At 48.1% G+C, this 138,442-nt stretch overlaps 5 protein-coding genes across 13 annotated transcripts; 3 read left to right on the top strand and 2 right to left on the bottom strand.

The window, feature by feature from the left end:
• The first annotated feature begins 17,897 nt into the window (after positions 1-17,897).
• On the top strand, positions 17,898-85,947 carry MAN1C1 (mannosidase alpha class 1C member 1). Of its 2 annotated transcripts, XR_012632256.1 has the most exons (14): positions 17,898-18,245; positions 19,003-20,007; positions 40,636-40,732; positions 62,866-62,981; positions 65,188-65,268; positions 67,451-67,545; positions 71,932-72,055; positions 74,535-74,628; positions 78,168-78,283; positions 78,459-78,678; positions 79,329-79,399; positions 80,783-80,955; positions 81,778-81,893; positions 82,544-82,753. XR_012632256.1 is itself a non-coding variant. In XM_074894685.1 (13 exons), exons 2-13 carry the CDS (start codon positions 19,435-19,437, stop codon positions 82,659-82,661), a joined length of 1,923 nt encoding a protein of 640 aa, XP_074750786.1. In that variant the 5' UTR covers positions 17,898-18,245; positions 19,003-19,434; the 3' UTR covers positions 82,662-85,947. The 2 variants fall into 2 exon arrangements, 1 of the variants encoding a protein (XP_074750786.1); XM_074894685.1 differs by lacking the exon at positions 79,329-79,399 and having other exon boundaries at positions 82,544-85,947.
• Positions 85,948-91,370: 5,423 nt separating this feature from the next.
• Positions 91,371-110,633, top strand: SELENON (selenoprotein N). The gene is made up of 12 exons (XM_074894423.1): positions 91,371-91,519; positions 96,495-96,612; positions 97,432-97,562; positions 98,050-98,262; positions 99,108-99,232; positions 100,040-100,177; positions 101,767-101,848; positions 102,824-103,012; positions 104,045-104,150; positions 105,014-105,126; positions 105,830-105,931; positions 107,613-110,633. Exons 1-12 carry the CDS (start codon positions 91,412-91,414, stop codon positions 107,781-107,783), a joined length of 1,596 nt encoding a protein of 531 aa, XP_074750524.1. The 5' UTR covers positions 91,371-91,411; the 3' UTR covers positions 107,784-110,633.
• Positions 110,634-110,756: 123 nt separating this feature from the next.
• MTFR1L (mitochondrial fission regulator 1 like) lies at positions 110,757-122,080 on the top strand. Of its 3 annotated transcripts, none has more exons than XM_074894763.1 (8): positions 110,757-110,858; positions 111,045-111,162; positions 112,130-112,234; positions 112,925-113,034; positions 113,855-114,066; positions 117,162-117,294; positions 119,618-119,792; positions 121,134-122,080. In XM_074894763.1, exons 2-8 carry the CDS (start codon positions 111,148-111,150, stop codon positions 121,212-121,214), a joined length of 831 nt encoding a protein of 276 aa, XP_074750864.1. In that variant the 5' UTR covers positions 110,757-110,858; positions 111,045-111,147; the 3' UTR covers positions 121,215-122,080. The 3 variants fall into 3 exon arrangements, with proteins under 3 accessions (XP_074750864.1, XP_074750862.1, XP_074750863.1); XM_074894761.1 differs by having other exon boundaries at positions 116,982-117,294; XM_074894762.1 differs by lacking the exon at positions 119,618-119,792 and having other exon boundaries at positions 116,982-117,294.
• Positions 122,081-122,196: 116 nt separating this feature from the next.
• On the bottom strand, positions 122,197-131,660 carry LOC141954802 (membrane progestin receptor alpha-like). Of its 6 annotated transcripts, none has more exons than XR_012632259.1 (4): positions 126,591-127,891; positions 126,161-126,296; positions 123,442-124,420; positions 122,197-123,079 (listed from the first exon to the last, which is right to left on the bottom strand). XR_012632259.1 is itself a non-coding variant. In XM_074894759.1 (4 exons), the coding sequence occupies exon 4, from the start codon at positions 128,926-128,928 to the stop codon at positions 127,888-127,890; it is 1,041 nt and encodes a 346-aa protein (XP_074750860.1). In that variant the 5' UTR covers positions 128,929-128,967; positions 129,751-129,909; positions 130,375-130,582; positions 131,286-131,658; the 3' UTR covers positions 127,629-127,887. The 6 variants fall into 6 exon arrangements, 5 of the variants coding, with proteins under 5 accessions (XP_074750857.1, XP_074750859.1, XP_074750860.1 ...); XM_074894759.1 differs by lacking the exons at positions 122,197-123,079; positions 123,442-124,420; positions 126,161-126,296 and adding exons at positions 129,751-129,909; positions 130,375-130,582; positions 131,286-131,658 and having other exon boundaries at positions 127,629-128,967; XM_074894756.1 differs by lacking the exon at positions 122,197-123,079 and having other exon boundaries at positions 123,321-124,420.
• A 1,981-nt stretch (positions 131,661-133,641) lies between these two features.
• Positions 133,642-138,080, bottom strand: STMN1 (stathmin 1). The gene is made up of 5 exons (XM_074894421.1): positions 138,018-138,080; positions 136,373-136,443; positions 135,456-135,628; positions 134,479-134,670; positions 133,642-134,137 (listed from the first exon to the last, which is right to left on the bottom strand). Exons 2-5 carry the CDS (start codon positions 136,383-136,385, stop codon positions 134,069-134,071), a joined length of 447 nt encoding a protein of 148 aa, XP_074750522.1. The 5' UTR covers positions 136,386-136,443; positions 138,018-138,080; the 3' UTR covers positions 133,642-134,068.
• Positions 138,081-138,442: the final 362 nt, after the last annotated feature.

The raw sequence follows: 138,442 nt of genomic DNA, 5'->3' as shown, positions 1-138,442 counted from the left end.
GAGAGTTTGTAAATTCGTGCCAAGCTTGAGTGAGAGCTGTAGGGCTGGCATTACCCCGATCATTCTTTTTTAAAGTACAAATAAAGAGAGCAACATTTCATCTGAACACCTGAATGCTGTATTATGTTTTTTATAGCCAGCCCCAGGGTGCCAGGAGCTGTGGGCTGCTCTGCAAGGCTTTCTGTGCTCTGAAGCAAGAAGAAATAACCATCCTTGTGGAGAAGCACAAATGCATTTTGGCTCAGGATGGAGGGGGGACCGGGTGGGAATGGAGGGGGTTGTTGGTTGAGCACTGCTCTTCTCCACTCTAACATGTCAGCGTTGCGTGACGGCTGTCTGCAACAGCAACAGCAAACTGCCAGACCCCGATGAGATTCATCCCTGTTGAAGCCAAGAGGAGCTGAACCAGAAAAAATACTGGGCAAAGGCGATGTTTGCTGAAAGCCTCACCGCCAGCCTTGCTGGGACCCGGGGCAGGGGCTTGCTCAAAAGGTGCTCGTCACGGGTCAGCAACCAGCGCTGAAAGGGTATTTTGCAAGTGTGTCTCTGCCTCTGCTTTTGAACTTCTTCCAGGGTTTGCAGCACTTAATGGCAGGAGACGCTATTGCAGCGTTAGCCCAGAGCAGCGACGCAGCGTTAGCAAATGGCTTTTGTCAAAGTTTCCATCGCAGGGAGCTGCGGAGCCGCGTGCCGACGGAGCCACCCTCGGTCCGCACGAACAACGAGGGGCGTGGGGTTATTCTGCCAAATCCCTTCTGTGCGTGAAAGTACTTCCTCCTGAAAAAGCTGTAATTTCAGTGCCAAAAATCCATAAACTTGTCAAAAAGCTAACTTTTTTATGCCCCCCTTCAGAGGAAATCCTGCTGAGCTTCTGGTTCACCTTTCCCTGAAACGTGGCGCCTCAATCCATCAAGTTGGTGGTAACTTGGGGTTGATGGTCCCTGTGTTGTGCCCCTGCTCTGTTGCACAATAAAATCTCCTGGAGCGGCTCCTTCTGCGGAGGCAGCACAAGCCCCGTCGGACACCAGGAGCTGAGCAAGATGCAACATGGGCTTGGCAGGACCCCGAAGTTTTCCCTATCTGCAGCATGGAGGGGACCTGGGAGCCCACACCAGCAGCTGCAGGGCCCGAAGCTGATGAAATTACCCGGCGCAAACGAGACCCGAGCGAGCAGGGCCTTTGCTGTCAGCCCTCAGCTTGAAAGTCCTTTTAGCAGCAAGGCAGCATCTGAGTGCAAGCAATTTATCAGGAGTGAGTGGATACTGCTTATGACAGAGGGAGTCTTAATATTGCATTACTTCATTTATTTAGCACCTCGCCTCTAATGCCCAGGGGAAGGATAATGGGAAAGAGTGTTGGGGGTTGCTGGGGGTTGGTGGTTATTTTTCTTCTCTGCTAAAAGCAAACATCTCCAGCTGGTTCTTGGCTCAAAGAAGAAATATTGGCTTTACAAAAAGAAGGGATGTCAAGTCATTAAAAGCTGCAGGAAGAGGAAGTCTTCTGAGATGGGAGTGGAAAAGGGGCCAGAGAGCTGGAGCCAGAAAGCAGATGTAGGAAGTACAGGAAGATCGGAGGCAGTTGTGCAGTGAATGTGCAGGGAGAAGGTAATTAGTGACCAAGTGCTGGTTAATTTACTGCCACCAGCCTCTCACACTAGACACACACTTAGTCCCTTCTTTGCTGGGCTTTGCTTTGCTTTGCTGAGCAGCAGCGATTGCTTCTCGTTCCCAGCTCCGCAGCAGCTCCCAGCGAGGCGGCTCTCTTGGCCAGCAGAGCCAGAGGGACCCTCTGCTCTGCCCGGAAAGCGGATTAGTGCTTTGCTATCGGGGCCACGCGCCGCCGGCAGCCAGTGCTGGCCTGCAGCCAGGCGCCTCGGAGCAGGGAGCTGGAGCCCAGGGCTCTCCATCTCACCCAGCACCCGGCTGGCACTGCTCACCTTTGGCAGCGCCAAGCATCTCCCGGGGCATTAACCTGCTGGAAAGCTGTCGGCCTTGGCTGTGAGCAGAGATGTGTCTTTGCAATTGAGTGCTCATTCCTTATTCCCCATGGCGCGGTCAGGCGGGCTCTTCAGAAGCTGTTGGGAGTCGCAGGAGCCAGGTCGTGCCAGCAAACCCAGCGTGGGAGCGCTGGGGAAAGCGGTGCCGGCTGTGCTTGCAGGCAGGGACCGTGCCACCTTCCAGCCCTCCTCTTCACTTTTCCTTCCAGGAGCCAGGCGTGATTATCACCAACGTCACTTCTCCCACGTCAGGGCCTTGGGGTCGCTCCTCTCCCTGTAAAAGAGAATATCAGGAGAGGCAGGTTGTGAAACATCAACCCCGTCAACTTTTGGCTCGAAAATCCCTGCTGACTCCTGTGATTTATCACTCACCCAGCTGCTACTTGCAGCTTGGAAGAGATAAGTGAGGGGGAAAAAATACGGATTTAAAAAGCTTGGCTTTAAAGCCCACAGCCTCAGGCCAAGACTCCTGTCCTGGCCGAGGTAACAGGGTAGGAACAACGTTACTGGTCACAGCTGAAATAAAACAGCCAACCACTTCAGGCTGAGGTATGAGAGGGTAATTCTCTTGCCTTCTCTTCCCTGACTTGTCTTTTGAACCATGATGTGAGAAAACCAGTATTTAGATACCAAAACCCCTGCTGCCTTTCCTTGGCTTTCAATTTAACGCCCAGGCACCTCGTTTGCCCCGAACCTTTGCCATTGTAGTTTCCGTTTCAGGCAAGCAGAAGCAAACACATGCCCAGGGCAACAGCGAGCTATCGTCTCTCCAGGCAGACGGGGTGATGCCCAGGGAATTTTTCTTCCCTTCCTTTCAAATCAGCTACACTGCAAACTCTGCTCTAGATCACTCACTTTCTGCTGCCAAGGGGTTTTTTCACTTTTCCAGCCATTGCTGTCAGCAATTTCTTACTCAGAAGAAGCTCCAGCCTCCATGCAAGAGTTCTCCCGACACTCGCTGCAAACCACAGCAGCAGTTTCTGTCTCAGCTGTTAATAATCCCATGGATGGTAACACCACTCCAGGCAAAGTTTTTGCTTAAAAGCCTCAATGATGATTCTTTGCAGGGAGTTATTTGGCTTGTGCCTTTGTGTTTCTATCTCCCTACCCAAGTCTTGCCGTAACAGCCCCCAAACTTGTTGCTTGTCAGGTCTTGTTTCAGCTACAACTCTCCTCCTTTCCCTGCTTGGCAGCATGAATTTTAATGTGACATCCCAGCACCAGGCCTGTCACTTGGCTATTGCCTGTATCACACGCTCATACGTATGAGCCCCAGGTCTAATTAATGTAATAAAATGTGTAAAAGTACTAAATCTCCTCAGATGTGGCAATTTTATCACTTCTATATACTGTCACAGCACAAGTAAAACTGACAGTAAAGAATAAAACAGTTATGTCTCTGGCATTTTTTATTACTTTTAATATGCTACCTTTTTTGTTACTGGAAATTTAAATTATAATGGTATGCTTCACTTTAAAAAAAAAAAGAAAGTATCCATAGCAACAGGAACATCTAAATTATTACAGGCTGATCACTTCTCTTCTAGAGTCACATCACATGCCTTTCAAAGACAGTCCCAGAGGTGCAGGATTTTAATAGAATTTTTTTTTACCTTTTTTGCAAATAAACAACTGTATACACAGCACTTTCTCCATCCATCTAAGATCTAAACCTAATAACTGCCAGCATACTTCACCACCCAGAGAGGGAGGGTTTCAGGCTTGCTCTTGCAACCCTTACTTCATACAGGGCTTTCTCACCTGAGCCAGTGCCTCCTGGTTATCCCGTGTGAAACCAGAGAATTTCCATCGAGTTCAGCTGATGTAAACTCTGTCTTGAATCGGGGGAAAGTAGGAGGGAAGAGGAAGGGGAAAGGGAAAACCGCTGAGCCCACAGTATCAGGAACTTGCTTGTTAGATTACAAGCTGGAGTCAGTTTTATTTATACTTTATTCTTTCAAAATTCCCAGTTGTCATCCCCAGAAAACAACTTCAGCAGCTGCTCGATGTTTAAAAGGTGATCGGTAGGAAAATACCCAGATATTTTTCAGCCATCACCCCTATATCTGAGCCTCTTCAGTGACTTCTGGTCCAAAGTGGTTATAGCTTTCCACTCTTGAAGAATTCCTTCACCTTAATCATGAAAAAAGCCCTGCCAATACACATGCACAGAGCTGTCAAATGTAGGAAACAAACATACTGGAAGAAATAGACCTTTTTTTTCTTCTCCAATCTCAATTATAGGAATCATATGCGTCATCTGGATCAATAGTAGGTTGAAATTGCTCAGCCAGAAAGATTTTATATATAAAAGAGCAGCAGCCGATAGCCTTCCTCTAAGCTCATGTATTATTATGTTATAACTGAAATTATGGTAGTAAACCATGTTTACAGGCTCTCTTGGAAAGCTCAGGTTAAGAACAAAAGCTTAATAAATGTACTTGTACATAGTAACAAGATCTTAAACCAAGGCTGTATGTATCTGAGATCTTATCATGTTCAGTAACAGCAAAGATTTGCTTTTTAAAAGTCCTTTGTTTCCCATTGCCATGTGGTACATTCCCGGGCCATTATTTCCTGCATTTTCCCCCAGAGGTGGCTACAATTCAAGGAGGATGTATTTGCAGAGCAGAACATGCAAATTACAGTGGAACAAGGCAGTCTTTAAAAATATAAAATATTACTTATCACTTAACCTTTGTAGAATAAGAGCTGATGTGCAGACAAGTGCTTGTGGTTCACCGAGGCCAGCCCAAAGCAAAAATATTAAAAACCAAGAAAATGTGTTGGAGTTCTCTGGCTGATCTGATTTGTTTGTAAGGAAGGGTCAGGGAAGCTCCACATCCATGGAAAAAGAGGGGGCTCCAAGGAGAGAACTTGGAGGTTTTGACTCTGGTTGTCATCGGGGGTGATGCCAGGCAAACGCTATTACAGGAACCAGGTGTATCGTCTGTCAGTGACTTTCAGATCAAGTTGTTTTCACATGCGAGTTTAAAAAAAGTCAGAGTGAGAGAAGGTGGGTGGTTAAAGAGGACTGAGAATGATGCAAAAAATCTGTCGGACCTGCAGATCCGGCTCACATTTAAAAATCACCTTCTTTATGGCTCCTGTGAAATCACCTTTTAATAAAGAGTCTATAACAGGAACCTATAATTTTGTGGTTGATGCATGAGCCATGAGACAATCCAGTTCACTCTTGCATAGCATTATTAAAGCCATGGGTCCAGCTGGAGTCAGAAATATTTACTTTGTGCTGAGGACACAAGATCATACAGAAATGCCGGGCACTGACCTTTGATACCAGGCAGCAAGTTAAAGCTGCTGTTCCCCGGCCTCACCTCCCTCCCAGCTGCGCAGCATCAGGTCTAGCAGGAAGGCTTCCCTAATCCGTAGGTGGAGCTCTTTGACTCACAGCTTCCCTGAACCCACCTTCTTGCCTCTCTGAGTAATTAAATAAATCCCAGAAGCCACAGCCCCAGGTAATTGGGAGTATTTGTCATCCAGTGGCATGTCTGTGGGCAGGGAGATGTGTCTGTGCTGCTCTACTTGGGATTTGCTTCTTAAATTGGGTTGGATTTGATCCTCAACATTTATGTTTGAGACTTTGGTGCATCCATAAGTGTTTCGGGGCTGGGCAGTGGGTCAGAGATAATCAGCAAAATGTGATGGATTGTGCCTGGAAAGAGTCAGTGATGGGAGGGCAAGACCTTTGCTTTTAAGGGTGACAAGAAGGTGGACCTTGTTTTTTCATGTTGGTTAAAACATTGTGATCCAGCTGACGGCTGGTGTTGTATGAGTCAAGACTAAATTCTGGGGGAAGACTGTCAGTATCTGGATTACTTGCTCCTTTGTGGTCTCCCATTTATGTATCTAGCTGACCTGACTCAAGTCTGGAATGTGATGGGAGGATGGGAGAAGCTTCTGGTGAAGTTATTGAAGGACTTCAGACAGGTACGAGCACACAAGTCATTTTACAGCTATGACAGGAGAAACTTGGCTAGCGCGCTGGTTGTATTTCATAGGTGCTTCCCCCCTGCCCTTGATGCTTACGTGCCTTTCCAGTTCTGCTTTTTATGTCTTCAAAATGAGAACGCGATCTCTTGAGGCTGGGGTAAGACAGAGCCAGCACAGGCTGGAGCAGATCATCTCAGTAACGAGTGTTCCCTCGGCTCGTTAACCAGATTGCATAAGGAGGTGCAATACTGCTGAGCTCAAAATTACAGCTCTTTATTTCCTACCTGACACAGCAGCAGCAGATGAGAGAGACAGCTGCAAACAAGTTTAAAAGTATGGCTACCTCAGAGCAAAATTCAGGAGATAAGACGTTTGGGTTTCATCTGGCTAACCAAAAGCCTGCGGGGAGCTCGGGACGCTGCTGCCCGTGAGTGCCACGGCCACGTGATACCGGCTCGGGGCTGGCCCAGAGCACTGCAGCGCTTTTGAGGGCGCCCACCCATGCGTTCTGCAACAAGCTGTGATTTATGGGATGCCTGTGGAACGGCTGGTCGCTTTGTGATAACGAAGGAGAGTCTGTGACGTGACTTCTCTGAGAGCAGGGAACAGACTCTTCAACCCTGGAGGTCCCTTGTATGTCCCCACGTCACCTCTGCAGCCTGGCTGACAATATGATCCCACTCATCCCCTCTCTGATCCCTGATCAGCAGATTGGGTCTGATGACTGCAAGTGGATCTCCTCATTTTACTGGGAGGGAATGCAGGTGTGGTCCTGCCCCTGTATTGTCAACACTTCTCCCCTTATGCTGCTCCTGCCAGCTTCAGTGAAATGTCATTGAATCAGTCTCTTCCCAGTGATTAACTCGCTCTCAAACCCTCGGTATGAACCACACGCTGAGCCAGGAGTGATGGAGCTGGGAGATGAGATTGGCCAGGACCTGGGAAACATTCAGTCTGGAGCAAGGTGAGTCTAATCCTAACCTGCCTCCTGCCTCTTGCTGTGGCTGCAAAGTTCAAAGCAGGGAGTGACAAAGCCTCCTTTAAATGCTGGCCACCCTGATGAGCTCGGGCTTTATCTGATTTAGGACCTACTAAGGCCATTTCAGGAAGGTGCTGAAGTGCTAACATAATGCAATATCTGGAAAGGTGGTTTCTGGCTGTGTGGTGAGAATAGTGCAATAGATGGCAAAGCCAGGGGAAACATTATCAGCATCTAGTCTGATTTTATACAGAAACACATGGTTCAAAGATGTCACTTAATAACATCTGTGCTGAACTCCAAACTTCCATCTGAGTTACCAGATCTCTTTAAAACCATGCACAGTCTTCAAATTTGTTTAAAAAAAAAAAAGACAAGAATTTCCTATATCTGAAAGACCTTTCCAGCCCTGATACAATACTGTATTCCCTCTCCTCGGAAGTTTGACCCACCAGGTGCGAAAGTCCTTTCAAAGAGCAAGAAGGTGGACAACTAGCTCAAGGGGTGAGCCCTTTCCATGTAAAGCGGCGTTCTGCAGTCAACCATTTGATCACCTGTCCTGGATTATTCCTCTTGTCTCCAGGACGGCTCTCAGCAACGGCTATTTGAGGGCTGAAGTTCCTCCTCTCTTATCCCTCAGAGCTTCTGATGCCAATGCTGGGAGGATTTTCTAGGCTGAAATGGAAAGAGCCCTGAGCAAGTGGAGGGAGGGAAAGGCTTTGGAAGCCGGCCATTAACAAAGCATTAAAGGCTGAGCTGAGTTTGCCTTTGGCAAGTACACGCAGGCTTCCCTGGGTTCTGCAGGCTTCTTCCCAGCCCTGATTTGAGATGATGCTGCTCCTCTGATCCCGCAGGCGAGGAGTCCCAGCGCACGGGGTGCACGCGTACGTCTGCCCTCCTCCACGCCGCACAGCCCACGGGCTGCCCTTGAGGGCCATCATGGACTCGGTGGCTTGTGTCAGAGTGATGGCTGGAAAAACCACCTGACAAATTGAAGCAGACGCGAAGCAACAACCTTCCAAGATCAGTGTAGGTGACACGGCTTTTCCCCTACCAACCAGCTAGAAAATGAGCAATTGCAACCTCCCCACAGTGCCAGCTAACTCCTGCGAAGGCACCTGAAGGTACGTGGCCTCAGCACTGGCTGTGATTAACTCCATATCCCATACAGCACTGACAGTCGTGGGCTTGTGCTCCAAGGAAGTTCAGCCTGTCCTGAGTGTCTCTGGCTTCAAAGAGCCACAAAACCTGGGAGAAGATCAGAAGATCAGACTGTTGGTATTGCAGCTCCCTGCGAGAAACCCACCAGACAGGCTAGAGGACACTGTGTCCCCACAGATCATGCACTTCATGTCTTGACCACAAAATCTTTGGGGTTTCTTTCCTTTCTGAAGCCAGGACTGGAGGACACTGCCCTGAAACATTAATTTCCTTACCTCTTCCTTTCCCTGTAGCTACTTGATTTCCCCCCTCCCTTGCACTTCCTATACCTGGCAGGTATTTTAATAACCCCATATTTGTTATTTTCTCCAGTTCTCATTTTCTATTTCACAGCCTGGCCACCTGGTCAGAGCCTTTCTAATCTGTATGCAGCGTGCATGCCTGGTGCAGCCCATAGGAGACCTGTATTTAAAAATGTGTGCTAATATACAACAGCTTGAGGCACAGAAATACAACTGCTTTTTTCCCCCTCTTTTGGGCACTGGCTGCAGTGTGAGCATGCTCGCTCTCACAGACGTATCTATTGGGAGAGGGAGAAAGCACCAACCTATACAAGGTTTGTTAGAGTCTTTGAAGAGGATCCGTTTAGCCTGGACGAGGATCCAAGGAAGATTTTTCTTATTCTCTTGTGTGGATTAGGCATTGCCCTATGTGCAAGTTTAAGGTAGGAAAAGGAAAGACAAACATCTCCTGAAATATAATTGGATCTATGGGACCAAATAGGAGATTTGTCATTCCATGGGATCTCTTGGATAATGGATGAAGAAGGATGGGATGGTGAGTCCGGGCTGGTACCACCCGAAGACATCAGGTAAGAAGAATTTTCCTGTTTCATAGGGCTTCGGCACCATAAAATTGTTTTATTTTGTACTGACCCAGGAAAAATGGAAAGGCAACTGAAGAGGACATTTCTGAAGTCAGTAGCAGCCTGGAGGATCAAACCCCGCTCTCTCCCCCCAGCACACAGCAGGGTCCTTCCCACGGCACAGGCTTTGCTGACACGCTCCCACCAGTAAAGCCCCATAGTCAGGAAGCGGCTGATACTGGGAAAGGGAGCTCCTCTGTCAGTGGAGTGCAGTTGCCTCTCCAGTGCTGATGCGGGATGATGAGGCATCTACAAGCTGTGTCTGTCAGGGGCTACGTTTTGCTTGCGTATGCCACGAGTTTGATGGGACAGCTCTTTTCACCAGACTTACACCAGCAAAATGTTGACAGTTCGGTGCGGACCTCCCCAGGCTCCCGCATAAATATAGTGTAGGCAGTGATTCACTGAGCAGTGTTAGGAGTGACCTGTTTCTCAGGTTGGGACAGATGAACTTCACCCTGAAGGTGACTTAAAAATTATTCTGGGTTACACTGAGCCCTCTCCGTATTGCAGTGTTTGCCAGGAAGCAGGGTGCAGGGTATAGCAGAAAGAAAGCAACCGCCTGAGGTGGATTTGGTCTTACAGGGAGATATTGGCACTCAGGGGAAAAGTCAATTTTTAAAAAAGAGCGACAATCCTGCCTTCAGGGGAAAAAAAAATAACCTGCAAAATAGGACTGTGACATTAGCATGTCCACAAATTGCAGATTCTTCTTCTTTTATGGCTTTATCTTATGACTTCCCATGATCATTTAAAATCTTAACTCATATTTCTTGTCTGGATACTACTGATCTGACACAGGAACTCCCACCCTCAAAACGTCAACTCCACAGTGTCTATTTTCCTGTATTGGTTAATGTCTGGATAGGGAAAAGGGTAATTCTATAATTTGGCAAAGCAACGCATAGCAAAGCGCTTCAACAACTTTTACTCCTCTCTACAGGGAATAGAAATATATTTAGCTGCTGGAACATCTGCCCCATTAACCTTTTCTTTTCTTTTCTTTTTTTTTTTTTCTACGCACTATTGACCTCTCTGAAAGAGGTTTAAATTCTGCTTACCTTGAAAGTCTCTGGGGAGGGACTTCACCTGCCAGGCACCAGGATCCATGCAAAACACGCGAGGCATTTATCCCAATCAATAACCTGGCAGCTTCAGATCACTACAGCAGGAGGCTGGTAACATCTGAGTAGTACCAATAAAATACTCCGGAACCTGTGTATTAATCTTAATATAATTGCCCAAAGGGCATCTACTGACCTACTTTACCCTCCAGCGTAAGTTACTGTACAGTTGACAAATGATTTTAACAGAGCCTTAGTGGTCACCTGAGGATGGCCAATATATAGTGCTATAAGCTGGAATTTTCATTGCAGCACATAGTTTAACTGACTTTTAACTCTTTGGAAGTGCTTCTTTTTCCCTATAATGGAAATATTTATGTTATCCCATTCAAATGCTCTAAGGTGTCTTTATTTCTCTTGGCCTGACTCATAATGGCCTAGTTCAAAAGCATTAAAGTTTAAGGGAAATGAGCTTGGCACCAAGGGAAGTAGGAAAATATTTTTTTCCTCTCTAAGATGGATCTGTTTGCCTTAGGAAGGTGCTTGTTCTGTAATGGCGCAGGCTTTTCATTTACCAAGTGCAGGGGAGTGTCTCTGCAGCAGATTCAGGGTCTCTGCATCACTTTAGGAGCGCAGGAAAATAATCGAGAGGGGTTGAAGGTTTGATCCGATGAGTTTATCAAGGATTTCCTAAACAGTGTCAGAGGAAATCCAACCTAAAGACAGCAATGTTGGACAGTAACTTATCCTATCTGTAGACAAATGGCCAGAGGGCCTCCATGGCTCATGGAGTTATCACTTGCAATTAAGTCTAATAATTCTAGTTAATAATCTGACCCAAAGGTTTCTTATACTGTTATCACTTGCTGAAAAAAAACCAAGACTGCTTGTCCTGTAACAGCTATTTTGATAAGATTCTTTGCAGCCTCCATAAACTGGTGGGTTTTAGTCTTGTGGTCTCCTAAAAGCAAATGTCCTGTGTGTAGATTTCCATATGGTTTATATGAACTTGTTTTCTTCCCAATATTTTTTTATAGATTGCTGCAGAGCAGTGTATTAACCCCAAGGGTCTGCTAACCACAAGTTGGAGATCACCATCCTAAATTATTGGAGCACTTATCTATTAGCCCAGAAGAATTCACATACTAATCCTCATCTAAAACTATCCCCTCTGGGCATGATCCTCTTCAGACTCAGCACCAGAGCTGAAAACTGCTGAAGCCCTGCTGAAATCACTAACCCCGTGGCATAATTACCAACAGAAGTGACAGTTCAGGCAGCGGGTCCAAAGCAGACCGTTGCTTGTGGGGCTGACATAAACCGTAAGAGCTCTGAGGCAGGTAATGAAAATGTATGACTGTGTTTCATCTTTGGCCAAAACACAGAGCAGAAGCAAAAGAATTTTTTTTTTTTTTTCCTAGTCTGTGGACAATGAATAGGATGAAGAGAAAGGCTTTTCCTCCCATGCTCCCACATGATGATTAATCTTCCCAGCATTTGAAGATGTTGGTCATTATTTCCTGGCTTGCCTTGAAATCCACTCTTAAAAAGCAGCAGCAGGAGGATATATTTATATGATGATAGAAGATTTCTGTGAAATATGCATTTGTTTCAACGTTCTCAGAGCAAACCTAACCCAACCCTTCAAGGAGAGCAGAGATTATCACATCTGGGGGAAAGCAGAGACTGCTGCAGACACATGAGGATGTCTTGGATTCAGGACTGACAATGGGCTGCACAGATGGCTGTCAAATAAATGGAAATTCATCCTTTGGGAGATTATTTTCTTTTAACGACTATGCCAGTTTTTAGTGACTGCTAAGAAGCCTGGCAGTTTCCAAAGGCATCGTTCTGGTTGGCTCCTTCTCTGGCTGGAAAATTCCTGGGTTTTGTCAAATAGGGTCCCCTGGCACATTTTTGAGCTGTGCTCAGTCCCCACCAACATAAGATGAGCTTGTCACCTCCTGGTTTCTTTCCAAACAGGTCAGATGACTGCAGACTTGTTAGGAAACTTTGAATAGCCAGATTTTACCTGGAAAGGAGGAAAGATCTTCCTGCTCAAAACAACTTGAGATAAAGAACTGCCTCAGACAGAGGGTAATTCATTCCGCAGGATGCCATTGGGACCACCACATCTTATACAAACTACTTTTTTGACCCAAACCAAATATTTAAGCTTGGTTTAAGATTGTTGGGTTTTCTTAATGCTTTTGTTTGTTGAAAACGGATTTTTGTTTCACTTTTCTTAGACAAAACTACCAGCAAAGTTCATCACTGATTTTTCTGCAGTTCTGGTTAGCCTGAACTGCATTTTCTGACAAGTCAACTCTTTTTCTGAAAATTATTCTTAGACGTTTTCCGCTTGGGATCTCATTTCTGAAGCCATCTAAAATAGGATGTTGCTCCACATTCACAAAGCAAATTCATTACATTCTTGTGGCCCTTATCTTACTTAAGTAGGGGAAAATGGAATACAGTAATTCTGATGATGCCGATTTTAATGAAAAAAAGCTTGTGCAGCCTGCTGTATTAGTCACCTGGTGTTACAAGAATGTAATAAACTAGAACTGTTTCTGCTTTTTCCTCTGTGCACCTTATGCTATGTTTCTGCTTTTGCACTATTCTTCATCTTGTTTTGTATTTTCCCTGGCACTGAAGAGGTAAGATTGTTGAGACGTAGACCTTTACCATAATTAAGAAAGATTCCTCCTCTTGTGAAAGCTCATTCCTACCCAGTTCCGGTTTAAGAGACATAGGACGGATTGTTATCTCAGATGTGAATGGCTTTTTTCCTTTTTCTTAGAAAACCTGAGGTGGTAGTGGGTTTTATATTGCACAAATGCCTCTCCCCTGCTAGCAGAGAACTGCCATTTGAATTCTCAGCAAGGCTCCCGTGCATCCCTGAATGTGAGTCTTAATTCAGATAATTAATATCTTGTATGTAGGAGTGTGGAGTTAAAAGAAAAGCAGTCAAACCTGCAGATCAGCGCATGATGATGCGTCCCAATTCAGAGCTTTGGGGGCTAGATATGCTGTTTTCTGTGTGTTCAATTTGGCTGGAGCTGCTACAAGCATTTCAACAGCTTCACAGCCGGGGTGAGGGAGCTGCCTTCTCTGCATCAGCCATTCACTCTTGACTGGTAAAGAGGGGGCTTGGTAGCCCCTTGCTTTACAGGTTTAGCCCGTGAAAATTATCACATGAAAACTGTATGCCTGCACAGCACAAACTGAATGAAATCAGGGCAAAATCCACTACTAGCTTATCTGTTTTCCCAACTTACAGCCTGCAAAGCTCCTCCTTGGCAGCACAAGATGGTCAATAGATGCTGATGGGATCATTTGGAGGAGGAGGGAGGCTGCTCCAAAGAGCCATGCCTTAAACATGTCTTTCTACACCTTTATTACCTACTTTATACATTAATTTTCTCGCACCGTGTGTAGATTGGTACTCCAGGCTGTGGCTGGAGGGAACTTACTCTGTTGGCTGAAGTCATCTGGGCTATATATCCACTCTGTCTAGGTGACATTGCCATGGTAACATTATTATTACAATTTAGCCTTTCAGGTGTTTTATTAGAATACCTCCTACCAAAACAATCCCAGTAATCCATCAGCACATGGTCTAATCTAACAAGCAATCATGCTTTCCATGCTTTGTTCCTTAAGTAACACAAGGCAACAGCACATTCTCCTAGGTTAAAAGCAAGCTACTACACACACTGTGAAACTGCAATCCACTTTCACACAGCAGATAACAAAGTTCCTAATTATCTAGGCTTCTCAGGAGCCTCATGTCCTCTGCTTGTATTTCTAAAACCTTAAAATAATCGATATCAGACGGATTTCTTCTGTCCTGAGTCATTACAGGCCATCAGGGATTGTTTCGCTCATTCTCACTGCGTGTAGATGAGCCCTGCTTGGAGAAAGTTTAGGGCTGTTGTTTGCATAATGTATCAGCCAGTTTAAATGTATGGATTTCCCCTTATCTGATCACAAGCAGATAAAATGAGGGTAGCTGCAGTGGGCTTGACAGCCTACACACATCTAAGCCTTTAAATAGACATTATTAGACCTGGCTACTTGCAGGTGAGGAAAAGCAGCCTTGGGGCTGCGCGGAGGGGGAAGATGGCTCGGTAGCTTTGTCCTCCCCGCTGGGCCACGCGTGAGGAAGAGCCCAGGGTGGGAAGAGCCAGCAGCTATCCCACACAGCATGAGCCCTCCGTTCCCAGCGGGGCAGTTGGCAGCTCCTAAGATCAGGCTTCAGAAAGCTGAGCAACAAATTAGGCTCCACACCACGGTAAAGTGTCAGAAATCTTTTAACTACCTGCCAAAAGATGGCACCTTGTTCTGTCACTGCCGTGCTTGTTCTTTTAGAGGTAAAGGATTCCTTCCTTTTTAAAGCTGGCAATTTCACCAGGTTTTGTTGTCACTATCTATACTTTGTAGTAGCTATCAACAAAGTTTAGGTGTCTGGTTTACATGCTGAGGCTGCCCTGTTTTAAGGATGCATTTAAATGTACTATCCCTTTCCACTTCAATGAAACAAGGATGGGTTGTTGGGTTGGTTTTCTTTCTTTCTTTCTTTCTTTCTTTCCTTTTTTTTTTTTTTTTTTGCAAAACCAACTATGTTGACTCAAACTGTCTGCCAGTAACACAGAGACTTTCTTCCATCTGCCTGCTTTATTCTTCCATTGCTGTGATGCCTAAAAATCACAGGTTTGAGTGGTTCTGAGAGTCAGAGAGGGCTTTTTGGCTAAGGACTGGAGTGCTATTCCAGCACAAGAGAGACATCCCACCACTCCTGCAGCCAGAATGGAAGCATTTTCTACAGTGAGAGGGGGAAAAAAAATCAAGCCTACTTTAACAGATAGGCTGGAGGCTTGAGCATAATTATCTTGCCAAACTCTTTTGCCTTGAGTATTATCTATCACTCTGTAGTTTTGTTCCTCACAGAAAGGTACATATTAAATTCTGTTTTTCTTCTGGCCATAAAAAAAAAGTAATTTTCTCAAAATTATTTCTTTCAGTCCTGCTAAAAACAAGAATCATAATGCAGCAGGACCCCCATCCTTCCAGTAATTACACTCTGCCTCCTAACTCCTTCAACACCCATTTCTCTATTTATTCGGCTTATGTCTGGAACTGCAGTCATACACAGAGACTGGGTTCTCTGTCTTCTTATTACACAGGCTAAATTGTTTTAAAAATGTAATTAAACATTTACCTTGAAGACAATGGTTTGTCTTCTTTAAGAAGAATGATATCTTAATTTAACCTAATTTAGAAAACCTTTAATTTCTAAGCATTTACCTTCAAGACAATGTTATGCTAAACACAAAGCAAAACAAAAAGATTTCTTAATTTAACCTAATTAAAAGATAAGCCTTCAACTTTTATATCACTGCTGTATAAAATGAAGAGCTAGGCATAGCCTTTTGGTTTGTTCAGAACTGTCTATTTTATTATCCCTCTGGTTTGTTCTCAGCTGTCGATTTTATTATCCTCCTTGATGCCCCCAAATCCTCTTAGCCAGCAGAGCTATCTAACCTTGTCGGTCCTGGGGCCATCTAGAAGGAGATCAAGGGACCACCACTGCAATAGCGAAGGTTTTTGGTTTGGTGGGGGTTTGATTGGTTTTGGGTTTTTTTTTATGAGGCTCAGACAAAATGCAGCCTGCTGCTTGAGGTCTCCCCAGGGAAGAGGAGATCTGAGGAGGGTGAAGGATTATTTCCTTTCAGTCTGAGGCCGAGGCAGGGTGTTAGGTGTTGGAAGAAGGGATGATGGAAGCGTGTGGAGCGATGGACTTTTGCTGGTGCTGGTCCCTGGGGGACCACTGATGAATGCACAAGGCACGACAGCAGTAAAAGCTCTCCCAACTGCATCAGTGCTCAAAATAATGTAACCAGCAGCTGGCTTTCAGGTTTCTCCCCCTTCTCCCAAGCTGCCCTGCGAAGGCGTGCAAAGAAGCAAAACCAAATCATCCTTTGCAAGCAGCTCCCCTGGGCTCCAAGAAGCCTGTGGAGCATCTGCCGTGCTCAGCGAGGCTCCTGTGCGACCTGCCAAAACGGAGCAGCCAAATCTACTCCCCTGTCCCTCGTGGTGCAGCTACGGGGCAGGGAAGGGAGAGCAGCTGTGCAGAGCACTCCTCGAGCAGCTGCTCCGGAGGAAACCGTACGTGATGGCTGAGGAATGGTGCCCACATCTTCCTCTTGCTCAGGCTGAACTGGTCCTGCCTGCAAACCTCAGGGGATGGTTCAAAGGACACATTTCAAAATGAAATAATCAAGATGCAAATTTGCCTCTGAGGGTGGTTTCGTTCAAGGTCCACTGGGCAGCCACCAGGCAGCTAAAAGCACAAGGCTTACTTTTCAGTTTTATTTTGACTAGATGGAAACCTGCACCTGTGGAGGTGTAAGGAAGGGTAAGGCAGGATGATCACTGACCTTGGGCATAGCGGGGTCCATAGCAGCTCCTGAATTCTGCTCCTGGAGCTCCTCTGCCACCTGCTTTATATCCCTTAAAGCACTTTTCATAGGAAAATGACAATATAACTGATTCTCGGCTGAACAGTTCAAAATGTGAAGCCCTGCAGTGTGCTCCCGCTAGACCCAGCAATCAGATCAGGTATTTCTTTCCTGCAGTGTTAGTTGTTTATGAAGAAGGAGCACACTGAGTGCAGGAAGATGCAAACAGCAGATGATTTCTTTCCTTGCAGCTCCAGCTCCTTTCCAGCCTACAAAATGTTCTCTTTTAGCTTTTCCAAGTTTAGTCACATCAGTACTTTGGTGGCTGCAGTTTACCCTTTCCTGTAAGCTTCCTCCTCTATCTCACACTCACAGCACCCAAAAAGCCACATCTGGTGACCTCCTCCACCCATCCACTCCGTTTCTGAGCCGTTTCAGATGCCTTCAGTTCTGGGTGGTGCCTTTTTTTCTCTTCCGTTGCTAATTCTGCAGATTTGGGGTTTTTTTCCTAACATTTATGAGCAGAAACGCTTTGGTTCACCCTTTTTACTTCTGATATAGTATTACCTCCCAGGGTGACTCAGATTTGGTTAGTGCTTGTATGGTGCATTGACAGCTAAGTTGGGTGATGAGGATTTAAGTATTTTGGTTTCAGATATGCTTCATAGCGGTTGATCATGGGCTCATAAAACCCAGAAACGACATTTTCGTGTGCAGAAAGGCGGTTCCCAAACCACGTCTGAGGTCCCTGCTCCCCTCCTCATGTCAGGCAGTGCCTGGCAGGCCCTCAGGGCCGCATCACCCCCCAGGGTACAAAGTCCCTCCTGGGTGCTTTGACTCTCTGGCATACACCAGACCTCGGGCGGCAGGCTATGGGGGCTGCGCGGGTAAATCCGCCCCTCAAGACCCCTCACAACGAGTGAAGGGAGGGAAAGGCGGCACCGGCCGAGCCCTCACAGCTCCCTGAGCCCGCCCTGCGCCCTCAGCCCCTCTTTAAAGGAGCTGGACGCCCCTCCGCCAATCGCAGCGGGGACGGGGCACCCCTCGCAGCCAATGGAAGGCCGGCTGGAGGAAAGGGGCGGGGCGAGGCGCTCCCCCGGCTCGAGCCGGGCAACTGTGGTAAACAAGCGGGCGGGTCTCCCGGCTTTCTTGGCATTTGGAAGCGCCAATGGGCGAGGCCAGGCTCCACTAGCCAGCCAATAGTGAGCGAGGGCGGAGCGCGGCTCTGGAGCCGAGCGTCACGGCGGGCAGAGCCTGGTCTGCTGATTGGCTGGCGGCGCCCCCGCCTCCTCCCCCGAGTGACCGTTGGCGGGAGGGGGCGGGGCGAGGGGCGGGGCGAGGGGCGGGGCTGCCGGCGCTGTCGCAGTGAGCGGCGGTGGAGGCGGGTGGTGCGGGCGAATTGCCTGTGCGGGCACCGGGCAGCGCAGCCCGGCGGGTCCCCTTCGGCGGGGAGGAGGTGAAAAACCAGAGGCCTCTAAGTAGCTTGGTGTAGTTAGGTACTTCCCTCCTGGATGCTTGGACAGGCAGGAGAGAGGAGCTGCTCCCTGGAGAGCCCGGCAGGCAGCCAGCCTCTTCCTCTTAATTTAACGGGCACTTGTGAGCGCTGACAGCAGCGAGGGGTTCTCGCTTTTGAGATGCGCGGGCAGGACTGAGAAGATTTTGCTCACTGTAGGACCCAGAGTGGCTTGGATTTGTCAGAGGGGTGAGTAAACGGGGCTGGGAATAGGAAAGCGTCCGCCAAGCGGGTTTGACGGCGTGTTTGGGGGGCAGCGCCGTTCCTACCCGTAGGAGTAGGGGTGATTTGGGGCTTCTAGGTAGGTCCTTAAAACGTGTCCTGCTTTTTGTCGTGGTCTGAAAGTTGAACTCTGTTTCTTCCAGCGCACACAAGGAGGGAATTGGTGAGGGGGATGAATAACTAATAGCGAAGTAGAGGTTTGGGAGAAAGGGGGAATTTGCCGGGATCTATTTAACAGAAACAAAACCCGTAGATTTTTTTCCCTCAAGAAACTTAGCCCGAGCCGAGCTTTCCGCATGGCTTGTTTGCAGCCCCGGCGTCTCCAGCCCTCTGCGGGCGAAGGCAGCTCCTGGCAGCCTGGTGAGGAGCGGAGCAGCCTCGTCCCTGGCTGGCCGGCTGCTCTGTCCCTGGGCACCTTGCCCCTCCCGGGGTTTTCCTCGCTCCTCGTCAGGGCGCGGACCCTCCTCTTAGCCCCAAGGGCTGCCCCGCCAGAAGAGCCCGGCAGCCCGGAGCTGTAGGGGATGGTGCAGAGCTGGGGGCTGCTCGCAGACTAGAGAGTTGATGGCAAGTCCGGAGAGAGGGAAAAGGAACTAGTGTGGCTGGAGCCGGGGGAGGGACACGGCTGGGGAGGCGGCAGACCCGCCCGGACAAAGGCTTATAAACGCCGGCTGCATCCTTCTTGGTGTTGAATGAACGCGCTCTTCTGTCCCCCCCCGCCTCACAGAAATGCTGCAGCATGAACCCACCGCCTAGAGAGAAAGGATCGCGCCTCCTCGGCACCGCTCCCTGAGCCAGCCCGACAGCAGCCGTCCGGCGGGGAGCCTGCACGGGGGACTGACACCGGGAGCAGCCCAGCCCAGCCGCTCCGCCGCCCGGCTCCGGCGGGATGCCGCCGCCTTCATGCTGGAAGGGGGGACTCTGAACCGCCGCTCCGCGCCCTGCGAACCTCTCGGGCCAGGACCCCGGGCAGCGGCGGGGCCCCGCGGCTTAGCCCGGTCCGGAGTCATCCACGTGTCACCCGCCGGCGGTCCCCGGTGAAGGCGCCCGCTCCAGCCGGTGGTGCGGGGGGACATCCCAGAGCCTTTCGCTGCAGAAGCCAGCGGCGTCCCCCGGGGGTGGCGGCGGAGCCCGCCCGGCCGCCGCGATCCGGTGCCCCATGGTGCTGCTGCGGAAGCTGCCGGGGATGCCGGGCTGGCCGGCGGCGCTGGGGCTGCGGCTGCCGCAGAAGTTCCTGTTTCTGCTCTTCCTCTCGGGCCTGCTCACGCTGTGCTTCGGGGCCCTCTTCCTCCTGCCCGATTCCTCCCGCTTCAAGCGCCTCTTCCTGCCCCGCCGGGCCACCGCCTCCGCCTCCTCCTCCTCTTCTTCCTCCGCCTCCTCCTCCTCCGCCTCCTCCTCCTCCACCCGCGACACCGACCTGCCCCGCAGCCCCCCCGCCGCCGCCGAGCCCCGCCACGCCAGCCCCGCCGCCCCCCGCCGCCTCCGGGAGAAGCTCCGCACCGCCGCCCGCATGGCCGGCCCGCCGGCCCACACCGCGCCGGGCTCCCGGCAGCAGGTGCAGGGCGGCGAGCGGCGAGCCCAGCCCGCCACCGGCGCTCCCCCGGCCCGGGAGACGCGAGCTCTGTTCCGCTTCGACTACGAGCGGTTCCGCCGGAGCCTCCGCCACCCGGTGCGGGGGAGGCGGCCTGGGGAGGACCCCGAGACCCGCGCCCGCAGGATGAAGATTAAAGAGGTGAGGAGACCCCGCGTCGCCCTCCCGTCACGGCCGTGTCCCCCTTCAGTCAGCCCTCAGCTCCCCTCACGGCCATGTCCCCCTCTCAGCTCCCCTCACGGCCATGTCCCCCCTCAGTCAGCCCTCAGCTCCCCTCACAGCCATGTCCCCCCTCAGCCCCATCTTCCCTCATGGCCACATCCCCCTTCAGTCAGCTCTCGGCTCCCCTCACGGCCATGTCCCCCCTCAGCTCCCCTCACGGCCATGTCCCCCCCTCAGCCCCAGCTCCCCTCATGGCCACATTCCCCCTCAGTCAGCTCTCGGCTCCCCTCATGGCCATGTCCCCAGCTCAGCCCTCAGTCAGCCCTCACGGCCGTGTCCTACCCTCAGTCAGCCCTCGGCTCCCCTCATGGCCGTGCCCCCCCCCTCAGTCAGCCTTAACAGCCGTGTCCCCCCCTCAGTCAGCGCTTGCCCTCCCCTCACTGCTTTGTCACCCCTCATCCCTTCTCACTCATCCCTCACCTCCCTCATGGCCTCGTCTTCTCCTCGTTGCCCCCACTCTCCTCACACACCCGCTACTTCCCAAGCCTTGCCCCCATTTCCCATACAGGCCCCTCGTGCCCCTTTCTCCCTTCTTTTCCCCAGGAGGGTGACAGGAATTGGGGGGTGTCTTTTTCCGTGGGGGTGTCCTGCAGCATGGCACTGTGCATGCAGAGCGTGCAGGTGCACATGCTTCCTCTCACCGGAGAGGAAATGTCAGGGCAGCCTGATAGGGTGTGACGAGAAATTAAAGACCTGAAATTAGGCAAAGGGAAATTTCAGCTTGATTATTAGGAAAAAAAACTTGCTTGGCCAGAGGTGTCTGCAGTTGCGCAAGAGGCTCCCTCCTGGGGTATCGGCGTAAACCTGGCTGCGTGACACCAAAGCTGGTAGATGACGAAACTTGCGCTGGTCCGTGGGGATGGGGGGGACGGGATGTGCCCTCGCAGAAGTTGGGGAGGAGGCGTGAGGCTGGCTAGCCCTGTAAATCGTTATGTCGGAGTTGGCTCAGGACTTGTTACCCACTAACAGCAACTCGAAGGCTGCCCTCGCTTAGACCCCACCACGCCTGGGCCACCTCGTCGGTGGGGTTACAGGGGTGTAACGGAGGGGAGAATTTGGCCTGGCGCCCACAGCTTGTGCGTAAAAAGCCTGGCAGCCTCGCAAATGTTGCAGAGCAATCTGTGACCTAGTTAACCAAGAGCTATAGATTCTGTGTAGTATTCGATTGTGTTTGTCGTATCTTTTGCTATGATGGATAACCAACTTGGAGTGAATTTTGGTCTAGTAAGAAGTGCCAATAAGTAAAATGCACAGATTTAATTAAGCAGAGTATAAATTTCCTGGGTTTGTTCTCTCACAGAGGCGTAGGCATTCAGCAAAGATGCTGCCCCGGGTTGAACAGAGAAGGAGGTCAGAGTAACACACCGAGGGCTTTCATCCGCTGTAACCTGCGTTTCAAAAGCAGTTTTTTAAAGCTGCCCTCCTGATATCTCTGTCAGTCATTAAAACAAAGGCTGCACCGCTGGTAAAATTCTGACTTCTCTGCCAGACAACCAGACACAACACACCCAGGGGTGCTGGGTTTCTTAATGATCCCAGGCGTGATTGAGCCATCCTTTCATTCCACATCTCAGCTTCAGGGTGTTCAGAATATTCCAGTACCTGGCCCTCTCGTGCGCTTGGAGTTGCGGAGCGTGTGCTTGAATACGCCGCAGACTCCCACTTCCAAGGTATGCTAGGATAGCACAACATACCCATGAATAACCCAGCTTGCAGTCTGTACAAACAAATCAAATTGGAAATCAAATTTATGAAAGCTAGTGGAATTCACTCCTTTATTTGTAGTTAATTATTTTTTAAATATAGGATTATTTCAAGTTGTATGGATTCAGCCCCATCTGTTTATAACAGCCGTAATCAGTGCTGGGTAGCAGAGTTAGATTTTTCAAGGATGAGAATCCATAAATACTAGTTTTATGCTGACAGCTAATTACTCTTCAAACAGAGCCCTTATTCCTTAAAAGTGCCTGCACTTCTATTTATTCAGAAAGAGAGAGAGAAACAAATATGGTGCTGAGATATGAGACTGAATGTGCAGAACAAGGGATGGTGGTGCAGCTTGTGGGAGAGATAAGGTGTGTCCTTTTTTTGCGAATCAAAAAGACATGAAGAAAACAAACCAAGAGAGGTTAGAAGACAAATGCTGTATAAAAAGAAACAGATGGGTAAAAAAAAAAAAATTGCAAGGAAGAAATAAATCAAGTCATGGTACCGCATTTGGGTTAGCAAATACTCTTCACGTGATGTGAGAGACGCCAGCAGAGGCAGGTAGAGGGTTTGCTGGCTGTTTTAAGGTGCTGTGTGCAGTAGCAAGTAGTTTTTCTCTCCTTCTTCCAGTGCTTTAAGCCCTGTAATTTGCTAAAATGTGTTCCAAACTGTCCTGGTACTTAAAGTTTTGTTGTCTTTTTTCCCCCTCTTAGCCCATTCTTACAGGTCAGCACCTATAGAAAAGGGAGGATGGATATGGATGGGATTTGTTGGTATTTTTTTTCCTCCATCTGCCAGAGCCTAGATGAAAGCCAGGAGAAAGAACTGGTGCATGATCAAAGACTAGGGCTGATGCCCAACCTAGAGACTTGGAGGTTTTTATTTTCTCGAAGGACCCTTCAGTCTGAACAGGAATCCAAGCAGGCGTCTGCTGTTTCCCACCCAACCTCTAAGCTGCTTGGTGCTTCAGCCAAAGAAGAGGGTGTGTCATTAGTTTCTTGGCTGTTACATGTGGAAAGCGTCCTGCTAGACTTTTTCTGCTTAGTTGTCTAGAGTGTGAAACCCACCCCTGTGGTGTCTCCTGCTTTACTGCTGTTTGGGGAAAGCTCTGAGCAGTGCTAGGGGCACTGGAGCTGTTTGCAGATTAAGGAGTCTGGCTGGGGGTATATTTACCTCAGACTTGTGTGCTTTGAATGCCGTGTTTCCTAGTAGCGCAGAAAGGAAAAAGCAAGTTGAAATGGCACATAGAAGTCTGTTAAAAGAAGTGAGTGCTGCCGTGAGCTGAGCTGACGTGTGCATGCAGGTATGCTGCTTTGCACTGGTGGGTAACTTAGCAGAGTGGCAGACTTCTTGGGTTCGACTTAGAGACTTAAAGACAAGTCCAGAGTCAATAAGCAGTTGTTTTCCTGAGAAGAAGAGAGAGCACCTGGATTGCACGGACTGCTTACTGCAAAAGGTCATTGGTCACCTGGAGAATTGCCTAGGATATACTGCTGTGTGGTACTGTGGGCAGCTGAGTACTGTGGGCACTCTGACCTTTTGAAGAAAACGGCAATAAAACCAAATAACAATCTCCCCATGCTGCAGGTTGGGAAACTTAAAAGGGCCTGAGATCATTCATCCCTTAAACTGACCTCTAAAAAACATATTAGTTCTGTAATTGATCAGTTGTGCATGGCTTCAGGGAATAGCTAATTTTTTACATGTGCCCAATACTAATCACCAATGTTCAAAAAAAAAGAGAAGCGGTTGTAGTCAGAAAGTAACTGCAGAAATGCCACAGTGGGATTCCATATTTATTTGCTCTCAACAATTTCCAGATCAAATTGGCTCAGTGAAAAGTCAAAATGATTTCCCTTCCAACTGCTGCTACTGCAAACTCGGCCTCAGATCTGGGAAAATCAGACTGTGTGGTTTCTGCCTTTTGCATCATAACCAGTAATAAAGATTTTGCTGTTGGAGCTGAGCTGACAGTTTTGCTGATGATGGATGAAGCAAAACAGACTGCTGCTTGCTGTACTGTTGCTGTGTCGGCTTTGTGGGTCTCACAGGTAGGGCAGCGTTGGGGAGAGAGAACAGTATTTCTCTAAAGTATTTTTAGACCAACTCTGCTAATGCCGTCCAGTGCTTAAGGACAACCCCTGTAACCAGCTAGACCAGAAAGAGCCCATCGGTGAAATTAAACTAGCTAGCTTGCTTCCAGTCATGAGATGTGAGAAAAATGTGAACAGTAAAAGAGATTTACTGTTTTTTCTTTTCCCCTTTGGGTACAAAAGGCAAGTTTCCTTGCCTGATGTCTGAGAATACTTAATACCTTAACCTGACAGTATCCTTTGTCCCTTTCAAATAAGGAAATATGTCAAATTCAGGCAGGCTTTTAGTCCTCTGCTGGGATTGTACCCTTGGGTTTGACACATGCATTCATTTCCTCCGGATTAGTAATACTGAAGCCTATTTGTTTTACAGTGCAGTTCTCTTCATCCTGGCTTTTCTTCCTGTCCCCACCTTCATTTGCCTCCCCTTGCTGTCTGCTGTCCTCTAAAAAGATGTATTTGCTTTTGAAAATCAGACCCCAGGGGAAAGAAGGCCATCGGAGTCCGTGTACGCGGGTATCCTGCGTCGCTCTGCAGATTAGCAGGCACCTTCTAAGGTAGAACAGTCTTTTAAACACAAAGATCTCGACAGCATGTCACTAAAAGATAATTGGCAAGAAACAGGAATGTTATCAGGAGCTCAACTTTTGCAGAAAGTTACTTGGTGTTGGTTGCTGAGTTCCCTTGGTGTGGTTTTGACAGTCCTGACCAGCGATCCCTTCCGCAGTGAAAAAGTGCCGGGTGTTGGGGCAGAGCTGGGGAAGCTGCGTGTTCTCCTTCTGAATTTGTGCCGCAGCCCTGACCTCTGGTGGGAGAAGTGTCTGGTCAGACGCTCGCTCCGTCTCGCACACCTTGGTGGAGACAAGCCGTGGGTATTCTCCGGGGATTTTACACGGGTGCACAAGCATCGGGAGCTGGGTTGTCATCACCAATTTATTGAAAGCAGGGCTTAAAACAGTTCTCACTTTGAGTTACAATTGGCCTGTTGGTACAACGCTGGGAATCACGTCGTTGTCCCTGAGCCATCTCATTTCTGAAGCCAGCAGTAAAAACGTTTCAGGCATTTCCCTTTCCCTACACTGTGCAACTTCTATTCTTCCATTCGGAGAAAATGCCTTTTCTTTCTGTAATCTGGGGATGAACAGTACTACAAGCAAATAATGTAATCTGTCAGTGGCTTCAGTACGTGAGTAGCACCACGCACAGTTCTAGGTGGAAGTGCACCTCCCCACGCACATCTTTCTCACCGAGACCCGTGGAAAACATCTCGCCCTTTGTGCTGGTCAAATGTAAATCCAGTGACTTCCAACAGACTGACTTTGGACAGTGGGGGTCAAGAAAACCGTTCTCAGTAAAATATTTACTATAATGGAATAGAATGATGATCTCAAACCAGTCAGGTGTACTGTGATCGGATCATAATTCTTTCTCTGAGGTAGAAATATCTTTGCAATGAGAGAATTTCCATGCAGTTTGAAGCACTGGCTGGCTCCAGGCTTGCTGGAATTTTCCTTTGCTCCATGCTTCTCATGCATTTATTTACTGTACCTGTGAAAAAGGTACTATACTGTAAATCCCACAAATGGTGCATACAGTGTATTTTTTGCTTCACTAGCCTCCGGTGGATTCATGCAAACAAAATTTAGGCCTAACCTGTCTCAGCCTCTTTTGGCGGTAGGGTATACAGTTAATCAACTAAAAATGTATTTGTTCTGTAGGCATAATGCATGAGTATGGAAAATCTTTCACATGCTGTGATGCGTGCTGCAGTGCTGCTTGCCTCAGAGATGCCGGTGATACCATGATGCACGCAATTACTGATGTTACTGGAGCTGAGGGCATTTTGGAACACTGTGCAATTTGAAGACATTTGTTCTTATCTACAAAATCTAGCACTGAAAGCACTTGTTCCACAACAACTGAATTTGGTGCGAGACTAGTTTGTAAACTGCCACTTAAAGACAATGCACTGTTCACACAACAGCAAAATTGGAGCGTGGAGCTCTCCCGGCAGATTACAGATAATGACTGAATGCGAGTGCTGGACGTGGTGAAATGAGTTTCCAGGACACACACAGGAATGTTGTGCAGAAGGACCTGCACCTTGCTGAACGACTTCAGTAAATCCCCATAAGCTCTTTGAAAGTTCTCAAATATAAAGACAAGGGGTTTATGCTGTAACCACATCCCGTAGCCGCGGGGAGCAGGACTGAACGTGGCCGTGCTCTGAGCGGGGGTTGCGTAGCTGGGGGCTGCGCGAGGTGAGGAGGCCTCGCTGTGCCTCGCTGCGTGGTGCCAGTGGTGGGCCAAGCTCCCAGTGCCCCCCCGTTCTGCCGTCAATCTAGGGACTGTGGGTATGCAGTTGTGCAAATATTTACTAAAAAGCAGTCACCTCGGTTAAGATTCCATCTTTCCAGCCAAAATATTTATAGACTCCTGATTAACTTTTTAATCAACGATTAAATCTGGCCCTTAATAGGAGAAAGATTTCTGTGTCTAGTGTTGTTTCCTTTGGATCTGTGTGCAAGGCTTTACCAAATGATGTTAATCAATCATGTTTGGTTTACTCCATTAGTCTATTATTGTTAGATTGTTTATCATTTTGTTTCAATGTTTTTGAATATGTTTTTTTGGTAATTAAAATTATTCCGATTTTAGATGGGAGACCGAGAGGGGGAAAGGAGAAGTATCTTAGATCAGTCTGTTATTTAGTTCTGAATATAAAACTGATATGAAGCTGTCAAAAGAAGAAAGCAGGAAAGAGAATTCACGTCATTGGTGGGAAGAGGAAATCTTGTGCTTGGAGCATTCTCATTTTTAAACTTAGGAAACAGACTAAATTTACATTCCCAAAAAAAGTGCTTTTCACTGAATGCCGTGAATGGATTTGGCATGAGGAGCGAACACACTCCCATGATTGCTGTCTTTACTGCGTATCCCCTTGGCGCTTCAGTTCATCATATGACACAATATTTTGGAAGGGCTCCAGAGAAGCTGTCATGGGCAGCGGTGTCAGTGATCCGTGCATAATGCGAGTGTATTGTGCATGATGGACCCAAACCACTGTAGGAGAGAGAGCACAGTGGGAACACTGAAGGACTGGATAATAAACATCCTCTATTTATGGGACAGGGGTGTTAGTCATTTGTACCCTTACTAAAGGGGGCAGAGCTCCTTCTGTTAATTAGAACAGGACATTTGGTCCTGGGTTCTGTTCCTGATTCATCATGTCACTGTATGGATCCAGTATGCACCTCTGTAAAATGGGCGCAATTTTTTTTAATCCCTATTCCAGCAAGCTATTATGCAGCAAAGCTGTTTCCTCTCGGGCACTTCAGCATTCCCTGGGAGGACGCTGGAGCGTAAGTAATGTCTAGAGGTTGCACTAAACTGAAGTGACTTTAGTGCTTCCCTTTTGCATCTGCTTATCTTGACAGCAAAGATGCACAGTCCCTTGTGTGTCTATCTGCTGTGTACTACAATCAAAGGAGAGATCTCGATGGTGTTTGAAAAGGAAAGTGTGCTCTTTAGACTTACCTCTTCCCTTAGCAGAGAGGTAACGGAGCCTGGCTTTCTAGGAATGGGAGTCCTGTGTGCTGAACCCCCCATACGTCCTTAGATTCCCCCTCATGCAGTTTGGGACATTCCCCATCCTTGTGTTTATAGTTACTTTGGTGTCACCCCCCCCTGCCCAGTGGTGGCTCTTGCTCCTCCCCGTGTCCCCCCTTGGCTGTGTGGGCCTGAGGCAGTGATCCAGCTCTAGGTGCTTGGTACCCAGAGCTGCCCGCCGCTCAGCGGGCTGTGGCTGAGCAGGGCAGGGGCTCGTGCTGCTCCCCTGCCTTTGGTGGGGCACTCTGGGGGTCTCTGCCAGTCCGCTGGCGATTTGCACTGAACTTTAGTTCCTTTGTGACCTTTACCCTCTGTCAAACCCAATTGAAGTTTTCCAGCTCAGAAGTTACCAGGGAGGATGGGCAGATGACAGCAGAGCAGAAAACAGTTCTCAGGCTTATTTGAGCTAATTGTTCTGATGGTTGTGATTGAGTGGGAGCCAGGAACTCGTTAGTTCTAATCTGGCCTCCAACACTTGTATTGCATGGCCACAGAGCTGTTGTTATATTTCTCTCCCTCTCAGTTTATTAGTGGGTAGAATGATATCCTAAGAGTAAGGCTGCAAAGAATAATAAATGCAAGAGATTTAGAAATTCTATAGCATCTCATCGTGCCAACAGCACTTGCACAGGATGATGATATACAGGGAAGCTATATGTTCAGTACAGCCTAGAGAATGTCTCTTCTCGAAGAGCTGGTACTTGCTTCAGAGGAAGTCAGTGACAGAACTCCCACTGATTTATGGAGCAAGATGGCTCTGAAGACTGTCTGTACTGAGAATTGGAGCCATGTTAGTAACGTCTGAGCAAACCGTGTTTAAAACAGGGTTCTTGCTCTAATTGTGTTAACATGATTTCCCTGGGCAGTAAAGAAAGTGCATAACCATGTACTTTGCAAAGTAACAAAAGATAATTATAATGTAATCACATTTCATCCATCCCAAAACCCTCCTGCTGTCTGGGTTAGCCAGCCCAGCTCACAAATAAAATACTTCCAGTGGAAATGGGATGTTTCTGGCTCTTCCTCCACCTGAGCCTCTGTTTTTCTCTGCAGTTATCTGGGAAGGACACATATTTATGTTGGTAGTTCAGCATTGTGCTAGATGAACACCAACAAATCCTTGGCTGATTTCTGGTGCTGCTTTGGCTTTCTTGAAGGCCTTCCTTCAGTACTGAGACTATGTTAGGATTCCTCAGTCCTGAAACACACTAGTTGTATTTGATTATCTTATATACCAGACATTTGTTCTGCGTGTTAGTGAGCTCTCCAACAACCGGAACATTGTCGCTGCTGGGTGTGGATCTGCCCACTCTCATCAGTGGCTGCACAGTAGAATAATTCAGAAGATTGATTTTTGAAAGGCAGCTCCTTGGCTGGCGTGGGGTAAAGCAGTAGACAGCTGTCTTCTCTTCTGGTTCTTTCATTTCTGGTTTTCAAAGACTTCAATAAAATTTTGAATTGAATATTGAGGTGAGATTTGGTAAGTGGAACAGTGTGGAAGCTTGTTCCTTAGGTCTTGAAAGGAAGCACGGCCAGAGCAGTACTGTGGGAGCCACCTCTACGTTAGCAGGGACATGGAGTCTGTGACCTAGGAGGTGCCTTCTGTCTCTAATTTTGATGGATCTTGATGATTCGTTTCTTTAGTTTATTACCCAGATCCCCCTAACTTGCCGTTTCTTGCTTTATTCTTTCGGCAGTTCATTAATCATTGTCGTATGATGACTGTCTAGTGCAGTGCTGGAATGATGCCAGGGCCAAGCCCTGGTCCCTCTCATGATGGGAGGTCAGGATAAATGAAAGCGAGTCCCCTTCATCCTGCCAGCTGAATTCTAACATTGTTCTAACATCCACTCCACCAACTTCATTTTTATTAAAGATCCAGTATTTGCAACCTGATTTGTATGATTTATTGTTGACTGTGGGACTCTTGGAAGAGTTTATCAGCCTCTGGCTAATAAATTTGCTACTGTGGTCCAAGAATTTCTTGTAACACTTTTGTAAGCTGACAACTCTGACATGAGGCTCTAGGAAGGCTGTGAGCAAGTTTCTTGTGTCTGTTATTAGCTATTACCTTTGATAAATTATTGGACTAATCTCTGCTGACTACTTAATGCTTGAGAATTGCTGTTCCTCTCTCCAGAAGTTCAAATCGCAAGTAACTCTCGAAAGGGGAGAGAAGGGAGAGGACAGCAACGCTCCAATCTGTCCCTCCGAGCAAGAACTACAAAGACAGATGGGGAGCAGGTGAACCAGCAAGAAATCATTAAACTAAACTCATCCTCCCAGATCTCTCCTGTTAAGCCATCCAAGTGTGAGATAAAGCACGAGGTGTGCTGGCAGTTCTCAACTTCCCTCTTTTCTCCTGTTCCAGCATTTGGACTGAGACAAAGACAGTTTTCAAACAGATGTTCCTTCTGCTCTCTAAGTCCGTTCTCACAGTGCAGAGCAGGAGCGATGCAGGGTAACTCTTGGCCTGTATTTACATTTTTTCTTTCTTTCTTTCTTTCCTTCCTTCAGTTATCCCATCTGCTTATGACTGCTTTTTGGGCCCTTGAGCCATCCATGTGTCAAAAGCAATTCGCGCTTTGCCGGTGCTGGGAGGAACGAGGCAGATCAGATGCGTCGTCCTGAAATAGAAAGAGTGAGACACGTATATTGAGCCGCTGAGTGAACCTGTGACCGTGCTAAGTTTTTCTTCCAATGTGAAAGAACTCCTTTCATATCTTACAGTGTGGATCCTATTCAGAGCTGTGATTTCCTTTTCCAGATTTAAGGGCCTAACAGAGGCCTCTTCAATCTGTTTAGGTTGTCATTAGCCAAGACCGTACCTCGAGCTGTGGTGTGAATCGGTTCCGTTTATCCACCTGGCTCCCTACGCTGACTTAGCAGCCCCGAATCACTCATGTTCCAAAGCATCTTGTTGTGTCCCAGGCTGGAAAATTCCTTCTTCCCAAAAGAGGATGTGGCTGATTGTGAGGGTGGTCTTCACTTCTTATGTCTGAAAATGCTTTGGAAATGTTTCTTTGGCTGAACTAGAGCTCTTCAGCTGTCCAACTTGGGCTGTTGGATTCAGAGCCTTACACAGAACCCCGGCCTTCTGGTGCATCATAGTTTCCATAACTGTGCTTCATGGTGACTGTCAGAATATTTCTGCTCTGGGTGAGGAAGGCTTTATTTACTTGCCTCGGGACGGCTCCGTGCAGATTTACGGAGCTGGTCCCTGTTCAGTCTTTCATTTCCATTCCCACAGAGTATTCCTGCCGTGGTCCCACATCCAAGGCTCGGGAGTACAAAGCCTCTCATATCCTCTCTGTTTTGTTTCTTTTCATAATTGATCTGTTTGATGTCTCTCCTGCAGGTAGGCCTAATAGGTTCTAGAGACTTTTTTCTTTCCTTTTTATTATTTTCCTTGAAAAATGAAAGAAAAATGTCCCCACACTCTTTCTTTTTTGTTTTTTTTATCTTGCAGTCTGCCCATTTTTGGTTAGTTATCACTACAGCTTCTTTTAGAGCATCCCCTTGGGCTCTGGCTCTCCAGAAATGAGAATCCTGTGCAGATGGTATCTTTAGGGAAAGAGAAAATGACTTACCTTGTCATAATGCAGGTCTGGAAAAACAATCTTGCTTAGTGTTTGTGTTTCCATCCACCTTCCCTTTTAACAGGGGAATATTATGGTGAGGAGGTGATGGATTCTGGTCTGAGTGTTTAACTGATCATTGTACATCATTCACCTGGAATGCTGGTCACAAGAATTTGTAGTCTGCGTGTAATTAGGGATTTATGAAGACCGTGTGCTGTACATGCTTGAAGGGACATAGTTGAAATGTAAGAGCCTTCAAGGCAGCCTATAGGTATGTCACAATGCCCAAAATCTTAAGAGCTAGGGGAATTTCCTGCATGATTTATGCTACAGGCACAAAACTCAGGAGGGGGACTCTGAGGTGACATTTGAAGAAGCACAATTACTGGGTAAGTAATTTTTTTTTCACTTTCTTTCCTCAAAGCATGCTGGAATGAAATAGTAGTCACTAAGAAAAGCCATTACCAGCCTGTCCAACCTAGAGTTAAAAGGACTTGAAAAATCCAAATACTAGTGTGACACAAAGTGTACTGCTTGCTTTCTGGGTCCACCTGCCATCCTTTGTGCATGCAGCCCCTGGCAGTAGCTGTGAAAAGAATCGTGGCGTGTTTGACAGATATCTCCTAATATGCAACTTTGTTAGCAGAAGTAATCTTGTGAAGCGAACCATTACATTAGAACGTAAAGGTAATGATTTGTGACGTCGCAGTAGTGTTGGGGAAAATATTTGCTTGATATGCCTCTTTGTGCGTGAAAGTCTCTGTGTATGTATTCGGATATATGGTACCTGTTCACTTCCAAAGTGCAGCACATACAATAATTCCTGAAACCAGCATCACAGTAAAGTATAGCACAGTGTGATGTAGTTCATAGGTATATTTTAATACTTCTAAGTATCTAATATTAGAATATTATTATCTAGTATTTCAATATTTTACAAAAAGAGATTGATTTCCTGTCTTCTGTAGTTACTTGAACATGTTCTGATATCTTCTCCTTTGAAAGCATTTTTGAGGGCTACAGATACATACTGACAACTTGAGTTTAAGAAATCTGTTTTGGGTGGGAAATCTGAATGCATGGAAGGAGTAAACCAGAGCTAAGTTCAAATTCTGAACAGTATCAGAAAAACCCCCAATGTTTTATAAGGACCTTAAATTTATTTCCTGATTTTCTCATACTTGCAGATGTTGCTCAAAGAGCTGCTCCAGCCTTCCTTCTGTGGTAATAACAAGGGAGATCATAATTATTCCTATGGTTTTAAGCTCATCTTTCTTGAAGTTTCCTCTCTTCAATTTTTAATCTTTCCTGTATCTCGCTATTCACTTCCTGTATGTTTGCTGGCACGACATCTTCACTTTCATCTGCACCACACAAGCTGTAGTTAGATTTGCTCTTTGACACTGACCCCAATTTTTTTGCAGTGTGCCAAATTACCTTTTGAATATCCATCTATAGAAGAAATCATCCATCAGATTTAATAGGGTCAGTTCCTCTGGCTAAGACTGCCGGGTGCAAACTGGACATCATGGATCGCCTTTTTGTGCAAGTTCTCTAAACCTCATGACAGCAAGTGCTTGAATAGCAGTTAGAGGTAACAAGCTTAGGACAAGAAGAATCTTCATCGTTTTTGTTGCTGGCCTTGTTGTACAGCGTCGGCTTCGGTCGTGCTCTGGAATATCATATGTTTGATCAGTTATAGAGGCTCAGAGCAAATACGCAGCTGACAGCATCAGAGTGGCTGGGAGCACAAATACCTTTTATTTCTATTAGAATTTTCCACAAGCTTTGATTCTGGGAAGCGAAGGAGATGAGACTACAGCTTTTCTCATCTCTCTACTAAATCACCCTGTGCTTCGGTCTAGACTTGCAAATTTGTTCTCAAAACCATTGTCGTCCTCTTACAGTCTAGAATCTCATTAAGAAACTAACTGCAAAATCAACTGCTCTTGCTGACATGTTTCCTGATTTAAATGCAGCTGGATCCAGCTGGGTCTTAATGCCTGAGATAGCCCTATCGAAGGATTTATTTTTTTTTTTCCCCTCTTGACACGGTTAAATCTAGTTGCATTAGGAATTTAATTAGGAGTTAGTTTAATTGTGTTTTGAGCTGTTCTTTCTCCCATTCAGCTTTCCTAGCAGGGGCTGTGAGTCAGGAAGACTCTTGAGTTCTATTTCTGTCCTTGTCACTAACACTAACGGCCTTGGACTTCTCTGTGCTGGTTTTTTTTCTGTTCCCCCAGTGCAAATCAGGCTTCTTGTCCTGCTTTTTTCCTGATTGTGGTGGGTAGAGAGTGCTTACCTCTGCAGATCTGAGCTGAATAGCTCTCTGGACTGTCTGTCTGGGAACACCAAGCAGAAGTTGAAACTTTTTTTTTATTGCAACTTGCTGGAAGGTGCCTTGTGGCTGTGTGATGGAAGGTGATTTCTTCGAACTTCATAAAGAATTTCTCCATCGCTTCCAGTGATGGAGATCAGTTTGCTGAGCAATGGTCTGCTGTGTCTTTGGCTATTGTGCAAGAGAGAGTGAGCTGTGATAGTAACTGATGTAATAAAAAACCACCCATGCAAGTTTGAAAACAAGCTGCCAAGACTTTGCCAGAAAAATCTGAAGCAAAGCCCCACTCACCCGCTGCTTGAATTACTCTGTGATATTTACTTCTAGATAAAGTGACATGTAGCAAGTAATTCACAGTATCTATCTACCATCTAACACTAAACAATCAGCTGATGTATTTGCAGGCAGTAGGCTGACGAGGTTTGAAATTTTGTTTTAGAATCCGTTATGAAGAGCCAGAGCACATGGGAGGAGTTGTGTACTCGGGCTGGTGCTTTGGGTATGAAAACACGAGCCTTTATCTTGTGTTTAAGGAAAAATTGAGTAGAACAGTGGCAAAGGCAGCTGGCAAAGAGCTGAGGCTTTCCTGAGCTTTGGGTGTCATTCTGAAGGGTGTATTTGCAGAAATTTGCTTTTGAGGAAGTGGCTTTGTGACCGGAATCAGTCTTGTGTTATCTGGGAGGCTAATCAGCCTCCTGCCCTATTGCGGTTGTGCGTATAACCCCAGTGTTCACTCACACAGATCACCTCCTTGACTAAGAGGTATGGGACTGTCTTGATGCAGCTGCAGCAGAATAATTTATACCCTCCCGAGTCGGGGACCTTGCCCAGGTACATGCGCTTCTTGCTGCCGTATTGCCATCACTGACGCCAGGTGTGTGTAGCCAGGCGTTGAGTTTTGACCCTGAATCAGCCACTGCCATCTTGTGCAAAATGATTGTGGGTCTGCGAGATCACTGGGTGAAAGAATATGAAGCACAAATCCCCCAAGTGAACTCAGTCCCACGCTGTTTAATACACTTTGGTTGTTTCTGTTTATTCTGCCTAGTGCTCTCAGAAGAGGATGAGGTCACAGGTGGATAAGCTGAGGCACGCGGCAGTGGAAGTTGCCCGACGGGTGTATGGGAAGGGTCAGGAACGGAAAGTCGAAGAGATTGCGTTCACTTGATTTTGTCAGGGCTTTCCTTTGGTAGTAACAGACTGGGGTTTTACTGACAGTCACCCCCTTACCATCAGTTAAAAGAAGAATGATACTTTATTTGAAGTTAGAGAAATGAAGTGTCGTTAGATTAACGCTTACCAAGGTGAGACTCCATAATGGTTATCAGCTGTTTGAAAGCCTCTTAAATGAAAATCTCTGCAATTCACTTCTTGTTTTACTCAAAGATGAAAGCTAACATGGATGCTAGAAAACAGGCAGGTTAGCCAGCATGTCTCTAAATTGCTCAAGTTCCTGTTGGGATCTATTGGATTTACTGTAATCTTTAATTATAAAATGTAATTACTTTAGAATGGATTATCAATGTTGGTGTCCGTTTCTGTGGGTTGCTTGGTAACGTCTTTCATGTGCTGAAGCACTATCTGTTCTGCGAGTTACAGGCTTTTAAACCCACGAAGTAAAAGCCTGTGGATATTAATGTCTGCCTAAATGGAACCTTTCAGTCAACTGGAGTTAACACGCAGCTTTTTTGTTATTATTTTGCTATTACTTAAAAACATTTCTAAGGACAGTGTCTCAAAGAAGTAGCCTGAGAAGTTGCTCAGCTTTATGTTAAAGATTTTCAAATCAATTCTAGCCTTTTTATAACATTCTGCCATGGTGTTTGTATGGATATTTATATCTCCATGTGATAATATTAAAAACAGCAACAGATAATAAACATGGTACTGTTTCATTACCTTTCCTGCAGTCAATCCTGAATTATACAAGTGTATGCAAGTCTGATTCGAAAAAAATACCATCCATTATTCCAGATATAAATGGCTTATCCTGATGTGTTCAGGCAGACTTTTTCTTCTGTCTGCAAGACTGACAGGCAGTTCCTCTTTTTCTCTGCATCTTGTCATCTGGCAAATTATTTTTTACACAGCTGGGGAAAATATATGGCATTATATTGCAGGTTAAAAATCCAAACTAGAACAGGGCTATTTTGGGGTAGCAAGAAGGTTAGAGATGGGAAAGAACAGGTCCTAGTTTTGAGACTGATGTGACAACTACTCTTCTTCCAACTACAGAGAAAGGAAGAGAAACCTGTCTGGTAATTTGAGGTGGGAAAAAACAAGTAAGAAATACAGCAGAGAAAGAAATACTTAAAATTACACCCACAACCACCCTGGTTTTTTTTTTTTTTTTTTGGTCTTTGAAAAGCCAGGCTGGAAATTTCTTAGATAGCTTAATAGTTAAATATTTGAAGGGGGGTTGAAGAAAGGAGGCTAAAGAGCCACAAAAGTGGTTATCTTATGAAGATAATGGCTTTGTGTAATGTTCCTTGGAAGTTCTTGAAAAGGACTGATTGGTTGGTATATTTAGATTTCATCTTTTAAGCATTTACTAATTATCGCAGGCAAGATGGATAAAACTAATCAAATAGCTGTTTGGGAATGCTCTGCATTTTGAAATCTTCCCTGGTAACAAAAGGAGGGCAAGTGATAGCATGGGGGATTTTTGTCTTTTTTTTTTTTTTTTTTTTTCCTCTCTCTGCTTTTTACAAGTACATAAACCCAGGGATTTTCAGTGGTTTAGTTATTACATATATTAAAGAACATCAGGTTTGCACGTCTCTTCAGAGTGAAAACACTTCCTTGGTCAAGTTTTTATCCTGAGCCCTGTTTCTTCATTATCGGGATCACAGAACTTGCTAAACACCTTCTTGTTCTGAACTCATCCCGACTGTCTTTCCACTGGACTCTCGTTTTTCCATAACCTCAAGTTCCCTGAAAATCAGTAAAGCAGTGGCACTCTAAAAATCAAGACCGTAGTACACATGGGCAGAAATTATAAATCCCAACTGCTCAGTATCTCCCATGTTACATCCTGGGTGCCAGCCCGAGGAGCAGTGGTGCCCTCCTGTAGTATGTCACCTAGTGTGGGCGGAGAGGGAGTGTTATCAATTTTGTTGATGCTTTTATTTACTGAGTCTGGAGTGGTGATTTTTATTGTGTGATTAGGCATATTTGATGTCGGAAAACCTAAGAATTCTTGTTAAGACATGTCAAGAGCAAATGGAAATGAGAGAACGGGCAAAGCTGTGGTAGCGGTGTAGGTGCTGTTGTGGTGTGCTTGTTAGTTTTATCAGACAGAGAAGTGTGGAGTATCAGTGGAAACATGAAATACTTGTATGATTTCCTGCGGTATTTGAAGGGACACAACCACTTGGTGTTTGGCTCAGTATTTTAAAGGAGAGTATTTATAAAGCTGACTTCTAAATATAAATATTTCCATACATTAAATTAAAAAATGAACTGAAAGCAGTTTAACCTAGCCTTGTTCTACATTGGGTTTGTGCAATCTAAATGCTGCAGTGCTGTGAACCTGCAAAGACGTGGTCGGAGACCCTGAGCCAGCAAACAGCTCGGTGCAGGCCTTGGCACTCAGCACCCAGCTCCGCCTGGCTGCAGGCTTCTGCCCGTCTGAAATACTCGTGGGCTTGGGAGCGAGATCTTTTTTGGGTTTGGATGGAGCAAAGCATAAGAAAAGGTAATGGCTTAAATGATGAAAGTGATAATGTGGGTTTTCAGGATTCAGTCAAGTTACTTGTAGTTGATTTTAATATATAATCGTCTAGCTGGGTAGCTGAAACTCTTGAAAGTAAAAAGTGACTTACAGATTATAGAAGAGAAAGAGCAATCTGACAAATTTGATTATAAATTTGGAAGTCTCTGCTATAAATCAGCTGCAAGCCAGGGTGATTAGAATTTCAGGGCCAAATAGATAATTGTCTATTAGATGGCAGATGGCACACGGGTAAGAACAAAATCTAAAATTATGGATCTATTTCCATAATTTTTGTGGTTCCGGTGCCATTTTTCAAATATAAAATGGCACAATGTTAATGCTGATGTATTGTGATCTGTCATGGCTAGAATGGCATAAAATATTCACTTCTAACCTTGGCGTCTCATCAGAAAGCTGACTTAAACACCTCGCTATGCAAATTTCCATTTTTGCACCTCTCAGCTACATCCCCTTATGTTTCAGCCCAGCGTTTGGAACCTCTGTCAAAGAAAGCTCCCGAAAGCTCCATCTCAGTCCTCTCTACGGTGTATAAATGTGGAGTCCTCGCTTTTAGAAACTTGATGAATCTCTTTAGTGGTTTGGAAGTTGAACTGCTAAATTTGGATTGGAAAGACAGCTGCAGAAAGCCAGAATGGGCAGAATGGCACAGATGCTTTTGGTTTTTAAACTTTTCCAGTTGCTGCTTTTGGACCCATCATTAGAGAGGAAAGCTTGATCTTGGGAGATGGGAGAGTACCACATTATGCATCTTGCCTCCCAAATATACAGGGTTTAAAAGTGGTGAGCAAAATTTTGTTCACATAAAGGAAAACTGACAGTGCTTTAGTATGACAAGGCAGCATATCCAATCTCATCCATCCTCTGTCTGCCTGATTATCAAGACAGAACAGAGAAGGAGGGTTTAAGACACTGCAGCCAGCACAGCCCAAGGAATCATTTTGTAGTGGAACTTTCTGCAACACCGTGACAAATGCAGCTTAAATGGCTGAATAGGCAAATTAAGAATAAACATATTTATTCAAATAGCACTTGGGAGTCCTGTGTGAAGTGAGTCACTTTGGGGTGTCTGTCAGCAGGCCTCGGGTCCCTCCTTGTATGAGAAGACAGAAGGAGAGCAGGATATTTCCTTGTAGGGTATAAGCAGTTGTTGAAGGGAACCTGGAGTAGTTTTCTCGCCTCTGATGGAGGTGCCAGCGAACTCTGGATCCCAGAGAGCCATCTGTACCACTGTGGCAGAGATGCCCAGGTTTCTCACACGCTTTGAAGAAGAAACTTCAGACCTTGTGGAATGGAGGGGTTAAAGTTGAGGGAAGGAAATAACTTTAAATTTCATACTCAGCTTAAAATGAGGCTGATTCAGAATTACAACGTTAGGAGTTTTGTGCAACAAAACAGAGTCATTTCCACATCCTCTCCGTGTCCAGGATTTCTGCGTGCCAGAAGGGTGGGTCCTCCTTCCTCAGCTCCAATTTAGAAGAGAAATGAACTGAATAGATTGCCTAGCTGTTTCCTTTCTGGGGCACGAGCCCCATCACACTGGGGGAAGGCTGTCTTTGTGGAAACACCATCGTTCCTGCAGTAAACTTCCGGATCAAGCTCTGAGACATAAAAGCATTTGCTAGGTATCATCAGAGAGAGTCCAGAGTTCCTTTAAGATTTGCCCTGTTACATTAATGCAGAGTGAGAACTTCCCATTTAGAATATTTTTGCTAGCTCTCTGGGGTTTCTTTCAGTGGCAGCATTAAAATGAACACCCCGAGTCATATGACCGAGGCATGTTTGAGTGAATTTTGTGGAGGTTTTCTTTCCCCCCCGCACCCCGGTCATTATTTAGTTTCCTCGGAGCAGAGCCCTCCAGTGACTTATACATCCCACACTGAGGTTTTTAAAACCCAAGTTGACTTTATTTGTTTGTCCAACATTCCTTCTCCTGGTGGTGTTGGAGTCTGAATGTTATCAGTCAGTTCAGCAAATGTTTATCCTTGTCCATATGCCGAGCTCTGTGAAACTTTACTTTGGAAGCTTGATGTTTAAAACAGGGCGGCGGGGGGAATCTGGTGATACGGCTTTTTGTGTATGTGTGCTAATTAAGGAGGGTGCTGCCAGAGGCTTGCAATGTTGGGTTTGTGAAACACACAGCTGGGGGGAAGGACGAAAGCAAAAACTGAAATGACGGTAGGAATTTCAGACCAAAGTAACCTGCATATTCTGATCCTGAAATAGAGCAGTAAATGCTGTTGCAGATACTAGATGGGGCACTCTGTGGAGGAATGATTTGTTTTAAACTGTCATTTTCTCTCAAATGTCTTGTTTGAGTGAAGCATTTTAGAAGACTGTTATCTTTGTTGAGCGGCGGTGGAGAATATTGTCGAGTCTCTGAAGCCACCTTCTTCCCCTTTGTTATCCGACTTTTTTCCAGGGATTGAATCAAAGAATGTACAGGTCACTGCGATGCTGGGGCTGACACTGCTCAGAGCCAGGCTGTGTGGATTATAAAAGGGAGCTTTATTTAAGGCAGTCCTTAGAACCTGACAACCCCTAGTCTCTCCTAGCTGAAGAGAGGATACTTGTAGGTTTAATTTTTCCTACTAGCTGGAGCCAAAGGGGCAGGAGGACAGAAAAAGCTGTGCTGGTGTGTGTGTGTTGGAACGTGCACAAACACGCTGCCTTGCAGCCCTCAGGGAAAGGTTAATGTGCTCAGCCTGGGCAGGACAGTTCAAATGTCCCAAATGGAATTGTTTGAGTTGGAAGGGGTTTCTCAGAAACCACACAGCCCATCTGCAGGACTCTGTTAAGAAAGCACTTTGGAGTTTTGATAGGAAGATATCAAAATGTCATGGATTTCCCCTTTCTCCTTTATGAATGTATTCTGTTGATTAATAGAAAGACAATTTCTGTGCAGTCCTTAAGCAAAGACCAGTTTCTTCCTTTGCTCACCACAGTATTAAGTGTGTTGCATACCTCCGTAGTGCTGCTTTGCCCAAGTTGTAGGTGTAACGGCTGCAAGGTGGGCAGATGGTGGGTGGTTTTGCAGTTTGATCAAGTTTCATTATCACTATCATAAAGAAATGCAAAAACTCAGAAGATGACATCCCTATACTTAGGGACATAACAGCTTTGGCCGTACGTTTTTAGCCCATTTTAATTACCGTTTGAAATACTGATACTCCACGAAAAAGGTCAGAAATTCAGAGATGGAGACATCTTTCTAAAATTCCCACTTCATTTGCACAGCCCAGGGCAAAAGCGGAATTTCAGTGTGTTGGATACTGTGGTACTTCAGAAATGTGCCAGTCCCAAGTTCTGCACCAGGAGCGATGAGTTTGAGACTTTAGTGTTCAGTGTGAATTAAGGTTCTGTAAATAATGGGCTATTGATTGCCAGGTTTAGTAGTGAATGGGACACTCCCATTCGTTCCCAGAGCTGAAGTTCAGAAAACTTTCAGTCCTGTTAAGCACTTTCATTCAATTTTTCTTTTTACAGATGATGAAATTTGCTTGGGATAACTACAAACAATATGCACTTGGGAAAAATGAACTGCGACCCCTGACTAAGAATGGCCACATCGGTAACATGTTTGGTGAGTTCTGAAACAATTTTAGTGCAATTTTGTTGAATTTTTTAAAGGTCATGTGTCCACGTCAGTTCCTTTCTCTGCAATGCAGTGAGGTATCTGTAACAGCTTTGATCTCTTTCCTCTTTCCATTTTTATGAAGCGAGACTTTCAACACAGCTCCTACGGGTTACTTACCCATATCCCATTGCTGGGAATCTCATTCCTCCAGGCATCTCTCAGTGCCCAGCCTGCAGCACCTCTGTATACAGATCTAGCACCAAACGTGTCTGAGAACAGTGCTAAAACCAACCGGTGTCTTTATTAAAACATGAAGTCAGTCCAAACCTGACAATGCTGCTATTTGTCTAAGCTTGTAGACGTCAGGACCTGACCAAACTGAGCATTTTCTCTCTCATTGCTCCACTGTTGAGCAAGATGTGAATTCCATGAAATATTGAGTGAGTGAATCAATATTAAAGGCTCTTTATACTATGTGCTTACTGGCTTGTATAATTTTACTTTTTAGGAGATTACCTTTTTTTATGTGAGCCACTTACATAATTTCAGTGCTATTCCCCTGCTTGTTCTGGTGGGATACTTGTTGACCTTTTGGGATATAAATTGTCTTCTTCCTCATTTGCACTCAAAGCATTTCCCGGCTCTGCCTGCTCTGCCCTAGCTTGGCCTTGCCTGCAGAGGTTGTGTGATGGTGAGGCAGCCAGCAGAATCTGCTTTAGCAGCCCTTTCCCACCCGTCCTTGGGGAGCACTTGCTGTACAGAGGTCTCTCGGCTTCTTTCCGCAGGAGTCTGTTTTGCAGAGATTATCTCCCAGAGTCCCTTGCCCGGATTAGGGTGGAATAGAGTTCTTTAGTGGGCAAATTATCTGTGTGCTTTATTTCCTCGGGGCGAAGTGATTGGGCTAATACACTTTGAAGAAACACTCCCATTGCTGGTTTTGCACTCTCTAGGTGTCCCAGCCCTTCTCCGCATCAGGTACATGCCATGGGGATGATCTTTCAGACTGTAGATGTGAAGATCTACTGCTTTGTGTGGAGACTGAGGACGGCCTCCCACGCAGGCCTCAGTAGCTTCAGGGAGCTGTGAGATGTGTGTGAAAGTGAAGGTCTGAAGGTGGAAATAGCATCACGTGTCTTCTAGGATGGCCAAAACCTTGAGGAGCAGCAGCCCTGTTTGGCCTCTGGACTGCAAGGGCAGGTGGCCCTGATGGAGGTGGCAGAGGAAGGGCTGGCATTTCATTTAGGCACAGCGTGGGGAGAAACCTCCACTCGTGGTGCCACCATCAAGTCCTTTTATTGCCCCAGATGAGCCACCTGACTCTTTAGTTCCTGCAGAAGTACCAGGAGGGTTAACTCTGGTTGTGCAGTGCTGGAAGTTGCACGGAAGCTGCGCTAACGATTGTTGGGGTATCTGGAGGAAGCAGTTTTGGCCTTGTACTAGCACAGGCTGTGTATGACCAGCCACTGCTCTTGCCCAGTCTCACTTTGTCAGGAGCAGTGATTTGGGTTTGTTTGTCCTTTGCCTCCCTCCTTCAACGCCCCAAGAGTACTCAGGTTTCTTACTTGACAATTTGCATTAACTTCAGCACTAAGTTAAGCATTTTGCAACTTTTCCATTCTGGCAAGCTTGTCAAAATTCCTCAAGGAGCGTGCCTGTAAACAGACAAAAATATTGAAAGCTTTTAAATGCATTTATCATGCTAAAACAATTGGCAGTACTTATGCTTGTTTGTAGCGTGCCTGTGAGCACTCTCAAGGAAAATTCTTTGGAGCTTAAGGATTTGCAGACAATTGCAGAAAAGAAGGTACATGGTACATTTCAGCCTCTTAATAGGCTTTTCCTCCTTTTAACCGCGCTTGGTAAAGAACGGAAACATTAGGCAATCCATAGCTGCAGCCTACTATCCCTCTGGTCTCCAGAGACTTTTAGAAATTAGGACAGGGCACTCTTCGCCTTCTTCCTTGTTGCCCATTGCCCCTCCTGTCACATCATGCATCTTTTTATTCCAAACTGCATATGTAATGAGGCAAATCGGGTACTCTCCAGGCTGGAGGTGTCAATATTAAGCTGAGATTTCTCTGCAGCTGCTTCCATGTGGGAGGGAAGGAACCTCTTTGGGGCTATTTTCAAGTATGTTTGTGTGCATGAGAAGCAATCAAGTTCTTGAAGGGTGATACATTTTCCTGCTGTGGATGTGATGCTCACTTGTAGCCTAGCCTTCAGTTTAGCAACCTCACCCTGGGGGAAGCAGGGGAGCTGCTCTTTATCAAATATTCTCTCTAATCAAAGTAGAAATACAAAATAAACATTCACCTTCTGCTCCTGCTAGCATTCTGCTTCTCTTAACACCCATGAGCTAACATCCCTCCCCGACGTCTGCCCCGATGTCAGGAAAATCACAGGCAGAAGAACTCTTGTATCTCGACCCTAGCTAATCTCCTTTCTCCTCTGCTTTGGAAGGTGGCAGGTCGCATCGGGGGGACTATCTGTCCTGTTTCCATATTTTTTCATACCCAGAGATCAGACTGGCCCGCTACCCAAGTAAGTGCTGGACTGCTACGTACCCCAGAAGGCAGCGTTCCCACTCACTTGGTCTTTGATCTGGTGACTTGGTCTTACGTTCCTCCTTGTGATTGATGCTCTCCAGATCCTGTTCCTAGTGCATCAGTTTCATCAAGATTCTCTCATATTCTGAACATAGCTTATTTGTACAGAAGTCTTCTGATTGCTGTCATTTATAATCATTGCAACTTGAAAGCCCTTTCCTTAAACCCGCTAGCTGTGGTTCTTTCATAAGTGTTATTTATTCGTCTGTGATGCTTGTGATGAGATGTGCCATGCTAAACATCCCTCCAGTGGGTAAACATGTTTTAGACTCGCAGCCATTTCAGATGTGTGATGATTTCCCTGGAAATTATACCATGGAAATGGGCAAAGCACACTACTAGGGTGGAAGGATGATCTCTCTTAGATTAAAACCTACACCACAAGGCTGCAATGTGAATGACTGCACAACTGTGGGGTTTTCAGAATTATCTGCAAAATTTCTCTCCGTACTTAAGCTAACTCAAGGGAGACCTGCAGAGTATCTGGGCGCTGTTAGAATCAGGCTCAAAACATACTTGTTTAGGAGAACCATTTAAGAAAAATGGCCCAGCTGGGCTTGTGGCTAAGGGTGAAGGCTAGAGATCTGCAGGTATGTATTCTGTTCCCAGTGCTGATCTAGTTATTTTAACCCTTCTTACCCCAGCATCTCAGCATTCCTGTCTTTGGTGTTATGAGCATTAATTTAATTGATGTTTGCAAAGCATGTTGAATTCCTTGGAGTGAGGCTGCTGGAGAGGGCAACCGTATTATGTAGCGCAGCACTTGAAATGCACCTGTCACTGTGATACCCAGCATTAGATAGCTGAATTATTATTCTGCCCGCTCCCTGGGTCTGTCATAGCCACTTATTTTTCTGACAAAATGTTTTTAAAATCCTGTTAGCTTTACAGAGTTTCTCTAGCTATGGGAGAGTGAGCTGGCATCTATTTCTGCTCATGCATCAGCTGAATTGTCAGTTATGTTTTGATTGCACAGTCTTTTAACAATGATAAGGTAAGAAGCCCGATTTTCAGATACCTCTTGAAGTATGCAGTGCTGGCAGCAGAAGAATCCTTCTTTGACTTATAACCTGAGCCAATTTGCTCTGAAATCAGTGACAGCAAGTAAATACGGAACCTTGCTGTGCTGTTAGACAGTCATTTTTCACCACCTAACTGCACATTAGTATATTAATTTTATTATAAAAATAGCAATCCTTAACTAGGTTTCCCCCCTTTTTTTCCTCTCTCCCCACCTGAAATCACACCTAAAATTATGAATTGCCTCATCACAGCCATTGCTTCTCTCAGCATATGCTGAATTTGTGCATCTTTGAGAGGCATTCTAGCTTTATCTGATGTGAATCCATGTGACAACTGTCACATTTAGGACACAGCCAGGTCACCAGAACTGGATGGCAAAGATCTGACAGCAGCTGGACCTAAAAGATGTAAGGTGTTTAGACTTCATCCTCGTGTAGGGCCCTCCACGTTGTTCGTTTGACAGAGTACACAGGGCTATCTGCACAGGCTGGGTAACAGATCTTGGAAGATCAGTGGCTGCTTAGGCTGGGTTTGTGTACTCAGCGCAAACTTTGGCCTGAACTTCCTGACAGTTTGTTTTGAAGACAGGAGGTCATTGGTCTCAGTTGCCTGGAAATAGTGCTATTTTGGCTCTCCAAGATAAAAAATGGGTTTGAAGTGGCTGGGGAAGAAAAGTAGTGACCACATGAGTATATACAGAGAGGCCTCTAGAAAGTACCAAGTTGGTTGTCCTGAGATCTGTAAACCTTCAGGTTTCTTCTCCCTGGCAAATGCAGTGCAATCCTACTGGACTTTCTCATTGCACTGTGACACTGTGACCTGCCCAGTCTCTGATCTGGATGGAAATTCAAGTAACATCTCTCTACTGGACTTGCACCCCAAGCTCCTTTCACAGTGACTTTTAACAGCGGGTAGAGTGCTCTTTGACCACCACCTCAGGTGCTGGGCCCAACTGGACACAGAAGGCTCCACGTCCCAGTTAGTCCTTCAACCATCCAGTCTTGCCTGTTGAGCCAGACATTTTCCAAATAGCTGCTTCCTTCATCAGTGATTTAGCTAGGAAACCATGAAGCAGGCAGGAAATGTTCCCACCTCAATTAGAAGCAACAGGAGTTGATGTATGAATATTTAACATGGAAAGGTAATTGGATGAAAATATTAATTTAGCAACATTCTAACTACCAGAAGAGAAATGGTATCCTCCAATTGTGCAATCACTTGGTGCAGCTTTTCTGTTCTGCCTATGAGTCTCTTTCCCTGTGATCACAAAATTACAAAACCCTGGAGTGTCCTTTTATGTGATTAAAATAATAATAATAATAATAATAATTGCTCTCTGAATTTGTATGCTGAATTATTCCTGCTGCCTATTGCACATGACAGTAGACGGTTGGCTCCAAGGTCTCTTTAAAGAGAAAAATACATATAGTAATGAAGATGTTGCTGGAACACTGTTGCTCCCTGGCATCATCTTTTTTTTTTTAATGTATAATGTTAGCCAGTTGAATATTATTTTCAGGAGGGGCATTTTGAGTTGATGTTGGCTTTTGCTGTCACTGAAATCTGTAGCAACAAACTTACTTCCAGTCAGCAGGAAGCAGTGAATCAGGATATCCTCCAAATATCAAACTTGGAGATTGGTTGCATGATTCATGTTAGAGCTGACATTTATCCCTGTTACGTTTTGTTTTTTTTTTCCCCTGCTTTCCACCTGCCAGAGATCACTCCTTCCAGACACCAAGGTTGTCATTAATACTGTAGGAGATCCGTTCCCACTCTGCTCACACCTTGGGTCATGCTGGGAATGGTGGATTCCTTTAAACGTGCTGTTTCAAGCATTAGCTCAAACATCAGGGCTCCGCTGAACCCTAAACCTCACACAGAGATTTAAGCTTTTTACAGTGGCTCAGCTGACAGGTAGTAACTTGTCAGCTTGAAATACTCATTTAAAAAGTTTAAACAGAAAAAAAAAAAAATTAATGTCTCATATAGTGGCCTAGGGCCTTCTTCAAGCACCTTTGCTATCAAAGCTCTTGTTCTGGGGCTGAACTAGATCTGATTAGCTCCATCATGGCAGCAATTCTTGAAAAAAATTTTATTTGAACCAAATAGATTCATCTCCCCTCAGCTGAGATTTACATCTTAGAAAACAAAGAACAAACTCAGAAAATTCAGTGGAAAACAGCCTTGGCCTAAGATGTAAAGCACAGATGCACGTTGCAGTGTGTCTCTGTGTTCAGCCCTTTAGATACAAGGACAGCTGCAAAGATTGGACAGCAAGGGTTTGGTCTGGGCCTGCCTTTAGCAGGAAACCAGGCAAACTTCACATTATCTCAGTGTAAAACCATTAATCATCCCAGGCTTCCTCATGAGTTCCATGAACTTTCCATTGACCCTGAAAAGTTTTGAGTTTAATGAGGCCTAAAAGTAAGAGAGCATCTTGGGATTTGTCAGAACTGCTTTGCACAGCAAAATGGAGGAGAAGGAAACAAAAAAAAATTTAGAAAAACAGCCATTAAAGTAGCAAATGAAAGCAGAAAAAGAAGGAAAATTCTGTTGTGATGTTGTGACTAGAGAGTGTTCTTTGGGACCTCATTTCAAGATGCTGAGGAGTAGAACGTACAGTGGTATGGAGGAAGCAAGCCACGCATGAGCAGCCCTGTTACCATGCAGACAGGGGAACAATCCAGGCTGTAACTATTTTTTTTTTTCTTTTTTTCAGACTCTGGAGGCTGTATTTCAAAATACAGTGAGCTTGTCTTTAAGCTTTTTTCTTCTTTTTCTTTGTTTTATTTTTTTTTTTTTAAATCACCCCGTTATGGATGTTGTTTGTGCCTCATTCCGGACACTAATTATGCGGAAATAATTGTCTAATCTTCAGAGATATTGAGCGTGTGATTAAAAGGCAGCCAACTGAGAGTGGGTGTAGTTGGACTGCTCACCGATTCTTCTCTGGATTATGGAGGCGTTGGTGGCAACTCCACAGCGAAAGCTGAGTTGGAGGCTTGGCACTTCCAACTGGCTTGAACTAACATCCAGCATCCACTCCAAGGATCTTAATGGTGCCCCTCTGGGAAGACTTGATAATAACACAGAAAATACAGAGTTGAACACCAGACTTGGAGCTCCTGACGACACAGCTACCTCTGCTTTGGTCAGAATACAGCTTTCAGAAATGCTGAGGGCCGTTTGTCTTCTACCCACCATTTGCAATGAGATGCTTTACATAATTTCCACTGCAGACACAAACTCACGTGCAGACATGCGCTACCAGAAACTACATAAAAAAGCAGAGCAAGTTATGAATATATTTTAAATGTACTTTTAGCTGTGCCTTTTTATGTTGGAAATATCTCGAGACTTCTGGTTTTCTTATCTTTATCCCTCTGTATTTAGCTTTTCGTTGTTTATTCAGAGGAAATGGATAGTTATAAACTGTGTAGCAAAAACCCCACTTACCTTCTTTGTTTTTAATTCACTCCTTCTCCACTCTTGAAACTTCTGAAGAGATTAGGCAGGTTCAGAACTGGCTTTGCTGTGTTAGATTTCACATTTAGAACTTAATTGCTTTATCATATCTCTTTTTGTGCTACTGCTGAAGTTTCTTGCCACCTTCATTATGTATCTCATTGGATATTCGTCTGGATTAGTGTTAGATTTTGACATTTTTCTATTCACCTTCAGGAGATCGCATTTCAAATGGCTCCTGCTACAGAATTTCCTTTTCTGTAATTTTTCCAGGTACTTGATTCCGATATTTTTTTTCATCTCTGCTGCCTTTTGGGACGAGAGAAGTCTCTTATCTCACTTAATCAGTAGGTTTAACATCATCCCATAGGACGTCAACTTTCAGATTTGTCACTGGTTTCAAGGTTGGATATATGTGTTCAGAATATTGTGGTAGGCACTTGTCGTTTGAAGACCTTTATACTTTTTAAAAATACTATCTTTTAGCCTCTCAGGATTGTTCTTGTCTCCAGAGAGAATTTTTTGGGGAAGTTCAAGAAAATCCCTTAGCCTTTGCTTGAGGCATCAGTGTAAAAAACAGGGAGGATTTTTCTGGTCTTACTAAAATTGTTCATCCTTCTTCTGATGTTTTATTCTCAAAAAATCTACTGCACCCTAACACACTTTATATGCAGCTCCCAAAAGAAAAACGGAGGAAAAAACTCAGTGCAGGAAAATGAAGGTGTTTCAGGAGAAAGTTCTAAAGGCAGAGGTTGTTTCCATACAAATTTCAATATACCCATAATATCCTTGCTCTGATACAAACATGCAATTAAGAACACCTAAGTTACGCCTATTTCTCACCACAGTGCTTTTATCTGAATACATGATTACATAGGGATATCATTTCTTCACAGAGCTGGAGGATGGGAGAGCACAAATTATGTGAATACTAAAGCATAGTGTGGTCCAAGATCACAGCATTCCTGGTGATGGTCTTTGCAGCAGCCTTGATTTGTCTGTCTCTCATCTTAATTTCCAAACTCAAATCTGTGCTGTGCGCTGCAAGAGAGAGCAGATAATTCAGGAAGAAAGAAACTGAGGATCAAGTTTTTCCCGTACGTGAGAGCAGAGAGCTTTCATTGACTTCACCGAGGCCTTCTTCAGGCATCTGGAAGTGGAAATCGCCTTCAGGTATTAAAATTGACACCTTTTGACGAGGCTAGAACATTCCTTCTCTCTTGGAAAGCTGCATCCTGGTTGCTGTGGGAACCAGCATTTTTAATTCCCTGACTTCTGTGTACATCCAAAATTGTAACTGTGATGTACTCTGTCACTAAGGTAGCTTTGGGGGTTTACAGGGAATCGAGCCATCAGAAAGCATTTTATGTAGCACTTCCTTCCCTCAGAATCACTTTGGTCCATCTCCAAAGGGCATCTTCATGAGGCTTTTTGGAGACCTGCAATTCTCATTCATCTTGGTGAGTAATCACAGAATGAGAAAGAAACAGTGAGAGGTCATTTAGTCCTTCCCTTCTTCAGCCATCCCTAAGCTACCCCTTGTTGGAAAGTCATCGCAGGCATTCTGCATCAGTGCTTTACAGTTTTAAAGCTTGTACTGGTGTCTGACCTCGCTCTCCTGTGGAGAGTTAAGCTGCGACTTCTTGGCCTCTCCCTGTGGATGTGGAGAATGGTTTACCATCTTATTCTTTGCAGCATCTCTCTTGTGTTTTTGCAAAATGCTGCCAAGCTCCCTTCAGTCTTCTCCCCTCAAGGCTGAGCAACCCCAGAGCTTTCCAGCTCTAATGGTAGGTCACATTCTGTGGCCTTCTCCTCAGTGCTGTTGCTCCCCCAAAGTCTCCAGGTGAGCCAAATGTTTCTTGAAGTGGGTGATGTGTCCTGGTTGAGGCTTTACCAGTGCAGAGTGGAGAGCAAGAGCCCTTTCATGGCTTGCACGTGACACACGCTATTCACCCGTCCTGGGGTGGGGTTTGCTCATTTTTGCAACATTACAACATTGTTGATTTAAGCTGAATTTGTGATCTGCTGTAGCCTCGGTACTGTTTTCTGCAGACTGCTGTCTAACCATTTATTCCGTATGCTTTGTGGTTTGTTGTTCTTCCCTCAGGGTGAAATACGTTGTGTGTCCTTATTGAATTGCATCCTGGTTATTTCAGACTATTTTCCCAATTCTCTAAGATTATTTTGATATCTAATCCTGTCAAGCAACATACTGGAGAGCATTTGGAGTCTTTCAGCCGGGGTCATCTTGGTGTGACTTTAACAATATAGGAGAGAAAAGGAAGAATATGGGCAGATGGTTCCAAGTGATGGAGTTACCGTGGCTTAATGTGTTCCTGCTCATCAGCTGAGACATATAATGGACCATTTGCATTCTCCTGACCCATTGCATTCACAAATAAAATGTATTTAGATTCTTTCATCGTTGATTATTAGGGATCTTAGCTCAGATTGTGAGCAGTATCTGGATTGATAGCAGGTGTCCAGGCCCAGCACCTCCCATTCTGTTGCATACTAAACATCATAATTAATCCTATTAACGATATTTTGAGGCAAAGGACAGTTTCATTCCTGTATCTCTGAATTCTTCTCTCACACCTGGGCTTGTGTTAAGGACCAGATCATTTCTGTGAACGCACTGTGGGAGGTGATGTTTGCTTGTCTGGACTATAGATAAAACCATGTCAGGGATGAGCAGTTTTATAACCCAAACTAGAACGCACTGTCTGTTCTGCAAAGCCCCTCCAGAGCGTATCTTATCTGCTGAGGGAAAAATGCCGTCTAGAGTTACAAGCTGCATCTCTCTCCTGTGCTGTCATAACACATCTGCCATAGCCACTTTTTGGGAAGTGTGTTTGGAAGATAGAAGGGCACATTATTCTTGATTATTATAACAAAGAGTTTCTCCCTTGAATTCCAAGATGAATTAACAGTCTCTGCTTATTAACTGCTACCTATGTCTCTCAGAGTCCGTGGATAATAGTTGCAGGTAGGATGTGTGTGTTTGTTTTAATAGGCCTGTTGGGACCCCTCTCGTTAAATGATGCCAGTCCTCGAGGAGGTGTGTGAAGGAGCAGTAAATAATATATGATCAGATTACCTTTAACCAGTCTAAAATTAATTTCAAACATCCAGAAGAGGAGAGACCAGCAGTGTGTTGCCCCACCAGTATTGCTGCTGTTGTCTTCTGCTTAACCTTCTTGAACTGTTTGTCCCAGAATTACTCCTTGCTTGTCAAATTACCTATCTTTGCCAGAAGTAATTACCTCTGCTTCGCTGACATCTGAGCCCTGTTGCCCAAACAAAGGAGAAAACCTCTTTCCCTAAGGAGCATTTGAATGATTATTGCTTTCAATTTTCCGCTGAGCTCTCCATAGCCGACATAGTCTGCCTGCAATAGAATCCGTGTGTCATGGGAAACGGATTGGATGCACGTGGAGAGTGGATTTGCAGTATCTCTCCTGTATCAAGGGTTGTGTTCCTGAGGCTCAGTCAAACCGCTTCCTCCACTATGACACTCCTGAATAGAAATGGTTTGATTTGAGCTCCAGGAGGTTTGGAGTCATGCCGTGATGGGACAGTGCCTGTTGTTGGAGGATCACTAAATGATGAAAGATGGTTGGAGAAACTGGGGAAAAGAGGATTAAACTGGGGAGCTGCTGCCAAGTATTAAATACTTAAGAATCAGTTGGCAATAGGTGCTTATCATATATCTTCTCTCCCCTTCCACTGAAGGAAGTAACTGAAGGGCTGTTACTATGACAAGCAATTCATTTTTATGCTGAACACCTTTCTTTTTTTTTTTTCTTTTCCGTGCATAATAAGACTATTTCTAACCTGTTCCCACCAGGCTGATCTCCTCTAGACACAGTCTACTTTGCCATGTTCCTAAATGAGCATGGGCTCTCTTTTTCTCTCTCTCACCCATCACTTGTTCAGGGGAGAGCTGCCATTGCTAGTTCAGTTTGAATGATAGACTTAATTCTTCAGGGGAAATTGATATTTGAAAAACATGAGTGGTTTGTAATCCAAAAAAGCTATTTCTTCCCCAGCTGGAACACATTCTGTATTAAATTTGATCATAGCAGCCTAAAAGCCAACACTTCAAGATGCTTCTCCGTGATGCCAGATTTACCTAGAAACTGTGCAGCACATATGCTAACACCCATTGTGCAGTGCAGGTGGAACTGTGATTCATTACCACTTCGTGTGAGCTCAGATCGCTCCTGTTGACAATGAAAAACAGACTGAGCTATCTTGTAGCCCAGATGTTTGGGTGGTCTCCCTAATGCCAGTCTTCAAAATTCCTTGCCTTTAGGCGGGAGGTGGGTCATCCTTGTTTGGCAGATGGCTCTTTCAAGGTGGTGTTACCTTTTAGTCTCTTTGCACCGTCTGATATACCGTAGGCTCTGCTTCTTCCAAGCCACGTGCTCCAGGATTAGTTGCTATTCTGTTTCTAAGCATCTTTTCAGGGAATGATCAGCCCTTTGACCTTAGTTGGGGCAAGTGTGACGTTATACACCCTACAGTGTATAGGACTAGGGTTTTTGCTGATTCAGGTATGAAGCTTATAGAGTGGCAGTGACCTCGGCATTGTCTTGAGTGATGCCCTGTGTCTAGTAAAACACATGGGTTTCTGATGGATCCGCTAAGTATTTCTTCCAGAACTGCAAGAAAATTAGCATCTCCGGGATCAGATAATTGATAGCTGAAGCGATTAGTGCCAGTTGGTAGCCTACAAAGTAGGGTCATCATTCTGTCAGCTACCAGAGCCAAATCTCTCAGGAAACATGAAGTGGAAGAGATCAGGCGTGGCACGTCAACATAAACTGAAATCAAGGGTGGTTTGTGTCTTGGGGTGAGGGGGCTGGTTTGTTGGGATCTGGGGGAGCTTGGCACTGTCCCCCCCCATGTCTGTTGCCCCTGCTGCAGTAAGGACAAATGCCAGGGAGAGGCAGGATCTGCAGGTAACCAGAACTAGTGCAGTTAGTGAGCTGGGAGCATGGCAGTGCCCAGCGTGTTGCCCCAAGACCTCCATCGATGGCCGCTCACGGCTGAGGTCGACAGGGAACGGAGCTGCCCGTGGCAACTGCCCATGAGCCGCCGGAGGCCAAGGGCTCTGCGAGGTGGGTCTGCTCTTCTGCGGAGTCACCCCCTGCTCTGTACGTCAGGGCAGCATGCCTGGGGTGGAGAGTATTTGGGGTGTGCCCTTTTGACCAGTATCTGGAGAGGAGAGTGAGGAAGATTAATATGAAGAAGACGGGAAAATAACCTTGGATATGAAGTGTTTTCTGATGAAGTCCCTGAAGTGTAGGTGCAGTGGTTTATTTGGAAAGCAAAGAAAAATGAGGTTGCTGAAAAGCTAATGGACTTTTTTTTTTTTTTTTGTCTGCAGGAGAATGTGCTGATAAAAAAAGAAATAGATCTTTTCTAATTCTTGGAGTACTTTTTTGTCCTCTTTATCTCTCTATGCTGCTACCTTGTTGCTCAGATGTAATTTGTTTAGTTTACCTTAAATAAAGGGAATAAAGTTACTCTGTTACAGCTATCAGGTTCACAGACAAAAGCCTCAATAAATAAGACACAGTGGCAAGGCCGTAACTCAGGTCTGGTGGTGTTGACTTTGCAGGCTTCAGCTGCAGTATGTAGGTACTGTTCATAGGCAGCTGAAGGACCAGGTTGTAATGAGACTTAACAGAGACATTTTCTTTCTTCCTGGAAAAGCCTGTAACCTGTTTCCTAGTTTAATTTGGATTTTCCATTTAATTTGTGTCAGCTGAACAAATAGCACCAGCCCTGACCTAGAGATCACTGACAGCTGGCTTGATCCTACTTGCAATGTGAGCAGATTGTCTTTCTACTTGAGAGTATCTTCTGGAACTGGAGTATATCTTCCAGTACTGATACCTAGTGTGAGGTTTCCATGCTAGAGGACAATTATGAAAGGAAAAGTTAAAAAATGAACTAGTAGGAGTGTTTTTGCGTGGCCAGCAATGCCATTCCAGAGGGAAGGTGAGTGGCTAGTGCAAGGTGCTTAGGACAAATGGAGACAGAAGCGCCAGGTCAGATGATGGTGGATAAACTAATGTGATCAGCAGAGGTGGCGAGACAGCAGCTGGTAAGGGAGCAGGCCAGTGCACGAGGGGCTCTTTGCTTTGTGCCGGAGGGGTAGCGTGTGTCTTGTGGTCTATTGATTCTTGTTTCTTGTCTTGCTGGAACTGGTACTGAGTAGAACAGGCTCAAACTTCAGTCAGCGTGCTGCAGCACTCTCCTGAACATGGATTTTAAAATATTTTTATTCCTCTAACCAGCACTTTATTTAAACTCTTTTTAAACTTGGGGGATAATGCGTCCTGCTTTTTTGCTGGCAAAAGAAACTAAGGCCCAGAGCAGGCGGGGAGCTCTGGCCTAAACCCAGATCCTATCTCAGGAGTTCCAGGCTCCCAACCACTTGTTTTGCCTGACCCAGAGCACTCAACAGAGAGGACTGGCAAATCTTCACTGCGAAGCAGACTTTTCAAGAAACTGTGCAGTGATTTTCACAGTTTACTTTGTTGCCAAGATAATCCTGAGCTGTGTAAGAAGTCTCTGTGTAGATTTCCCCCAGAATTCGACAGTATGCCACCACCCAGAAGCTGTCTGGTGACGTGGTCTCAGCCAGCTCCCAGGCGTTCTCAACACAAATCTCTGGATAAATGTCAAAAGTTCAGTCTGGTCTCCAAGCACTATCAATGAGAAAAAGAACCAAAAAGAACAAGAAAAGCAGCGCTCAGAGATGGTCGCTTTTCAAACTCCTGTTTTAACAAGGCACTGATTTTAATCAAAGCCAGTTCAATCTTTTGAAGCCTTCAGTACCAACATAACCAGAAGAAGGGATCTCAGTGTTTTCAGTTCTTGTTTTGCCCTGCGTCGCCTGCACCCCAAGAGGTGAAGACAAATAACCAGTAACTGGAGTCCTTTGTGCCTCAACAGTTAACAAGTTCATCATGTTTCATAGAAACTGCATCCTAATTTTTATTCCAAACAAGATTTCAGCACTAATTTTTGTTTTGACAAATATGATTTGACATAAGAACAGTGGGAGTCAAGACCTTTCATTTTTGATCTAGGTTTACATTGCGCTGATCTAAATTCCTCCCCCTTTCGCTCCTGCCTTTCAGTTGTAAACTTGGTTATTAAAGTTAGCAAAAAGCTATTTGAAACTCTCTGTTCTGTAGCATTTAAACAGTGCTGCTATATGCAAGATTAAGTATGATAGCTTTCTAATGACTTGTGCTGTTCATTTTAAGCATTGGCACAATGCATTGCTGTACAGATTTTTTAAAATGGCTTTGTTGAAAATGAAGGATTCGGTTTCTGTTCACTGAGAAACTTCATAAAGGATTGTTTGCCAAATGGCAGGACCAGGCCCCCTGGGTCTTAGTCTCCGTGTCATTAGAGACGATATTTCTTAACCTCTTTGCTTGCTCCAGTGCTTAGGCACTGCCTGCTGAATAGGTGTGTTGGTGAGGTCAGTTCGGGCTTCCATCCATCTCTGTGACAGACAGTTCAGAACAGCAGCATAATAGCAACAGCAGGGGTATGCGGCTCTCTAAACACAGGTGATATGGCCCAAAGAAGAATTTTATTTGAGCTAAACCCTGACATCGAGGAGAGAGTGTTGGAAAGCTGGTGAAGATACTCCTGCTGCTTGGGAATCCTTGCGCCATTTCCAGCGTTGCAAAGGTGGTGCGTCTAGGCACACACTATAGTCATCGTTATTCCTTGCACCTAGATAGCAAAGCTGGTGAGAGTTGAGACAGGGAGGCTGCCTCGTTGCGTGTGATGTACGTGCCATTTTGGCTTTGCGGCAGGGCAGCCGCACTTTAGATCACACACCTGCAAGCCATCGTGCTTAGTGGCTCCCAGGACACAGAACGGCTGTGGGAGTCAGGCAAAGCCATTGGTAAAAGGCATTTCTCCTTCCTGAGGAAGAGGGCTATTAAAGACCCCACTCTTAGCTGCTCATTTGCTGAAGCATCACTTTTACAGCTTTTTTTAAAGACTCTCAAGGGACAGACTTGCAGCTGGGAGCCCTTCAAGTCTCATATCTGGCCTGTGATACTCCAAGTTGGCTATTTTGGGAAGAGGGGAGTGAGGGAAGGCAACTCTCTCTGTCCCTCCCATCACAGCTGCTCCACTTTGTCTAGAAAATTAAACATTTGCTGAGCTATGGAGGCTGAGTATGTCCTGGGGTTAGGCCTCTTGTTCAGCCATTGGGAGAAGCAGGTGTGGGTCTGTGTACTAAGACTGGTAGCAAAAGAACTTGAACAGGTAGATCCCCAGCCTGCAGATACCTCACCCCGAGGAGGTATTTCGGCTTGGCCAGAATTCCTTCCTAGAGCTTGAGTAACTTCCCACCAAAAAAAAAAACCAAACAAAACCATAAAACAAAGCAAAAAAACCCCCCAAACCAACACAAGACTGATTTTGACAAAGGGGCACTCTTTGGTCCTGAGAAGCGATAGGCATCTGGTAGGAGAGCTGGTTGGGCTTTGTAGGAATGGAGGTGGAAAAGCCAGAAGGAAGAGCAGGGGCTTGGTTCAACTGTGTGAGCTGGTGCAGAGAGCATGCAAGGGTGTTCTGTGAGGTTCTGGAGAGAAGTCCTGGAATGCAGGCTGCTGCACTGGCTGTCCCTTCTCTTTGGGCCTGCTGTTCTGCATCCTGCTTTATGTAAACCCCCAGAGGTAGGATGAAGGTAAATGAATCGTGCTTTGTTACCAGTGAGTCACTCTGTTGCCTAACTATTGTCTCTTTGCTTGTCAGTGAGTCACTGACACCTTATTAGAGCAGCCTACGGACCCCAGGCCCCCTTCCCACTGGAAGGAGTGTGATGGGGCTTTGTTTGGCTGGCAGCTGGATAGGCTGAAAAGATGGCATGAGGCTCAGGCTCCACGGCCCAGAAGGCTGATAGATTTCCTCAGTTATGGGCGACACTTCAGCAGTTTGAACTGATAGAGCAGGAGCAGAGCAGGGAAGACAAACCATTTTCTGAGCACAGCAAAAACCACAATCTATTTTCTGGTGCCAAGGGAACGCATTGAAAATATCCTGGATGCTCTTGCAAGTGTTCTGCAGTGTCTTTGTTTTTCATTTTTCTTTCTTCATAGTCTGGTTTTGTCCCTCTTCCCTTCCCTTTCTTAATTTTTGTCCTTTCCTTCAGTCCCTGCTCACTCCTCAGCCATGTAGTTGCTGTTAAGAGAAACCTAGCCAGTACTGTGCATCTCAGCTTGCTGTTGTCTGCCTGCAGGGTGCAGAGGGTGGAGGCAGAGGTTCTTTCAAGCTGAAGGTTTTGACCTTGGCTGCAAGAAGCCGTATGAAAAGTTGTGGCTTTCTCTGACGTGACTGTCTTCTGTTCTGTGTAGCTCCCACAGAGACTGAAGGAGAGCTAAACCCAGGATAATGTCACAGTCTCCTGATAAAAGGCAATTCTTTGGTGTGAAGACTTTGTCTTTTGCTCATCTTACTTCCTAAAAAATGTAATCCTGTTCTCTGGGCCCTTTCTAATGGGGGAGCTCAACTGTGCTGCGTGAGCAATGCCTGGATCCATGTTGTAGCCCTATACAGCATGTGGCCATCCCTTGCTATTCACAGGCAAGTCTGGGCTGTAAACGTGAACAGATGCAAAGTGTTCACATCAGTTGAATTTCACTTATGGATTTGGTGGGTCATGAAAGCTTCAGTGAGTCAGATGTAAACTCTTATTGCTCTACTAATGATCAAACGTGCAGTTTCTGTTGTGTACCTGACGCCAGTATGTTTGATTGTCCTGTTTCTGCCTAAACTGGTGGGTTTGATTTGCAGATAATGGGTAACTAAAAGGAAGTTCACAGATGCAGCAGCAATTGTGATTGTTACCGCAGTTATACTTAGTCCCTGCTTGGTGCTTTGCAGTGCTTTTCAAGCCTTAATTAGCCCTTACATGTTTGGCAGGTGGTAGGGTAGATATTCTCCACCTTTGATCAGCCCTCATGGCCTCCCTTTAAACTGTACTTTGAGAAGAAAGCTGTTCCCTTTTCTCCTCCACACGCTGGCTTGCCGGGACGCTGCAGGAGAGCAGGGCTGTGGGATGTGCACGAGATTCACCCATTTGCAATGTGCCCAGGGGGCCCCGTCTCTTACTCGTAGGTTCCCCACTCGCCTGACTTGGAGTTTTCACCCCTCACAATCCTCGTTCAGGTTGTGATCGGGACTGCATATCTGTCACTTTTGGGCCATAGTCCGTGGGCTCACAGTCGATACAGATCTTTCTGTTGGGGTTAGAGGAGCCGCAGGCTGCGGTGGCAGCTCCTCTCTTCTGCCCTGGGCTCCGCAGCGGGTTCGGAGAGGGCTGCCCCTTGCCTGGCAAGAGGAGCCTGGCTGGCAGCTCCCCAGGCAGCCTGGCAGGCTTTGGTACCTGTTAGTTCCTTTGGTTGTTGAGATTGGCATATGTCTTTCAAAGTGTTCCACCTCTGGCCCAGAGAACACACGTTAAACCTCCTAATGAGCCTTTGGAATTGTGTTTTGTCTTACAAACTCTTGCTGCAAGTGGCTTTAACAAACCCCTAAGCTGGCAGGCAGCAGGGACGAGTCAGGGGTAGGAGAAGAGGGTGAGCCCTTCTATTCAGATTATCTACCCCAGAGTGGAATGAGCTGCTACAGGCTTTATCTGTGATTTTCAGAGATAACACTGCCATTAATTCCCATGATGGCCCTTCTGAGACTTTATTGCTTGAATGGTCTTGCTCCTCCAGACTGGCATTAAAGGACATTCCCACTGAGGCTGTGGGGATACGGTGTGTGCACAATGCCATCTCCTCCCCGTGGAGTGCTCCATTCAGCACCTTTCACAAGAATTATGTTAATTAATGTAACGTTTGTTAGTGATTTCTGTGGCAGTGTTCACAAGCAAGCGGGTGGAGGCTCGTTCCTCTGGGTGGGTGGAAGTAGGAACAGAGCAGCCTTGTTGCCTACATGGATGTCTCCATTCTTCTTGTGCACAAAAGAGCAAATACACTTGTGGCTCGGGACGGGGTGGTACAGGCCCTCCTTCAGCTCAAGAAGAGATGAACCTTTGTATTGCTACCATGAGCTGCTTCTTCTGGTGTGCTGCTGTTCTCTCACAGATGAAACTCCAGGCAGAGGCCCTGCCACTTGCTGTCACAAGAGCTGCCATGAAGTCCTTCAGTTAGAAATGCACCCAGACAAGCATCCCTGAGGTTCCGGTTCTTCCCCCTGGTCCCAGTGGAGGGTTCCTCTTCCCTCTTCAGAATGGCCATGGGCTCTCACTGGGCGGTGTAGGAGCTGGTGTGGATCCCAGAGCTGTGTCCGATAGACACCCCTTCCCTTTTGGCCATCAGCGAAGTGACTTTGCCTCTCCCAAGCGAGCTGTATCTCCACTCCAAGGCAGCTTTGCGACAGGATTGGCGCGGGGGTGCTTCTCATAGCACGCAGGGCCTTAGATTTGTGGAGACAGGAGTCCTGCTTAAAAGTCATTGCTACCATTTCTGGGTACTTTCAGAAGGATTTCCTTTGAGGGTTTCTTGGTTTCTGCTTTAAAACTCCCTCAGAGAGAGTACAAAGAGGCTGAAACCAGTAATTTAGAGAGGGGAGTGTCAGCAAGAGTCAAAAGTGACAGAGTGGATTTTGATTCCTTTTCCTTTTGAAGCTGCTTCCCCTTTGATTATATCCCTCCCATTATAATGTGTAGATCTGGAAAGGTGATTATTTTTTAACATCTCTCAAAATAAGCAGCATGTCAAGCAAATACCTCCACCTTTATAAATGGGTGCGTATATATTGTAATGCACACGCTAGGATATGTATAGCACCATCTTTTGACAGCTGAGTATAATCAGAGCCATTGGACATTGTACCATGAGCTCTGTCGTGATCAGCTGAAGCAAAGTCTGGGCAGGAAGGAAGATGCTCCTGTAGCAAAGAAGTAACATGCCAGTGTGTGCAGCGGGGTCAGGGGCCTTCCTAGATGTCCTCTCTGTCCTGGCAATGACAGAGACACAGCAGCAAAGTCCTGTTTGCTCTCTGCATGGTTGTGGAGGGGAAGGAGGTTTTTTTTTATCATACTCATGAGACAGCTGAAGCTGAGACAGTAGCCCTTGGTATTGCAATAGACTTTGTTAGCTGCAGGAAAAAAGTCAGCCATGCATTTTGCAATTGCTTCAAAGCTGGTGCAGAAGAAAGGAAACATTGACAAGACCCTTGTACAAAACACACAGCCTGAGGTTCTTCAGATACAGAGTGTTTAGGGGAATATTTAAAACAAATGTTTAAAATGACACAAAGACAAACCAGCAGGGAAGGAAGGTTTGCCCTCCACTTTGTCAAATACAGGGGAGGAAAGCTAAGCAACTCTGAGCTGTGCTTTAGCAAAGATCCGAGCATGTTCCTAATCCCCGATGCAATTCATGTATTTTAAAGGCCTTACTTCCTAAAAACATAAAAGAGTCTGTCAATTCCAGCAATATTTTTCACTTCAATTAATCATCCCAGAAAATTTTAACTTTATCATCTCTTTGTATCTGTTTAGTTTGAGCAAAGCCAACTTTTCTCATTGTCTCTCTGCAGATTATGAAAGCCTTTGTGGATTATATCATCAAATTAAATTGAGCCTGTTAGTGTTACTCTAAGAATATCACAGTAATGGGCTGTGCCTCAGGCGGCATTGCCCTTCTTCTCTTTTTAAAATGTTTTGTCTGCGTCCGTATTGCTCTGAGCTGGTGTGTCTCTCCTTACTAATAGGAAAGTGTATAAAAATCACATAATCATTAATATTGAAGAATCATTAAGGTTGGTAAAAGCAGCTCTGACTGTGATGATGTTGTTTTTCATGGTCACTGCTTTTGGAAAACATGCCATACAAACATCAGCTCAGCTGTTTTTTAGAACCCACCAGTTGATCGAGTGGCTGTTTGACTCCATCTATTGCACTCTCGGAGATAGCTCCAGTTAGATGATAATTTCACCAGCCTGCAGGAATAAATGGATTTCTAGAGGCTGTCTCTACTGCCTTCATCCCTTTTCCACAGCCCCTGTTTTTGATGCAGACAGCATCCGAAAGCCAGCAATCTGTAGTTGAGCAGTAAAGTCTTGGTTGGGTTTTCATTAAAGCAATGATGTGCTGACTGGCTGAAAAGTGTCAAAACTGCAATCTTGTAACATCAACAAAATAAGGCAGGATGTCTTTCTTACGGGAGAGGAATGCTGAAAGCATAAATGAGCCCTGCATGAAATTGGTGGATTTGAGCACTTCTCCGGGGAAAAGGTATGATGTGCATCAGACACAGTCACTTTTTTTCCTTAATAAGAAAAGACCAAAGTCTAAAGGTTCATGACACATGGCTCACCTCTGCCTTCCTCTCCCCTCTGCAGTAGTTCCTCAACAGTGCATCCCGCTGGGTTTTCCTCTCTTAAGCAGAACTGGAATTGAAGTAACACTGAAGGTATAACAAAAGTGCCAAGCCAATCTGAGCAGGCAATAAAAGGCTGGGAAAGCCAGAGGAACTTGGGGTGGTATTTTCAAGTCTGTGAGTGAGAAGAAGGAACTGACCTGAGCCAAATAGAAATACGTCTCGGGAAAACCCCTGGGCAAAAGCACTGTGTGTGTGTCTTTGTGGTTACACTGGAGAGGGAGATGATAGGGACAGAGCCGATACAAGCAGTTTCTCCTGCAGAAACGAAACCTGAACCTCATCCAAGCGTCTCTGCTGCCAGAGACTCCAAGAGGTCTGACTGTCAGGGGGTGGGCAGGAATGTGGCTGCAACTGAGCAGTGTGTGTGTGTGTGTGTGGGCCTGCACATGCAGCTCGCTGACGGCAGTGTAGAGGCAGCTTCACGCCCATGTCCCTGGTGCGTTACATCCACACAGGGATGAGTGATGATGATTCCAAACTGGATCCTCCATGGGAGGATTTGTGTTTGCCGAGTTACCCAGGAAAGTGATGGGATTTGTAATTAAAGCACAAAGGCTTTTGAGTCACAATGTGCTTCATACCCTTTGCTTTCCCATGCCAGGAATAATTTTAGGGAACCCTACAGAAATAAAACTCTAGCACTGAGATATTCCAAACCCAGGGTTGTTAACATCTCTAGTTTCATTTAATCTCAACGGCTACAAGATTGTCTACATACCCTGTATAGTTTTTTTGGCATGGCATGCCACGTCATTCTGTCTCACTGGAAGTTCTCCTGTAACCCATTTGCGTAAGACAACGCTTGGCATGCAATTTTTTTACATGAATGACATGGTTGGTCCAAGTACTTGGTTGGCATTTGCTTCATCTGCGTGTGTCCCATTGCCATCTGCTGGAGACTGGTGAGTGTGCTCACAGGGACCAACCGTGCTGTCAGCCAAAGGAAGGGAGCTGTCCCTAAAGTCACCCACTCTCTGTTCAAGATTCATTGAGTTTCTGGTCTCTCTGCTGCCAGATGAGTCTGTGGTTTGTATATATGCTGGTTGTGGGAAACCCTGGATCGTGGCATGGTGCAAAAGTACTTTGTGCCCCAGATAACAAACACTGCGTCAGGACAGATCAATCAAAGTCCTGTCTTGGATGCTCTTGTAAAAATACAATTCTCTCACTTAGAAGAAGGTTACGCTTGTAACTGGGTTAGAAAGAGGCTGACTTTAGGCTTACAGCTGAACAAAGATTAGGGATGGAATTGCCTAACCACTTTGGCAAAGACAAGACTGGAAAACAAGGTCAAGGCTTGCAGTCATGACTGGTGGCTTAAAGGATGGACCTTGAGCTGTTCCTTGGAGGTGTTCTTTCAGAAGGGCTAGGTCTTTGAAAACTGGGCCTCTCCAAAGCAGCCCATTTTGGGTTCCAGAGCTCACTAGTCCTTGTAGAAGATCTCAGCGTAGATCATGGCCAGTCTGGATCCCATCCAGACATCCCCAGTATTGGGACTGGAAGCTGCTGCCTGTCCCAGCTCCTGCAGATCGATTTAGAGCTAAAGAAGACTGCATGAATGGGGCTTCACCACGCTGTTCTGTTTGCAATGCAGGAGGCCTTCGAGGAGCTACGGTGGTAGATGCCTTAGATACACTGTACATCATGGAACTCGAGGAGGAATTCCAAGAAGCAAAGAAGTGGGTGGAGAAGAGCTTTGACTTGAATGTGGTGAGTCAGTTACTGGGAATGCCTGTCTGTGTCACCAAAACCTGCGTGTTTGGCCAGTTCTGACCACAATCTTCTCTAAGAATCATGTGGGGAGGGGAACTATGAAGTCTGTCGGGGAAGAAACCACTCAACTCTGATTTTATTTTTTTTAAGGCCAAAGGGAATACTGTGATGATTCACCCCATCTTCTGCCTATACATGGCACAGGGTTCCAGCCAGGGGCCACCAGATCAGATTCACAGTGTCTGGCTGAAAATGAGATTCAGTGTTTGATGGGGTTTGTGTTTTGGTCTGGATTATAAAAACAACTGTAATTATTAGATACTCCAAGGAAGTTTTGTGCATCAAAGAACAAGTTCAGTTTCACCTCAGTTAAATGTCTGCCTGTGATAAGACAAATTTTCTTTTTACATGCTATAGATTAAGATTGAAAATGCTCATCTCCTTGACTGGGCCCTTTGTTGGTATGTCATTGCTGGGACTTGTGCAGTGGGAGCGTGGCACCTTGGCAGCAAAGCAGGAGCACGTAGTGAGCCTAGATTTGGAGGGAAGGGCATCATCTCTAAAAATGGCCAGAGATGCTCTCTCTCTGTGGCCCCTGAAGCTTTCCTAGCCACTTCTTAGAGCTAGTGTTAGACTTGCAGGGACTCTGGGTGCAACACATGTCTTGCAGTGCTGTCAGTTGAAGGATGCTGTCCTTTATCTCACTGTGTGGCCGGAGCCCCTTGCCATAGCTCTGACTGTTGGTCTCCAAGCCAACCCTTGTATTTCTCATGGGAGAGCTGACGGGATCTCATCAGTGGCATACAGAGAATGTTAAAACCAGAGTGCAGTTCAAACTTTTATTTTTTTAATGCCAGCCTAGTTGTCTGTTGTGAGAAATGGTTCTCCCCATGGGAACAATGCATGCAGCTGCCTTTATAGAAAAGCATCATTTGGGAGGGCACGACTGGCATTCATGTATTCATAAAAGGAAGACCACATCTGATAAATTTGGTGAATGCTCTCAGTATGTTACTGAATCGATAAACAAGGGACAAAATCAACTGGGAGATAATTTATCTGGATTTCATAAAAGCTTTTAATCTTGGCCTGCAGAATAGATTGATCTGCAAAGACAAGAATGAATGCTATGGATTGATCGGTGGAGTCAGAAAGCACAGCAGAGGGAGAGAAGGAGGGAAATTAATTAAAAATTGTCTATGTACAAGGAACTCTCATAGTCCAGAAAACTGAGGCAAGAACTCCAAGGCCCACAAGCTCTGTTTGAAACTGGGTGCCGTGATCTGTCTCATGCAATTGCAGTCATCATCTCAAGAAAGCACTTGCTCTGATTCGTAACCTGCAGGTATTTGGAAAGGGCAGGCTAGTGCAGAGGTTCAAGTGCCCCTTTACTCACTGAAGGTGCTGTGTTGGTGGAAGATCTTTCTGATTTTTGGCTTTATGCATTTGCGTGAGGGTAGGAATCGTTTATCATGCAGATTCAGCAGCCAGGAGCATGTATTTTTTAAAGGCACATTTTGAATGCAATCGTTTTGACATTTGCTGATCATCAGCTGAGTAGGTAGAGCAAAACTTGTTCCAGGTGAGTGGGTTCTTGAGCGATTCAGTGAACCGTACCCGTCTGTGGCTGCTGTCTGTGGTGGGGGGGCACACGGATATCGCGCAGTTTGTCTCTCCGTAAGCATGCCCACGACAGGCGGCCTCGGGGCTGCAGTCCCCTCTGAGCCTGCAGGCTGGGGTGAGTCTTTGAATGACCCAAAATACCTGCCTAATGCAGGAAGTGCGTTACGTCTGTCTAATGCAGTGCCCTCTCCACAAGAAAATGGAGAAAGTAATTTTTCCACGTGGCTGTACAATTTTCTCTTTAAATAAAACATCAAGGAGCAAATTTTTGCCCTAAACTAACTCACAGCTTTTTGCAAGGCATAACCCGACAGGGTTGGATGGATGGACAGTACATCTGCCCTAACTGATTTACATATTGTCAGCTGGTGATAAATGGGCAGTTTGGGTGTTTCTCTTCCCTTCAGGCTCCACCTGTCACTGTAGAGCAAATAAAAGTGCTGTGAGATCTTAGACAAAAAGCTGTGTTACACTGTGGGTGAGGACTGGGAGACTTAAGTATCTGCCTGCAATCTGTTCCCCTTAGCTGCCATTTGTGCGTGCAGACTTTGCAGTCAAGTATATCATTATGTATTTTCAGAACGGAGAAGCATCCTTGTTTGAGGTGAACATCCGCTATATTGGAGGACTGTTGGCCACGTACTACTTGACTGGAGAAGAGGTTTGTTTCAGCAGCTCTGCATGTCTCACACAGTCACCAATAATGAACTGAAAGGGTTCTCCAGCAGCTTTTCTCTGAGCATCAGATAATTCCTCCATAACAACAGGCTAAACCTATCGTTTTTATGAATATCGAAATGCCACTAATGTTCTTTTAATTAAGTCTCACATAATTACCTTGCACACACCGTGCATGGCTCATTTGCAAAGATCTTTTCTCCTGTGGGCAATTCTAGCAAGACATGGTTTTGGTTGGACACATTGCTCCCCAGTGAAATGCCGTTTGCAGTGATCTTTGTCTTTGTACTTGTTCCTTTGTATTCTAAACATAGGCAATATTTCATCAAACATTCCAGATTCTGCCTCGGACTACGGAAGGCAACTGATTAGTGGCAAGTGCTCCAGACTCTACCTGGACAGTCTCTCTGTAGCAGTAGTTTCTAAGATAAAGTGCCCTGGGGTACAAGGAAGGAGGGCAGGGTGCCTGTATCCTGCCAGCTTGTGCAACACGGTGATACAGCCCCTCAAAATGTCCCCTTGCCCGGTAGGTGTGGGCTCAGTGTCACAGCCCCTCCTGTAGTGTGGTGGATTCTCCCATCCCCCAGGAGTCCTGGCTGACGCAGGAGGCTCTCGCTGCCACTTCCCTTCTTTCTCTCCAGCAGAGGCCAGGGCTTAATGCCATAATCTGTTATATAATGTGACTGGACTGGAATTTTACAGCTGTAGAGAGATGAAGAGATTACTCCTTTGCCCTGGAAGTCTTAGGCGAGCAGAAACTCTGATTCCAGGGGGAGTTTTGTGGGTGAAGGAACTGGAAGACTGGCTCTTAAATGAGAGCTTAGCTCTCATGCCATACACTGACTGTGGCTGGGTGCTGTCCACCATAATAGGATGGGATGGCTCATCACTGCATAGTGGCACCATTGATCCGTGGAGTCACAGGAGCAGCTCTGTTACTTTAGTTGCATTTTAAATGAGTTCTAGGAATGACTTCTCTCTGTGATTTCCCTCCAGGGAAAACTCTCAAAGACTCAGTGCCCCGACTCAGGGCCTGTCTCAGTTACAACTTCCAACAGGCTTCAGATCAACAGAGCAAAAAGAAACCATATTAAACCATAAAACTCCAGCAGTGACCTCTTGAAATGCAGTCATCAGTGATGCTCAGCAGCCAGGGCAGTGCCTGTCATATACCCAGTTAGTGTCACCAGGCTGAAAGGCAAAAATCAAGTCCCTGTCTCTTGCTTTCCGTTCTGAACCAAACCCCTATCTCCTTGTGAGTTCATCAAAGGTCTGCAAGCCCACAGGAGAGCTCAGGTTTCCTCAGTGCTGTATTTTTAGAGCAATAAATTCCTGCTTTCTGAGAACTACTATGACAGCTTGGGCTGGTATAGGGGGTTAGAGGTAAAAGGCTTGTGCTTTATCTCCTAAGTCACTTACAGGCTTCCCTTGATCAGGACTAATCTCTGGAGCAAAGATTAGTGCTTATATCAGTTTGTCCCAAAATAATTGTGTATGATGGCTTTGTGCTGCAAGCCACCGTAAGCTATAATTTGATTTGAAAGCCCAAAACTGAGGCATTACAAATGGAAAAGGAGCAGCTTAGCCATGAAACCATGAATCCTTCCTGGAAAAGAGTTGCAAGTAAAAGATTGTTTGTTGGAAATCATGTTTTTTACAACAGAAGATGACACAAGCTAGGCAAACCCATGTTGTAAATCTTAATGCTTCACCCGAGAAAGACTCCTTTTGATTTTAATTCAGTCATTTCACCTCCCTGTGTCCTCTGCCACCCTGGGAAAGGGAGGAATTTTTCCCCAAAGAGTACTCTTTGGATCAGTTCAGATCATGGAAATTTGCCGCTGAGGTATTCGGGGTGTTCTGAGCTCTGCAGCTCTGGCTGCTCTCATCCAGGCTGAGGGTTTGGCAGGGGACTTGGGGCTGGTGCCCTGTAGGTTTTTAGAGGACATTCAGGTAGATACCAGAGTTCAGCGTGACTTTTGGTTCAGATCTATCGTGTAGTGGAACTAGGGCAGCAGCATACCTGAAACGGTCGATTCTTACAGTGCAGCAGTTTTAGCTTTTTATAAGGGTGTGTTTGAAAAAGGTGGATTTGAAAGAATCCAGTGTGACTAGTATTCACAAGCAGTCCATCAAATATTTATTCTCTCTTCTTCTTTTAACAGGTGTTCAAGAGTAAAGCTCTGGAACTTGGAGAGAAACTTTTACCAGCTTTTAACACCCCCACTGGTATCCCACGTGGCGTCATAAATCTGGGCAGGCAAGACACACATTCTTACAAGCATGTCATTTTATTACTGAGTGTTTGTAAAAGACCAGGATTCAAGCAGGAACGGCAGCAGTTCCTCAGAGGTGCCCCCCTCTAGTGCAGATTCTTCGAGGTCATTTGTTTTGCCAACTCAAAACCAAGAGGTGCCTTGGCAGAGATTGCAGGTGACTCAAGTTGAACCCAGCTGTGTTTTATTAATTTTGGGCTATCCGCAGTTTCTTCCTCTACCTCTTGGCAGGGCTCCCTGCTGCAATAGCATTTTCCTCACTCTCATTTTCTTTGAAAGGTTATTTGTAGTCTGCACGTAGCATGCAGTGCGCTCTGTATTTTTGCAGTGTGCCCACTAGATGCATGTGAATTTATCCAGGCTCTGTGTTTGGAAAAATTGGGAAAGGAACTGGATGGGACTGGCTGAGTTTTGCTGCTCGAAAGGGGGGAGTATACAGATCCTCTAGTTTCCTCCCTGCTGGCAGTACTCAGCCAGGTGTGTATCCTTCGCTTAGAGCCACAACATTTCATGTCAGGTAGGTGGTGTTCTCATGCTGGAGGGCAGCTTTGAGGCAGCTGGGTTAAATACCTTCCTGAAGGTCTCTCAGCAAACAGAGGCAAACCTGGAGGCTGGACTCCCGGTCTCTGATTCTTGCTGTAGACAGTGTTCCCTGCCAGTAAGGGCTCACTGTCTCATTTTGATGCCTACAACCAAATCCCCCAGGGTAAAAGCTGCATGCTGGCTGAAACAGCAGGAAATGTGGGTTAACAAAAGCCTTTCATCCTCACCTCCTGCAAAACTCAGAGCAGCAGCCATGAAAATAATTTCCATCTCTTAGCCCAAATCTCCAGTTTGGCTTGTGTCTCTGTGAAGTGCACGATTTTTGAATGTTTGGCTCACACGGATCCATTGCTCAAATATCTCTGTCACCCTTCAGTTGTCTTATTTGCACGTGATCCCGGTGAAAATTTGAGCCACCACCACGACTTTAATTGTCTCTTTTTATAGAAGAGACATTCTGCTTCCTCTGTGGCGGATAAAGACGCGGCATAGACTAACCTTTCACAGAAATGCCAAACCCTCCCCTGCCCTTTGTGAAGGCAATTGAAACAGACTGTGTCTGCCTAGACATTCCCAAAATGTTTTGCTGATGACCTTGACTAAGAGCAAAGAAAATCAAAATAACACTGAGCCCACAGTCCAGAACCCGTAGTACTGGCTTGAGCTCTGGCTTCAGGGCTGTGAAACTGCTGTGAGGACTCAGAGTATCAATTGATTTAGGAACAAGGATGAAGCAAGCTAAATCTGTAGTCTGAGTGCTGCAGGAGCATAATGAACAGCCAAAGGCTGTAAAACCCAACGGGAAGGGAGTTCTTCCACGTGAGATAGCGTGTGGAAGTGGAAGCAGAGGAAAGGGAGGTGGTGCTGTGAGAGCATGCTGACCCACATGTCAGGGCCCAACCAAAGCCTGGAAGAGTTTTGCAAGAAGGAATTCTGTCTCCAGTTTTACTTTTGCAAGGATGTGCTAATTCCAGAGAGACCTCATCATCTCAGAAGGAGGAGAGTCTTGCAGCATGTATAGGCTTTTGTTGGGGGTAGCTTGGGGGGTGGGTTAAGAATGACATTGAAAAATTTGAAACAAAGAGAAGCTGCCATTAAGTCAATTCTGTGTATACATTTCTGAGGACCCAAGCACAAAGACACCCACCCCCCCAGCTCTTCCCATAGCCAACTGGCTTTATCTCTTCCTATCACCTCATACCAGCTTTTCCTCTCGTGTCCCCTCTCCGCTGATGTGCTTCCCTGTGGCCTTCTGTTTTCACACAGGCACTGTATCATATCGCACACAGGCTTGTTTTCCATCCTGCTGGTCCAACTGCCACGTCGTCTGCCAGGTCCTAGAGTACATTGTCTTCTCAAGCTGCTGCTCTGTGCTCTCTGCCTGTGTGTCGCACTGTGATTTCTCTCCCGATGCCTCCTGTTCGGGTCCCTGGCCCCTGCTTTCCTTCACATCTCCTCTAAACCTTCTGTACCTCCAGATTTTTCCTCATCATCCTCTCCCGCTCTCTTCTCTTGACTTGGCACTGATTTGTTGCTTTGGATTTCCGTGAAGGAGGGAGATGATACAACCATTTTCAGTCCATGCTTGCTCTGGACAGTGTTTAAGGAAGACCCACTTATCTGGGGGATAAAGAGAGCTCTGGGCATTTTCTTTTGTCTTGAGGAGCAAGGTCCTTTAGACAGTCGTTTCCTCTGAAATGTTACAAAACAGGGCAGCTGTGAACACCCAGTTTGTCCAGTCTGTAATGCTGAAAAAATGTTTTCCTGCAGGGGGGTCATTTCAGGCTGCCCTTTAACCCAGGGACGCATTGCAGACGTACTCTGTTTCCTCCAGACCACCTCTCCTTGAGTTTTACTGTGATTTCTAACCCAGGGCTTGTGTTCCCAGCAGCACGGTCCTTGCAGGCAGTGCCTGGCTGCGTGTTTGGGACGGAAGCTCCCAGGGAAGGGTTGTGTCAGCTGCTGTGACCCCACATAACCGCTGTCACAACAAACACGGCCCCATTTGGCTGCTTCCAAGCACTCCTCATTTGAACTTGCTCAGAAAGCAGTTTCTGTTTGTGAGATCGTATTTGTTACAACGTCCCTTCGGTGCAGTAAATAAAAAAAAAAGTAATTGAGTCTTTATAGATATGAGCACACCATGGGATGGTTTAGCACACCCATCCCAGGGCCGGCTGCTGCCAGGTTCAGCAGACACGTCCAATGCAGTAGTAATGCCAAGGTTAAGCTGGTCACACTGGAGGACCTTTCTGCCTGCACAGGGAGATCTCTGCCATAAACATTCCATGTTCTTGGGGTACCCATTTTAGCTGCATACAGTGTTTTCAAATGAAAAGCTGGTGATACAACCTCCTGACAGTTTGCAGGGAAGGCTGACGTTTGGCAGTGACTGAGCAATTTGAAACGGCATGAACATATTGCTTATCTAATGGCTCTTTTTGTCTGGAGGCGAAACAAACAGCTCTGGACCTGAAATGGTTTTCCGTATATCACATGGAGGGGAAACTTTTTTTTCTTCCCCTCTCAGAAAGATCATTAGTTTTAGCCTCCTGTAAACAACCGAAACCCTTTCCTTCTAATAGCCAAGCTTTCAGGCGCCATCTAGTGTTACCGCCCCCCCCCAATCCCTGGAAACCTGTTTCCTCATCAGTATCAACCGCAAACAGCGCTCGCAGAGACCTGAAAATCCAAGGCACGTCGCTTCTGAGATGGCTCAGCCAACCTTCCCTGGGCCAGCACCTGCAGAGGCTGTTTTGGGACCAAGGCTTAAGGATATTGGGCATTTACATGTCTGTGTAGATTTCAGAGGGGCGCGGAGCTGTAATCTGTAGCAGTGGGATGCGAGAAGAAAGTGGTCGAATTGAAAAGCAAATCCAAGGGTGAGGCTGTTAGTGCTTGGAAGAGCCCTCCCACGTCCTTTGGTTTGTTTTCCTTCAGACTGAAGGGAGAAGTGATGCCCTCCTCATCGCCACAGTGGACTCCTTGCTTTGCTTCAGTGCTGATTTCTCTCTTTGCATGGATTTGACAGGGTGAGGGGAGACAAACAGAAAACTGAGAAGGGATCCCAGTACATCAAAAGTAGGAACAGAGGCACTTATATAACTGGCTGCTTCAGACAGTGTTTGCCACCTCTTGTAGCTTTATGCTGGCTCTCCTGTTCTTGCAGAGCACATGAGATGAGCACCAGTGGGGTGCTTTCAGAGTGAGCTTTGTCCTCTGCAGATGTTAAGACTCCCCATGGCTTTTCATTACAGTCAGGTTTGTCCAATGGCATCTTTCCCTGAGTGTTGATGTCGCTGTATCCCCTTGCAAGCAAACGTACACTGGGAATGTCAATGTCAAATATATATAAAGAGTGTGAGATCTTGCTGAAGCAAGGTGCTTAGGGACAGTCTGCATTCTCCATAAAATAGCAGGCTTGCTGGACTTGTGGGACATTTGAGATGCGAGAGTTCAGCCCAGGCTGCTTACAGACACATTTTATCTCAAAGTGTCTTGTGTAGGGCAGGTTGTCAGTGTTCTTCCAAGGTTTGCTTTGAGTTTGGGAGGGAATACTCTCGCACAAAAACTGCAGCTTCCCAGCATGTGCAGTCTGTGTGTTTGCCCTATCCTAAACAATCCTGTGTAAAACTATTGCTCCATCCCACTAGAACTGCTCCTGTGAGACCCTAAAAATCTATGTATGTCCTTTACATGGCCCCTGCTGGGACCTGGTGTGCAGTGCATGCACGTAGCAAAGGCAGGATCTGCACTGGGGCGGTGGGGGACCTCAGGCTTTGGCTGTGTTTTCCTGGCAGTGAAGGCTCCCTTTTCTCTCCTTGCAGTGGCATGAGTTGGAGTTGGGGTTGGGCATCTGCTGGAAGCAGCATCTTAGCAGAATTTGGTACCTTGCACTTGGAATTCCTGCACCTCTCGGAGCTCTCTGGCAACCCGGTGTTTGCAGAAAAGGCAAGTACTTCCCAGCCTGGTCTTTAGTGAACTGGTCTCTCCTGGGGTCAGTGCTGGAGCAGAGCAGCACTGCGGGCAGCAGACAACATGGCAGCAGTGTGTTCCTTCTCCCCAGTACCAGTACAACTCACCAGAGAAACCTTCCAGAGTGGGACACGGGGTTCAGAAACCTGTGTCTTGCGGGCCTCAGAGCCTGCTACGCACCAGCTCACTGAAAAGGCCACAGCAAGCTCCCGTTGGAGATCCCATCGCACCAACAGCCCTTGGAAAGCAGCTACCCCCGTGTTTTCTTTGTCCATTTGCTGTAGCCCCTTCGCCTGCCTCTCCCTCACTTGCAGCCACCGGGGAGATGGGGATGTTTCTCCCAATGTCTCAGTCATGTGAAGTTGTAGCAAAAACTTGCTCAGACAAAGACACAGCCAAAATTAAACCATCTGTTGGATGCAGACTGCAAAGATAATTGTTAATTCTGATATCCTAATAGTAGTGCCTTGTACTTGCAGACCTTTTTACTCTAAACAGGCATTAAATGTTATGCTCCAGCCAGGAAGATTTCTGCTGAGGTTTCTTGTGTAGGACAGATCTGACAGTTGACATATTGGATTCCTTTTGTGTAACTAGTAACTGAAAATCTATTAATATTATACATTACCTTGAGCTTTTTTTTCCACAAGTGATCTTATAGTGCATGTGAGAGCAACTTAATAAATATGCTGTTGGATACCAGCAAGTCATTAGCTTTCGCTGCACATCCCTGAGGAACCAGCTTTGATGGAGACAAATTGTTCCAGTTAGAATCCAAACTGCCCCCATGAGCCTAAAGGAAATGGGGCCTGTCCAGAGTCCCACGGTGGGGTGAAAACAGACAGTGGTTCTAGGATTGCCAGTAAAAAGCTCAAAATGGTACTTTTCCAGGATATTTCCAGTGCAGGTCTGTCAGTTGTGAAACAATAAGAGAATTTGAAGAAGAGACAGGAAAGAGAAAGAAGAAGCTAGGAGAGCAAAACGGAGAATAGGATGGAGTGTAGGGAAAGCAGTAAGGGAAGGGTGGGGTGAGCAGAGGAATGTCACAGAGGGGTGAGCAGGAGAGAAAAGCAGAGGCTGAAGGAAAACTAGAAGCCCAGGAAACTCTGTAGGGAAGGTAAAGAAAGACTGGTGATTTGAAATAAAGGAGACAAGCTAAAAATTCCTGAGGACAATGATAATGACAAATTGCTCAGAGGAAGGGGGGAGCTGAGAAAAGACCAGTAAAGGGAACAGTGGTACGGAAACAAAACGTGCGCGAGGGAAATGAAGCCGGGGGGGGGGGGAGAGCTGAGCACTGAAAACACAAAGGCAAGAAGATGCACTGTTAAAAACTAGAATTGCATCCATATTCCAGGTTCAAACTGTGGCATTCTGAGCCAGGGTCAAGCCTCTGTCCCCAGCCTAACACATTTTCCTCTTTGCCTTTAAGCCCATAGAGGGATAAGGGCAGAACCTTTCTAAAGGACTCTCCTGAGCTGAGCATGCCTGGGGTGTGCCACAGAAAATGTACCACATTCATCCTAACACCCTCTGAGAGAAAAAATGTAGGATGATGTGGGCTCAAACAGCCCATCCTGTGGGAAATTACTTCAGAGAAACAGATCAACTCATTAACTTGCAGCTTGAGACTTGTGTGATTTTAGCAAGAATAAAGTCCATCTGTGTCTTTTATTCAAACATGTCATTAATATGCCATGCTACTAAACTTCAGTAAATATTATGCAGCCTGACGACTTACTTGGAAGCACCGACTTAAGTCTGTAGCCAGCTTTTGGCGTACAAATTGTCTAATTTTATAAAAGGTTTAGAGTGTGTTAGCTGCTCTGTAGGTTATAATAGAATATTTATGCTGCATACCATTTAACTTTGTCCCTTATGGGAAAGACCTATTGGATTTAATGGGGGTGAAACCAAGGGAGGTTTTAGAGAATAAGTACGGCTGTTCTAGCGTATTAAAGGAGCTGTCTGTTGTTGAAATTAAAGGCCCCAATTCATCATGTTAAGTGACCACATGGTGAATTTAAGTACTGTGTGAGTCACTTATCCCTGCCACTCCTTTCTCTTTGGATCATGGAAAAAATCACACTCTGCATCTCATACATTTCCACCCAGATCCCAAATCCTCGGGTTTGCTTCTGGACCACTGTTAGTGAACTGCTTCCACTGCTTGCTGAACTGGGGCCTTGCAGGGTTTTTAGAATCATTTCTAAAATCCCACAGAGCTGGATAAAATTGTGCTGAGAAGTCCAGCCCGAAAGCTTCTCCATCACAAGCCTCTCACCGAGAGCCGTGTCACTGGGTTCTGCCTGCATGGTGATTCACAGCTTACCGGCTGCTGGACTTGTTCAGCCAGGGATCAGCACTGATGAATTACACAGTTCTCAGCAGCAGGCAAAGCAGTCGGCTTTTTCAGCAGAGAAGTAACATACTTCTTGTCTCTCATCTTTCCTAGGTGATGAACATCCGGAAAGTCCTGAACAGAGTTGAGAAGCCGCAGGGCCTTTATCCCAACTTTCTCAGCCCAGTGACAGGGAACTGGGTGCAGCGTAGGTATCACTCTGCATTCAGAGTCCTGCCTGGAGCATTTCAGTCTTTCCATTATTCTTCAGGAAGCAATAGCAACTGTCAGAGCGGCAAGCCAAGGAAATGTCTTGTCGTGCAGCCTGTTATACATGTGATTAGATAATGCAACCCAGTTTGTAAGATGCAATATAGTAATGTACACTTATTCCATCAGCCCTGTTTCCAGCTGAGTGTCTCACCTCCGGAGAGAATTAGGGCCTCTCTTGCACGGAGGAGGATAATGGTACATGGTTCATCACACAGATATTAGAAATCAGCACATCTCTTTAAGACCTCATCCTGCAGTCATCACATAGCCCACAGACCTACTTGGGAGTTGGACAGGAGGGCTGTGAGCAGAAGTGCTGTAGGATTTACCTCCTGAGTCTGCTGCATCAAGGAAGGAACCAGCTGGAGAGGCAGAGGGCTTACAGATCCCCCTAGGATATAGGGATGTGTTCTTGTGTGCATTCATGTACCTGTTACCACGGTGCCTCTGGGTAGTACAATTTTGTGCAAGAAGGGTGAGACAAGTTTGTGTCCTTTTCTCTCGCTGGGAGCCCAGCACTGGCCAGCACTGCAGACATGGGAATAGATACTGCTTTGATATGAAAGAGGAGCAATAACCAGGAAAGGGCTTGAAAAGAGCAAGGAAATATTAGAAGCAGTGTACCCAAGGAAAGATTATTTACTTTCCCGCCCCTTCCTTACCCGGAGAAGAGACCGTACCCCTCTTTCTGTGCCCCCAAAGGGCAGAAGCTTGCCCTCTGGTAGGAACGTGAGAGGCTACTTCTGCTGCTGTGCCCCAGATCTCTGACCTTAACTTTCCACTCTTAGGGATTTGCTTGTTTTGGCAAGGGAGAGTTGCTGGATTTCATGTTCTTCTGTCAAAGGAAAGTAAAGTCTCTTTTTGCAGAAGCTGTTTTTAACCTGTCAGTGGATTACTTTTAAATTGTCTAAGCAGTTTTCTGTGAGTCATTGCATTACCCTGTGTCCCCATGTCTCATTTGCTCTGCTAGATGGCTCCAGACCTTTCTAACTACTGTGTTAATAGCTCTGATCATAACAGACAGGCAGTTGCATGGCTGCCATCATCCGAGACAGTGAGAGTGCTCTAGCTGTGAGCAATCCCTGACCTTTCACTGCCGTATCAGCACCTCTGATGGTCATTGGCAGGCCTTGGTTTGAAAGGTGTCCCAACAAAGCATCTGGGATGGTTGCAGTTGTCCCATGAAACCAGAGCTGCCCTTTGGTGCCACAAGGAAAGAAAACAGGCTTCTGTGTTTGTCCCATTAATTGATCTTCCGAGTTATCCCATCCCTTTGTAAGCAGTTCAGCTTCCTCTCCACATTTGTCTCTGCAGAGTTGTTGCAGTATGTTCCACTTGAAAAGCTACTCTCCCATCCCCTACCGCACCCCTGAGATGCCATTTTCTTTAGGTTATTCCCAAGTGACACCCATACTGCACATTTTACCAGACACGAGCATTAGTTCTGCCTATTCATTGGTGCTGAGAGGAGAAGAAGTGCCTGTCTGTTGCGATAATTGATCATTACAGAGTCTTTGGGAAACTGAAGAGCTGTGCTCTTAATTCAGATGGTTAAAATAGTCAGCTTGAAACTCAGTATTCATCTCTTCTGCTACTAATTTAATTCTATTTATGTCCGCAAATTTAACTTCATTGTACTGACCTGCTCCCACCCCTTGCTGACAGATAGAGGGGCCTGTTGCTGGTTCTTGGAGCTTGTTAAAAGTAGCTTCTTACTTGTTCTGGGATGGGCTGATTTATGCAAAAAGACTAGAGATAACCTCTCTCCTAGACTTTCACGTCACGAGGGCAACTCATGGCACAGGCTGTTTGTGGCAGTTGCTCATAATACGACCTTGTGGTCTGAATCCGTATTCCAGTGAGGGAAAAGGCTGATCAGCCTCTTCTGCATCTCCAATACTGCTGGTGAGAAATAGATTAGGACCAAAGTAGGGAGGCAGCTGCAGCCTGCCACAGAGATGTTCCCTGTAGGTGCCAGGCTCTCATTTTCTCTCTTGTCATTAAAGCTCTTTGTGGGAAGCTGTTTTTCTTGGAATTGCTGTGATTTTCTTAAAAGGTGTATCTTTGACCTGTCTGAATGAGCAGATCTTCTAAATGAAGAGGCAGTGCTGTACCTCTTCTGAGTGCAGTTGTTACCTTTAGAAAATTAAAGCACAGTCCCCTGCTGAAATAAGAGGTTTGTTTATGCAAAGTGCCTAGGAGGCAAATGCTGGCAAAGCTGATGCCATATGGAAAGCAATTATGTACCAGAGCTCCTGCTTTGGTGATTTTATGAATGACACACTTAGGATCACAGAGCTTCTCTTTAAAGACAGGCTGTGCAGCCGGTGTTTGCAAATAGTCTGTCCTCTTTTTTTTCCAAATTCATGCGTCTAATCTCATTGTTTTGCTATGGATTATTCCATGGATCATTGGACACACTGTATCAGGGATATTTGCTCTTCAGGTCAGGAAAATGCATGGCTGTTGATCTCTTCTGGCGGTAGGATTTAGCATTTAGAATAAGCCTCAGGACTTTAGATATGTACAGTGAAAGGGAAAATAAAAATCTGAACAGCTAACTCCAAAAACCCTGCTGCATCTGCTTACATTTAAAATGAGGATGCTTGCAGACACAGAGGTGGACACTGTTAATTAACAGGGATGGTTCAGTCCATGGTGGGTAATTTGTCTTGCTCTTCTAAAAAGGGGAGTACTTGGCTGCTTGAAAGAATGAATGCTGCTTTTCCCCCTGTGGTACAATTTAAAGATATAAATCCATCCAGCGGTTCCCCCCAGGCAGAAACCTGCAGCTGTCATGCCCATTTCACTCTGCAATTCCTTAGCATCCTTCTCTCCAGTAAGGTCATAGCATAGTGTACTCTGAACAGATAGCCTTGAAAATCCGATTTCTGCAGAAGAAAATATTCAGTGCACATCCTTGTACCTGACTTTATCATTTTAATACGCCAACAACCCCACCCTTCCCCAGGGCCCAGGGTCCCACCATGAGCCAGGAATACAAATGGCACGATGGAGAGGTCCCTACAGCAGCCCCTGGCCGGGAGCTCTGTGGGATCCAACATGTGTTCTCCCTTTCCTGAGGCAGGGAGGCAGCACCCAGTGGCTTCATATATGTAGAGGTCTATCAATACCTGCCATTGCTCTTGGTTTACGAGGCTGGGATTTATGATGATTGCTTCATAAACAGGAAGCATCTTCAAGTTGCAGTATAAATAAGTGTTGCAAAATAAGACCTCTGAATAGTTTTGGTAAGGGATACTAATGCTTTGTGAAATGACAGAACATTTTTCTTCTGATTGCACTTTCCACCTTTCTTTTTGAAAAAGAAATGCTGCAAGCTCTCCCCAGGAAACTGGAAAGAGGAAGGAGAGAACAAGGGCATTAAATAGGACATGGTTGTTTGCTCTTTGTAAAGCAACTGCTCATTGTATATCATGAACCTGAAGTTCTTTTCTGGCTTTCCCACTACAGACCACGTCTCCATTGGGGGACTTGGGGACAGCTTTTATGAGTATCTCATCAAATCTTGGCTGATGTCAGACAAAAAAGACTCTGAAGCTAAAAAGATGTACGACGATGCACTAGAGGTAAGGAGCAGCTTGCTGCTCTGTATTTTTTGTGGGGAACATTGTTCATCAAAATGTTTCAGGCAAAAATGTCTTAGATCCTTGGGTTTCCTTGGTATTCACTCCTGTCCACTAAGAAGTAAGTTGTACTTGCTGTCCACTAAGCATCCTGAAATCCTGATTTTCATCCCTTTAGGCAATAGAAAAGCATTTGGTCAAAAAGTCTGCTGGAGGATTGACGTACATTGCTGAATGGAGGGGTGGCATCTTGGATCACAAAATGGGCCACTTGGCTTGCTTCTCTGGGGGCATGATAGCACTTGGAGCTGAACATGCTGGAGAAGAGAGAAAGCAACATTACATGGATCTTGCTGCAGAAATAACAAACACATGTCACGAGTCTTATGCACGCTCAGGTAAACCTGGGGGCTGCCTAGGAAATGTTAGTACAGGATCACCTACAGCCTTAGGAGACTCAGCTTTTGTGTGGCAGAGGTTTGCAGTAGGATATTTGGTGCTTCAGCAGCATCTGCATCCCTGTGTATGATTTTCACTTGTCTTTTCTGGGATATTTAGAGGAGAAAGCAGTTTCATGTAGCGGACAGCTGGAGCAGAGGGACAGGCAGGTGTGAGCTCCTGTGGCAGAGCTGGGAAATGAACCCAGACCTGAATCCTCATCCTGCCTCCCAGTCATACAACTAGCCTTCTCCCAACAAGACTATAGTTTGAGTCTGTCCTTCCACATCCCTTTGCAGGCCAGAAGGGTTGATTAACAGATTCATTGCAGGGTGTCCCACTATATGGAGCAGAGCAGCTGAGAAGCCCAACAGGACAGTGTTGGAGACCTGCAGCTGCTAGTAGGAACCAAAAAAACGAAGTTGCTCAGCCTCTCCCAGCTCTCTTCCTATTTCACAAGTCCACTAAAATTTGTTTCACCATGCAGTGTGCTTATCAGTCAGTGCTTTGGGAGAGCAGTGAGTGGTGATGAACGAGACTGGGTTAGTTCTCTGCCTGTAGGGCTTTCTGCAGGATGAGCTCGCTTTGGACACTGCTCCTTTCTCTGTAGGCAACTGCAGCTCTTCTGACTCTGCAGGCAGCGAAGCAGCAGTCTGTTTTCCAGGACCTTGTCAAGCCCAGGTCTGTCTGCACTAACTGTTCCCAAAGATTGTTTCACACCATCACCACATCAGCAAGACCATATTGGCAGCCGGTGTTCAGCACGTTTGCCCAATAAACTTCAAGCTAACCTGAAATGATGTTTGCAAATAACTCTTTTTTTCCCCCCAGCACTTACGGAGCTAAAAACAAGCCACCCGAACTAATAACCCTCTGGTTGTGAGTGCCTGGAGCCAATTTTCACCTTCAGCAATATCCATCAGCCTAGAAAGGACAGTAGCAAGCCTGCCCACACTGGTTACGGTGCTGTCGTTTCAGCAAGCTCATTGTTTTGCAGAGAATGTCTGTGCATGTCACCCTGGCTCTCAGCAAATAGTCCAGCCAGCAAACACTGTTAGATCCCCACACAGACAGGAGGGCCCAGGGGAAGGTGTGCAAAATATTTAGAGAAATAAAATGACTCCCTGAAATGCAGCCTTGTGGTAGACACATGGGTGCAGCAAGAGAAGCCTTGTGGCATGAAAATGAGCAACCTCTAGGCTCAGTTTCCCGGTTTTCAAATAGGGAGAGGTTTGGTGTTGAAAGTAGGGATCTGAGTGAGATGTCCATGAAAGGGACACTCACAAAGACAAGGTACTCTTAATGTTTTATTTATAAAACACCAGTGAAATTGATTAAGACATCATCCTGATGTCTTCTTTTCAAAGAGGCTGCTAGTGGAGCAGAAGGAAAGGCAGAAGTGATTGCAGGTCCCAAGTCCCACTTACTACAGCCTCCGTGCCACAGTGCAGGCGAAAGGGCTCAGTCTGGGGCACATAATTGTGAAATAAACCCCCTGCCTGGGAGCAGTGTATCAACATCTCTGTGATGGCAGGGCCAGCTGCATGGCTAGATTTTCCTTTGAATGTGTTTTCTCTTCAAGCCTTTACGACAGGATGTACCTCTCTGTTCTTTCTCCTCTGGGTTCTGAGCTTGTCTTCAGCGATGAACTCTGCGCGCAGGGTCAGGGGCAGTGCAATTCCTAGGAGCAAATAGCAGCAAAAGTGCTCAGCCATGGGGGAGATTTATGCCTCTGCATGCTCAAATCTGGTCCAAGTCAGTGTTTTGTCTGTTGTATCCACCCTCAGAAACGCTTTCTCCTCACCCAGCTAGTCCCCAAGTCATACCCCAGAATGAGCAACACCCAGAGTGGCAGTTCCACAGCACCTGCACTCTGGGCAGTTGCCCCTGTTCTGACATCAGCTGTGAGGTTGATCTGATACACAAGCATGACTGATCTGCTTCTCTGACCTCACGCAAACCGTAGTTAAATGTTGACAGCCTGAGCAGCAGAAAAGCCCCTGGACAGTCTGTTTACCTGCTTTCTTCTCAAACTGATCATTGCATGCGTGTGATTTTGTCTAGATACCAAACTTGGCCCCGAAGCCTTTCGCTTTGATGCTGGAACTGAAGCCATGGCAACCAGACTCAGCGAGCGCTACTACATCCTACGTCCAGAAGTGGTAGAAAGCTACATGTACATGTGGCGGCTGACGCACGATCCCAAGTACAGGCAGTGGGGCTGGGAGGTTGTGAAGGTATGGTTGGAAAATTCGCAGTAATAACTCCTACAGGTTGTTGGATTCTTACAAATATATTCAGTCAATAAAAAGAGCAGAAATTATTTAAATAAGGTTAGACACACATTAGCAGTGGGTCAGGAATACACAAAATAGCTCAATTTAGTGTGGCATCTTGATCACTGTGAATATTTTCTTCTCCCTTTTGGGCTACGCTGAAATCAGTCAGTCAGTCAAAACAGCAGAGGTTTATGGAAGGGAGCACTGCCGACAGCGAAACCTGCTATTAATGTAACAGCCCTCTGCAGAAAGGAGTCAACCTTGTATTTGAAATATCTGGACTGCTCAGAACCACTGGTTCGTAGCTGACCAGGGAAAAATCAGCAAACCTGCCTTTGCCCTTTATCTTGTCTGCTTCCCACAAAGACCTCCCAGCCAGAATGTCCCTCACCTCTTTCTAGCTCACACAAGAGCCCGTTGGCTGCTGCCCCACATCCTAGCAGGGGCTGCGTTTTCATGGCAGAACTGTCATTTGTCAACTGCCCTGGAAAAGAGGCTTCGCAAACGCCTGGAGTTGCCACTTGAGATCCGTTTTTGCTATGTGTGTAACGTCAAGGTCAATCAATCAACTCACTTAGGTGGTTTATGTTTCTCTCGCTATTTCATTAGAACTAGCTTTATTCCCAGAGTCTGGAGTAATCACCACGCTCTTCAGTGAGAGACAGAGGCTACTATAAACCTGGAATTTGATTTGTAAAGCTGACTTGTAATGCAGCTGATGATGATTAATGAGTTACTCCATGCTATTGTGTGTTACTGAGATTTCTTTTCCTTTCTCAGGCCCTGGAAAAACATTGTAGAGTAGAAGCTGGTTTTTCTGGCATCCGAGATGTTTACACCACAACCCCAACCCATGACAACATGCAACAGAGTTTTTTCCTCGCGGAGACTCTGAAGTAAGTCTAGTATCACAGAGGCCTTTCAGATTAGCGTAATTCCTGCAGCATCAACACTCTTGCCTGCTTAATAAGTCTCTAATAATAAGGGGGAAATCTTATCCTCTGCGGGGAAAACTGGGCGAGGCTATGGGTGCTGCAAAGCTTTGGTAGTTTCCTCCTGTAGAACCACTCATTGGCACTCTCGTGGTTTCTGCTCATGTGCTGGATTTAAAGGACTCTTCCTGTGATTTAGAGCTGCTCTAAGTGGGAGACTCTGACTGTTGAGCTCCCTTGAATTAGCTCTGATGGTTTCAGAGACAGCTGTCTCCCCTGCCAGGTTAATGTCCTGCATACAGAGGAGCCATGGCCTGAATGTGCTGCCCCTTGGTGCAGATCTGCCTTTGCTGCTAGCGTGAGCTGATGTTTGTGGGGTGGCTGGGCGCAGATGCCCATCCCCTTTTGCCACCTTTGCTCCAGGGCTCGCAGTTTTCAGGCAGGGAGTCAGGAAATGTATCACCATAAACCCTGGCAGCTGAGGCCCATGGCAGCCCCCATCACAGTCCTGTGGACAGCGCTTGCTTGTGCGTGCTTGGAGTCCCACTTGAATTGCCTTTAAATCTCCCTCTGTGTCCATCTTCTTCCCGCCCACCCTTGCCTTGTGGCTCCAGGTACCTCTATCTTCTGTTCTGTGAAGATGACGTGCTGTCCCTGGACGACTGGGTGTTCAACACAGAGGCTCACCCCCTGCCAGTCAACCACACGAACTTTAAAGCAAGTGTGCAGTAGTGAGGCCATTGCCCAGCACCCTGTTTCTGCAGCGTCGGCGGGTTACTGCATTTCCTTTCCATTAAAGGAATTCGCATTGTTCCTAAAATGGTATTTTGGGGCACTAGTCCAATTCCGGACAGTATTATATTGGGAAGATGAAACCATGACGTAAGCACCTTCTTTTCCTCTGTGAGGAGCTCTATTAGCCTGATAATGAGATGTTTATTCTGGGCCATATTGTACACAGTTCATAGACATTCCTTTATACAGAGAATTTATATGAAATCCACTGACTTTGCTTTATAGTGGTCAAAGGACTGGAAGTTTGCCATAAAATAGACTTCACACACACACACACACACACACACACACACATCCTCCTTTCGTTTTTCTGTTTCGTTTTTGCCTTTTATATACTCTTGGATTTATCACCTTTCTAATTAAGTTTTCAATAGCCTGTGCTTTCTAGGTGGTAGGCTTTCTAGGCTCTTTAGGAGGACAGGATAGGAGAACGAGGAAGGGGAATTGCCCTTTATGTGAGAGAGCAGCTGGAGTGCATGGGAGTGGATGAGGAGCTGACTGAGAGCTTATGGGATGGGTTAGGATTAAAGAGAGGACAGATAAAGGTGACATTATAGTGGGTGTCTGCTATAGGCCACCTGACCAGGAAGAACAAGAGGATCGGGCCTTCTGCAGGTAGATAGGAGCAGCCTCAGGTTTGAATTTGCAGGCCCTGGTCCTCATGGGGGACTTCAACCACCCTGCTATCAGCTGGAGAGACAGCACAGCAGCACATAAGCAATCCAGGAGGTTTTTTGAGTGGATTGATGATAAATTCCTCCACCAAGTGGCAGAGGAGCCAACAAAGAGAGGTGCTCTGCTGGACCTCACGCTCAGCAGCAAGCAGGGGCTCAGTGGGGATGTGAAGAACCAAGGCAGCATTGGCTGTAGTGACCACAAGATGATGGAGTTTAGGATCCTGAGGGCAGGAAGGAGGGTGAAAAGCAAGCTCACAACCTGGGCGTCAGGAGAGCAGACTTTGGCCTTTTCAAAGTTCTGCTTGGAAGAGTCCTGTGGGATAAAACCCTGGAGGGAAGAGGGGCCTGAGAAAGCCAGTTAATATTCAAGAATCGTGTCCTCCAGGCTCAAAAGAGTTCCATTCCAATGAGCAGGAAGTCAGGCAAAAATGCCAGGAGGCCTGTGTGGATGAACAGAGAACTCCTAGCTGAACTCAGACACAAAAAGGAAGCATACAGAGGGTGGAGGCAAGGATGGGTAACCTGAGAGGACTAGAGAAACATTGTTGGAGCATCCAGAGCTGATGTTAGGAAAGCTAAAGCCCAAATGGAATTGAATTCAGCCAGAAATATCAAAGACAACAAGAAGGGCTTCTATAAGAACATAGGTGACAAAAGGAAGACTGGGAAAATGTGGGCCCACTGCTTAACAAGACACAGAACATGGAAAAGGTCGAAATACCAAATGTCACCTTTGTCTCTGTTTTTACTAGCAAGACTGGCCTTCAGAAATCCCAGGTTCCATAGACAGGGGGGAAGGGATCAGGTCAGGGAATAGTTAAGCAAACTGGACATACATAAGTCCATGGGCCTTGACGGGATGCACCCACGAGTGCTGAGGGAGGTGGCAGATGTCGTTGCAAGGCCACTCTCAGTAATCTTTGATCGATCACAGTGACTGGGAGAAGTGCCTGAAGAATGGAGTAAAGCAAATGCCACTCCTATCTTCAAGAAGGGCAAGAAGAAGGACCCAGGGCTTGTCAGCCTCACCTCAATCCCTGGGAGGTGACAGAGCAGCTAATCCTGGAAACCATTTCCAGGCACACAAACAACAAAAAATTCTTCAGGAGTAGCCAGCATGGCTTCACCAAGGGGAAGTCACGCTTGACCAACTTGATAAACTTCTGTGATGAAATGACTGGCCTGGTAGATGCAGGGAGAGCAGCAGATACTGTCTGCCTGGACTTCAGGAAGACCTTTGGCACTGTCAAAGGAGATGTTGATGTATGGGGTGGATGAGCAGCCAGTGAGGTGGGTTGAAAACTGGCTGAACGGTTGGGTGTAGAGGTGGTGATCAGGGGCACGAAGTCTAGTTAGAGGCCAGTAACTAGCGGAGTATCCCAGGAGTCCATACTGGATCCAGTCCTGTTTAACATCTTCATTAATGATCTGGATGATGGGGCAGAGCGCACCCTCAGCAAGTTTGCCGATGACACAAAATGAGGAGGGGTGACTGATACGCCAGAGGGTCGTGCTGCCATCCAGAGGGACCTCAACGGGCTGGAGAAGCGGGCTGATAAAAACCTAATGAAGTTCAATAAGCAGAAGTGCAGAGTCCTCACCTGGGAAGGAACGTGCCCGTGCACCAATATCTGCCGGGGGGCACCTGGCAGAAAGCAGCTTGGCAGAAAAGGACCTGGGGGGCCTGTGGACACCAGATTGACCATGAGGCTGCAGAGAAGGTGGATGGTGCCCTGGGCTGCACTAGACGAGGGACGGGATCCTTCCCCTCTACTCGGCACTGGTGAGGCCATACCTGGAGTGCTGTGTCCAGTTCTGGGCTCCCCAGTACAAGAGACACACAGACATACTGGAGAGAGTCTAATGAAGGGCCACGAAGATCATTGACGGACTGGAACATCTCTCCCATGAGGAAAGACTGAGAGCTGGGACTGTTTAGCCTGGAGACGAGAGGCTCAGGGGAATCTCATTAATGTATATAAACACCTGAAGGGAGGGTGCAAAGAGGACAGAGCCAGGCTCTCTCCAGTGGTGCCCAGTGCCAGGACCAGAGGCAGTGGGCACAAACTGACACACAGGAGGGTCCCTCTGAACATCAGGAAACACTTTTTTACTCTGAGGGTGACCGAGCACTGGCAGAGGTTACCCAGGGAGGCGGTGGAGTCTCCATCCTTGGAGATATTCAGAAGCCACCTGGACACAGTCCTGGGCAACTGGCTCTGGGTGGCACCTGCTTGAGCAGAGGGGTTGGACCAGACGGACCCAGAGGTCCCTGCCAGGCTCAACCAGTCTGTGATTCTGTGGTGTCAAAATTGTAACTAAATCAAAACCTGTCTGCAAAATTCTTGATCCTAATGTATTTTTATATACTTTTTCTGTGCTCTTAAAACACATTTACCACACATCACATCTCATTTAACTTTCCTTTATCGTTTTTGTGGTTTTCTACTTTTATTTGGAACTAAATGTTATGAGTCACTTGTAATAATTTCACTGCTGTAATAGTCAAATCTGTGAAACAGAATAAAAGTCTTGTAAAATAAAAAGCATGTTTGGGTTGATCCTCTTTAAAGCCCTCTGTCAAAGACCTGCATCATGCTCGGAATAACTAGGTGACAATACTGGTTGATTTGAAGAATATTTCACAATAGATGTTGATTCCCAGAGTAATCTAGCCAGTGCGTGGACAGCAATTCCCATCTGCACCAGCTCTCTTAAATTGCTTGTTTACCATCTGATAGGGGTTAGCAGGAGTTCTATTAAATGCCGTATTTTTGTAGCAAAAAATAAATAATCCCCAGCCAAGTTTGCTCTTCCGTATACATTGTTTCTGGAAGGAAGTAACAGAAGAAAAAAAAAAGGAGAAAATTGAAGGCAGATTCTTCCCTGCGCCCAGCCACTGAACTGGCAGTTTAGCCTGCATGTCCTCTGCGAGGCTAAGCAGGACGACTGTGCAGGGGTGTTCACACACCGCTCCCCTTCTGACCCTGGAGTCCTGAGTACCTGCGGAACAGTTCCTGGGACAAGGGCTGGATCTGGGATCAGCATCCTTTCTCCCACCGCCTTTCCTCTGGTCACTGCAAAGCTGCGTGGCCCTTGGCGATGGAACATTTTTGTTCATTCTTGTGACATTCTCTTGATAATTGGTTCATTCAGCAGCTTGGGAAGATAAAGTTCCTTAGAGCAAGTTGTGAAAACAAAAACTGTGTTTCTAAATTCATGCCTGTGTAATTCCCCAAGAGAAATAAGGTTGTCAGATGGGGACTTAGCATTATCCCAGGGATGAAGGTACTGGCTGGTGAGCTTTGCCTAGAGGAATAGTTATTGGTAAATAAACATCTTGGGAGTGAGTTATGTTATCCGAGAGATTTGGATACCAGGAAGCTGGTTTAGCTTAGAGGATTTTTATAATGGATTAAGGGAACTCCATAAATAAAAATGTCCTACTCTTGGAGTAACTCAGAACACTTTGCCTGGCAAAATTTAAACCCCCCAAATAAATAGTATGGTTCTAGTTTCCTTTAGAAATAAATCCTTGGTATTACATTAAAACTCTGCTCTTGTTTTCTCTTCTACACAAGTGAGCACGAACAGTGTTTGTAGTCACATACACTTCCAGAGCAGAGCTGCTGCCTTCCTGCAGTTCAGTGGCTGCATCACAAATAGGGAGGGTTTTTAGGTGCCCAGCATGCCTGACACTGTAAAGCTTATTGGTAAGTTTGCTTACCAAGACGCTCGTACGGAGCTCAGCACCAGTCACAACGAAAGCTTTTTGTTTCAAACAGCCATGCCTGAAAATTTCCGCTCTCACAGACCACCATTCTGCAGATACTTCTGCCTGTGCTCACAGATTTAAATCCCTGAGGCCAGTGGATTAATCACAGGCATCAAGTTAAGCATGCATGTCTTTAGCAGGAGTAAAGATTTATTCCAAGGATCAGCTTTGTTCCAAGGCCTGGCCCAGATCCACCGCTGGGATTTTTCTGTCCTACGGCGATGCAGGTAACAGAAATGTTTGCCCCGCTGGTGTCTTGAAATGCTCCTGCTCTTTCTTGCTCCTCTGCACACCTCGGGCCTTGGCTGGATGCTCTTGCTCAGGCAGAGCCCTCGACTCTGGGAGCCCTGCGTGCGGAAGGAGGCTCTGGGATTTCACCTCTCTGGTCTTGCTCCCCCCCTCCGCGTATACTTCCTGCTAGGTGGGGGTGGCAGGACTTCTGTTGTTCCACATGGGAACCCCTTTGTTTTCAGACTTTGATAAGATACATAAACGGGGTGTTATGTTGAACCAGAGGTTTGGGTTTAAATGTCTAATGGAAAGGATCTGGGAAGATGTGTGTCTTTGGGCTGCTTTCCTGCCTTTCAGTCTCAGGCATGTGGGACACCAGTGGGAATTCTGTTGTTGATTTATGGTGGGTTTTTTCTACTTTTGAGTCACCTTACCAGGAAATATGATCAGCCTAAGTTATTTCCCATCTCCTCTGTTACATTCACATTCAGAAGCCGTGATTATCATGTTAATTTTCACCGTCAGAACATGTGGCCCTATTTTATGTCAGAAGGAATTTCCTGTAAATGAAGTTCTGATAAAAGAAAGTTGCATTAGTGGTAGAGATGAAAACTAATAACTATTGCTTGTAGAACAGGCCGGCTGTTGTTGCCTGGCCATACAAAGAGATAAGACAAAACTATCCCGAAAACAAATGCATCTTTTTGTAACCCACACTTCATTTTTACGGCGTTATTAAATTCCCTTGGAAGGCTTTCAGCAGAATTGGTTATTGAATTCAAAAGCCTGGCAGTCGTAGTATTTTTCCACATACATTTTGATCTGATCTATTTATCTGATTGTTTCAGATGTGATGCATTGAGCGCTGGCTCCCAGTGCTGCCAGTTTCAAAGTTTCAGCAGTTACTTCTGATCACGTTTGGGTCTTTGGCTTCGTTCCCTGTGGAGCCTCAAACAGGTACCGTGCTGTAATTAGGAATCCTTTCAAAAAAACACCCCTGCATGGTAAAGGCTTTTGTTTAGTGAGAGCTGGCGAGTGTCAGAACTGGAAGTGACCCCCCCAGACTGGATTGCTTCCTGCTGAATGGGAAAGGCCAAGGGGGAGTTAGGAAAGCGAGCCCATGGGAATTGGGTAGGCATCGGCTCTTGCTCCTCGACTAAATGTTCTACTTCGAAATGTCTCAATCGAACTTCATTTCACCCCGCAGCCTTTGCTGGCCATTCCTTTTCCAGGATGAGCTGTATGTTTTCCATGGCTGTGAAGCTTTGTCACAGCACGTCCCCGGAGCAGGACGCAAGCCCCTTCTGCAGCAAACACACCTCTGCTTTTCTTGTCCCCTTTGAAATGCCCCATGCGAAACCAGACTTGGATACTCCTTGTTCCTTACTGTTTTCCAGAGGATTAATGTTTTTTGGGCCTTAGTCTGGTCGGGACTTGCTTCCTCAGGGAGGTTTCTTTTTCCAGGTGCTTTCTCCATTTGTGCACAGACTCAGATTTTAATGCCTCCTCCTATTACACCGTGATCGCTTTGACTTCAAAACAGGCCAGGGTTTCAGGCTATGGGAATGGGGCCATCAATTTAAACAAGGACAGGGTTTCTCTGCTCTCACAATGTGCCACCCTGGAATGTGGAGTTACTGCGTGTACTCCAACATATGGAAAACCCATCCCTCTACTGCAAAGAAGGGCGCTCCAAGGTTTTCATCCTTGCTACCAATTTCTTGCGATTTTTCTTATTCTCAGCTGGACTCTCTCCCTGCTGGCAAAGGGGAAATCTGGAATAGTTTTCCTGCTGGATGAATTTTCTGTGTGGAAATCTTCCTTGTTCATTCTCTATCACAAGGATTTCCTTTGGTACAGGTGTGCCTGGGTGGGCCATGCAGCAGATGTCTGGATATTTAAAATTCTTTCTGAGTGCTGTAATCTGTAATCTCAGGAACCAGCAGTGTAGAGCCAGGAGTTGTTGGGTTTGTTCTTTTGAGGAGGATTAGTTCCCAGCAGATGCCCTGAATTATTTCACCTTTTGTCTTTCATTCTTTTTCCTATCAAATAATTCATCCATTTGTCATCTTTATATGGTCGCTGATGACACTGGAAATGGTTCAGATGTAAAATGAGCCCCTCTGCTTCTCATCTAAATGGTATCATTTTGGCTCCGCCAGCCACCCTGTCAGGTCTCCTTGTCCATCTCCGTGTCTGCAGGCTTTGTCATCTCATATCGCCTCTTGCTCTCGCTTGTTTCCCAGACGCCCAAGTACATTTATCCTGTTTCAAAGCTATCTCCTCCTGTTACATTTTGTGCTCTAAAGGTACTTGCTAGGTTATTTGAGGTAAGCAACAGCTCTCCACACCTCACTGCCCAACCTAATGAGTCCGGGAAGTTTTAAAGCACATCTGCTTAAAGTGCTTGAGTGCTTAACTCATTCACACCTGTCTCTGCACCCAGTCATTATTTCAATGCTCTGTTAATTCCGTTCCTCCCATCTCCTCCCCATGGCCCAAGCACTGGTTCTTTGATGGACGGGGAGGTGGAGAGCAAAGAGCAGTGGCAGAGTTTCATGAACCTTTTCTTCTGTGGTGGAGCTGGCAGGAGGAACCTTCTCCTTTGTAAAACACTGATCCAAGTGACAAATAACCCAGCGTTTATTCTGTTGCTGGGCTCCCCAATCTGGTTGTTGCCCAAACTTGCACTGTCACTGCAAGGAAAACATCAAGGGCTATGTGGGATCTATGGCAGGGAGAGGAGCAGAGCCCAGGTCCCAGGGAGAAGGCTGTATCTCGCCTTCACCACCTGAGTCCTGCTCCCTCCAATCCTCCTTGCTGTGGTCTGCGAGAAAATGCACAGTGTGATTTTTTTATCTTGTCCCCAGAATTGCTCAAGACTCTGCACACTCCTGGCCTGCTCTGCCCAGGATAACCAGCCGCTGCCACTGCTCTCTTAATGGCTTGGTCATGCTCTCCTCATCTCCAACCAAAACGCTCTTTAAACCTAAAACAAAAATGATTAGGCAGGCTTAGGAAACAGCAAAAGCTTCAAAGGATTAAATGCTAACGCTTCCTGCTACCCTTAGAGAGATCAAACATTCTGCGCTGTTAGCCCTGCAGCAGCAGAAAATGGTACTAAATCTTCCCCAGCAATCAAGGGATTTCAGTGGCAGTGCAGGATTGCATGTAAGGAGGAGCAGGAGACTGATTTATGAGGAAAGATTAAAATGACTAAATATATATCTCTTGGCCAAGCCACTGCTAAGGAGCAATGTGACAACCATGCAGAAGAACCTGAAGGGCACAAAGAACACAGGGAGGGTGGAAAAGGTTGGGGTGTCGTAAAGGATTGTAGAAATGACTCAAAATGTGGGGTGATGGTAGCAATGACTCAAAATTTGGGGATGACAATGTGGTGGCAGGAGGCTGAGGCTCAGTGGTAGCTGCAGACGAGCACCATCGCCTCATGGCTGCAAAGTCATTCCCATCCCCTAAGTCCCATCCCTGCAGTCCTGAGGTTTAAACCCCAGTGAAATCATTGCAAGTGAAACTGCTAATATCTGTTTTTTAAAAAAAAAAAAAAAAAAAAAAAATCCTTTTTGGTGAGCTGAAACCAAGTAGAGGAGCAGGATACAGCTCTTTTGGGGTGACCAAAGACCACTTTGGAAATTCATAGGGGGAGGACAGGCTGCTCTCCCATCGATAATTAAAAGCAAAATCCACGGAAAACAATGAGATTGCTGAAGAGGAGGGTGATTCATCTCCTCCAAGAATCCCCGCAGCGGATAAATTTAAGGCCAAAAAGTGGTTTTTTTCCTCAAGGTCTCCGCGGGGCCCGGCGCAGGGCTCAGGGGCCGGCCGGGGTCTGGCAGCCGCTCTTCCCCGCTCCGGGCCCCGCCGGGCGGACTCAGGCCCCCGCCCGGCCCCGGCCCCTCCTCGCCGGGCGCTGCCCGCCTGACGCCTCCCCCGGCCGGCGCGGCCATGGCGGCGCGGCGGCGGCGGCGCTGAGCGGCGCGGGGATGGCGGGTCCCGGCGCGGCCCCTCCGCGCCTGGCGCTGGCCCTGGCCGCTCTGGCGGCGCTGGTCGCCGTCAAGTACTACCGGGACGCTGAGGCAGCCCGGCAGCAGGTAACGGGAAGGGGCGAGAGGCGGCGGGGGAAGGGGGGGGGCGGTCCTGAGGCCGCGCTGCCCCTCAGGGAGGGGAGGGCGGGATGAAATGGCGGGCGGACACGATCGCGCCGCCGTGTGAGGGTCGGGGCGGGGGTGGCCGCGGGGCTGAGGGGACCGCGGGCGTTGAGGTGGCCCCCGGGGTTGAGGGGATCGCCAGGTAGTGGTGGGCACCGGGGTTGAGGTGGCCGTCGGGGCTGAGGTGGCCACCACTGGGCTAAGGGGAGCGCCAGGCATCGGTGGCCATCAGGGTTGAGGTGGCCACTGGGGGTGAGGTAACCTCCCGGTAGCGGTGGCCACAGGGGTTGAGGTGGCTGCTGCTGTGCTGAGGGGACCACCACACATCGGTGGCCGCTGGGGTAGAGGTGGCCACCACCAGGCTAAGGGAAGCCCCAGGCATTGGTGGCCACTGGCATTGAGGTGGCTGTTGAGGTTGAGGTGGCCGTGGCCAGGCAGCAGTGGCCGTGGCGGTTGATGTGGCCACCAGAGTTGAGGTGGCCATTGGAATTGAAGAGACCACCAGGCAGCAGTGGCCACAGGGTTTAAGGTGACTGCTGCGGGCTGAGGTCACCACCAGGCAGTGGTGGCCACTGGGGTTAAGGTGGCTGTGGCCAGGCTGAGGTGACTGCCAGGCATTGGTGGCTACTGGGGTTGAGGTGGCCACCACCAGGCTAAGGGAATCACCGGGCATTGATGGCCACAGGGACTGAGGTGGCCACTGGGGGTTGAGGTGGCTGCTGCTGGGCTGAGGGGACCACCACATATAGGTGGCCACTGGGGTTAAGGTGGCTGTGGCCAGGCTGAGGTGACTGCCAGGCATTGGTGGCCGCTGAGGTTGAGGTGGCCACAGGGGCTGAGATAGCTGCTGCCAGGCTGAGGTGACTGCCCCACATCAGTGGCTACTGGGTTGAGGTGGCCACCAGGGTTGAGGTGGCCATCATCAGAATGAGAGACCACTGGGTTGTGGTGGCCATGGGGCATTGGTGGCTGCAGTCCTGAAGTGGCTGCTGGGTTGAGGTGGCCACTGCCGGGCTGTGGTGACCATGAAGCCGTGGCAGCCACTGCTAGGCTGTGGGGACAAACAGGCACCAGCTGTGGAGCTGGAGGTGGCCATCACCAGGCTGAGGTGACCACTGAGCTGTGGTACTTGCCACATGCCAGTGGCTATGGGCTTGAAGTGGCCACTGCCAGACTGCGGTTTTGCAGAGCTGTGGTGGCCACCGGCCTTGAGGTGACCACAGGGATTGTGGTGGCCACCACCAGGCTGAAACAAGGGCGGAGCTGTGGTGACCACCAGGCACCAGCAGTGACCGTGGCTTTGAGGCAAGCGGAGGAAGAGCAGGAGCACCGGCCCCTCCTCCTCTTGGCGTGGCCTCTGAAGGTGTTTTTCCTTCCGGCTTTATTCCCTGTAAAAAAGGCCCCAAACCCTCAGATGTTGGTGGATTTTTTTCATCCTAGAAATGCAGGTCTTGTGTGCCCTGAGCAACTCCAAACTAGAAGCAGTCAAGAATGGAGGATGTGAGCTGAAAAATGGGAAGGGTTTTTTTTTTAGGGGCTTTGTTGCGGGTTTTTTTTTAATTAGGCTGATTGACATTGTTTTTGATTGTAATCTGTGTAATTCAAGTGGTTGCTGCGTGCTTTGGAGAGAGCGCGCCTTTGTTAAAGACCGCGCTCCCCCGGCGCTTCGCTTCGCCGTGCATCCTTGAACATCTAAAAGGGTTCATGGAAAAGAGCAGACTTCTTGTTCTTGATATTTCTATAGTAAAACGGGAAGTGTTTTTTTTAAAGGATGCCTCTCTTCTTTGTCTCTTCTTGCATTGCAAAAAGGGGAAAATTGCTCAAACCAGTTAATTAGAAGGATTCTTCCTACAGGGACAGAAGGGTCAGGACAGTCACTGCTGGCTGAGAGGACCTCAGCCCTGCTTGACAAAAAGCCTGGTCTTCTGGAGGTTTGGTTTTTTCTAGAGGACGGGCTGTGCCTGGGCGCTGCTGGAGAGGAGAACAAAATGTGAACAGCCCAAGGTTTTTATTTTTCCTTCATGGTGTTTAAAACATATGTCTTGTCTCTTTCTATGGAAATGTTTATTTAGCTAAACAACCCACAGGCAGGTGGGAGAAGAAAACTCTTTGTGAAAAACACAACTCTCCTTTACAAAAAGACTGAAAAAGCTGTCTTACTCCTCTGGCATAAGAAACATTTTATTTTTTATAATCCCAGATTAGAAATTAAAAAGCAAAAACCCACAAGCTCTGGAGAGCTGTCTTTTAACATGAGCGTTATCAGAAAGCAAAAGGCCAAGCCCTGACGTCTCTCTCCCCTTTTAAACCTAATTTTTATCACGCCTTTTGGCTGGGTGCAGGACTGGTGTGTGCTCTGCAGAAATCTTTGTTCCTCCGTGGTTGGGCTCTTACCTCCGGCCGGGTGGGTCCCTGCGGTCCCGGCGCGGGTGAGGCTGTACGGAGGGGGCTCACACCACGCTGCCGCTGAGCTGCCGTGCTTCGCCAGGGTAAAAATAAACGTTTCCAAAGGGAGCGATCTGTTCCAGGGGGGTGTGCAGAACTGATGCGCTCTGCCAGTACTGCCTGGAGCGTGCCTTTGCTGGAGAAGTGGCTGTTTTAACTGGCTCTGGGGAAGAGGCAGCGTCTTCCGGAGCAGGCAGGAGCGGGCAGCGTCGACTGGGGCAGGCAGGAGCCCGGTACCAGCCCGGTGAGCAGGGAGGCTGCATTCAGCCGGCTGCTGGCACGCGTGCGAGATGTGTGCACACACGTGTCTCCTGACCACAAAGCTGCCATATCTCTGGCCAGTTGTGGTTGTGGGAATAATTATCTGGTGGTCCTGCAGCTGATGGCTTCTCATTGCTTAACCTTTGTGAAAGCGCAGGCTGAGGGGATGGGAGCGTGCTCTCAATTTAGACTGATTTTTGGATGCTAACATCCAACACCAGGCACCAGTATTCCCCCCTTCACCTTCTGCTGTCTTAGATGCAGTTAGAGATGGTTCTTGTGGATGTGTGGGGTATAACTGGTTCTCTTTCTGCCTTCAGCCCTCATAAGTAAATGCTCATGCCTTTTTCCTAATACTAGAGCAGCAGGCAGTCCAACCAACTAAAAACTTTGTTGCTCATTTGCCTCCTATCCCTTGAGGTCCATGCCTGTGAAGTGCAAAGAGAAGAGAGACTCGACAAGATTCATCAGCAGGGAATCGCTGACGTGCTGTGGAGAGGACTAGGAAATGGTCCGACTCTTCAGAGCTCAGTACGCATCCAGGACGGCCTCCTCTGCAGAGGAGGAAGCCATCGCGCTCCCTGCACGCCTCCCTGCGCCGTGAGCCGGCTCCCCCAGCGAGCGATCGCGCGGGCCCTCACGAGGTTCCTGCATTAAGCGCCGTGCACGAGCAAGGGATAGAGCCAAGAAGGATGCTGAAGCCTGGCCCAGGGCTTTGTGGCATGACCCTGGCGCCTGGCTGTCAGGGAACAGGGCAGCTGCTCAAGAAAATGTTGTTATCTCTTTACAGGGCCAAGGCTGTGCATCCCCATTCGTTTGGGGAGCAAAGGCACAGCTTTGGCCCCGGGAACGTCGACAGTCTGGAGTGGATTGTTCCTGTGCATAGATAAATAACCATCTTGTTCCTTCGTTCCTTTTTTCAGCCGCGTAGTTTCTGCGCGTTCCCCTCCTTGTCTTCCCTCGGCCATGTCTGCGTCCAGAGCTCTGGTTTGTATTCCAGGGTCTTTATTTCTGTCTGTCTCAGTCCTGAAACTGCCCTGGAAGGCTCTTAAGTGCTTTTGTTGCTGCAGTTGACAGGAGCAAAGCCTTCCAGGCTGCATTAGTGCTGCTTCAGGCTGGCAGGCAACAGATGGAAAATAAACTAGTTCAGGAGCTCTGGGGATGGTAATGGTGCTGCAGGCAATAGAGAATAAACACGGTTAAACAGCAGAATACAGAGTATTTATCCTTGCAGCTTGAGGCTTTTATGGGGGTGGCAGGGGAAGCTGCCCCAAATGATGGGTCACAGGGGATGTGCTGCAGGCTGGCTGGCAGCGATGTGGCTTGTCTGACTCGCTGTATGTCTTTCTCTCCCTCTCACACCGATGTGGAGCTCTCTTGTTCTGCCTGCAAATTGTCCCTTCCCCTTCAGTGCTGAGCGCTGAGGAGTGGAAATGACTAGAAGCATCTAGAGCCTTTCTGGGGCTGCTCCAACATTGCATTTCAGTGGTGTTTTCCACGGGATGATCTCCCTGTGGGCTTTGCAGAGGGAGACACAGGCACAGGGTGGCTGGGATCTTGCAGAAGTTTCTGGAGAAGACCGTGGGATTTGTGGCTCCCCGGTGTATGGCCGAATGAGTAGGCAGTGCTCCCTGCAGAGCAAGGGGCTGAAATCCTCCATCCAGTCCTGAGGATGGAGACCTGGAGGGGAACCTGCCCAGAGCAGGGCACTTGTGTGCAGTGACGCTGGCATGGATCTCAGCACAGGTGGGAGTGAAGTTGCTTTCCACAGAGTTACAAGGGCTCAGTTCATTTCCTTTGTGTTTTTGTAATGTGGATAGTCATGTATTTGACTGCCTTTGTTTCACTGCGCATCAGTTAATTACAGAAATCACGATCTCCAGGTGCTCTGAATATCTGCAGGTTTAGGACTAACTATCTGGAAAAAGTTGGAAATTTTTCTGACACAAGGCTTTGAGGCCGACTCTGAGCAAATGATTCAGTTTGAATTACTCAGCCAGATGTAGTTTTAATATGCTCATGCCAACAGTTCCTGGACACCGATCCCTATTGTAAATAGCACAAAATCCTGCCAAGGGGCATTAATCTCTCGATTTGATGGCTGTTTGTGTGCTGGAAAGAATGCAAATTAACTCTGAAGCTGAGAGGGGCTGGAGTGGATTTCTGCAAGAGGTTGGAATGAAATCTCACTTGCCTCTTCTTCCCAAACTAGGAGCTGGCACTGAAGTCTTTGGGAAATGAGGGGCTGTTTCTCTTTTCTTCTCTGGACACAAACAACGATCTGTACCTCAGTCCAGAAGAGTTCAAACCGATAGCTGAGAAGCTGACGGGTGGGTATCTGTCTACCTTTCAGAGCTCTATCTGCACAGACCGAGCAAAAGCCAAAGATAATGCACTCAACAGTTTTTATTCATGTCTCTATTTTTTTCTGGGTGCTGTTTTGGGTCTTATTTACATGAAGAGAGACTGCTAAGCTTTACATGTTTTTGAAAAGGCTTAAGCTCTAGACATCACTTTCACAAAGTAGAGTTTTTATAAGACGGAAGATCCCATTGCTGGACTAACAAAGTACATAAGTTACTTTGTCTAGAGCTTAAAGAGGATTTGGGATGGGTGAATGCAACAATTACAGCTCAGCCGGGGCTAGGCCAAAACCATTAGTGAGTGGCAGCGCTTCGTTCGCACGCTCCTCCGGCTATAGCAGTCTGTCTCACCTAGCAATTGTGAGACATCATGTTTGGAGACTGGATCAGCGTGTGGCCGACATCTCTTGGTGGTGCCAAGCAGGAAGAAGTGTGGTGATGATAATGTGCGAGAGAGCTTACAGCACAGTCGAAATACAGACAGTTGTTTGCTTGTGCTGTAATGAATTGGCTAGAGCATGTGTTCTGATCCCTCCTCGGTGAAATGAGACTGCATAGCCGAGCCGTGGGGTTTAGAAAGTTGTCTGCTAAAAAGAGAGCTCCCCTTTAATTCATGCGGCCAAAGCTGAGCTCTGGGGTGAGTCTGAGTTCGGCCGCTGCGTACAGCGTAGGGACAGCTGGGAAACTCCCAGTGCTCCTGGATTTGCCAGGATAAATGTGTAATCACAATTGCTTAAAAGGGGAGGGAAGGGAAACAGCTGCTTAAATTCCTGTCCCTTTGTCTAGGGGTTGCTCCCATGTCAGAATTTGAAGAGGAGGAGACGCCTGATCCAAGCGGGGAGACGTTGTCCATTGTGGCTAAATTCCAGCCTTTGGTCATGGAAACGATGACGAAGAGCAAAGACGGTTTCTTGGGAGTAAGTATCATGCAGGATGTGTATGGCCAGAAACTCTGGTATAAACAAGTCCTGTGGGCTGGTAACATCAGCTGGAATAAGCGCTAGCCTGTTGGGAGGGGGAGATGGTGTTGCTCAAGCCCATGGGATTTGCTTTGACAAGCAAGCTCACTGCTTTCTGCAGCGTTTCATTGTTTTCAGTGCACTCAGCAGCACTGTGCCCCAATTAATACGCCCTTCCTGGGAAGCTTGAAGCAGACATTCGAGATGGCTCTCGTGGAGCTAAGTCCAAAAGCAGTGGTGTTACGTGGTACGTGCCCCTCTCCCATTTTCTATTAGTAACATAATTGAAAGTTGATGGAACTATTTGGTGGTTTTTGGGGTGGTAGGAAAGATTTAAAACATGATATATTTCTTTTCCCCTTCTTCAAAGCCTATTTACGTCCGTCAGCGCTACTGCACATTTGAGGAGTCTGGCCTAGGCTCTGATAGTGTCTTTTGTTCACAGATTTCTCACGTTGCTCTGTCTGGGCTGAGGAATTGGACTGCCCCAGCAGCCCCTATGAGTGTGATGCTTGCCAGGCAGTTTAAAGCCTTTCTTCCTCCAAAGAATAAACTGAATCTTGGGGATCCGTGGTGGATAATTCCCAGTGAATTGAACATCTTCACTGGGTATCTTTCCAACAACAGATTTTACCCTCCACCCCCCAAGGGCAAAGAGGTGAGATATGAAACTTAATTTCTATATACCTGAGAGGTAGTTTGTGTAAATGTTCTGCCTTACAGCCCAGATGAATCGCAGGAGTCCCTTGGGTGGACAAGGTTGTTGTGTTGTGTCTCCCTGGACTTTCTAAGGGAGCAAAAAGGCTGCAGCGTACAGCCAGGAGCACCGTCTCCTAAACTGGAGGTAAAACTTGAGAGCAGACAAAAGCTTTGGGTGTCTGTCACGGCCAGAGGAAGCTGACTTGGGTAACTTCATCTTGCTTCGTTGAAGTGTTTGGGTTTTTAGGCTAGTCTTTCCCGGACAGGGAGCGTTATTCCAAAAGCACTTCTATGAAGTGGTTGTGCCTTGTGGAACAGTTGCCGTGTGCCAACCCAGAGGTGAGCGTTTCATTGACAAGCAAAACGATGTGTATACAGAGTTTGTAAAGCCAGGCGTGTATATGGCTCTCCCCCGGGGTGCCCGGGTAGGTGTTAGTGATCACACAGTTGATACACCTTCGCAGCCGGGTGTGTTTATTGATTGCATACCCACTCTTTCAAAGTCTTAAGTGGTATTGATGGAGGCAGCCTCATAGATCAGTTTACCGTACTCAGACATTCAACCGGCTGGGATGATGGAAACTTGCAAACAATGGGAATAGCATAAAAAGCGTGGAAGATGGATTTATTTTTAAAGCAGTCTCTTGCTTTTTCTCCTTGTTTTGTGATTAGGTAGGTCTCCGAGCTAATTTTTAAGTCATAGCAGTTCTCTTGCCTTCCTGATCTGGTGTTACTCTGGAGCTGCAGCTGACCTGCGGTGGAGGAACTGTTCTCATTTTTGCTCTCTTACAATTCTTTCTCTAGATCATAATCCACAGGCTTCTGAGCATGTTCCACCCACGCCCCTTCGTCAAAACCCGCTTTGCTCCCCAGGGTGCTGTGGCCTGCATCCAAGCCATCAGCACCTTCTACTACACCGTAGCGTTCAGGTAAGGCCGTGGGTCTGGGTGTTAGAGGAGGGCTCGGGGGCACTTCTGAATTTGTTCCGTATCTCAGCGGAGTGGAGAAGGCTGCTGTGAGCCCGTGGCAGAGAGTGTGCGTGTCATTGCATGTGCAGTTGTGTTCCCAAGCGAGACCAGATGTGTCCTGGCTGGGAGGGAGGAAGAGGGTGGTTCCCAGCCAGCTCTTGCCTGTGTGTGCTGCTTTGCTGGCGCCCGAAGAGGGCACCCGTGCTCCCAGTGTCACTGTGTCCCTGGTGAGACAGGGACTGTTGCCCAGATGCAGAATAGCAGCTGTTCTCCATCACCCTTGGTTTGGAGCTATCCCTGGCTGAAAGGGGAGAGTCTCGTTAGCAAGAAATTTGTTAGATTTTGCTTTATGGGGGGGGCGGAGTGTGTTTCCAAGGGGGGGAGTCTGGGGAATTGTTCCCTTGTTTTACTGAGAGTGTTACACGCAGCTTTTATTTGCCTGATCAAGCTGGAAGGGAGGCTAAAGGGGTCATAGTCTGTTCCTGGGTTTCAGGGAATGATGATGTAATTCATCCTTCCTGAATGGACACTTACTGCCCAATTCCGAAAGGCATCGATACTGGAGATGATCCTGACCCAGGGGATCTGTTCCAGTCTTTTATTCTCTTCATTGTGTGACACAAAAAGCTTTTTAAACTGAATCTCTCTGCACCAATTTAGCTTCATAATTTCTGGTGCCTGGAGATAACTTTTCCCTGCTGTCATCTGCAGTGCATGATCCATTCTCTCCTCCCGGCACTGCAGCTGATGGCTCCTTTCTCATTTCAGGATCCATGCTGAGTTCCAGCTGAATGAGCCACCAGACTTCCCCTTCTGGTTTTCCCCAGGCCAGTTCACAGGTCACATCATCCTCTCCAAGGATTCTTCCCATGTCCGAGAGTTTAAACTCTTCGTCCCTAACAACAGGTACAGCTGTTTCTTGCCCTTCCTGGGTGCTGATCAGACTGGAGGATTGTTATACATGAAGCCCAGTGGAACCTGGGGCTCTGGGATCCTCTCCTTGCAGGACTGGGGGCTGTGCGTGGGGGGAGGCTGGGGGACTCTATTTCTATGAAGATCCAAGCGCAGTGACAGCGCTGTCCCTTGCGGTGTGGGGGCATCCTGGCCCGTGCAGGGACAGCAGATCTGCAGTCTGAGCTTTGGCTGTTTGCTTATCTGTTTTCCCTACACATCCTTCTCTGCCAGCGGTCGTCACAGTCATCGTGTCCTCAATTCTCTAGATACAGTTGCTCCCTAAACAGGTTCTGATGCAATTTTTCAGGAATAGCTCAGTTTATCAAGAGGTCTGGGGAGCACCTGGCTTGGACGAGGCAGGGAGGGACGAGGGCAGAGGAGGGGCAGGAGGGAAGCAGAGCAGAGGTTACTGGGGACGTGGAGCACGGCGTTGGGGATGGATGTTCTTGCACAACCTGGCTGCAACTGGCACGTGCTTCAAGCCTGAGCTGCCCTGTGCCAAACCACTTCAGAGGGAGGTACCCGCAGGCCGATGGGAAGACGCACAAGGATGGGGAATTTTAAGTTGTTCTGGTATTGCCCTAGAGACAGGCAGCAGCCTCTTCGTTAGGAGCACTGCTGCAAGTGCTGCTCCCCTTGACCTGTCCCAGCGGTCCCTGGCTGTGGCAGGGACTCCTGCAGATGTCACATACCTGTTGCAAGCTGCAGAAGGCTCCTTGGGTATCTGTGATGGATGACTTCATGCTTTTCAGCCACGTCCCTGGAAAATCTGAGTGAATCGAGCTCAGCAGTTGTCTGTAAAACTGGCAAATGCATCTCTAGTCACTGAGGATCCCTGACCCATTTCGGGGTCCGATTCACTCACCAGTAACTGTCCCTTGGTACTTGGAGGATGGGGAGAGGCGGGCAGGGGGTGGAGAGCAGCCACGGGCAATCCCAGTGCCTGGCTTAAAGCACCAAAGTTCAGCAAAGCCTGATGCCCTTGCTTCAACCTATTTTTTGCTTGGTGTTTCACAGGTTAAGCTTTTGTGTGCATAGCTTTGCACTAGCTCATTCCTGCTCTGTGGCAAGCAGCTGGAAGCGTTTCAGGGGAAAGAAGCTTCAAATCTCTTTGCCCATGACGGCTGGAGTGAAAATTCTATTATAACATTACCCTGGCGACTCAATCCCTATGGCTCTGTCAGCACATTTGTTACAGCAAGCAGACACTTACAGCTCTGCCAGCAACTCCTTACGAAAGCCTTTCACTTCCAAAAAACACTTTTAAAAGTTCAGCAGGATCAGAACGTGCAAGTGCTGGGGAGGAAGGGGGAGAAAACACACCTCTCTTGAGTACTTTGACAGTACTCAAAGGCGGGAGCGGGGGCCTGGGCCCTGATCCAGCAGGGATCTCGTGTTGCTGGTGATCTCCAAGGAGCCAGAGGCTCTGGGCTTCAGTGCTGGCCCTGCAAGAGGAGCACTGGATGTTCTCATTCGTTTGGGGTTTCTCATACACAGCTTTAGCCTTGGGTGACTCTGAACATACTGGGTTCACCTTGCAGGTCCCTGAACGTTGATATGGAGTGGCTGTATGGGGCGAGCGAGAGCAGCAACATGGAAGTGGATATTGGTTACCTGCCTCAGGTCTGTAGTCGCTCTCAGTCCTCCGTATGTGGGCAGCATCTCAGCAGGAATTTATGGTGCCGTGCCCCTAGGCTGTACAGCCTCAGTTATCCCTGTTCTTTAGAGCTTTCTCTTGAATATTTCAATATAATAATATACTCTCTGTTGATCTGTGTATGTCCTCTGGAGCAGGATGGCTCCCTATTGCCAGTTCTTGTGATTTTTTTTCCCCTCTATGTGGGTTGAATCCTAAGCTCCTGGAGTCATGTGACTTTTTCCATTGTTAAAAAGTTGTCTGACAGGCAGTGGGGGAAGATTAGGAGCTGAACCCAGGTCCTGAGCCCAGAGGGGTGTATGAACAACAGCATGTCTGAATTTAGAAACTGCATGAGGTTATTCCTCTATTTTGTGGTAAGCCCAGCTCTTGGGACAGGAAACATAAGTCAGGATTTTGAATGCCTGAATTTAAAAGTCTCGTTTTCTCCTAAACTAGATCCATGTTTCTTTTTAATTGTCAAAAGTCAGGAAAAGAGACTTACAAAATAATTTCAGATGTACCAGGAGAGTGAAGTACAGGGCAGCTCCTGAGCAGCTGTTGCACCCTCTTGTGGCTAGCGACGGGCTGCGTGGGGCTGCGCTGCTCATGAGAGCCAGAGCTCCAGACTAGCTCTGCACATCCCAGTGATTTTAGGGATCTGGTGGTGTCCCACAGTCAAAAATCTCCTCTGGGAAGATGGGAACATGGAGTGAACAGTGTGCATTTCCAATCTAGCGAGCACAGTTGAACAATAACTGAAGGGAATGAAGCTGCTTTCCTGCTATTCCCCAATAAAACACATCTGCAACTGGTAAAGTGCAGCTCTGGGAGACAATAGATCAAGCTGTATCTTCATTAGAAGCTGCACAGTCTTATTTTGCATCTTTATCCTGTCCTGGAATACAGAGAAACCAGGAGTGGGATGTCTGCAGTGTCCAACTCAGCCTGTTCCCCTGCAGATGGAGCTGGAATCGACAGGCCCTTCAGTCCCCTCTGTGATCCATGATGAGAATGGAAATGTGATTGACAGCAGGGATCCCTCAGGGGAGCCCATTCAGTTTGTGTTTGAAGAGATAACCTGGCAGCAGGAAATCCCCTGGGAAGAGGCAGCCCAGAAGCTGGAAGTGGCCATGTATCCATTTAAGAAGGTGAGGAAGGGGCCGGGCTCTTCCTTGGCACGTTTATTTGGGGCAGGTGATCTTCACTGAGGTGTCCGGTCACCTCGAGGACCAGCAGAAACCAGAGGCCACAACCTGGTCAGCGTTCAGAGCAGTGTGAGGTCTCCCAGCTCAGCGTCTGCCTCCCAGACACCGCGTGTGTGGCTTGATGGACTTTCCAGTTTCCAGATGAGGGAGTTCAGCATCTCTGAAAGGCCATTTGGGGTTGCACAGAAGCACAGGCAGGAGCAAAGCATAGATGTCACGTGTCCCGGACTTGTATTGTAAATGTAGGCTCATCCTTCCTTCCTCTTATCAGTAGCTGCCGATGTGATTTCTGAGTGCGGCAGGTAATCGTGCTGCTTACAAACAATTTTCCTCTGGCGTTACTTTTGCAACATTCAGCTACCTTTGGACCAAGCTTTCCTTATCAGCAGAAAACACACAATCCGCCTGTGCCTCTGCATCCCGCAGGGAGACACAGATTTATAGCATTGGGTGACCCAAACTCTGTAACATGCCAGTAGCCTGTGGAGCAGATGGCTACTGCCTGTCACTGCTTCCTTGGCTGAAGGGACACATTTCAGTGGCTGACTCCTTGTGCCTGAGCTTACAAATGTCCCTTTGAGCTGCCAAGATGTTAATAAAGTTCCTTTCATTTGAGAGATTGGAACAATCTCTGCGCAGGGTCCCTCACAGCCAGTTTTTAGGCTGTTTCAGTGAGGTTTTGCAATAAATATCTCAAGGCCAGATTTCCCAGGCTGCTGAGGTGTGTTTGCAGACAGCCTGCCCACAGTTGTGCAGGTGCTGTCTGCAGTGTGTAAAGATGGGGCTCTGCGGGTGCTGGTAACAGCCCACGTGCTGTGAGGGCTCGCTACAGTCTCGCCAGGAGATGAAGTTGTCCCTGGGGAAAGTACCACAGTTGTCGTTTGCTTTAATCTGCAGGAACTACTGCAGTTTAAACTCTGTGTCACCTCTGGGATGTGGCTGTGTCTGTTTCTCAAGCTGTCTCTCTGCCTCCAGGTCTCCTATCTTCCCTTCACACAAGCTTTCGAGAGAGCAAAAGCAGAAAAGAAGCTGGTGCACTCGATCCTGCTGTGGGGTGCCCTGGATGACCAGTCCTGCTGAGGTGAGGCCATTCCCAGTGTGGCTGGAGGAATGATGTGCCTCGTTCAGGCTCTGAGAAGAGCTGGGGGTCAGGGAGCTGGTCATGATGTTGTGTTACTTGTTTTGGCACTGAAGATGCTGAGCAGAAAAGGGCTGGAAGTGGGGAGTTACTGATCAGAGCTTAGGTCCCCAGGGGCAGAATCTATTTGAGACAATCTTGAGACCAACTCGCTAATTGAGGTGCCTTTGTCAAGGTGGAGACATGGGTCTGGTCTTTCTCCATTCTCTTCCCCTCTCAGTCTGCTTGGGTAGAGGCAGCATCTGCAGGGTGAAAGGGACACTGCTCTCTGCCCCTGACACCTGCACAGGAGAAGCCAGAGCCAGATGTGGGCTTGGGGTTGTCCTGATGTGTAGCTGTTTCCCCCCTTCACACCTGAGAACTTACGTGCCACGTTGGGCAGGAGCGATGGGTGAGAGAGGGGCAGGTATTGTTACTCCTGTGTGCCCTTAAAAACTCGCCAGCATTTATGGGCCCTGCTCAGCATGAACAGCAAGAGGCACTCAGGGTGAATCCGTGGGGCCTGATCCTTTCCCAAGTGCACCAAACCAGTCCAGCTCCATGGTGAGCTTGTCCTGGTCCTTCTCTTTGCCTTGCAAGTGGCTGGGGTCTGCTCTGGTGAGTCTCCTCTGCCAGCAGCACACACGGGAAACAATAAGCTGTGGAAAACTGCCAATAAAGGAGAAAAAAGACAATGGGCCAGGTTGGGGGGAGCCTGAACCAGCTGCCACAGCAACCAGAGTGGTGACATGGCCATGGCATCAAACATGGCAACAGTCAGCTCAGGAAACTCATCAAACCACTCTCTGCCTCTCTTCCTGTGCCAGGTTCGGGGCGAACTCTCCGGGAAACCGTCCTGGAAAGTTCGCCCATCCTCGCCCTGCTGAACGAGAGCTTCATTAGCAGCTGGTCGCTGGTGAAGGAGCTGGAGGAGCTGCAGGTGAGTGTCGCAGCTGCATCGGCCGCCTTCGCATTCGGTGCTGGTGAGCGCAGACGGCGCTTGGCACGGGGGTGCCGGCAGGAGCGGGCAGCTCACACCTGTGCCAGGGGGGATTTTGGTTCCAAGCCCTCCATGTCCTCCAAGCCAGTGACTATAGGGGCCAAGCAAACACCAGATGGAGGCAGGCTAAGAAAACTGCACAATGACCCCCTTCGCTCTGTCAGCATGCCAGTATTCAAAGCTAAACCAGATGCTTCACTGCGAGATAGCCCTGCCCAAGGCCATTTGTGCCATCAGCAAACTGACTTCTCGGTAACCCAGGGAGCAACCAAATACTGTCTGAACCCTGAGTCTCCTGATTGCACCTTTCCCCACTTACGAGCCTGTCTGGGCCTGGGCTGTCAGCTGGGGTCCGTCACAGAGCTGGAGACTGGGAAGAGCTGGGCTCAGCCTGTTGGCACACCTGGGAGCTGCCAGCAATGGGGTGATTTTATTATTCAGGGAAAAAATCTACAGCTGAAAAGTGAGGGGGAGACTGACAGAAGGGGAATAGTAAAGCAGATGGTAAGAATGGAGCCAGTTACTACCATGCTGCAAAGTAGCTTTTTGGTCTGCCTCCTCCTCCTGGGTTCGGTGTACAACTCCTGCACTGTTCTGCTAGTTCTGGTGTGCACTGGCATGTTTCTCTGGGGTCTCTTTACAGAGCAACAGAGAGAATGAGTTCTACAGCAAGCTGGCTGACCTGCACCTGGAGAAATACAACTTCCCCGTGGAGATGATCATCTGCCTCCCCAATGGCACAGTGGTACGTTCGTTACCCCTTTAGCTGGGCTTGGCTCTTCCCATCTGGATGTGCTGCTCTTTCCAGGGTCATCTGCAGACCCTGAAGTGGGTGCCTGCTCCCCCAGCCGTTCCCTGCCTCCTCGGGCCTCTGTGGGGCCGTAGTCCTTCACGGTGCTGTGCTCTCAGGGATGCTGTGGCAGACAGCAGGTCTACCAAGAAATCTGAAACAAATGTCTGTTTATTCAGAGACAGAACAACAGCAGCTCAGGGGAAGCGGCGGGGAACGATCAGACTTGAACCAAATGTCTGCCTGTGATTCCTCATTGTCCCCGGTTGGAGTCAGTGACCTTTGGGAAGCCACTGTAGCTTGTTTCCTGCACCCATCATCCCTTGTGCTCATGCTTTGGAGGACATTTTTTATCAGCACCTTCTAGCACATTTATCTTTCTCTCGATTCCCCGAGTTTGTCACGGCAGATCAGCCATTAGCAAGTCCACACGCTTCAGCTCTGTTGTTCCCCCCAGCAGCCCCCCCGCCTTGAACTTGAAGAGTGACAACAGTTCTGACACTTGACAGTGCAGCGCTTTGCTGTGTGGCAGTGGCCGGGCTGTCTGCAGCGGAGGATCCTGCCAGGCCTAAACTGATTGTGCCCCACACTCCCCAGATACTCACCTGTAACGCGCGCAGTGACTCCTCACTGTCTCTCCAGTGGCTGCCCTCCAGATGAGGCCATGGGCTGGTGGGTGCCTTCAGCTCAGTGGCCACACGTCCCCCTTGCCCACCTCCACGGGGGAGCGGAAAGCACGGAGACAGTTGAAGCTCAGGGGCTGGTTTCGTGGCTGTGCTGGGCTGAGAGCATGCACCCTGCACTCAGCGTGGTCGGGCTGCCACCTCCCAGCTCCTGCTCAGAGCCAGGTCTTACACCTGTGTGACTTTTCCTAAATCGCCTTTCATCATCTTCTTATCCTAAGTGACAGGCCAGCACTCTTGGGGGAAGAAACAGACCACTGTCTTCCACACATCTTTCTCTGTGAAATGCAAACCTGAATCACAGATGCTGACTTAGCAGAATCACAGAATCCTTCAGGTTGGAAAAGCCCCTTGAGATCATCAAGTCCAACCATCAGCCCGACTCTACAAAGTTCTCCCCTACACCACATCCCCCAACATCTCACCCAAACGACCCTTAAACACACCCAGGGATGGTGACTCCACCCCCTCCCTGGGCAGCCTATTCCACTCTCTGACCACTCTTTCTGGGAAAATTTGTTCCTCATGTCCAGTCTGAACCTCCCCTGTTGCAGTTTAAAGCCGTTCCCTCTTGTTCTGTCACTAATCCCCTGTGAGAAGAGACCAGCACCAACCTCTCCACAACGTCCTTTCAGGGAGCTGTAGAGAGTGATGAGGTCTCCCCTCACCTTCTCCTCCTCACACTGAACAGTCCCAGCTCCTTCAATCTCTCCTCACAGGATTTATTCTCCAGGCCCTTCCCCAGCTCGTTGCCCTCCTCTGCCCTCGCTCCAGCCCCTCGAGATCTCTCTCGTATTGAGGTGCCCAAAACTGGACACAATAGCATTTGCAAAGTATTAGAGATTCTTTGAGTTGTTACAGTCTGGTCACCTGTGTCCTGGATAGAGGCCAAGGCAGTGGATGGGGAATTGTTCTGGTCCTTAAAGTCTCCTCTCTGCTGTTTTCTTTCCCAGGTTCACCATATCAATGCCAACTACTTCCTGGACATTACTTCTATGAAGCCTGAAGATGTTGAAAGTAGCATCTTTAGTTTCTCAACCAATTTTGAAGACCCTTCAACTGCAACTTACCTCCAGTTCCTGAAGGAAGGACTGCAAAGAGCAAAACCATACCTGCAGACCTAAAAACAAAGGCACCTGAATACCCCATGCAGATGGCCAAAGACTTCAGAGATCTATTTTGATTACAGCAATTAAGATGCAGACAGTCCCAGCACTGGGGCTTTGCTCTTGTTGCTGGTTTGAGGCTAAGGTTCAAGTGATACCAGTTTACATAACCTGCCCTTTTGAGTTCAGGCAAATTTTTACAGGAGTGAAAATACTTGAATCTATAAACATTCTCGGTGCATACGCCTTGGTTTGCCACCCACCCTCATCTTTTTCCAGCTCCTGTTCAGACTCTGTGGGGAAACTCGTGTAACAGCTATACCAAGCGTCACCCGGAAACCCTCAAGGACTGGACTGTGCGTTGAACCACGGAGAGCAGCGTTGCCGTTACGACCCAACACTCGTGGTGCCTGTGCCCTGTGGGCGAGGGCACAGAATCCAGTGCAGGTGGGAAGCTCCCTCCTGGTAGCCGGTGTCCTCCACACCTCCTCACCAGCGGCAGCTCTGAGCTGGAAGCTGCCCTGTGGCTTGGACGCCAGCTCTTCACGACAGCGTTTATTGACAGCAGTGGCAACCGTGATGGGACTGTGGCTGCTGGAGTTTCAGCCCAGAGGCCAGAGCTCTGGGGTGGCCTCTCCCAGCACCCTGCGTGATGGGACGGGCGAGCGGTCTCACTTACTCAGGTTCTCTGCGTCTGAGGAAGGTGCTGAGGTTGACCCAGTGAAGTTAGGAATGGAGACCAGGGCGTTAGGGGTACAGTACAGATCAGAGACACCAGGCGTGGATTAACTCGGGGGGATTAGGGGCCAGAGCCCCTGTTAGTTCCACCAGTGGGAACACGGTGGTGAGCAGTGCCCCCACCCCATTCAGCCCAGGGCCACCAGCTTTGAGGGTTTTGTGCTCCCAGTGTCTCCTCAGAGGTGGTGAAATGCTCCGTCCATGTTTGCTTTGAGCTTCCCAGTCACTGAACAATGAACCACAATGAAGTTCCGTTTGGGAACAGGAGCTTCAGCGTTGCCCTGAGAGCATTAACTGGTTGAAAGCTGAGCAGTTTTAAAAGCCAGCGGTACTAAAGCAATTTTCAGGAGATTTTTCCAAAGAAATTCTTCAGGCAGAACGCCATTGTCCCTTACCTGTAAGCACCCAGAGCAGTTGCTCCTACTCTGTACCAATGCCTGGCTATGGGGTGAACGTAATTTGGAGAAGGAAGGGTTCAATGAAATGGGGTTTAAAGCATATTCCCAGAGATAGTGAGAGGCAAAGCATCTTCAATAGATGGCTGCAAACAGCCATGGCTCTTGATGCTTTTTCTGCTCTCTGAAGCACAATTTTGCTGGACCAAATCAAACAGGGGGAAAAGCCTTTTTTTTTTTTTTTTTTTTAGTTTTTTTGGAAGGGGTATTTTCATTGCTGGGCTCCAGGACTTGGGAGGAACCCAGAAGTGGTGATGACTCCGTCCCCACCCTGCCCCAGCCCTCCTGTCTGTATCCATGGCTGGAGACTGAGCTTCGGTGGACCTCTGGGCTGAACCAGTGTAGCTTCACTAATTGCTCTAGTGAGATTAATTACCCCTGGGATGTTTCTCAGTATCAGCTTTATAACTATGCATTAGCTCTGCACTTTTCTCGCACTCCAAGGGGCCTGCAGTAATGACAGGCTTGGATCTGAGAGCACTTTCAGCTGCGGAAAGTGCCAAAGCCTCCAGGCAGCGTTTGAGACCGAGCTCCTGTCACACCGGCGGTCTCGTCCCTTTGGGGGACTTTGGTCTCGTCCTTTTGGGAGACTTCAGCCCGAGCAGAGAGCAGCAGAGAAGAGGGAGTGCCCACCTCCCCCCGGCTCCTCGGGAGGCACAGCTGCAGCGTAGATCTGCCCTTCTGGCTTTCACAAAGCTTCCCGTGAGGTATTTTTGCTGCACCTTTCCTGAGCCCCTCGGTCAGGGGCTTCACACTCCCAAGTGGTGTCTGTCAGCTGTGCCGGGGTGCAGAGTTCATTCCATTTGTTTTCCTTCCCAACGGTTTTGCAGCAGAAGGGGCCGGAGAGGGCAGTGGCTGAGCAGGCAGGGATTGCTTTTGTCTTTCAAGGCTTGGAAAAAACAGGCAAGGATGCGGTTCTGCAGGGCCAGGGCAGCCCCCCTGCCTTGTGCTGTGCTGAGGTCGGGCGTTCTGAGGGGCAGCATCCCTCCTTTGATGCTGCAGACGCAGAGCTGCCTCACAGAGACAGTGCCTGCGGTACTCCCACGCACAAGCAGGGTCTGTGTCTGAACCTGCCGTGAGCCCGGACTCGCACAAAGCCTTCAGGATCCCTCAGAGTACCTTGTTTTTTCTCTCGTGAACCGCCGGGCTCTTGCGGCCCTGCCCAGAGCCACCTCCTGAGCGCTGCCGGAGCTCGGGGTGAAGGGGGTTAGTCTGAACCGAGGCAGAAGGAGCCCAAAGAGCCACCCCCAGGCCAGAGCAGTTTTGGGGGATCTGGGGGGACTCGACGGTGTCCCCCTATTAACCCATTAACTGCCAAGCTGCCTCACTGATCCCTCACTGCCCAGTTACTGCCATGGGTGGGCTGCGGACAGAAGCTGTTGCCTGAAGCTTTTATTAATTCGTGCCGAGCTTTTTGTCTCCTATTTGTAAACTTACTAAGTTGGGGTTGGGTTTTTTTTTTCTGATAGGTTTGTGATACCTCGCGGGGGGAGGAGGTGCTGCTTTCCCCCACCTCCTGCGCTTTGTGACGCTCTGGTCTGAAACCCACAGCGGGCCAGGGCCGATGTTCTGTCAGCGAGGGTCGGGGGAAGCAGCCCCCAGCGGTTCGGTGCCGGTCGGCGTGAGGGGCCCTGGGCCCCGGCTGTAGCTGCACTTGTTAAACCATCCCACCCGCCTCGGCCTCCTGCTGTCCTTGTCTCCGGGGGGCGGGCGGGGGGCGGCTAGGCCGGGTTTGGGGGAGCGGGGAGGTGGGAAGGGCTGGGGGGGGCCGGGCGCCATTTTCCCCCTGGCGGCTCCGGCGCATGCGCGGGCGCTGCCGGAAGCGCGGGGCGGGTTCTGCTTCCGGGTGATGGCGGCGGAGCGGCCGGGAGCGGGGCTGCGCTGCGCCGCCGCCCCTCAGGTACCGGCGGGGCCCCGGGCGGTGGCAGCGGGCGGGAGCGGGCCGAGCCGCACCCCCGGGACCAGCGGAGTGACGGGGGCTCGCTGCCGGCCGCGGGTGGGGTGGGGAGAGACCGGGCCCGGCTCGGCTCCGGCGGGGCCTAGTGCGGGCCGCCTGCCCCCACAGCGCGTCCCTCCTGTCTTCCAGTGAGAAGCGGCGGGGAGCGGGGTAAGATGAGCCCGGTCCGCGCCCGCGGGAGCCGCAGCACCCAGCGCTGAGCCCGCCCCGGCGGCCCCCGCCAGAGCCGGAGATGGCTGCGGACTCCGTAAGTGTAACGCCGCCCGAAACGCGCCGGCGGGCCCCCGGGCCCCTTCCCCGCCCTTCCCTGGCTCGCCCGTGGCCAGGGGCCCCTCACAGCATCAGTGCGCTCCCAGCTCGGAGATTCAATTTAAAATACACGTCAGGAATTTTGAATCTTAGCTGCATAAGGCCAGCGTTCAGGCATTGTGTGTGTAACAAGCTCCAGCAATAAATGAGTTAAGGGATTTGTTGGTGGACTGAGCGTTAGAACCCGTTTGGATTCCAGTTTGTCGTTGTGGTGTTCGCTGTCCAGAGTGTTGCGCTGTCTCCTGTCACAGGAGCCTGTAAACTGGCAGAGGGGAAGACAGTCAAAGGACAGAGCACTCCACCTTTTGAATCCAATTCAGAAGTATCCAGAGATCACTAAAAAAAACATTTGCTTTTTCTGAAAACACCGTTCAGGGCTGCTCCTGTCAGCCCTGTTGGGATAGGCATCGAGTAGACCTGTTACTTTGTGGCTTATCACTGGCGCCCACGGGAAATAGCAGACTAACTTTTCCATCATCCAAGAAATACTTAGAGTCTTATCAGTGTGTTAAAGATCACAAGTGTTCCTTTCAATGAGACTTCCTGCTTATTTAATTTTTCTCCTGGGCCCCCTATGTGATGCTGTTTTCTTCCTTTTGGTGTGTTTTCATTTGGAGCTCAGTGTCTGTTACTGAGTGCTTTTAGTTTTTAATCCTGAAAATACTACACCCGTGTTCAAAATGCCCCTTAGTAACTGGCTGACTTTCATGTATGTTCAGCTGAAATACACTTTTATGGAGCGAGGACCATAGCTATTAGCAGGTTCCTAATTAAAAGTATCACTGAACAAATAAGTCAGAGATCAGAGCTCCTGAGTTGATTGTATGGGACAATTTCCAATTTAATACATTTTAAGAAGGGCAACTGACTTGAAATATTGAATTATATCACATGGCTTCTTGTAGACGATCCCCATCTGGCAGAACAAACCCCACGGCTCAGCACGCAGCGTTGTCAGGAGGATCGGGTCAAACCTCCCTTTAAAACCCTGTCCCAGAGCAACCTTTGAGGTAAGCGGGCGCGTAAGGGATTTGGTGATAGGAAGCTGCTGTTCTTGAGCAAGACAAGGCACCGTCACGAGCTGCTGCTCTGTCAGCCGGGTGTCTGCAGAGTTGTATTCTCTAAACTGATGTAGCAGTATGGTTTTAAGATTTTTTTTTTTTTTATTTCTTCTTTTTTCAATTCTGTTCTTGTAAAATGATCGTTGGCAACTTGAGGAAGATACCTCCTAAAATAGCATCTGTGGACTGGGTTAGGGAGCTAGAGGAGACAGAAACATGGGAGTTGCTCAACTAGTGCTTTGTTGTGTGACCTCCAGCAAGCCCCACGCCCTCTGGGCCTGTGTTTCCTAAAGAGTAAAACAGAGTTTATGGAAACGCTTCCACCCCTGTTTAAGCTCAAGGACAGCTCTGGGACTTGTAGTGGCAAAGTGCTGCACGTGGTCTTGGCAGCGTGCTGGGCTGTATCCAGTGTCCCTTCGGCCTCGCAGAGCACAGCAACGCACCCCAGGACACGTGCCCAAGCCAACAGGCGGAAGCGCTGCCTTTCCGGGAGCCGAGTGGTGTTGCTGTTGCACACCTGACAGATGCAGCTGCTGCGCTGGGGCAGGGCAGAAAGGCTCTGACAGCCAGTGCAGCCCAGCTGGGGCGGCCTCAGGAGACAGGACCACCCTCTCCTTAATGTAACTCTCTTCTTTTTAGGTTCTACCGAGTGTTTCAGAGCTCTATTTAAATGATGTCCCTCCAGTCCCCACCTTGGCAGACATTGTGTGGATAGCAGCAGATGATGAAGAAACATATGCCAGAGTCAGGTTGGTTTTCTCTTTGTGTCCTTATTGCCAGAGTCAGGTTGGTTTTCTCTTTGCTGGTCCTTATTTTTATACGCTGTTTCATTTCTCACAGCATAGGCCAGACACTGGTCAAATGATCACAACTTCCAGTCTTCTCAAGGTTTGATGTGCTGCATGTTGAAAAACATTTTTCCTAAGAGACAGGGGAAAAGAAGGACCCTGGGAGGAATTCTGTAGGAAGTGCCAGGAGCCTGTGCCATGCCCTGTTTTACTCACTGAAAGATCTGTGCAGAGTAACCCCCCTGATCCATGGTATTTTCTGCTTAGAAGGTTGAAGAGTTGAGTTCTCCTGGGATTTAAATGTTCTGCCCCCAGGAGTTTGGTTCTGGTTAGTTGAACTTTTGTCCTTACAGCAGGGCACTAGTAATAGATATCTTGTAAAAGATAAAATGGACTTCGTGATTGGAAGCAAAAGCTAATGGGTAAGTGACGTTCCCCATGTGCGCCCAGCACGCTGCCCGCCATGGGAACACGGTTACCAGAGAGAAATTACTTGAAACCACATGAGCACACCCAGACTTTTGTCCCTGCATCTTCTCACCACATCTTGTGCCGTTGGGTCATGATTTCTGTTCTTTGTAACACAGAGAGAGCACATACAGCAGCACAACGCATCTATACGGCGGTACCTACAGCGGTACCTACAGCACAGTGGTGCAGAGGCTTCATTTATTGTGTTGAAGTCTTCTGCTGTCCTGGGGTGCAGGCAGAGCGCTGCCAAGCATTGTTGTCACGGAGGGGTCTGGGCTTCGTAAATGACCAACAGGTTTCTGTCCTGTAGAAGTGACACTCGCCCGCTGAAGCACAAGTGGAAGCCGAGTCCCTTCACCGTTATACAGCGAAATGCTTCGGTCCCCAACCTGAGGAGGCAGGAGGAGAAGCTGCTTGCCTTGAAGAAACCTGGTTTGCCAGCACTGAGCCGAACAACAGAGCTCCAGGACGAGTTGAGTCACCTTCGGAGTCAGATCGCTAAAATAGTCGCTGCAGAGTCAGGTAGGAATATAATGAGCGGTTTTTTGTTGAACGAGAAGGGCTGTTGGTGAACCATGTTACCTCCTCTGTGCAGAGCAGACTTGTGTTGTTTTTCCAGCAGAGCTGTGGCTCCTGTTGGTGAGGTGCCACCTCTGGTGCCAGCTCAGTGCTGGTTCTGTGTTTAGATGTCTGCGTCTGTTTCGTTGGAGGGGTTCTGCTTGTTTTTAATAAATAACTGCGTTTGCTGCATCTGATCTAGAGGCTGACCATCATCTCAAGCACCTTTTTTCATGAGAACTTTTGGTGTATTCTTGCCCTTCCTGCTCCGAGTCAGCCATGAGTGAGAGTTACACCTTGATTTGGGTAGGAATGAATGTCAGTGTTTGTTTTTTCTGTGAAAAGGACAGCGCCATTTTTGTAGCAAATAAGGTATGTGGGGGAAAGCCTAGCTGAACCAATTTATTTACTTCTTTCAGTAAATTTGTATGCAACTAAGAGCCATGTTTTAGCCACAAAACTGAACCGTGAGGAAAGACTTCTCTTCCTTTCATGGCTTTTCCTGTATACTCACCTCTGAAAATGGGAAGATAATTGGTAGGATCCAAATCCCAGTGGTTCTACGGGGCTCACTGCAACAGCGGCTGGTTTAGAGTGTGGAAACCAGTAAGATAGAAATTCCTTGGTATCTGTTCATGGAGTGTTCAGAAGGCAGAGTTGTTGATGTCCCCGACTCAAAAACATTGAACAGTTTTGCAAACTAAAGGAATTTAGTCCTCCTTGAAGACAGTTTTTCTTCAAAGCTGCGTTTCTTGTACACAGAGTAGTTTTGCTGATAACCAAGACGACAGCTGTACCTTTTCCCAGAGGAAAAGGACCTATAATTCTTCCCCTTAACTTTAAAAAAAAAGCCACTAAACGGGATTGTGCCACACTTGAAGTGGTATCAGGCAGGTTAATTCCTGTTCATGATGGGTAATAGTGGCTGATGAAACCTTCCTTATCCTACATCTGAAAGCAAATATTTTAATTCCCGAATTGCTACTTCGCGCTGCACAACGTAACGTGTGCATGAGAGCAAATCCCTCATGATCTACAGAGACAACGTGGTCATCTGATTATCATAGCCCCATGGACTTGCAGCTTTAGTGACAGCTTCTATTTAGTCCAGCTGTCCACGGGCCACAAACGCATTTGAACATGAACCAAGAGTTGTGGTGGTTGATTTAGTTGAAATACCGGTTTCTACAGGAGAGATTTTTCTTTTTCCAGTTCTGTGTGATGGTCAGTGGACTCTTGAGAATCTACTTGATAGCGATATTGTAAATAATATGTCACCACATGAGAATATATGGGATGTTTTTAGCATGCAAAGTGGTATTGAGGTGAGATTGGGTGTTTTGGACGATCCACGCACACTTAGAGCACCCATCTCCTGGGCGGGTGTTTCCTGTCACAGCACACAGGGTCCTGTGTGCCACCTGCCTCGACTCTGACAGCCGCGTGGGGAGATGAAGCTGCTCGGGGTGGGGAGGGAGCCACGTTACCCTCAACTCTGCAGGGAATAAGCGTAAAACAAGGCGCTGCAGATGTCCCCTTCAGAGAGGCTGCGTGTGTCCTCTTTCTTCTTCAGGCGAGATCAGAGGAATTGGAATAAAGAACGGGAAATTCTGTGACTTTTTCCTTCAAAGTGTTGCCTCAGCTCTACAGTTGCTCAAGCTGTGTGCTAGAAAAGTCCATTTTAATTCAAGCAGAGTAATAACGAGGAAAATTAGAGATCCAGATGGGAGAAAAATGATTTAATCATTTAATACCTTTTCCTTCTCCCTCTCTACTCAGCAACGGGCCTGGTTGTTATCAGCTGGCGTTTGAGAACAGCTCGTATTGACTTTGTGTCCTCTAAACCAATAATGGGGAGCTGTGATTTAGGGCCTAGCTGTAGCTCGGTAATCTGATGAAAGAGATAACTATTTAGCAGGCTTATTTTGGAAAGATTGATGTCAAAAAAAGAAATATTGTGCAATCTGCTTTATTATATACTGTTAGAGAAATCCCTTAATTGGAAGTTGATAACTATCTACAGGTTTACTCTTGAGGCCAAGGGCGTTAGTGCTTTAAGGTACAGTTTGTTTTCAGTACAGGAAGGTTCTTTCAAGGAGTTGTGCACTAAGCATTTTTCTGGGTTTTTGCTTGTTTTGCTTTTGTGTTTCACACTGGAAATATCTAACTCATTTTCACTTCATAACACTCGGAATTTATATAGCTGTTCTTATCCTCGGTGCATTTTAAAGCATGAGCAAATAAATCCCACCTTCCCTGGGGAATAGGTGGATGCAGTTCTCATTTTACAGGTGGTGATGGGAAGCAAAACAGGCCAGAAAGCCCACGGTCACAGAGTGAACCGCTGGGACCCTCTAGTGTAAAACGCTGGAGCTCCTGCACCAGCTCTGCCTTCTCACCAGGTGTAATGGTTATGGGGGAAGGAGCCTGGAAGGAAAAGAAAGGCAGTTCTCGAGGTGATGAATTAAAAGAGGAGAAAAGGCAATGCAGACCTACATTCTGACACAGGCTCCCTCTGTGACCCAGAGCAGCAGCTAAAATCTCTGTTCCTCTATTTCTTAGCTGTAAAAATGGAGAAAGCAAGCATTACCTGACTTGTGCAGGGACGGGGTGCAGGGTTTGGCCTGGAGGGGTGAGACAGTGATGGGCACGATCGGAGCAGAGAGACGCAAGGGGGTCGGTGGGGTAAAAGGTACTGGAGAAGGGCTTGTGTTGCCAACACGGAGGGTAACAGAGAACAGGATGAATTTGTTTTCTCGTAGCATGGGGGAGGCTGGCTGATGATGCCTCTTGATTTACATTCTGTTGTTCTGGGGAAAAAAATACCTACATGGTTTGGTATGAGTTTATCTATCCACCCATACTGTTTTCTTTTTCAGCTTCTGCTTCATTAACACCAGACTTACTATCTCCAGGAAGTTCAAATGCATCTTCTCCTTTACCTTGTTTTGGACCCTCTTTCCAATCTACAACTTCCTTTGTCATTAGTGATATCACCGAGGAGGAGGCAGAACTCGAAAGCCCCGAGCTCCCGTCAGTCTCCATGCTTTGTTCTGCAGCCTCCGAGTGTTGTAAACCAGACCTGAAGGATCCTGACGAGGAAGATTCTGTGTCTCTCTCAAAGGCCAGCAGTTTTGCCGACATGATGGGCATCCTTAAAGACATTCATAGGATGAAGCAGAGCAAAGACTTGTAAGTGCTTCCTGAACCCTCTCGATTTTATTTTATCTCTTTTTTTTTTGTCTGTCAGATCATTGTAGACACTGGACGTTGCATTCACTGCTTGTTGGTGCTGCTCTTTATTCATGATTTACAGGGGGGAAATACCTGTTTATAGTAGAACTTGCGAATGCATTTCTGGGGATTTTTTTATTGATGGCTGACCCACCTGGATAGAAAGCAATGGAGAGGAACTGAAACCGATTAGCACAATGTTTGGCTGTTTCACCTTGTTCACCCAAAAAAAAAAAAAAAAAAAAATCTTGTTTGCCCTGATGAAAACCAGCACTGCGTGTGCTGGCAGCCGTGGGAGCGAGGGCGGCCCTGCGCGCTCTGCGTCCCGCGGGCCCAGGTGCTGCTGCTCAGTTGTCGCACGGACCCAAGTGGTTGGGCAGCTCGGCAGCTTTTTCAGCTTCTCAGCTTCTGCATCTGGCCCAGCTCTGAGCGTGGGCAGCGGGAGTTTTCACTTGTCTCATGACGAGTTTACACATGGATCACGAGAAGGCCCCACGCTGACCTGCCAGCTGCGGCGTGGCTGAGGCAGGATTCTGCCCCGCTGATAAAGGAGCTTCTTTAACGTTGCCTGAACCGCCTTCGCTTCACGTGGGAAAGCACAGGGATAAAGTTCACACATTTTTCATCCCAAAGATCTATCCAGCCGTTATGTTGTGTGAGTAAAATTCCTGGCCAAAAATAACACGTTGTGTGACGGCTGTTCACAATTTTTATGCCTAATTCAGCTTAAAAGAACTTAAATTCTCAGCACTGAAAAAATTATATAGTCAAATGAGAAGAAATATGTTCAGCTTGCATCCAGAATGTCAGTACGGTATCACACATCCATAATTCACACAATGTAGCCTTTTGCTCTTGTGTTCCCAAGTGTTAAGTAGTGCTCGAATCTTAAACGCTCACTTGCTTTCTATAAATGCCTGTAATCTTCCATGGGGGTGAGTAGGAGTCACGGACCGCAGACGAATTGCTCCTCTTCTTTCTTCCTGTCTGTTGCAAAGCTTTGGGCATCCAAAAATAATTCTGAATTATTAGGCAGAGAGAATTCTCAAGAAAAATCCTCCTGTTGTGTGCACCCCCAACCTTGGCTCAGCGGGGGTCTGGGTCAGGCTTTAGGTAACTTAAAAACTTAACCCATTTAGGTAACTTAACCCGTTAGGACTGTAACTGCCATTCCAGTGGCCATTCACTGGCTCTATTCGGTCTAGAAAAGCCTGTGGATGCTTCAGGTTGTGACACGTAATGTTTTAACTTTATCAGAAACACGTGTACCTCTAGGACTAAGCATTCACATGTAACAAGGTAATTATCAGTCTTGTAATTAGTGCCGACTGGTATGTCAGCCATGTGGAAGCAGGCTTTCTAGGGTAAGAAAACTGCTGCCATCTGTGTCAGATGAAGACAGGGAAATGTGCATTATTCAGGGGAAGAAGAAACTTGTAGAAATACAGATTATGGGAGGGAAATGGGAGGCATTTCTGATCCACGCCTGGGTGTGCTGGCACGGCTCTGCCAGCGCTGGCCCCGTCACGAGGAGGCAGGTGCTGGCTGGGGGAGGCTGTGAAAAGCAGCGTGTGGGTGACAGGGACACAATGGGTCATAATTTGACTTTCATTTCCTTGACAGAACATATGAGAACAGCCACTAATGGATGAAGGTGTTTGATCTTGCCGTTACCCTGGGAGAGGAGCTGTGGGAGTGAGTGGGAGGGAGAGATGACTTGTGCACAAAGGAAGGATTTACCAACAGCGCTGGTTCTTCTCAGCGTTACAGGAGAGGGGGGAGAGCGAGGGGGTTGTACCTGGGGGGACAACGGCCAAAGGAACTGAATCCCCGGGACCTCTTCTTCCCCTTGCGAGGGCCTGATTGAGTAGCCGGGAGCTGGGTGGCACTTGCCCCTTCTGCTGCTTGCCACAAGACTAGGAAGGCTTTAATAGGAAAGCTTGAGATTGTTTCTTGCTGGAGCTGAACCATTTTCCTCTCACCTGTTTCTCAGCCTCTAATTGCCTCCTACATGCAACAGTGATGTTTTAGGCTGCAGTTATTACAGCTTAATTAAAGCTGTTTGAAGAATCACATTAAATAAATCCCTGATGTTCATTACTTGATGAGCTTTACGTCCTAGACACCATCCTCTAGTGTCGGTGCAGTGCTCCTACAGCTCTACTCCTGGGTTACACAGAGCCCTTGTGCTGGCGCAGGGGTCAGGACTCATCCAGTGGGTGATGGTAGGTGATGCTTAATGAGCTAATGACACAGATGCTTCTCTGATGCTCCTGTTTAGGCCTTGGAAGCTTCAGGAACGAGTGGGAAATGCTTTGCAGAAACATGCACGTTCCAACAAACGGGAACTAGAGCCTGGCGCAGCGGCTGCGCTGCCCTGGGCCAGGGGAGTGGCCGGGCCCTGCGCCCGCTGGGGGTTAAACACAGGGACTCGGACTGGGAGGACACTTCTACTTGTAAGTACTACCCTGGGACTGAACAACTTCACTTTTCCACGATGATTTCCTTGGCCCTTTGGAAGAGGCTGTGGCGTGGAAGGGGGCTGCTGTGCTCCCTGCTCTGCTGCTGGCTGCAGGACGCTTGTGCCGTGTGGTAGGAGAGGGTCCTTTTCTCGCCCCGCTGGGGGTTCTCTGTCTCTTCGCTCATCCTGGAGAGGTTCTTGTGAGAGGCTGCATCGGGGCTGTGTCACCTCCTCTGGCTGCTCCTCTCTCCCCGTCCCTCCTCCGAGGCAGCTGATGGACACTCGGGTAACTGAATTCTCGGCTCTGCCTGTGGAAGGGTTTGGGGAGGGCTCCAGCCCCACAACTCTGGTTTTTCTCCGCACCCTTTTCGGAAGGAACGGTTCCATCTGGATGAAGTCAAAGGCACCTGCTTCTGGCTACAGAATCATCTTTCAAATGGCGACGAATTTATACAACTGTGAACGAAGAACTTGCTTCAGACAGAAACCTGACAGCACTAAGGGCTACGGGGAGCAGCTCAGCGACATCTTACAGAGCTCAGCTGAGAACAAGCCCCTCCCTAACACATACGGAAACACTCCGGGGGGATTTTTTCCTTACTGGAATGTGTAAAACACCCAGAATGTTTTCTGACCAAGAGAGGAATTCAGCTATTTAAAAAAAAAGTTAAACTCTGAAATTATTATTATTATTCTTACAGGTTCTAAATAAAACCTTAGCAAGCAATTCGTGATACCTGATGAAAAGGAACCGGGTTTTGGCTTCCTGTCAAATAAACTCACTAACACTTCTGATGTGAACTGTGTGTTTGAACTTGCAGAAAGAGGCAGGAGGCTTTGATAACAGAATGCTACAGAAAAACTCATGTGCAGTAGCTAAGCAGAGGGAAGTGTGTACCAGCCCCCTTGAAATTACCAGTAATTACCCATATTTAAATATGAAAGCGTCCATCCACTGTAGAGCAAATCAACTCAACCACCACACCCCTTGTAGCTTTATAGTGAGGGGATGTAGGCTGGAAATAATTAATGAAGTTTTATTTTACTTACTTGTTATTAACACAGTTGAATGAAAATTGTAAAGGGCTTTGATGCCAAGATTTTCAGGATACCCATTGATCCACAAAAGGAGCTCCAGGTTTTTAAGCCAACATGAAAGCTGAATTTTTGGCTGCTTTTTGTTATTTTGTTTTGTTGTTCTTGCACCTCCTCCACTTGTGACAAAAGCTGATGACAAAGGCTGCAGAAAAATACTTAAATACTCTCATCAGAGCTGTAAACCATCAATTTTGGCACTTCTCTTTATTAATACCCTGTGCTTTTGTCTTCTGTGTAGAAACCGAACATCAATGAAGGAGGAAGACCCGGCCGTTCTTATAGCAGAAGTTCTGAGAAGAAAATTTGCCCTAAAGGATGAAGATCTGGCCCTGAAGGAGAAATGATGTTACTGTCATTAAACTTCGTAAGCAAAAGTGTTATGCTCCCAGAATTTTCTGCACAGTAGCTGCCTTCCTAAGGATTGAGCCTTTTGCCTCTTTTATTAATTAGAAATGGTTTCTGCACTGGACACTTAGGAAAGCCCCTATGGATTTGATGTGTTTTCCATGTATTGTTATATTTAAGAAAAAACTTTTTAAGAAGATGGAAATTCTTTTCCACCTGTATTTTGATGTTGATTATTGATAAGGGTCTTCTGACGAGTGCAATGAGTGCTGCTGGAGGATGTTCTTTCTACCTACGATTTTCCTTAGGTTCAAACTAAGCATTAACGTATAACAGCCCGTAAATATAACTTACCATTTCCAGTATAAAGGGATGTCGGACATCCAGTTCTTTCTGTGCTGAGAGCTGCTGAGAACCAGCTAATTAGTGCTGGTGGTAAGGAGGTGCTGGACTCACAGCGGTCAGAGGCAGCTCTGAGCCCGCGGGAGGATGAAACTGCAGCGATCAAACCGCTCAGTCACGCCTAAGGGATCCCCACAGTTGCATGACAGAATGGCCTTAATTTCTTGCCAGTAATTGAATGTTTCATTAATAGTCCTTGTATTCAGACAATGTATTTTATTTAGCATTCAGAAGGTCTATTTATTGAACCACCAATGCTAAGAACCGAGCACCCACCGCAAGAGCTGGCGGCCGAGAAGGGCAGAAGGAACTTGGCATTGTCTGTGGCTGCAGTTCTCACTGAAGGTTTCCTTCAGCTACACATTCTCTGCAATGTTCCTCATGGCTGTATTTATGATTTTTTTTTCCTTTATATAAAATGGAGCCTTAATAAGACAATGGTTGTCCTTGATATTATGGTTGTGCAGATGTCCAAACACACCAGCAGTGGGGGGGGATCCCTGGGGAGCTTCAGGGGGTGGAATTTCAGCTGCTGCAGCTGAAGCAGGGGCTGGCAGTGCTGCAGCTGAAGGATTTTCTTCATCAGCCCTTGAAAAATTATGTTAAAAGTGAGAGAAGAGGCTTGCACTGCCTCTGGCCACCCAGTGCAGGGGAGCAGAGAGAGCCATTTATGACTTAATCACTTTTGTAGAGAGTTGACAGAGCTCTCCCCTCCCGGGTGACGCGATCGTTCTGTCCCACCGAGGCTCCTCTGCGTAAGGGTTTGGTGGGAGAGGACAGAGCTGCGCCCAGGAGTCCCTGGTCCCGGGCACATGCAGGCTGGATCCAAGAGCCCATTAGCACAATTAACTTCTGGCCTATGACCTAACACCTGTCAGATCTCTTGTACTGAAATTCTGGCCCAACAGGACAGTCAGGATGTCTTAAAGGGCAGCGCTTACACTGTTAAAGACATACTTGACATTTTAAAAAAAGTAAAAAAGTGGGCTGTTTCTGCTGACAAAGCAGGTGGTTGTTCTGGAGCATGATCCTGGTGGCAGATGGACTCTGTGGCTCGTGACCCCCAGGGTTTGGGAGCAGCTGGTCCCTGCACTTCAGAACAGACAGAATTTAAAGCACACCCCTCCAAAATGACGGCCTTGAACAAGCCGCAGGGAGCACGGCTCAGCTGCAGCCCCCCCCCCTGCTCCGCCTCAGTGCATCCCGCCCCTGAAAGAGCCACAAGTCCAACGTCGGGATTAGTCCAGACTTACCCAGAAGGGCCGCGCTCTCAGAGCTCCTCCTCTTTGTCAGAGCCTTCCTCACTTCAAACCCCGGGTAAGTCAGTCTGGCAGCAGCAGTTCAGCGCTGCGATGGCCCCTGCAGCGCGGTCACCGACCCGTGAACCTCCCGTCACCGCCACACGCCCCCACGTACAGGGGTGGCACAACCGCAGTCCTGAAATAAGAATGTAGCTGAGCCCGGTGCTTCCTCAAGGCAGCTAGCATGAAGTAGACAGCGTGGTTCCTAAGCCAAGCCCAGAAAACCTTTAAATTTGGACTTCCAGGATCCTAAGAAACACGGACATGCTTGTCAGCAGTGGGCTCCTTCAGGCCAGACGGCACCACGTTACGTGAACACCAGGCAGGACTAGAGCCAGGCCTTCGCCGATCAGGATTGAAACAGCAAAACCATTATAAACATTCCTTTAAAATTTTTATTAAAGCAAAATTTGAGAGAACAACAAAGTCCTGCCTGTTGCACAGATCTAGTGCATCTACTGGCTAGACCACACATATAGAAACAATGGGTACACTTACCTAATTCCCAACACTTTCTCACCAAAAAAGGCTTCACAAGAAGTCACAGAGGCAGCACTAGGCAAGGTCCCTGATCAGTGTTTAATCACCCTGTTCCCCTCCGAGTCCTGCGTGAACAGTGACTCGTAGCACACCTCTAACCGCTGCTCCCCCGTGGCGGCGCCGGAGCGGCCCTCGCAGGAAGAGTTGGGCAGCTGCCTGCGAGAGCTGCCCTCGTGCTGGCGAGGCGGTGGGGCGTTCCGGCAGCGGTGGGCGATGACTCTGTTCCCCTCCGAATCCTGGGTGAAGAGCTGCCTGCAGGGACTGCTCCGTCCCACCTCACCGCCCTCGGCCGAGGCAGCGCCAGCGTTGCGGCTGCGCTCGCGCAGGGGCTGTGCTCCAGCTGCTCGGTGTGGAGATGAATAAAACCCGGCAGCCCAGGTACTGTCTCCTGTTAGAGTAGGATTTATATTCTCAGTTTCAGAGAAATCAGTTAAGGAATCAACACTACTCGAGTGGTGTGGTTTCTTGTTCTGGTTTGCACCAAGTCTTGGTTGGAAATCCAGCCTGGTCTGGGCCTCCTCTGGGGGCGGCCGCCTCTCTCGCTCCGTTATCCCGCCTTCTGAAACAGCTTCTCCAGCCGATAAATCAGATAAATCGTTTCTGTGCGCGATGATCCGGTTGCCCTCTGAATCCTGGGTGAAGCTGAAACAGCACGAATCCTCCCCCGGCCCACAGGAGGCTTCGCTCGGGCTGTGGGACTCCGCCGGTAACAACCAGGAGCCTGGCACAGGAGGTGGCGAGGCCGGCGCTGCCCGTGCACGGCGCTGGGGTGTCACCTGCACCGTCCCCCTGAACCCGAAGGATTGTTTCTGGGCTTCCTCCATCTGTGGCAAAGCCAAGATCTTCACAGGGGTAGCAGCCAGAGAAATACCTTTTTCTTTAGAGTTTTTATTCAGGATGAAAGGAGATGGCCTGAAGTTTTCTTTGTCTGTTTGATCTGAAAACAACACGGAAGTGGTTACAGCCAGAGCTGGCACTCACATTTCTCAGGGTTATCACTACCCACAGCACCATTCCTTGCTGCCTGACTCAGAACTGCCGTTTTACTGCTCCTTCGAGTCGTGCCGCAGACTGTTCCGCACCAGAGCAGCACCGCCGCCGCCTCGCAACAACCTGTATTTGTGCTGCCGAGGCTGCGACGCAACAGCAGCCTGAAGTGCTGGAGCAGCTCAAAAACATAAGCTTCCCTCAAGTGAGGTGCAAGAGCTGCACCTCCAGCTGCTCGTCGTTGGCTTCTCTGCCCTCCTCCCCTCAGCTCTCCAGGCAGTTCACCTATGACATGCCCTTTAAAAGCAGCAGCTCAAGAGTTACCCCAAAAAACTCCACCATGAAACTACAGCGTGAATCCCCTGCCTGATGAAGGCAGCAAGTCCCACATTTGGTTCTGAAACCATTTAAAATCTAATATAACTTCTCAATATAAGCAAGGTCATCCTCAATTCAGGATAAGCTAAATAAAAAAAAAAGTAAATATTCCAGCATCTTAAATCCTACAGACCTTGGATGAGCAGCAGCAGCATTCAATGAATTCACCACACACAGTGAATAAGTAAATACAATCAATTGAGGGAATAAAAAAAAAAAAAAGGAAAGCACACAACACATTCAAAAGGAGTAGGAATAACAGATCAAAAGCAAAAACCATCAATAGCCCTGTCACAACAGAAAAATTCTGCCAGATAATTAAATTATACAATTTATGCAATGCTTCCTCTCCTCTGCTTACCACTAACGTAGTTCAGTGTGGATGAACCAGCCGTTACACGGCCCGCGGTGTACAAACAACTCCACAATCCTACACTGCTGGTGGCTGCCTCCATTTCACTTCCCTCCACATTTGTTAATTTGAGACCCACGGACAAATCCCAGTTTCTTGTATTCCAGAGCACAAAAGCAGCCTCAAAAGCACAGGAGGTTGTGAGTTGGCTTAATTAGCTTAAATATTCCAGTTCCTTTGTGATTCCTTCATTGGTTCAGTTAGGCTTAAACATCACATTCTCTAGAAAAGGCTTTGTCCAACCCTTAATAAAAAGCTTTCCTCGCTCACCTCCTGCTGTTTCCCCTTACAGGGAGGCTGTTTGAACCAAGTAACATTAATTTTCATTTCCAGCAATACTGTTCTTCCAAGGGCATTGAACCAACAATTTAGGGCTGCTATTGTTTAGAATAAACCCAGCATGTGACGCCCTGGGTGCTGCCCTGTCCCCGGGCAGGGAGAGCTGCCCCCAGCCAGCACCGGGCCCGCTGCTCCTGCCCAGAGCACACCCAGCCTGGGCCAAAGGGGTGTTTTCCCCCCTCCTCAGATCGTCCTTTACACGATACCATCGGACAACCCAGAACTGGTCGGTTTGTAGTCGCGCTTGGGCTGAGCCAGGCTGCCCAGTGTTCCACTGAAACCCCCAGTTTTGTCAGGAGTAAAGCCCGGTGCGTTATTGAGAGTTCAGACTGCCCTCCAGTGAAGACTGGCTGTGACAGTCTAACACTGTAAACTGTGCCTGCGTTCACATTAACCCTCACAATAAAATTCTTTCTGGGAGTTCAAACTTTTAACCTTTACCCTCTTCACTAGAAAATGCACTTTTCTGCCTAGTAAAGCTGCCAAGAAATAAAGCGAGATGGGTTTCCTACTACAGCCTGAAACTCCCTTCCTCCAGGGGCACAGGCTGGCCCACGTTACCTGTCTGCGAGCTGAAGAAGGTGGGGATGGTGGTTTGCCTGGCGCGTGGCCGAGAGGCTCCCGTCTGCGTGACAGCGACTGCGGCGCGCTTCTGTCCCAGAATTCGACTAGAGACTTTTGACTTGGCTGTGAGAGACTGGGTAGGGAAAGAAGCAAGTGGAAAGCGAATATAGGCCATTAAAAACAATTCTACTCTTCTTCCAGCGTCGTGGCATAGCTCCCGCCTTTGTTAAACGCTTCAGCTCCTCCTGTGACACCACCACGGAATGGCTGAGGTCGGAAGGGGCCCACGGGAGTCACGTCCCCCTCGCACCTCCCGAAATACTCCCGCAACAGCCTCTCCTAACTCCCGCCCCACCGCACCTCCCGCTCCACGGGAACCACACGCTCTCCCGGGACCGCAGCAGCCCCCAACCCCTCCGGCCCCCACCTGAGCCGCGCTCTGCTTCAGCGCGGCGGTGTCCAGCCAGACATCGCAAGCCCCGGCCCGCGGGGCCGCGCCGCCCCTGCGCTTCATCCCCGGCACCGGGCGGCTCCGTGCGGCTGCCGGCGCCGAGCAGGGCCCCGGGGAAGGGCAGCGCGGCCGCGCCGGGGGGAGCCGGGCCCGGGCGCTCCCTCAGCCGCCGGCTCCGGCCTCGCTCCCGCTTCCCGCCGAGCTCCCGCCCGCCAACGGTCACCGCGCGCGCTCGCCGCAGGGAGGGACCAATCCGAGCGGCGGGGCGGGATGAGCGGCAGGTGGAGCCCCGCCCACTCCGGGCCGTGCGCTATATAAGGCGCCGAGGCGGCGGCCGCTGAGGGGAAGCGATGGCGGCGGGGGCGGTGGTAGACGCTCCTCGGCAAGAGGGGGCCGAGCGCCCGCAGAGAAGCCGGCGGGGCTGCTGTGCGGGTCAGGGGGGGAGTAGCACAACACATCACAGCGGGGCTCTCCCCTCCCTCAGCTGCTCTCCTGCCCCCAGCCCAGCTCGTTCCCAGACACCCCCCAGCCCCTCTCGCCTTTGTCTTTACAAGCCCCAGGCCCTGCAGTTTCCTGCCCTGCTCAGATCAGGGTTGGGCGCTTCAAACCACCACAGCCACCGCCCCGGGGCCGCATCACCACTGTGGGGAGGGTGGGGGGGGTCCCTGTCAGTGCCCTGGGGCTCAGACTCCCCCCCCCCCACCCCCAACCCCAGCCATGCGCTGCCTCTCCTCTCGCTGCACCCCCCAGGTAAGGGACAGTGCCCCACCACTGTGCCAAGAGCTCCGTACAGCTCCCTAAGCTGTACAAAAAGGGCTTGAAATGTTATTAAACACATTCGCTGCCCTTGGTTGTGGTTTATACAAGCTCACCTCGGTCTGTTTCCCTGGGTTAGATTCTGCCACCCCTAACCAGGGGCTGGACAGTGTCCCCTTACCTTTTGCTGTGAGACCTGGTGCCTTCCAGGAACCCTTCCCAGCCCACCACTGTCCGGGTTCCGGGCTGCAGCGCTAATGACATTTTGTTCCAACTGTTTATTCAGACATGTGAATTAAACCAGTGTACCATTTTAAGAGCAAGCTGGAACTGAATTAAAAAAGCATAAAAAGCAGCTCTTACTTTCCCCTCCCTACAGAGAACACTGCTGCTTTAACAGTTCGCGAAGCGTTTCATTCCTCTTCTCTAGGTTTGTGGCCAGATTCATGCGGGCATGGCCACAGCTGGCTGCAGATAAGCCCTTTGGGTGAGCTCACCTGCTTCTCCTTCAAGGCTCTTACTCTTCTTTGAAGCTCAGCTTGTTCTTCACCTTCCGGGCCATGTAAGTGGCTGTGAGGACAGAGCAGGTCACAGTGAAGAGGCACAGGGCAGAGAAGTTGTGCGCCAAATCACCCTGGAGAGCGGAATAGATCTGTCGCCTGGACTCATAGTCCAACACCACCGCCTCGATCTGCGCCAGCGTGCAGAGCACCAGGCACACGTGAAAAATTTGATGGCTCTGCCCGAAAAAGTGACATTTCCCAGGGAACCACTTCTCGGGGTAAGGGTGCGAGAAAAAAAAGGCACCAATAAGGAAAAACAGCACCTGGCATTTGTGATAGAGAAGGGCCGGGTCAGCCTGCTCGGAGGGCGGGGCGGTGTAGATGCGGTGGACCACGGGGCTGATGTCCAACACGTAGGCCAGGCCGGAGGGCAGCTCCTGGCAGAGCCGGCTCAGAAGGCGAGCGGACTGGTGGTACTGGTACTTGGCGTAGCAGGAACCGGCGCAGGACAGCCACGCTAACAGGACAGCCGCCGGCATGTAAAACCCCTTGATCTTCTCGTGCCAGCTTGGCTCGATGGTGTAGTAGTAGTGTCCCAGAGCGCTGCCGTACTGGTAAATGGCGACCCCCACGTAGTCCATGAAGAAGAAGCTGTAGTGCCAGAACTCAGATTTCGCCTGCAGAAGGTGAGCGAGGGTGCTGAACGTCAGGTAGGTGATGGACGCCGCGATGATGATGAGGAGGGGTTGGGCGTGCGGGTCCTGCCCAAAATCCACCCGCTGCGAGAGCTGCTGGAACCGCAGCAGCAGGATCAGCGCTGCCACCAGGTGGGTCCAGACGTTGATGGCTTCGTTGTGCTGCTGGAAGAGCGTCGAGAAGTAATAACGCCAGGTCTGCTGCACGGGCCGGTAGCCGGTGTGGATGTAGGGCTTCCAGAAAACCTTTGGCACCTCTGAACTGCTGACGGTGGAGGGAGAGAGGGGGGCCAGCAGCGCAGGGACCTGCCGCACGTTAATGAAGAGGCGGCTGAGCTTTTCGGTGACGACCGTTGCCATGATGCAGCTGAACTCTAGATCCCTGCCGCGCAGAATGACCTTTGGGAAGGAAAGTTTTGCTGTGGGATTTAATAGAGACTTAAAAAAAAAAAAAAAGAAAAAAAATCAACAAGCAGGGGCAGTTTGAATGCTTTGTCTGGGTTTTTTTTCCAGATACATAAAATCATGCGTGACTGGAGAACGGCCTCATAGCTGAAATAAAAGAATCACCAAAACCAGTCATGGGAAGGAGGCTGAAGGGAGATTTAAGAACCCCTGGAGTGCCCCACGCTGCACAGGCGACAGACTGTCTGGAGGAGTACAGAGGTAGAAGACACCAGTACGGGGTTAATTAACACAATAATTAACACACCAGGAGCATCAGTTCCTAGCCCACCCCTTCCGGCTCCAGGAGCAGCCCAAATTTTCCTCTTTGTAGCCTGTTTGCAGCATCTGTCTGTACAGATAACAACAAGCTGCTGTCCCACAAGCGGTGGGACGACCTGCCCTGCCTCACGAGGGGTGCACCCGAGAACGTGAGTCACTAACGCCAGTAACAGAAGATGTAACTTCTGTGTTAGAGTTTTTACCATCTTTTTTCAGCTCCCGATTTTCCACGCGGCTTTGCACAAAAACAACACAGCTCAAGTGAGCTCACCCTGTTGCATCACTGAGGTCCGGCAGCGTAATCTTTGCGAGCAAGCATTTCCATATTTACATTTTTGAAGCTGCTGTCCTTTCCAAGATAAAGGCAGCCTTGCTGCCGCCTTCTGCCTTCTCACGACAGCCTTAAAAACATACTGAACAGAACGTGCTCGAAAGGAGCTTTCCCCCCCTCTTTACCTGCTCTTGCTCAGACAAGTTCTGAAGAAATCAGCCCGATTCCTGTCCAACTCCAGCGCTGATTTACGCTTCAACTCCTGGCAAGTGCAGTCATTTCAGGGACAGCTCAGACAGGAAAAGCTCTTCAAAGTTTGGGAATGGGAGGAGGAGAGAATGGGACTGTTTATTTTAAAAAATCTCTGTAATTTCCTCATCAAAATGGAGGAGATGGGTTTCTGTAACTCCCGCCTGCCTGAAGCTGAGGAGCACAGATGCAGATAAAAACAGACTGTTTGGTGCTCGGCTTCCCTCTGGAATTCTCTTTTCCCACCTCGCCTGGTTAAAGAGGCTCCACGTCAAAAACAAGCGGCCTGGCTCAGGGCAGCACCTCGCAGAGGGCAATCCTGACCCCCGCCTGGCCTCTTAAACCCTCCTGTAACACTGCAACGTGCGCAGGCTGCCAGTGAAAAATTAACTTCATAAACCTCTTCCGGACTTGCAGCTACTGTGCTGAACTGAAACAGCCTTGAGTCCTGCCGGGGAGGTGGGGGCAAAAGCAGAACTTCCCAAATTAAGCTATTTTGACCAAAATTCAACGGGCAGTTTGGAAGAAAACGTTACCCTTGTGCTGCCTGGAGAACTCACCTCTGCCCACAAGGATGCCTGGGAGGGGGCTCAGCTCCAGAATCCACCTGACCCCGTCACAGCTGCCAGAAGACAAAATCCTCCGGGCGAGGCACCCCCGGGTCTGCTCAGGGAGACGCTGTGGCCAAAGCAGCGGGAAAAGCCGCGTTCGGAGCAGCCAAGCACGAGGCAGGAGAGGGAGCGGTGTTTACCTCGGGTCCTCCAGAACCTGTTGGAGCAGGACTTAATTTGCAAAGCTCTTCCTAGCTATGGAGCCTGGAGCAATGCTGGGTTACGGACGGAGCACATCCTGCGCGGGGCTGGAAATCATTCACCTGGCTCGTTGTCTGAATAACACCCTCCACGTACCTCCGAGATGTCCGTGACGTTGCCTGGTATATCCTGCGGAGCATTTCCTTTCTCCGGCAGCATCCACCCACCCTGCTGAATTTTTACTTAATGATACAGACTCAGCCCCCAGCTGTTGACATGCCTGTTTGCTCCCTGCATACATCTGCATTTAGCCTTCTAAAACACAAATATGGGGGGTTTTTAAAGTCATGATCAGTTGGTTTCTCTGAGCACAGGCTCACCCAGCCCCCTGGTACGAGCAAACCGAGCGGGTTTTTGGTGGCTGAGCTCCAGCCCAGGGGAAGCCTCTCCCTCCTCCCCTGCCAAAATCCCTTTCAGGGGCAGCGGGGGATCAATCCCCCCCATTCTGGGAAGGTTTTTTCCCCCGAGGGGATGTTCCTTCAGGAAGGGGGTACAGCTGGAGGTCATGGTCAGCAGGGCCTCCCCTCCCAGCACCCCAGCTGCCCCCCAGGACCCCCCCACCCAGCCCTGGGGAGCCCCCCCGGTCCCCCCGCAGTTCCGCTCCCCACAACGGCTGCCGCGGTCCCTGCCCTGCACCGGCACCCTCCGTGCCCGCTCACCCCCAGGCTCCCCCGGGTCCGGGGTGCAGCTGCTCCCCCTCTGCCAGGGCCCGGGCTCCTCTCCTCAGCGGGGGACCCGTCACAGACGGGAGGGCGAGTAAAGCGGCAGGTTTCTGGCCCCCCCAGCGCAGCCCGCGGCCACCCACGAGCAGGGTGGAATCGCCACTTCTGCCCTCGCCCTCACCACCGTCACACCGCTTGCGATTGTCACTTGCTACCGCCTGGCGGGCTGTCTAGCCTAGGAAATACAGCTCCACCGCTCTCTTTTTTGTCTTTTTTTTTTTTCTTTTTTTTAAAGCAACCTGTTTATAGTCCAGCTTTCCCTATCAGAGACTATTATTTCCGTTTTCCTGCCTGAGCACCACCTCCTCCGTGCTACTTCCCCCCCCTTACTCCGTTCTCAGATCATTACCATCCTCTCCTTATTTGCATCCCCCAATCTCATTCCCACCCCCTAAAACTTCCATTTCCCCCCAGCAGCTCTCAGAGGAACCAGACTAAGCTCAGGCCCTGAGCATTAAGCTCCAGTTAAGCCTAACACAGGCAGCCACATAAGGCAGAACTAAGACAAGGGAACAGAAGGCCCCGAGCTGAGATCTGACAGCTTTGGCAAGTCAAAACCTCACATTTAATGTCTCTTTGTGCTCTCAACGCCATTTGGGGTTTGGCAGTGCCGTCATCCTCCTCCCCCACACCCTGAAAAGATGGGGGAAACCCCCACACAGAGTTTGGGACACTTTCTCAGCAGGTAAATACATTAAAAGGAAGAGCTGGGGTTTTTGGATTGCTAATTATGCCTGATCTTGTCTACAGGAACTGATCCAGTGATCACTTAAACCTCCATTACATGGACTAGAGACACTCAATGTCTTTCATAAGCGCATCATGTGGTGGGTTCAAGCCTTTGTCTCAAAGTTCAGCTCTACTCCCCTGTCCTCTGCCCCTCCCCGGGTGGATCCTGACCCCTGCCTCATGCTCTCAGCTCACACACGGTTGATATGGGCCATTAAAACCCCAAACCTGCACTATGCCCCCGCCGCAGACAGGGGGGGGTTGCTCCCCAACAGGTACAAGTTCAGTTTTTCTTACCTTGAATGATGAAGTATCAAAACACTTCTGGAAATCCTTCATGGAAAAGATCTGATCCCAGCCTTCCAGGGCATCAAGCCTGGCTTTATCTCACTGCTCTTCCTTCATTCAAACAGCACAATATCAGCTTTTGGTTAAGTACAACTCTGGTGCAATCAGAAGTGGTTAAGTGTGACACACAAGAGCTTTCTAAACTGAGGTTCCTTCCTTAGCAAGCCCCAGAAGACAGGTCAGGTGGTCCAGCACTCAATCAGCCCCTTAAAAAAAAAATTCCCTACTAGTTTTTTCATCTTCAGAACATGTCACCTGGGCAGCACCAGATGTGGAGTTAACCTGTGAACAAACCTGGCAGCCAAGCCTCAAGATCACGGACACAAAAGGAACAGGACCGAGCGTGCCTCACCAAGACCAATACTACTGAGTGTTTGACGCCAAGAGAAGCTGTGAAAGCCACGGCTTCCCCACTCCGAGGGAACACGCTCACGACGGCCCAGCAGCTCAGAACACAGTGTTTGTACTGGTTAGGGGGCTGCTCACACCCCCCAACTGCAGCTTTAGCACGAGTACCTGTGGCTGCCCTTAGAGGGTTTGGGTTTTCTTTTTTTAAAGGCACCTGTACAATACAGCAACTCTACCCAATCCACCTAAAAAGCATCTCCCCTCAGAGCACAAGTACAGTCGGATCTATTTCTCACGCCCCAGAAAAAACAAAGATGATAGACATCTGGTTGTGGGCAGGAGTTAATCTTCAGACTCGCCCTGAGGCACAGTGTACCATCCCAACACAGCCGCAGCAGACACCAAAACAAAAACAATTCTTATCCACAACAGCATTTTCAATGGGGGCAGGCTCACCACCCCAGCACAGAGCGGGTTTCTGACTTTTAGGCAGGAAGCGGTACACAAGTCACCATTCAACAGCAACGAGTCATCTTCTAGAAACCCTTTACCAAAAAAAAAAAAGGTTCAGATCAGTCATGTGGTAACAAGGACTTGTTTGTTCAAGTGTCAGCATCCACAGGGAGGTGGTTCTGAACTCTTTTTAACAGACACACACAACAGCTGATGACCGCTGAGGTGTCAAAACAAAGCTCTGATTGTAAAATTAAGACAATGAGTGCGCTCTAGGGGAAGGGCAGCCGTGCAGCGTGCCCATGGGTGGAAGGAGAAGTGCTGCTGCAGCCCTTTCCACCCAGCACCGCGCAAGGATGCCTGCTGCAGACCTCAGCCAACTCGCTTTTGTTTCTCACATCATTTTCAGAAGTAATTCTCATGATAACAGCACTGTGCAGCTTTATTTAGTCACTCAGTTACAGCAGTATTTCAGCAGACTGGGACAGTCAGATTTTTGAAGTGTAACAGATATTCAGCATGGAACAGTATACTACATATTCCTTTCACAAATGTCTTACAGAGCTGATACAGTACTAGCCATCAACCCAGTAGCAAGCGCACTGGAGTAAAAAAGGATGCAACAAGAAGATAGCTACACTGGAAAGACAACACTTTAGAAAAAGTGAAACATGTAAGGTCTCCCCTCTAGCCCCCAAAGAAAGTGTACAGTTTGGATCTAATTTTACAGTTCTACATCAGTTTCTAGAAACTTAAAAAAAACCAAAACCAAAGATAAAACCACTGGCCAGTACAGTCTTTGGATATTTAGAGGAGGGGGAGAGTCAGTTTCCAGAATGAAGTCAGTCGGTTTCGGCCTCACCAGGGTCTTTGCCTTCTTTGTTCTTTCGAACCTCTTCAATATGCTTGTCCTGAAAGACAACAGCAGGGAAGCAGTTAGCTGCCCCGGCGCAGCGAGGCAGGGCAGGCCCCAGCTTGTTCCCACCCCCCAGCCCGGGTGGGCTACTGAAGCCTTAGAAGAGAAAGGGAGATGCTGCTCTAACTCCATCCATCCCCCCTCCCCCAAGAGGAGGATTTCTGCAGTGTCTTTTGCAGATTTAATCATCTTTCAAGATAAGACCACTACAGAACTCCCAAGGATGTCCATCTATTCACAGCACCCCCCCTCGCTTGAATGTTCACTTGGCTTTATTTAGCCTGTTTTCACAGTCTGGAGCATGGATAAACTCTCTCCCTGGGACTCTACACCCACCTTCTCCCTCAAGCGTTCCAGTTTAGCAGCCATTTGTGCCTCACGGTTTTCTTTGTTAGCTTCCATTTTGTGGGTCAGCTTCTCCTCTGCCATTTTGCTGAAGTTGTTGTTTTCTTCAATTGCTTTCTGAAGCACCTCTTTTTCATGCTCCCGCTTCTCAGCTAGCTGCTTCAAGACTTCTGCTTCATGAGACTAGCAAAACAGAGGGCGCAGGCTTTGAACATAAAACGGATGAACTACAGAGACAGCCACAGTCGAGTCACTCACAACTCCCAAGAGAAGAAGATTTTTTTTGCTGTTTTACCAAAGAGCAGCGTAACTTCGTGATGCAGGACAGAGCTCCCTGGTGCTCCCCCCACCCACATAACCCGTATTTCACCATTGCGAACTACAAGGAAAGTTAAGTTTCTGTCATTACTTGCTAGTGTTGTTAAATGAGATCCTTCTGGAAAAAAAGAACATGGATTTTTATGTTAACACTGATAGATCTTTCCTAGAAGACCCCCACTTCTCAGAATGGTGAATCACTGTGATTCAGGTCTCACAGGAGGCTGCACTTCACTTAAACCTCTGCACAGCCAGGGGCTCCCAGCTACACCTCAACAGCAAGATTCTGCATCGAGTCAGACATTGTATTCACAAACCTTCTCGTTACAGATCCACCATTACATTTTCTAGGAGAAAATGAATCTGTTAGATGTTAAAGACAAGAAAAAACAGCTTCATGAAAAAGCATGCCCTCTCATCTAGAGATTTTCTCCCATTCAAGATCACTTTGGGAAGAAAGCTACGGCCTTGCAGACTGTAACAAAGGTTCGTAAGAGCCCCAGAGATTCCAAAGTTGAATGAATATTCCATTTACCGTAGTACAAACTGCTGATCACTTGTCCCAAGCAGCAGTTTAAAAAAAAAAAACCCACCCACACAACTCACACAGACTAGCTGAGCAGAGCTCACTTAGGCTGCTTCAAATTTACCTTACGTCTCTCTTCTGCTGCTTCCAACTTCTTCTGAATCTCTTCCAATGACACATCCTTCTTCTTTGGGGGAGAAAGAGGGAATTCTGGGACTGCTTCTTTTGAGCGGGGACTGAGTATCAGCTCAAACGCCTGCCCAGAGGCACGCTTTTCCAGTTCCTTCACTTGAATATCTAGGAACATGGGAAAAAACCCAAACAAACAGTATTTTAAGCCAGGAACTGGCTTAGGTAACTTGAACAAGAGCCTTCAAAAATTCAATGCCACAAAGCTCACTTAAGGAGACCGAGCTGATAGTTTTGTTTTAAGGAGCAGCAACACCATTCAAAAATGTGGCAGGCAATTTTGTTTCCAATTCTTCCTTGATACTACGTTATCCAGGCACCTGACATTTTATTTTAGCCTTTAATACTCAAGGTCATGAAAACAAGTTTCTTTTTTTCACTTGAAGTACTGATAAAAATAAAATCATTCTCCAACAGCAAGTCTGAGGAAGAGTTTCAAGGTGTTCCCCTACGACCTGACATAGCCAAAACTGAAACCAGTTTTCAAAGAAATATGTGAGCCAGCGTTCTGCCTTCAAACACCTATGAACAGGCACGTCAGCCCTGCACGGTGTCAGTTGTACCAGCACACCAGTTTTGATCACCAAGATGTCTAGATGATAGTCAGTTCTGTTAACGGAGCAGATGGCATGCAGATGAGCTGAAGCCCATCTGCTAACAGCCTAGTCTGAGAGGGCTTTCGGTATGTTTTCACAAGCACCCGGTTTTAACAGCTTCTCCAAAGCAGCCTAGAGATGGGAAAAAAGCATGGTGATGACAGTTTATTTTACTATATTAGATTTTTTAATTATTTGAGGAAATGAAGAGCAAAAAAAAAAGACACGAGAGCATTTAGTACATAATACTACATACCAGAAGTAGCCATGACCAAGAAAATACGACTCCAGAAGCCAAGTCTGGGAGAATTTCAATCGGTTGGATTCCTAGATAACAAAGAGACATGCCTTTGAACAGTAAGTATAAGAATTTCATTTCTTCTAACTCCTAATAAAAATTGCTAAGCATCATCAGACCTCCTGAACAAAAGACAGGTAGGTTACTGCAGTCAGTAATTCCAGTCAGTCTGGGGGGCTGAGGCTGATGTACTTCGCTAGGAACAAGCGGAAAGGTTCTCTATTATTGGTGTTGCAGGAGCTGCGTGTTCAACAGTATAGCCAGGCATTTTCAGTCTGTTTTACTCCACCATAATTAAGATATGCAAACAAAGACTCCCATTTCACCATTAATTCAGCAGCATGCAGCGCTATGGATTTCACCGATATTCCACATAATGGATATAGCTCCCTGAATTAAAATACAGCGCACAAAAGGACAGTACAGCCAGGACTCCTGCTGCTACCAAAGGACCTTAAATGTGCGCATCGAGCTCATTTAAAATTCGATTTTATTTGTGCAGCTGAAGCAGATGCTGCACATCACGACAGATAGGGAGCCCGCCCACCGCCCGGCATCCCTTGTTAAAAAGGCATGTAATAAAGAAAAAAAGCCATAAAGCGCTCTAAAAACCCCAAAAGAAGGATTTTCATTTTTTTTACACGACGATGAAGCGGGGGCCGGGTGGGGTGCGCGCTCGGACGGGCGGCGCTAGGACCGCGCACCCACCCGGCCCCCAGCGGTACCGCCCCTCCCGCCGCCAACCAATAAGCGCCGAGGCCGTCGCAGGGCCGGGCGCAGGCCCCGCCCCCTCTCCGCACGCGCCTTCCTGACCGCACCGAATTCAAACCGCCGGGGAGGGAGAGAGGGAGCGCGCGCGGGCGCGCGCGGGGGGCTCGAGGGAGGGGCGGGGCCAACGGTAACATCCGGGCACCTGCCGCCCCCCCTCCTCCCGCCGCAGGTGCGGGCCCCCGCCTCTACCCCGGGGTGAAAAGGAGGGGGGGGGGGTTCACGGGAGAAAGGGGGGACCCTCACCCCACCGCCACCACCCGGGGCTCAACGGCGGGTCCCCGAGCTCGATGGCGTCGGGGCGCGGCCGCCCGGGCGCCGCCCCTTCCCCACTAACAATGGCGGGGTCCTGTCAGGGAGGGGAGGGGGCGCCGCTGCCGCGGGTAGGGCGTCGCCCCTCACAGAGCGTCGCCCCCTCACAGAGGGTCGCCCGTTCCCCGGACAATAGACACCCCTTTCCCCACCGGGACTGGGGAGGGGGGCTAGGGACGACACCCCCCCTCCCATTGTCTCCCCTCCCTTTGTCACCGCGACACCCGAGAAGCGAGCGGTGACGCGACCCCCCACGAGGAGAAGGGACAAAAGCAGCAGGCGTGGGGACCCCCTCCCGAAGCGCCCGCGAACGGCTGTGGAGCCCCCAACAGCCCCCCCTCACCCTGACACCCATCCTCAGACCCCCCTCCGCGGCGGTACCGTCGCCCATCCCCACAGGACCCCCAGACCTCTGTGATCCGTCTCGCTCCCCGCCGCCTTCTCGACACCCCAAGGATCGTGGACACCCACCCCAATCCCGGGCGGGCCGCGCCGCTCCTCAGCCCCGCCGCCGCGCACCCACCTGCCCGCGCCGCCGCTCCAGCCCCACACTCCGCTCCCGCCCGCCCCGCCGCGCACAAAAGCGCCAAACAAAGGCACGTGACCCGCCCCGCCCCGCCCCCATTGGCCGAGCGCGGCGGCACGTGCCGCCCGCCGGGGGGCCGGCGGCGAGAGCGAGGCGGGGGGCGCGCGCCCCTTCCCGCCCACCGCCCCGCCGCCCGTTGCATGCCGGGACGCGTAGTCCGCCAGGGGCGGGCGGGGGAGGCGAGGGGCGGCGACCCCCGCGGCCCGGCGGGGCCCGGGCGGAGGGTGCGGGGCTTCGGTGCGACGCCTCTCGTCTCCGCGGGCCGCCCAGGGGCCGTGCGCCCCCCCACGACGCGCTCTGCGCCCGGGCCCGGAGGGCGGTGGGACTCCCTTTGTCTCCCGCCCCGGTGGTGGGGAGGAGCG

This window comes from Strix uralensis, chromosome 25, assembly GCF_047716275.1.
Source record: "Strix uralensis isolate ZFMK-TIS-50842 chromosome 25, bStrUra1, whole genome shotgun sequence".
NCBI classification, from domain to species: Eukaryota; Metazoa; Chordata; class Aves; order Strigiformes; family Strigidae; genus Strix; species Strix uralensis.
This window is presented reverse-complemented; position numbering and strand designations above follow the sequence as displayed.

Coding starts and splice junctions, on each gene's coding strand:
- MAN1C1 (XM_074894685.1), top strand. CDS start 19,435: ATGGTGCTGCTGCGGAAGCTGCCGGGGATGCCGGGCTGGCCGGCGGCG. Junction 74,629..78,167: donor GACAGGGAACTGGGTGCAGC/GTAGGTATCACT, acceptor TTCCCACTACAG/ACCACGTCTCCATTGGGGGA. Junction 78,284..78,458: donor TGTACGACGATGCACTAGAG/GTAAGGAGCAGC, acceptor TCATCCCTTTAG/GCAATAGAAAAGCATTTGGT.
- MTFR1L (XM_074894761.1), top strand. Junction 112,235..112,924: donor GTCCCAGAGCAACCTTTGAG/GTAAGCGGGCGC, acceptor TCTTCTTTTTAG/GTTCTACCGAGTGTTTCAGA. Junction 114,067..116,981: donor AATAGTCGCTGCAGAGTCAG/GTAGGAATATAA, acceptor TTTCTTTTTCAG/CTTCTGCTTCATTAACACCA.
- LOC141954802 (XM_074894756.1), bottom strand. CDS start 126,677: ATGAAGCGCAGGGGCGGCGCGGCCCCGCGGGCCGGGGCTTGCGATGTC. Junction 126,297..126,590: donor TGAAGCAGAGCGCGGCTCAG/GTGGGGGCCGGA, acceptor TTCCCTACCCAG/TCTCTCACAGCCAAGTCAAA. Junction 124,421..126,160: donor CTTCTTCAGCTCGCAGACAG/GTAACGTGGGCC, acceptor TGTTGTTTTCAG/ATCAAACAGACAAAGAAAAC.
- STMN1 (XM_074894421.1), bottom strand. Junction 134,671..135,455: donor CAGCAGAAGAGAGACGTAAG/GTAAATTTGAAG, acceptor CTGTTTTGCTAG/TCTCATGAAGCAGAAGTCTT. Junction 134,138..134,478: donor TGGAACGCTTGAGGGAGAAG/GTGGGTGTAGAG, acceptor GTTGTCTTTCAG/GACAAGCATATTGAAGAGGT.